At 41.0% G+C, this 144,179-nt stretch overlaps 3 protein-coding genes and 1 pseudogene across 6 annotated transcripts in view; 2 read left to right on the top strand and 2 right to left on the bottom strand.

Moving 5' to 3' along the window:
* TNMD (tenomodulin) overlaps positions 1-11,907 on the top strand; it is a 19,440-nt gene extending 7,533 nt beyond the window's left edge. The window contains exons 3-7 of the mRNA XM_065916454.1: positions 3,105-3,245; positions 3,457-3,558; positions 9,225-9,378; positions 10,998-11,167; positions 11,658-11,907. Coding sequence (XP_065772526.1) covers positions 3,105-3,245; positions 3,457-3,558; positions 9,225-9,378; positions 10,998-11,167; positions 11,658-11,867 — 777 coding nt within the window. The 3' untranslated portion in view covers positions 11,868-11,907. The remainder of the gene's footprint in view (positions 1-3,104; positions 3,246-3,456; positions 3,559-9,224; positions 9,379-10,997; positions 11,168-11,657) is intronic.
* A 36,193-nt stretch (positions 11,908-48,100) lies between these two features.
* TSPAN6 (tetraspanin 6) lies at positions 48,101-52,859 on the bottom strand. Of its 2 annotated transcripts, none has more exons than XM_065915111.1 (8): positions 52,646-52,859; positions 51,700-51,741; positions 51,269-51,343; positions 50,650-50,748; positions 50,213-50,347; positions 49,859-49,942; positions 49,013-49,118; positions 48,101-48,327 (listed from the first exon to the last, which is right to left on the bottom strand). In XM_065915111.1, exons 1-7 carry the CDS (start codon positions 52,730-52,732, stop codon positions 49,050-49,052), a joined length of 591 nt encoding a protein of 196 aa, XP_065771183.1. In that variant the 5' UTR covers positions 52,733-52,859; the 3' UTR covers positions 48,101-48,327; positions 49,013-49,049. The 2 variants fall into 2 exon arrangements, with proteins under 2 accessions (XP_065771183.1, XP_065771184.1); XM_065915112.1 differs by having other exon boundaries at positions 51,553-51,741; positions 52,646-52,852.
* Positions 52,860-59,787: 6,928 nt separating this feature from the next.
* SRPX2 (sushi repeat containing protein X-linked 2) lies at positions 59,788-93,355 on the top strand. Of its 3 annotated transcripts, none has more exons than XM_065915548.1 (11): positions 59,788-60,128; positions 61,836-62,068; positions 66,809-66,889; positions 77,564-77,755; positions 80,198-80,374; positions 80,646-80,772; positions 80,906-81,027; positions 82,342-82,521; positions 82,852-82,985; positions 86,860-86,981; positions 88,312-93,355. In XM_065915548.1, the coding sequence occupies exons 2-11, from the start codon at positions 61,987-61,989 to the stop codon at positions 88,490-88,492; spliced, it is 1,398 nt and encodes a 465-aa protein (XP_065771620.1). In that variant the 5' UTR covers positions 59,788-60,128; positions 61,836-61,986; the 3' UTR covers positions 88,493-93,355. The 3 variants fall into 3 exon arrangements, with proteins under 3 accessions (XP_065771620.1, XP_065771621.1, XP_065771623.1); XM_065915549.1 differs by having other exon boundaries at positions 61,986-62,068; XM_065915551.1 differs by lacking the exon at positions 77,564-77,755.
* A 26,267-nt stretch (positions 93,356-119,622) lies between these two features.
* On the bottom strand, positions 119,623-121,442 carry LOC136153655 (E3 ubiquitin-protein ligase RNF168 pseudogene; annotated as a pseudogene).
* Positions 121,443-144,179: the final 22,737 nt, after the last annotated feature.

Below are 144,179 nucleotides of genomic sequence, written 5' to 3' on the forward strand. Positions count from 1 at the left end.
AAAAAGGCAACATGCTGGTTAATAATTACAATCAGAATGGACGCCTCCTCCCCCAACAACAATAACAACAAAACTCTTTGAAAGAATGCTGAAAATAATCAAGATCTGCTGAGCTTGGCAGTTTCCAATAGTTTTCATCTAGCAAGGTGTCCAAGTGAAATGCATTGCCAGCAGTGCAGGAAAATTCATTCCACAGAAGTACACTGAAATCCTAAATGTCACCAGTATGGTTCCATAGTCTTCTCCCAATGATTGAAAATGCAGCCTGTATTTTCTCTTTTGCCCAGGTAGGCAGCGTTCCAACATCCCCTGGTCTCTAACCTCATTTTTCCGTGCAATAATCCATCAGTTGTGCTACTGTTGAAACAAACACCCCATCCCACCCCCACTGACTGGTGGTGTCGACATTTGTCTCAGCAATGGATAATATTTCTAAAGAAATTCCCCCCTGTTGGGAGATCTGACAAGGCTGAATCTGCATTAGATGCCTCTCTCCTCTACTTAGGTCAGGCCCACTGAGAGCTCAATTTGTTGCCATAAGGTAGAAGTTTCTCGGGCTGGCTGCAGAGCTGCAACTCAGAACAAATTTATAACTAGAAGCAAATAACAAGTCTAAGGGAATTTGCTACCTGTCACAAACCAAGTCAGACTCACTGTGTTAACTCTGCAGTTGCTGGAAAGTTCTAAATAGTGTTTTCCTTCCTCTTTTAAAATGTTGTCTCTTAAAAGACCTTGCCAATGCTCAAATGCCAAATGTCTTTAGGAAGACAAGAATTTGCCATTGGTGGGAAAAATGTATTCAACAAATATTTCAGCTCTGACCATGTCCAAGTTACTGTAGGGCAGCAAAGAGGTAAATATCATTGTCTCTTGCTTTCCTATTCAGTGACTAAATCAACTTTTCACACTTGAGGTAACAGTGCTTCTACAAGCCCTTCCAACTTGTTTTTCTACTTGAGGTGGGGAAAATTTGACCACGTTAATCTAACATTCAGTCACAGACACTGGCAGACATTAAAAAACAACCCAACCCAGTGCAAGCTCTAAAAGACTGCAGCTGGGAATAGAATCATTAGAAAGCAATGTTGGCTCTGCGGATGACTTGCTTTTTCAGGCTTTCAGTTTAACAAATGCTTTTCATAAGGAAAGATGAATATGAAGAAACGTGATAGCAAAAGGCCTCCTAACAACAGGGGTAAGATAGACTTCCACATGGCACCATCAGGGCTGGCCTGGTTTGTGATAGCAAATTCCTTCAGGTTTTTCTTATGCTTCTAGCTGTAAGCACATCTGGCTTCCCTGGTGGCTCAGCGGTAAAGAATCGGCCTGCAATGCAGGAGACCCAGGTTTGATCCCAGGGTCAGGAAGATCCCCTGGGAAAGGAAACGGCAACCTACTCTAGGATTCGTGCTTAGAGAATTCCATGGACAGAGGAGCCTGGCGGGCTACAGTCCACAGGTTTGCACAGAGTCAGACACGACATACAAACTAAACAACAACATAAACATGTCCTCAGTTATAAGCAATGGGCATGTTAATAGACTGGGCTACTCTATGGGCCTGGGCCTTTTGGTCCTTAGAAAGAGAATGGTCTCTTTTAGAGGTTAGCAGAGAGTCTGGGATTTTGTTTCAACCATTCAGGAGTAACCTGATATTTAGCTTTGCCAAGGTGCTCTTCTTGGAAGAGACCATATTACATAGTGCATATTACAATTCATGGTTATTAAATTCTATATGCAGGAGAACCTAAAGACTTAAAGTCAGCTGAATCGAGTTTGGAAAAGAGAACTCAGGAAAAAACTGAATAGATTTTGTTAGCCCGTAACAGAGAAGGTTAGGGGAAGGCAGTAAATATTTCCTGGAGTTTAAAGGGCAAAAGGAAACAGTTGAGGTCAGGGTTAAGATTTTTACTTGATATTCGCCAAAGACAATGGTCTTCAGTGTTTAAAGAGGACATATCCAAGACTGTTGAGGCAATATTAAATCTCTGGATAGATAAGAAGATAAAGAGCAATACCTAAGCATTCTAAATCTGTTCAAGTCTCTTAGCCCTACTGAATTTCACAGGAAGAAAGTGGGTGACCCTTGAGTACTTAGAAAGGGAAATGGCAGTTTAAAGAAGCAGTAGAGGGTTTTGGCGGTTCCTCTTCTTACCATAAGGGAAAAGCACCTTACAGACCGATTTGCAAAATATCATTTGCTATTTAGTCAAGGGTGCCAAGAAAAACTGTTGGAATTCTTAGTAATTAGTTCAACAACTTGGCTTGAATACAAAATACTAACTCTGAAGGGATCCCCATATCAGCCCTAGTGCCGAAAAACACCTCACTTTAATCTCAAGTCTCAGAGAATTCCCAACAGCAAGCTGCTGAGACGGCACCTTTCTACAAAGGCTCTGGGAAAAAAAAAGGTGCCCCAGATATTACCCAATTAAAGTGTCTTATGAACGAACATGCTTCCTTAGTGGCTCAGTGGTAAAGAATCTGCCTGCAATGCAGGAAACGATCCCTGGATGGGGAAGCTCCCCTGGAAGAAGAAATGGCCACCCACTCCAGTATTTTTTTTTTCCATTTATTTTTATTAGTTGGAGGCTAATTACTTTACAATACTGTAGTGGTTTTTGCCATACACTGACATGAATCAGCCATGGATTTACATGTGTTCCCCATCCTGAACCCCCCTCCCACCTCCCTCTCTATCCCATCCCTCTGGGTCATCCCAGTGCACCAGCCCCGAGAACCAGATCGCCACTCCAGTATTCTTGCCTGGAGAATTCCATTGACAGAGGAGACTGGCAGGCTACAGTCCATGGGATTGCAAGAGTCGGACACAACTTAGCTACTAAACCACCACCACCATGAATGGACATCTGTGTGTGTGTGCTAAGTTGCTTCAGTTGTGTCCGATTCCTTGTGACTTTGTGGACTGCAGCCTGCCAGGTTCCTCTGTCCATGGGATTCTTCAGGCAAGAATTCTAGAGTGGGTAGCCATTCACTCCTCCAGGGGATCTTCCTGACCCAGGGATCAAACCCAAGTTTTTTACATCTACCTGCATTGGTGGTCATACTGAGTATCTTGAAGCTTGTTTTCCTTTGTTCTCTCAGACATATGACATGGAGCACACTTTCTACAGCAATGGAGAGAAGAAGAAGATTTACATGGAAATTGATCCCATTACCAGAACTGAAATATTCAGAAGTGGAAATGGCACTGATGAAACATTGGAAGTACATGACTTTAAAAATGTAAGTTGGATGTTTTCCCCCTAAGGCTTCCCACTTAAAATATTAGAACACTTGAGTCAAGTTAAAAATAGCCTGTAGCCTCCATTTAATTTATAAGAGAAAGCATTCCTTTTGAATTCAAATTTTGCCAGTCTGAGGCCATGACAAATCATGACACCCATTAATTGTGGCTATTTCAGGAAGTTTTCTTATTTTTTTGTCTGTTTTATAGGGATACACTGGCATTTACTTTGTAGGTCTTCAAAAATGCTTCATCAAAACTCAGATTAAAGTGATTCCTGAATTTTCTGAACCAGAGGAAGAAATAGATGAGGTATGTAAGAATAATAGTAGTAGTAAAAGCCATAATTTGTTGGGGACTAATTATGTGTCAGACTTTGTACTAAATGCTTTACTCTTATTTGATTCTAACAATGATCCTATAGGCAAGTACTATTATTGTCCCCATTTTCAGATGCGAACCAAAAAGTAACTTGCCCAGTGTTACACAATTAGAGAAGAGCAAATTGGGAACTTGAACTCAGACCTTTCAAAAACTAAAATTCATACTTTTAGGTCCAACATTGTACTTTTTTTTTTAGCTTTTTTTTTTTTTTTTTACTTTTAAAGGGCATTTTAATAGACATTTCTTCTGTAATCCTAAATTACATTTTTTTTCCAGTGGGTTTTTTTTTCCAGTGGGTTTTGTCATACATTGATATGAATCAGCCATAGAGTTACACGTATTCCCCATCCCGATCCCCCCTCCCACCTCCCTCTCCACCCGATTCCTCTGGGTCTTCCCAGCCCACCAGGCCCGAGCACTTGACTCATGCATCCCACCTGGGCTGGTGATCTGTTTCACCATAGATAATATACATGCTGTTCTTTCGAAACATCCCACCCTCACCTTCTCCCACAGAGTTCAAAAGTCTGTTCTGTACTTCTGTGTCTCTTTTTCTGTTTTGCGTATAGGGTTACCGTTACCATCTTTCTAAATTCCATATATATGTGTTAGTATACTGTAATGTTCTTTATCTTTCTGGCTTACTTCACTCTGTATAATGGGCTCCAGTTTCATCCATCTCATTAGAACTGATTCAAATGAATTCTTTTTAACGGCTGAGTAATATTCCATGGTGTATATGTACCACAGCTTCCTTATCCATTCGTCTGCTGATGGGCATCTAGGTTGTTTCCATGTCCTGGCTATTATAAAGAGTGCTGTGATGAACATTGGGGTGCACGTGTCTCTTTCAGATTTGGTTTCCTCAGTGTGTATGCCCAGAAGTGGTATTGCTGGGTCTTATGGCAGTTCTATTTCCAGTTTTTTAAGAAATCTCCACACTATTTTCCATAGTGGCTGTACTAGTTTTTTTTAGCTTTTTTTAACTTTTTATTTTATATTGTAATACAGTTGATTAACAGTGTTATATAATTTCAAGTGTACAATAAAGTGATTCAGTTATATACATATATGTATATATATGTATATATATACACGCGCACACACACACACACACACACACACACACACACACACACACACACATATCTATTCCTTTTCAAAATATTTTCCCAATTAGGTTGTTACAGAATATTGAGCAGAGTTCCTTGCACTATAGAGTAAGTCCTTGTTGGTTTTCCATTTTAAATATAGCAGTGTGAACATGGCAATCCCAAACTCCCTAACAATTCCTTGACCCCTGGTAAACATAAGTTCATTCTCTACGTCCTAATTTGTTTCTATTTTGAAAATAAGTTTATTTGTATCATTTTTTCAGATTTCTCATATAAGTGATGCCATGATATTTCTCTTTCTCTGATTTACTTCACTCAGTAAATTCTCTAGGTCCATCCATGTTGCTGCAAATGGCATTATTTCATTTTTAATAACTGAATAATATTCCACTTTATATATGTACCACAACTTCTCCATCCATTCATCTGTCAATGGACATTTAGGTCGCTTCCATGTCTCGGCTATGTGCTGCTATGAACATAAAGGTATATACTCTTATATATCTTAAAATAACTCATATATATATATATATATATATATATCTGAATCACTGCTGTACACCTGAAACTAACACAACATTGTAAATCAACTATATTTCAATAAAAGTTAAAAAGTAACTTAAGGATAGCAGCCATTAACATTATGTATGTTTGCTTCCAAACCAAAGATTTCTGGTAAGAGTGGTGAGCTATAGGAACAAAATCAATCTTGCCAAATCAAAAGCCCCAAAGCCATTTGGGATCCTTGCTGCTTTTGTCGCACTGTGACATTCACCTATTCTAAAGATTTTAATTCAACACTACTATATACAAAATAGATAACCAACAAGGACATACTGTATAGCACATAGAACTCTTCTGATTATTATATGGCAGCCTGGATGGGAAGGAAGTTTGGGGGAGAATGGATACATGTATATATGTGGCTGAATCCCTTCTCTGTTTACCTAAAACTATTACATCATTCTTAATCGACTATATCCCAATGCAAAATATAAAAGTTTAAAATAAGAAATAAAGATTTCAGTTCAACACTACCATATATAAAATAGATAACTGACAAAGACCTATTGCATAGCACAGAGAACTATACTCAACATCTTGTAATAAATATATAGCTGAATCACTTTACTGTACACCTGAAAGTAACACAACATTGTAAATCATCTATATTGCTATTGCTTGTGTGCTCAGTCAAGTCCAACTCTCTGTGACCACATGTACTATAGCCCTGCCAGGCTACTCTGTCCATGGGATTTCCCAGGCAAAAATACTGGAGTGGGTTGCCATTTCTTTCCCCAGAGGATCTTCCTGACACAGGGATTGAACCCACATCTCTTGTGTCTCCTGCATTGGAAGGTGGGTTCTTTATGATTAAGCCACCAGGGAAGCCCAAAATCAACTATACTTCAAAAAAAATTAAAATTAAGGGACTTCCCTGGTGGTTCAGATGGTAAAGAATCTGCCTGCAACGTGGGAAACCCAGGTCCGATCCCTGGGTCGGGAAGATCCCCTGGAGTAGGAAATGGCAACCCACTCCAGTATACTTGCCTGGAGTTGCAAAGAGAGGGACACAACTGAGCTACTAACACTGGTGGTCTAGTGGCTAAGACTCCACGCTCCCAATTCAAGGGGCCTGAGTTCCATCATTGGTCAAGCAACAAGATTCCACATGCCACTACTAAGACCCAGCACAGCCAGGTAAATAAATATGGTACATATACACAATGAAATATTACTCAGCCATTAAAAAGAATTCATTTGAATCAGTTCTAATGAGATGGATGAAACTGGAGCCAATTATACAGAGTGAAGTAAAAATTTAAAAAGTATTTCAGTTCATTCATCTTACCATTTTATGCTGGACTGCTAATGGAATGATCTATCCTTAATATCTCTAAGAAAAGAAAAAGCAAAGAAGGTGAGAAGTACAGTGTAATGCAAATTCTCTGAAAGCACACTCCTAGGTCAGGGTAAGATAACCTAGGGCATCAGTGCAACCGCTTAGTGGCCTTTGTAGGCCTAGTGGGAGATGGAGGATTATTGCTTAAAATACAGCCATCAATAAAATAAAATAAAATAAAATAAAATACAGCCATCAATAAAGCCCAGGAGACTCTTCATTTTTCCATGATATTCTGACAATAATTATGGTATATTGCTGTCAGTGGAGGAAGGAGGGGGACCTTAGCTAAGGACGTATTGTGACTATAGCCAGAAGAAACAAATGGGTTGGGTTGGTTTTCTTAGCACTTAACTGGCAAATCTAAAATGAAATTATGCCAATAGCACAGTGACCACTGTACTATAAATATCTTTTTCTTTTTCTTCTCTCTCTCCTAGGTTCTTTTACATTTTTCTCTTGCCCAACTCTCCATCTTAATTCTCATCTACCCATTTTTCTTTTTCTTTTACTTTTCTTATTATTTTAGGGGATGAGGTGGTGTGGGGATCATTTTTACTTTACATTGTCCAAGTCTTATGGCTGTTACTGGCTCCCACAGACATGCTATTAGTCTCCTTATGTCCAGAGAAATTACAGACTCTGGTCCCTACAGTAAATAATGTAAGCCTTTGAGTTGGGCCAGCCAACAGTGACATTCCACACTGACATGACAAGATTTCTTTTCTGAAAAAGTTAAAGACAGGGACTTCCCTGGTAGTCCAGTGGTTAAGACTCCGCACTTCCACTGAAGGGGGCATGGGTTCAATCCCTAATCAGGGAACCAAGTTTCTACATGTGGTGCTGCCCCCCAGAAAAGTTAAAGGCAAAGGCCCATAATGTCTCATTTTGGCCATAATTTATTCTTCAGTCTGCCAGATTGCTTAAATAACGTAAACATTCATCTCATGATAGTGAAATTGCTTTGTCTTCAAGAAAATCCTATTTTTATACTCAGGATACAGATTGTTTTTATGAGACAAATTTGTGGTCCTGAATGAGAAAAATCCTTTATTCTGTACTTCCCTCACCATTGTATCCATAGTTTTTACATGTTAAACATGCAGAGCAGGTATATAAATAGCCCTGATTTTGCTAACAAAGCTAGTCAGTGTACCAACCTCATTCTATACAGTCCCTTTCAGTGTATACCAGTCTTTACAGACCCCAGGGCAAAGGAGCTAAGATGAAGAGTTTTAAATGACTAGGAGAAAAATTACACATAGCCATATTTCAAAGAATAAAAACAGTGAAACCATAAAACTAGAAAGAAACAAGAGAGAAAGGGAAAAATCTAATTAAGATTACAGGGTAAAGTGTCAAAGTCCAAGAGACAAATGATTAAGAGATAAGTATACCAGACTTCCCTGGTGGTGCTGTGGCTGAGACTGCACACTCCCAATGCAGGGGGCATGAGTTCGATCCTTGGTCAGGGAACTAGATCCCACATGTTGTGACTAACAATGTGCATATCTCAAAGAAGATCAAAGATCTCGTGTGACATAACTAAGACCTGATGCAGCCAAATAAGTAAGTTTTAAAAAAATATATGTTTAAAAAGAGCTAGGTATACAAGACAATTACTTCCAACATGATAAACAGAAAAGCAGGTAGTGTTCTTGACAATAAAAAAAAAAAAAAGATTGCCTAAATAAAAAGCATTCTGTCAAACAAACTCCAAGCATCTAGAATGAAAGGAGTAAAACAGTAGTAAGGGCATTATAGTCACAAGTTGAGACTTGACTTTGAAACAAACAAACAAAAAATAAAAACATCTTTGGTACTACAGCTATACCATTAACAGGCAATCTTGAAAACCAAAATATTAGGTCCTGGTGCTACTTAACTGATTTCACCAATTTGGATTATAGGAGTGTTTTTCAGCTTGAGATAAAATTCAGCTTGCAATCCTAGTCATAAGCCTAAAATAAGGCAGGCACTCACAACATCCAAGGGGTTCCCCCATGGGTCAACAGGTAAAAGAATGTGCCTTCAATGCAAGCAACACAGGACATACAGGTTCAGTCCCTGGATCAGGAAGATCCCCTGGAGTAAGACATGGCAACCCACTCCAGAATTCCTGCCTGAAGAATCCCATGACAGAGGAGCCTGGTGGGCTACAGTCCATGTGGTCACAAAGAGTTAGACACGACTCAGTGACTGAGCATACACACACAACATCCATTTAAAAGAAAACAAATATAAATCACTCAGGGTTCCAGAAGGCCAAATTAAAACATACTTGGCCCAGTAAGAGACCCAGAAAATGATGGAGAGCTTTCCTGACTTTAAGAGAAATTGAGCAGAGAAAGCTGCTGTTTCAGTGAGCAGACTTACTGTTAGAGGGGAGAAGGTGAAACAAGTTGCTAACTCTCTCAAGGGCACCTACTGTATGCACATCTCAGCTACTTCACAGGAAGCACTGGGATTGTAATTATTATGCAGACTTGAAATATGTTTTCCAGTATCACATAATGTCTCACTCACTTTATTAATTTATCTGCCCATCCCCACCCTGAACTACTTTCTTCTCTCAGAATGAAGAAATTACCACAACTTTCTTTGAACAGTCAGTGATTTGGGTCCCAGCAGAAAAACCTATTGAAAACCGAGACTTTCTTAAAAATTCCAAAATTCTGGAGATTTGTGATAATGTGACCATGTATTGGATCAATCCTACTCTAATAGCAGGTATGGCTTCCCCCTCCTCCTCCTCCTCCTCCTCCTCCTCCTCTTCATCTTCTGCTTTCCAAAGTCAGTAACGGGTTAATGTTACCAGCATTCAGAGACTACATTTCTATGAAAACAAATGATAAGCTTGTATCTTCTTAAATGAAACTGTATATGCTGACGGCCAGTGAGGAGGAGATTTTTCACAGCCAAGTTATAAATCAGATAAATTAATGCTGACAGTCTATTAAATATCCCATCAAAGGTAATGCCACCCCAATGTGAGCAGTGATAGCTAAAAGCTAACCTGTCTCTCTTTGTACATCTATATTCATTGCAGTCAGGCTACCAAACTATGACTCAAACCACTGTGTGCTCAACCCAAGAGTGGAGGAGAGGAGAGTCAAAATAATGCCCTATTGTCTCAAGAAGGATTTTCTATGTCAAATGGTGGCATTCTCTTCAGAAGAAAGGACACTCACTGCAATACCAATTTCTTTGTGACTATTTTAGGAATCAGTATAAAAGCAATTGGATGTTAAAGGTCCAGAGTTAAAGACACCAGATCTCAACTTCCAGTCAGCCCACAGAGAGGGCAAATGTCCCTGGACAGCTCATTCTGCCTAACTAGCATAGAATTTGGTCTCCCTCATTCTGGACAGCATAGATTACTATATTGCCCAAGAGAGAAGGAGCTAATCAATGTGGGCATCTATTAGTACTCTTTGGCCTTAAAAAAATTGTGGTTTCCTGGATTGGACACTACAACTTCTGCTTCAACATCCTTCTCCTAAATGATGTTAGTGGAGATAATGATGAAATTTGAGTAAAGTTTGTAGTTTAGTAAATTTTATTGTACCTATAAAGGGCTTCCCTGGTGGGTCAGTGGTAAAGAATCTGCCTGCCAATGCCTGCAATGCAGGAGACATGGGTTCAGTCCCTGGGTCAGAAAGATCCCCTGGAGAAGGGCATGGCAACGCACCCCAGTATTCTTACCTGGGAAATCCCATGGATAGAGGAGCCTGGTGGGCTACAGTCCATGGGGTTGCGAAGCGTCAAACACAACTTAGTGACTAAACAACAACAACACATTGTACCAATGCTAATTTCTTAGTTTTGCTCATTGTACTGTGGTTATATAAAATGTTAACCTTAGGGGAAATTGGGTGAAAAGATATACAGATACTCTGTACCACCTTAGCAACTCTTCTATAAATCTAAGATAATTTCTAAATACAAAGTTTAATAAAACATATTTAACAGAAAAGAGAAGGGATGAGGAAGGAGGACAGAGGACACTATATCAAATCAGGCAACCAAAAATATTTACTGAGCACCAACCATGAGTAAAATCATTGTGGGAGACACCAAAGTCCCCTGCCCTCAATTTTTAATTTAACACACTAATAAGGCAAAACAGTAAGTGTTTGATGCCAAGTGAGCAAAGGTGTCTGTGTACATAGGAACGGTCAGATTCTTTTTGGAAAACCTCCATAAAATGTCAGCTACAGAACCCTGGAAAAGTGGTTCATGCAATACCTAAATGAGGACAGTGAGAAGACACAATTAAAATCTCTATTCCCAAATGCTAGTCCCCCAAGCAAAGCGGCTGCATCACAACTTTGTGCGTATTACCTTAGTTTCAGAGTTACAAGACTTTGAGGAGGATGGTGAAGACCTTCACTTTCCTACCAGTGAAAAAAAAGGCATTGAACAAAATGAGCAGTGGGTGGTTCCTCAAGTGAAGGTGGAGAAGACCCGTCACACCAGACAAGCAGCAAGTGAGGAAGAACTCCCAATCAATGACTATGTGAGTTCTGTGCACATTATTCTTGTTTAGAGGAAAAACAAAGAACCTTCACAAACCTCACTACCTCTCAGATCAAAGTCACTGAAAGGAGAATGGTCATTGTTTTAACAAAAAAAAGTATTTAAGAAACTTGGAATACGTAAAAGGCTCATTCAAAATCAATCTTGTCAATATTTCACGATAAATGATAATGGTAAGGAATATGAAAAAGAATATATATATATATAAATATATGTATAATTGAATCACTTTGCTGTACAGAAAAAAATTAACACAGCATTATAAATCAACTCTATTTCAATAAAACTAAGTTTTTTAAAAAAATTTAAATTAAGAAAACTAAAATCAATCTTGATCTAGTCCATTGATATATCTCCAAAATCAGGCTCAGGAACTTCATTACTCACCAGGCCCCAACTTCTATAGTTTCATATTCCTCCCCTGTTTGGTGGACTTCTTCCCCTCCAACACTGGTTTCTTCTTCTTTCAGACTGAAAATGGAATAGAATTCGACTCCATGCTGGATGAGAGAGGTTACTGTTGCATTTACTGCCGTCGAGGCAACCGCTACTGTCGCCGCGTCTGTGAACCTTTACTAGGTTACTACCCGTATCCATATTGCTACCAAGGAGGGCGGGTTATCTGTCGTGTCATCATGCCATGCAACTGGTGGGTGGCTCGCATGCTAGGGAGGGTTTAATAGCAAGTCTGAGCTCGAGTGCTTAAACTTCTGGCAGCCAACATATAATAAATGCATGCTATTCAATGAATTTCTGCCTATGAGGCATTTGGCTCCTGGTAGCCAGTACTCCGGAATTACTTGTAGGTAATTCTTCTCTTCATGTTCTAATAAACTTCTACATCATCACCAATGGCCTGATTGCTGCTGAACACACTGGGTAAGTGTTTGCTAAGAATATTTCCTGCAACTGAATGGAGCAGATCTGCCTCACGTGGAGAATGATGAAAACTTGCACTTCATCAGGTTGGGGGTGTAGGAAAAGGCAAAGCATAAAGATTCTCAAATATTGTATTTTACTGGACTGCATTGAAAAAGTGGAAATAGGGGCTGATGATAAAATGCCCCCCCCCCATAGCTGATGCCTGAAACCATGTCCTTTTGTGCATATCCCAGTGTTTCATTATCTGAGAGACCTATTGTGGACTTACTTAAGCATCTCTTAAGCCACTGGGCAGGCATTGAATCATAGCAGGCCAACACTAAAATATTCCAAGTGCTCAGACTCAGCAATGGAGAAAGCTAACTTAGCAAAAATGGTCCCAGGCTCTCCTCCTGTGAATAAGAGCTCAATTTTGGACAAATTCAACACTTTATAACTTTCAGATATGACTTCTCTTTCAGATCAGTGTCTGGTTACATAACTTTCCAAGGCAATAAGCCTAGAAAATGGGGATCCATAAATATCATTCACAGAAATAGGCATTATAGGACATTACTGAGGTAAGGAGTCCAATAGAATGCTGTTTTTCCCCCAAAATCACAAGAAACTAGCAGCATGGCACTTTCTTAAAGGAGGGGTAAGGCCTAATTTCTAATCATCTGATACTCTGCTTGGGAATGGGAAAAGGGGCAAAATGGAGAGAAGTGGTTAGAGGGTCATGTTAAACTTGGAGTCCCAGCAAATTCTAGTTTCAAAATTCCTGTTCTACTCATCTGTCACCCCTTCTAGTTTCATTGGCAGGTAGTCAGTTGTGTGTGTGTGTGCTCAGTTGTGTCCGACTGCAACCCTATGGACTGTAGCCCTCCAGGCTCCTTTGTCCATGGGATTTTCCAGGCAAGAATACTGCAATTTGTTGTCATGCCCTCCTCCAGGGGATCTTCCCAACTCAGAGATAGAACCCCCGTCTTCTGCGTCTCCTGCATTGGCAGGTGGGTTCTTTACCACTAGCACCACCTGGAAAGCCCATAGTCCCATCACTGCTAAACTTCAAAGTTATTATGTCATGAAATATCTGTCTGGCACTTTCTATTTTCAAAGAGTAAAATCTTCATCTGGATGCCTGTGGGCCAGCAGTCATTTTCCCCCATTTAACAGCTGAGGAAGCAAATAGAAGCAGATTTGCCCAAGGTTGAGTTAAGAATAATCAGTCATTAATTCATAATTAGCATACATGCCATACATAGATTATCAATTTTCATTGGATGAGAGCATAGTAAAACATATCTGACAATGCAACATCATTAAAAATATTTTACTGTTTTATTAATGATTTAGAAGTCATGAGAATTTTGGGATAGTTCAATTATCATAACAGGCATTAATTTTAGCTGAAATAGAAAAATATAAAAGATTAATCTGAGGTTGTATGGACTTTATAATGTTCTCTATAATTTTTTTAATAAAATTTTTGTTTTTAAGATTGACCAATTTTAAATTCCTAAGATGCTCTATTAGATGCAATCTACATTATTTTATACATACACACACACACACACACACAATGTTCTGTGGGGGATACAAATGAAGCAGAAGGCATACTCCTTATTGTCCAAGAAAAATAAGACATCCCAAATATACAAGTCCATATACAGAAACTTATACACAACTAACTACAGTTGTATATGACATGCTAAATGTGTGTGCAGACACACACAGACACACAGACACACACACACACACACACACACACACACACACACAAGAAGTGCTGAAGAAGGTCTGGAGAAAAAGGAACCCTCTTACATTGTTGGTGGGAATGCAAACTAGTACAGCTGCTATGGAGAACAGTGTGGAGAGTCCTTAAAAAAACTGGAAATAGAACTGCCATATGACCCAGCAATTCCACTGCTGGGCATACACACTGAGGAAAGCAGAATTCAAAGAGACACGTGTACCCAGTGTTCATCGCAGCACCGTTTACAATAGCCAGGACATGGAAGCAACCTAGATGCCCATCAGCAGACGAATGGATAAGAAAGCTGTAATACATATACAAATGGAATATTACTCAGCTATTAAAAAGATGCATTTGAATCAGTTCTAATGAGATGGATGAAACTGGAGCCTATTATACAGAGTGAAGTAAGTCAGAAAGAAAAATGCCAATACTATATACTAACACATATATATGGAATTTAGAAAGATGTAACAATGACCCTATATGCGAGACAGCAAAAGAGACACAGATGTAAAGATCAGTCTTTAGGACTCTGTGGGAGAAGGCAAGGGTGGGATGATTTGAGAGGGTAGCAATGAAATGAGTATATTATCATATGTGGAGCAGATTGCCGGTCCAGTTTCAATACATGAGACAGGGTGCTCAGGGCTGGTGCACTGGGATGACCCTGGGGGATGGGATGGGGAAGGAGGTGGGGGGGGGGGGTTCTGGACAGGGAACAAATGTGCTCCCATGGCTGATTCATGTCGATGTATGGCAAAACCCACTACAATATTGTAAAGTAATTAGCTTCCAATTAAAATAAATTAATTAATTTTAAAAAGAAGTTTTCATATCATATGTGAGAGCTAAGAGTTCCTACTCACATTATTTTAATTCAGGAAGCATTTCTTGTTCAAATGCGATACCTCGACTTCACATGTTTCACACTGAGATAACTTCATACTGACAAAATGTGGATCCCCTTAATGAAGCAGATCATGAATTTCAAAGGAAAATACAAGGACATGCTGGAAGAAAGCATCCAAATCATCTCATGCTTAGGAAAAACAAACCAAAACAGCAAACAGACCCAAATACATAAGGCTACCACTCACATAGGCCTGCTGCTGCTGCTGCTAAGTCACTTCAGTCGTGTCCGACTCTGCACGACCCCATAGACGTCAGCCCACCAGGCTCCCCCATCCCTGGGATTCTCCAGGCAAGAACACTGGAGTGGGTTGCCATTTCCTTCTCCAGGGCATGAAAGTGAAAAGTGAAAGTGAAGTTGCTCAGTCGTGTCCGACTCTTAGCGACCTCATTGACTGCAACCTACCAGGCTCCTCTGTCCATGGGATTTTCCAGGGAAGAGTACTGGAGTGGGGTGCCATTGCCTTCTCCTCACATAGGCCTAGGTCATATTAAACAGGAAGAAAGTATGGTATCGCTCTCCCATCATAGATTTTTGCCCCTTGTTCAAGGCATGCATACCGTGGGGGTGACAAATAGATTCAAGGGATTGGATCTGGTAGACAGAGTGCCTGTAGAACTATGAACAGAGGTTTGTAACATTGTAGAGGAAGTGGTGACCAAAACTATCCCCAAGAAAAAGAAGTGCAAGAAAGCAAAATGGTTGCCTGAGTAGACCTTACAAATAGCTGAGAAAAGAAGACAAGCAAAAGGCAAAGGAGAAAGGGAAAGATATACCCATCTGAATGCAGAGTTCCAGAGAATAGCAAGGAGAGATAAGATAACATTCTTATGTGAACAACACAAATAATGGGAAAGACTAGAAATCTCTTTAAAATAAAATTAGAGATATCAAGGGAACATTTCATGCAAAGATGGGCACAATAAGGACAGAAATAGCAAGAACCTAACAGAAGCAGAAGATATTAAGAAGAGATGGCAGGAATACACAGAACTATACAGAAAAGGACTTAATGACCCAGATAACAATGATGGTGTGGTCACTCATCTAGAGCTGGACATCCTGGAATGTGAGGTCAAGTTAGCCTGAGGAAGCATTACTATGAACAAATCTAGTGGAAGTGATGTAACTCCAGTTTACCGACTTAAAACCTTAAAAGATGATGCTGTTAAAGTGCTGCACCCAATATGCCAGCAAATTTGGAAAACTCAGCAATGGCCAAAGGACTGGAAAAGGTCAATTTTCATTCCAATCTCAAAGAAAGGCAAAGCCAAAGAATGTTCAAGCTACTGTCCAGTTGTACTCATTTCACATGCTAGCAAGGTAATCCTCAAAATCTAAGCTAGGCTTCAACAGTACATGAACCAAGAACTTCCAGATATACAGCTGTATTTTAAAAAGGCAGAGGAACCAGAGATAAGATTGCCAACATCTGTTGGATCATAGAGAAAGCAAGAGAACTAAAAAAAAAAAAAACTACTTTTGCTTCACTGACTATGTCAAAGCCTTTGACTGTGTGGATCACAACAAACTGTGAAAAGTTTTTAAAGAGGTGGGATTACCAGACCACCTTCACTGCTTCCTGAGAAGCCTGTATGCAGGTCAAGAAGCAACAGTTAGAACTAGACATGGAACAATGGACTGGTTCAATCTTAGGAAAGGAGTATGTCAAGGCTGTATGTTGTCACCCTGCTTCTTTAAATTCTGTGGAGAGTACATCATGCGAAATGCTGTGCTGCCTTGATCACAATTTGGAATCAAGACTATCAGGAGAAATATCAACAACCTCAGATATGCAGATGATACCACTGTAAAGCAGAAAGCAAGGAGGAACTAAAGAGCCTCTTGATGAGGGTGAAAGAGAAGAGTGAAAAGGTTGGCTTAAAACTCAACATTCAAGAAACTAAAATCTTGGCATTGTTCCCATCACTTCATGGCAAATAGATGGGGAAAAAGCAAAAACAGTGACAAATTTTATTTTCTTAGGCTCCAAAACTGAAGTCAGAAAGAGTTAAAAGATGCTTGCTCCTTGGCAAAAAAGCTATGACAAGCCTAGACAGTGTATTTAAAAGCAGAGACATCACTTCATCGACAAAGGTTCATATAGTCAAAGCTATGATTTTTCCAGTAGTTATATATGGATGTGAGAGTGGACTATAAAGAAGGCTGATGCTTTTGAATTGTGGTGCTGGAGAAGACTCTTGAGAGTCCCTTGGACAGCAAGGAGATCAAACCAGTCAATCCTAAAGGAAATCAACCCTGAATATTCATTGGAAGGACTGATGCTAAAGCAAGGCTCCAATACTTTAGCCACCTGATGTGAAGAGCTGACTCATTGAAAAACACCCTGATGCTAGAAAAGATTGAGAGAAGGAGGAGAAGGGGGTGACAGAGGATGAGATGGTTGGATGGCATCACTGACTCAAGAGACATGAATTTGAGCAAACTCCAGGAGATGGTGAAGGACAGGGAAGCCTGGTGTGCTGCACTTCATGGGGTTACAAAGAGTCATATACGACTGAGTGCCTGAACAACAACAAGGCATGAATAGATCAACTTCTTATATCATGCCTTGTACTTCACTCAGACCAATGTCACTGAAGCTAGAGTTGCCTTTGTTTCTTCCACCACCCTTCCTTCCCATCCCAAGAAGTGACCTTATATTAGTTTTAATGTATCCTTATCCTCTACTCCAGTAGCTCACCAAATACTTCCAGCTTATCCTCCTAAACCACTCCTCAACTACGTTCTGGTCCAGGCCATAGGTTATTTCTTTACACAGCTGTTACAACCTCCTCCCTGCTCAAGTTCCCAGGCTACAGACTGAAACGAGAATAAAAGCTTTTACACAAAGTAGATTTTTCACTTATAGATTTTACAAACACCATTTCCTTTCCTGAAAGTTCATAATAGTTACTTACTATATCAAGGATCGGGTCTAAATTGCATTCAAATAATCCTCCTCAAACCATCCTTAACCACCATCTCACATCACTTTTATCTTCCCAATATCCTCCCTTCCCCTTTTGCTTATCAAAGGTACATTGGCTTCGTGCTTTTTTGTACATTCATCCCACTTCCTTTATAGAGCTTCCTCTTACTAATTGGAAGATATTTTAAAATCCCATTTTCCTTTCACCTAAACATGAAACCTCAGTCTTCTCTATTTTATTCTATGCCTGTTTAAGTTAATGTATCATTCAGGGCACATACTGTTTACATATGAGTTTACCCTGAAAATTCTTTTTTTAAAAAATGTCCCATAACCTCTCCCATTTTTCTCTGTTCAGAACCCAGTACAGTATCAAAAGCATATAAGTGGTCTTTGATTTTTATTTGAAATCAAGAAAGAAGAGAGAGAAGAAGGTAGAAGAAAAAGAGGAATTTGCAAAAGACCACAGCTACAAGGCTCTTCAGAATGTCAATACAAAAACAGCCTTGAGTTCTGTTGAAATTTAGGATGAAATTTCTTATCTTACCTAAATCCATATTTATACTTCTTATCTTTTGACACAGTCTGTTTCTACAAGTATGAAGAATTCCTCTAATCCCGGAATGATCAAAAGCATTGTTGATGGCCCACAGCTCAATTATCTTTTTCCTTCATACAAATGCAGACTATTTGCATTTTCTTCTCAATTTTCAATGATTCCATGCATAAAAAGGAAAAAAGGCAAAAAGCACATCTGCTGTGAAATCATGAAGACTATATCACCTTTCAGATTCTTTGGGAATCTAAATTCCAATCAAGAAGAGTCAGGTGAAGCAGAGCTGCATTAGTGTGCTCAGTGCCTTCCTGCACACCTAAAATGGCTCTTTGGCAGCACTAGGGGCAAAGGAAATCTATTTTGAGTCTTTATATATAAGGCTCACTGTCTGCTGAGTCCAAAACTGTCACTTTGGCTCCTAAAGTCTAATGCTGAAAGCTTACTGAGATAAATATGGACCTTCTCATTCACGCTGTCAGGAAATGTGTGTAACTATTTTATTTATACCCTTAAAAATGATTTCATTTTGGCTTTCTTTTTTTGAAGAAGTTTCATTCCAGGACTTAATTTTGCTGACACCATGCTGTTCCTTAACAAGAAAGAAAAGTGGCTCCATATTTAAAACCAGGTATGAAAGTATACACAAAAAATATTGTTTGTGGCTCATTTCAAAATCATGCTTCTAAGTCTCCTCTGGTATCTTTAATTAACTTGCATGAAAACTACTTACCCAAGGACTGCAATTCAGATTAATGGTCAATTCTGACATTCGTAGCTTAATGAGTGAAAAGTCACTTGAATACTTACTGCTTTGATATTTGGTTCCCATTTGCCTGGCTTCTCTGGTGGCACAGAGAGTAAAGAATCTGCCTGCAATGCAGGATACTTGGGTTCAATCTCTGGGTTAGGAAGATCCCCTGGAGAAGAGAAACGCTACCACTCCAGTATTCTTGCCTGGAGAATCCCATGGACAGAGGAGACTGGTGGGCCACAGTCCATGGGGTAGTAAAGAGTTGGACACAACTGAACGACTAACACACACACACACACACACACACACACACACACACACACTCCCATTTGCCTTTCTTTTTTTTTAATCACTTATTGACACTGGGACCTATTGTCCTTGCTAAAAAGGCTCAGAAAGAGGAATCGGGTGGAGAGGGAGGTGGGAGGGGGATCGGGATGGGGAATACATGTAACTCCATGGCTGATTCATGTCAACATATGACAAACCCCCCCCCCCAAAAAAAAAGAAAAAAAAAAAGAAATACGCCTGCAAATAACTGCAGTCTTAAAGAATGTTTGCGACATCAAAAAAAAAAAAAAAAGGCTCAGAAAGAGAAAAGCACGTTGAATCAAGGGAAAACAGCCCAACCAAAATAAATCCCTCAACCAAAACAAGTAAACAAATAAAAATCAGTGAGTCCATAGTGCTGTGATGAGCTCTAACAGTGATATGAATATATTATTTATATTTATCCTTCCCTGCTGATGCTATCATTTGCCATTCTGGATTTTCCACTGACAGCAGTATTCCCGCTGGTCTTACAGAGATGTTGGCTACTGAAATACAATTCAGGCTCATACCCACATCAGTCATCAGTGGGCCAAGAATAAGACACTTGCCAAAGGTAAGGGATTTAGGGTTCAGGACCTAGCTATGGTTGAGTTGCCGAAGTAGACAGTTAAAAAGCAGCAATGTGGCTAACTACAAGTAAAACACAGGGATTTGAGCTTGTTTATTTTGCAAAGGGGCCCATGTGGCATGCTGACCAAAAATTCAGTGTCTACTGAAATCTATCCCTTGGGGCAGGGTTGCCTCTTCACAGCAATGTTGCCCTAGCCCTGTGTGTCTGTCTGATGTACTGCTGTGATTTAAACCTCCATGTTCCCACAAATAGCATTTGATGTTTTGGTTATGCTAAATCAAGGGCTTCCCTGATAGCTCAGATGATAAAGAATCCACCCACAATGCAGGAGACCTGGGTTCGATCCCTGGGTTGGGAAGATCCCCTGGAGAAGGGAAAGGCTACCCACTCCAGTATTCTGGCCTGGAGAATTCCATGGACTGTATAGTCCATGGGGTCACAAAGAGTCAGATACAACTGAGTGACTTTCACTCACTTTATGCTAAATCACATTCTGTTCAAATCAGAATAGTTTGCGGTTGACCTTTTACACTTCCTGTTCCTCCAGACTACTTCCCTCTTTGAGAGTGTCTCTGTATAAGGGCATGTCAGTTTAGGGTAGCTGTTACATCAATATGATTAACAAAATATGAAGAACCCAGCATTTCGCTCTGCTAGATAGTGTAGCATAGCAGATAGGTTATCCTCTTTGTTCTCTAGTCATTCACAATATTTTTGGCAGGATAAGATCTATTCCTTCTGAACAGTTAGGAAAGTATAAGACAGATTTTTTCAGAAGGATTCAGGAGAGCAACAGTTCTCCACATGCTCTTTCAAAAGCCAACAGTGACCGTTTTCTCAGAATAAACCTGCCAATTTTGCTGAGATACCACAAAGCCTTGATTTCCAAAAGATATTTGTCATTTGTCTCTTTCAAATCAAGTTCAGTTGCACATAACAGAAAATTCCAAAATGACATAACTTAAAAAAGGTAGAGGGCCTGGTTTGGGAAGATTCCCTGGAGGAGGGCATGGCAACCCACTCTAGTACTCTTGCCTGGAGAATCCCATGAACAGAGGAACCTGGCAGGCTACAGTCCACAGGGTGACAAAGACATGACCAAAGTGACTTAGCACAGTACATAGCACAAACAAGGCAGAAGTAGGTAATCCACATAGTCCAGTCAACTGTACTTAACTTTCTGCTCTACCACCCTCAGTATATGGTTTCCATCCTCAAGGATAGCTGATGATTACCACCAACTCTAGTTCTAGTCATCATGTTTACATTCCAGATTGGCATCACAAAGAAGCTGGTCAGGACAAAAGTGAAAGTCGATCAGTTGTGTCCAGCTCTTTGTGACCTCATGGACTATACAGTCAGCAAAAACAACCCCAGGGGCTGACTATGGCTCAGATCATGAACTCCTTATTGCTAAATTCAGACTTAAATTGAAGACTTAAGTTGAAAAAAGTAGGGAACACCACTAGACCATTCCGGTATGACCTTAATCAAATTCTTTTCGATTATACAGTAGAAGTGAGAAATAGATTTAAGGGACTAGATCTGACAGAGTGCCTGATGAACTATGGAGAGAGGTTCGTGACATTGTACAGGAGACAGGGATCAAGACCATCCCCAAGAAAAAGAAATGCAAAAAAGCAAAATGGCTGTCTGAGGAGGCCTTACAAATAGCTGAGAAAAGAAGAGAAGTGAAAAGCAGAGGAAAAAAGGAATGATATACCCATTTGATTACAGAGTTCCAAAGAATAGCGAGGAAAGATAAGAAAGCCTTCCTCAGTGATCAGTGCAAAGAAATAGAGGAAAACAGTAGAATGAGAAAGACTAGAGATCTCGTCAAGAAAATTAGAGATATCAAGGGAACATTTCATGCAAAGATGGGCTCAATAAAGGACAGAAATGGTATGGACCTAACAGAAGCAGAAGATATATATTAACAAGAGGAGGCAAGAGTTCACAGAAGAACTGTACACAAAAGATCTTCACAACGTAGATAATCATGATGGTGTGATCACTCACCTCGAGCCAGACATCCTGGAATGTGAACTCAAGTGGACCTTAGGAAGCATCACTACAAACAAAGCTAGTGGAATTCCAGCAACTGGAATCCCAGTTGAGCTATTTCAGATCCTAAAAGATCATCTGTCAAAGTGCTGCACTCAACATGCCAGCAAATTTGGAAAACTCAGCAGTGGCCACAGGACTGGAAAAGGTCAGTTTTCATTCCAATCCCTAAGAAAGGCAATGCCAAAGAATGTTCAAGCTACCACACAATTGCACTCATCTCACATGCTAGTAAAGTAATGCTCAAAATTCTCTAAGCCAGGCTTCAGCAATACGTGAACAGTGAATTTCCAGATGTTCAAGCTGGTCTTATTAAAGGCAGAGGAACCAGAGATCACATTGCCAACATCCACTGGATCATTGAAAAAGCAAAAGAGTTCCAGAAAAACATCTAGTTCTGCTTTATTGACTATGCCAAAGCCTTTGACTGTGTGGATCACAATAAACTGTGGAAAATTCTTTAAGAGATGGGAATACCAGACCACCTGACCTGCCTCTTGAGAAATCTGTATGCAGGTCAGGAAGCAACATGGAACTGGACATGGAGCAACAAACTAGATCCAAAGAGGAAAAGGAGTACATCAAGGCTGTATATTGTCATCCTGCTTATTTAACTTTTATGCAGAGCACATCATGAGAAATGCTGGGCTGGATGAAGCACAAACTGGGATCAAGATTGCTGGGAGAAATATCAATAACCTCAGATATGCAGATGACACCACCCTTATGGCAGAAAGTGAAGAGCTAAAGAGCCTCTTGATGAAAGTGAAAGAGGAGAGTGAAAAAGTTGGCTTAAAACTCAACATTCAAAAAACTAAGATCATGGCATCCAGTCCCATTGCTTCATGGTAAGTAGACGGGGAAACAGTAGCAGGATTTATTTTCTTGGGCTCCAAAATCACTGCAGATGGTGACTGCAGCCATGAAATTAAGACATGCTTACTCCTTGGAAGGAAAGTTATGACCAACCTAGACAGCATATTAAAAAGCAGAGACATTACTTTGCCAACAAAGGTCCGTCTAGTCAAGGCTATGGTTTTTCCAGTAGTCATGTATGGATGTGAGAGTTGGACTATAAAGAAAGTTTAGTGCCGAAGAATTAGTGCTTTTGAAGTGTGATGTTGGAGAAGACTCTTGAGAGTCCCTTGGACTGCATGGAGATTCATCCAGTCCATCCTAAAGGAAATCAGTCCTGGGTGTTCATTGGAAGGACTGATGTTGAAGCTGAAACTCTAATACTTTGGCCACTTGATGTGAAGAGCTGACTCATTTGAGAAGACCCTGATGCTGGGAAAGATTGGAAGTGGGAAGAGAAGGGGATGACAGAGGATGAGATGGTTGGATGGCATCACCAACTCAATGGACATGAGTTTGTGTAAACTCTGGGAGTCAGTGATGGACAGGGAGGCCTGGCATGCTGCAGTCCATGGGGTTGCAAAGAGTCAGACATGACTGAGCAACTGAACTGACTGGACCTACAGTCTATGGACCTCCAGGCTAGAATACTGGATTGGGTAGCTGTTCCCTTCTCCAGGGGATCTTCCTAACCCAGGGATCAAATCCAGGTCTCCTGCATTGCAGGCAGATTCTTTAACAGCTGAGCCACCAAGGAAGCCCAAGAATACTGGAGTGGTTAGCTTATCCCTTCTCCTGCAGATCTTCCCAACCCAGGAATTGAACCAGGGTCTCCTGCATTGCAGGTGGAATCTTCACCAGATGAGCTACCAGGGAAGCCAGGTCAGGACAGAAGGCCACCCTCTATCTCTTAGGGAGACTTTGGTGGTTTACATGTTGTCAGCCTGAACTTAGCCGCATGGCCAAATATAGCTTCAAAGGAGACTGGTAATAGTCTTTGTTCTGGGTGCATAATCACACCAAATGAAATCATGATTCTGTTACTGAGAAAGAAATGAGAAACTGGGGGAGACCGTTGTCAATATTGGCCACACATCGTAATATGTTGCAAGGTCTAGAATCCCTGTTATTAAAGTCATCCCTTTTGTATTAAGTTGCTCCCTCTCAAAATCTCTGTTAAATGGAAATATTACTTGGAAGTGGTAAAACATTAACAAATGAAGACGAATTTCCATATGATCACAAGTCTGTGAGATTATTTCTCTGACGAACGTGGCCATAAGTAAAAAGAACCAAAAGCATTAATGGAGAAACAAATGAATATGTTAAAGGAAAGCATCCATAGAACACTGTGGTCAAGGCACTACAGGCTGAAAGGCTGAGGGCAAGGAGAGAGTCAAAGCCAATTTTGCTTACTTCATAATTTTGCTGAGGACGAATTCCACATATCTAAATTGCTACAATGGAATACAGTTGCTGTAGCCTGTAGATTATATACAAAGACAGTATGTCACAAAGCAAATAATTTTATTTACTATTATCACTTGCAAGATTTTTATTTGTTTTTCATTTTAGCAGAGAAGGGGTAGGCGAGTGGTACTAGGAGATTTAGAACTGGTTGGAAAAAAGAGAAGAAAACTACTTTCAAACAGCTGTAGTTTTTATTTTGGAATAAAAATAGAGCACTATTTTGAAGAAAAGCAATGAGGACGGGATTTTTGTTTTCAAAAATCTTCATCAGTTTTTAGAATAAGACCTTTATAAAATGAATATTTTTCATCTAAGAAGTTTTGTTTTGACAGACAAATTGACTAGAGAAAGTTCATGTTCTACATTATGAACAATCAAAATGTGTCTGTAGAGCAGAGTAAATTTCATGACACATCATCACAGAGCAGATGTGAGAGTCTAAATCCAGAAAAAAATAAATTCTATTTTACTGTCACCCAGGGAAATTTCCCTTTTCTTTAAAGTAGCTGATATTCCACACTCATTTTTCTGGATCTTTAGTTTTCTGCCCCATCAATGGATCCCATCCATCAACTCAATGAATACAGCTTTGGAGATATAAAAGGCTGTAACCAATTTATAGACCAATCCCAGAAGCATAAGCCTTTATATTCAGAGAAACTATGATGACTATTTAGGCCACCAGAGAAAAAATAAAGGAGAAAATTTATTAATTTGAAACTTATTCACAGTCTTCAAGCCAACCAACACAAACTGATTCCCTACAGCACATTCATTGTGGGCATTCAATAAATATTAACCAACATTCCCTGGTGTTTTGACCCAATGTTATATTCAGCAACCTCAAGAATGAAACCCACTTCAAGTCTTAAGAGATTTTTCACAGCGATTCTACTTGTCTTGATTTTCAGTCCAATTTTTTTCTAAAGCTTGTTTTCCTAGAGCCTACATTTTATTAATGAATGAATCCTTCCCTTTGAATTTATGAGAAGTTGTACAGAAAGTAGTAAAAAAAAAAAAAGTGTTCATTTGAGGGTTTTTGCTATCATGATCTCAGATATTTTGACTTGGGGGGATTAGGAGGAGGGGAGGGAAAGCAGATCTGTGTTTTAGCTCTTTCCCAAAGCCCCCAAACTCTTGTCATTCGAGTTTCTTTTTAGGTGATGATGGTCTGTAGGAGCTGAGAAAAAAAACACCTCGAACCACAGAAAATTAAAGTCTATCTTTCATCAAGTTTTCAAGTATTCCCTAACCCCCAGCTGTCTAATTCCACATGCCAAAGCACGTTGTTTTCAAAAATAGAAGAATTCAACATCTGGTAATTTTTCTTACACATTTCTCTGCATTTCATACCCTATTTCAAGGTGCTCAGTTGGAACACATGTTACTTATGAAAGAAGGGATCTGTTTCACTTTATAGAATAGCATGTTGAGGAGAGCACATTTTTCAGATATAAAAGTTTTCATTTTAAAACTTTCATTCTGTGTCATCCTTGAAAAATAAACAATTCCACCGAGAGGGTCACATTCCTAGCCTACACAGAAATGGCCCTTGTCTCTTATTATCCAAGCCCCAGGAAAAGATTTCCATAGGAAAATAGAGAAGTCATCTCAGACTTCCTTTTAATAACAAGCCTAAGATCAATAGACTGACTGTGCTCCCTACTGGTAAAATGGAGAGCTACAGCCAGGAATCAAAATTTTATTTGACAAAAGCCTTACAGAACTAGGAATTAAAATCTTGTTTATCATGCCTGGAAACAGGAAATCTTGCCACCTGAGTTCCAAAATTACATAAAAATTATTCACTGACCTGAAAGCAGAAACAAGTGAAGGCAGAAAAGCTACTGGGTCAAGCTCAATGTGGATTTGAATATTAGTACCATTTGATTTTATTGTCAGTGCTACTAGCTGCTTACTGTGTTATGACCAAACCATATCTGAACATAGACTGATCCAGGGGTTCTCAAACTTTAGCTTGCATCAGAGTCTTCTGGACTATCTGTTGACAATAGATAGCCTTGGTTCCAAGGACCAGAAACTCTGATTTTTCAGGTTTGGAATAAAGCTCTAGAATCTGCCTTTTATCAATTCTTCCCTACCTCAGTGATTATGATGAAAGTAGTTTAAGGAATACATTTTTAATAACACTGACATAGTCTTTACAAAACGCCCTGGTAGTATCATAATCACTGTCTTGTTTGTCAGCAACACCATCTCCCTAACCATGATCTCCCTAGTGGGATTGGAGCAAAGTTTCTGGTTTCCTTGCTCCCACACATATCAGCTCTCTGCCTCTACTTGCTTTCTTGGCTCCTGCTAAATGCCAGTGCAAAGGAGAGAATTTCATTATAATAACAATAATAGCTAACATTTATTCAGTGTGTTCTATCTGCCCAGTTCTAAGTGCTTTTCTTATAGTAAGTAATTCGATCCTCATATTAAGCCTGTGTATGAAGGAGGAACTATTATTATTTTTATTTTACAAATGAAGAAACTGAGACACTGCCCAAGGTCACAGACTGAGTGACTGAGCCAGGATATGAAGGCAGGCAGTCTGGCTCCAAAGCTCATGCACTTAGCCACTATGTTATACTAACTGTCTACATATAAAAGGGAAAGTACTAGCTTTTTTTTTTATTTTGTGATTCTATGATTTTTATCTTACTCATTAAGATGTAAAAGTACAAAATTATTGTGAGAAGAACAAATGATTTAAAGTATAGCCCTTTATCAGAGGCTTAATTGATCAAGTTCAATTTCCCTGAATAGTATGTGATTATAGTAAAACCCACCATAATGCTTTTATAATGCTTCCATATTCCCTGATAATTCATTGCCTCACTTGAGAGATTCAAAAACTGAGACATTAAGCAAATTTTCCAAGGTCACCACAGGGTTAATGGTAGCAGCATAGTGAAGCCTGCTCATCTACCCCTCTACTCCTAATTCCTGCATGCTCCCAACTCAGCTTCTCTACATACTGGCCTGATTTGAGTAGTACAATATCCATAGTCTGGGAATGGCCATGTATGAAAGATGCAAAAGAATAAGCTGTGTATTAACAAAACTTGGCATGGCTTTTGGAAACCACACTAATGCTCAAAAAACAACAAATGAAATTGAAGACATCAGCTTAAACAAGGGAGATGTTTTCCTTATAGTTGTCATGATAAATCTCTCTGAACTTTACTTGACATTTAGGTATATCAGGCCTCAGTTGTAGACCTTTGATTTTTTTCCCCTTTTTAACCTCACTTTAAAACATCACTATTTCCTTCTCTAGACTTCTCTCACACGATACTCTTAAAGCAGCCAGGACACAATAGTATTCTTTTCATATCCTCTACAAAAAAATTGTGAGCCCAAAACATGTAATTCTTTCTAGTTGCAACTGTGAAGGAAGAAGATCACCAGTAGCTAGTTTAAAAGTGCACAAGCAGTTGTAAGTTCTAGTCAGAGCTTACCAGTGCCTCACAGCAATTAACAAGAGGGAACGGCATTCATCATCCTGAGTCTTTATGCCAAATACCAAGGTGTAGCACTTCAGTCTCTCCAACAATCACAATGAATCTTAATCGTGTGGAGTTACCCAAATCCATGAAACAATGGCAAAGCAGGTTTTGATTGATGGCTTTATCCCCAGAGAGCTTTTGCAAAGCACTGGAAAAACCACCTTGGTAATACGGCATATTCTGTGATGCTCCCAAATCAATTTCTTTTTCCTCTCTTCTTGCTTTCAAACCCTGTGTGTGAGGTAAGCAGATAGTCAGCTTTGTACTAAGCTGCTTAATCATATTTATAGCATTAAAATCAATTAGAAATAAATAAGTGAATTAATTAAATGAGTCACCATTTTCTGAACTATTGAATTAGCAAAAATTAAGAATCTCAGTTGGCAAGTATATGTGAAAAAGGCACTTTGATATAGTAGTAGAGTTAATATAATTAGTGTAGTTATTTTGAGGGCAATTTGGTAATATCAATGAAGATTAGAACCTAACCTACTCTTTGACTACCTATTCCTTAATTGGGAATTTAAACTAAAGATAAAGAATTGCAATATAATTGCAATATATCATTCAAGAAGGTATTTGTTGCATTAACTGTACTGGGGAAAAAACTAAATGGTCCAGTGATAGTGCCTGGTTAAATAAATATGTCCCATCCCTACTCTGGAACAATACAGAAGATCTGTATGATCTGATATAGAAAAATCAAGAGATATTGTTAAATGGGAAAAAATAAATAAGGAGAAGCTTGAATAATAAAGTAATAGCTAACCATGTGGGACTTCTAGAATGTCAGAGTGAAGGCTTCTATAAATCCATTCTTACATAAAAGCAACAAAAATACTAGCAAAATTATAAAATCAACTTTTTCAGAAATCTGAAAATTACTCAAAGGCCTGAAGCAATCAAAGAGGCATTTAATCAGGGAAAAGTGTTCAACTCCTATAGAAAAACATTTTATGGCATTTTAAAAGTTTTATTTATTTATTTTAGTTGGAAGCTAATTACTTTACAATATTTTAGTGGTTTTCGCCATACATTGATATGAATCAGCCATGGGTGTACATGTGTCCCCTATCCTGAACCCCTCTCCTACCTCTCTCCGCATCCCATCACTTAGGGTCATCCCAGTGCACCAGCCCTGAGCACCCTGTCTCATGCATCAAACCTGGACTGGTGATCTATTTCACATATAATAATACACATGATTCAATGCTATTCTCTCAAGTCATCCCACCCTCGCCTGCTCCCACAGAGTCCAAAACTCTGTTCTTTGTATCTGTGTCTCTTTTGCTGTCTCGCATATAGGGTCATTGTTACCATCTTTCTAAATTCCATATATATATGCTAATATACTGTATTGGTGTTTTTCTCCCTGACTTACTTCACTCTGTATAACAGGCTCCAGTTTCATGCACCTCATTAGAACCGATTCAAATGCTTTCTTTTTAATAGTTAAATAATATTCCATTGTGTATATGTACCACAGCTTTCTTATCCATTCGTCTGCTGATGGACATCTAGGTTGTTTCCATGTTCTGGCTACTGTAAACAGCGCTGTGATGAACATTGGGGTACATGTGTCTCTTTCAATTCTGGTTTCCTCGGTGTGTATGCCCAGCAGTGGGATTGCCGAGCCATGTGGCAGTTCTGGCATTTTAAACTTGACCTACTCCCATGTCCCTCTCCCCAATTCCACAGCAGCCTTGAAAAACCACAAACTCACAACCATTGTAGCAGTAAAGAAAACAGCAACAGCATTACCACCACAAGAGGAAGCAAACTGGGCCTAAAGTGAAGTGAAGAGAATTGAAGTCGCTCAGTCCTGTCTGACTCTTTGTGACCCTATGGACTGTAGCCTACCAGGCTCCTCCGTCCGTGGGATTTTCCAGGCAAGAGTACCTGCCTGGAAAGAGTACTGGAATGGGTTGCCATTTCCTTCTCCAGGGGATCTTCCCAACCCAGGGATAGAACACAGGTCTCCCACATTGCAAGCAGATGCTTTACAAAAAATCCCATTCTCAGGACATTGTCATTATTTAACCTGTTTCACAGCTCCCTGAAAATCCCCATTCATAGACTTTTCATTATTTGACCCGACTCAGAGCTTGATCCATGAGACAAGCCCTATTTGCAGAGCATTTGTGGAATGCAATCAGCAGCAATTGGTTAATATCCTAACTGCCTGAGATAAAAGTTTGGATAACCAAGAGCCTAGCCAAAAAGATACAGATGAAAGAAGTCAGCCCTCCACAACAAGTGTTTGTAAAAAAAATTTTTTTTAATTAAGAAAAATCTAGGGAAGTCTATGCCCATAGTGGCCTTTAAAGAGTTTTGGCATAATCCTGGGAGTCTACAAGACTCTGTGTGTGCAGCACTGTGCATGCCTAGGAAAGACCTGTGAGGACACCAGAATCTCATCTCTGGCTGATCGTAAGGCTCTGTGCAAGCCAGAAGTGCAGGCTGAGGCAGACTGAGTTTTTGTAAACTGCCTGCCTGACTGTTGAAAGCATGCCCCAGCCAGTACCGATCCCCACCCCAACCCTGCCTTGACAGGAAAAGGGTGGACAAATTATTGATTCAAGACACTTAAGGAAATATCTGATGAATATTTAGTAGAGACTTGCATGAATACACACTAGAGGCAATACAATAGAAGTAGTCCAGAAAAGTCACTAAACAAAAGAGCAGCAAAAACAAACTGACCGAGACTTCCCTGGCCATCCAGGGGTTAAGACCCTTCCAATGCAGGGGATGCAGTTTGATCCTGGTCAGGAAACTAAGATCTCACATGCTTTGTGGCCAAAAAACCAAAACATAAAACAGAAGCAATATTGTAACAAATCCAATTTGTTGTTCAGTCTCTCAGTCATGTCTGACTGCGACTCTATGGACTGCAGCACGACAGACTTCTCTGTTCATCACCATCTTCTGGAGTTTGCTCAAACTCTTGTCCATTAAGTCGGTGATGCCATCCAACCATCTCGTCCTCTGTCATCCCCTTCTCCTCCTGCCTTCAATCTTTCCCAGCATCAGGGTCTTTTCTAATGAGTCAGATCTTCACATCAGGTGGCCAAAGTATTGGAGCTTCAGCTTCAGCATCAGTCCTTTCAATGAATATTCAGGATTTATTTCCTTTAGGATTGACCGGTTTGATCTCCTTGCAGTCTCCTTGCAAATCCAATAAAGACTTTAAAAATGGTCCACATCAAAAAAATTTTTTAAATTAAAAAAAAAAAACTGACTAATAAAACAGCAACAACCAAAAAATCCTGAGAAGGCAGACGATGTGATCTAGAGTTGCCAAATTATATTATCTAAAATGTCCAATTTTTAACAAAAATTATAAGACTCATAAAGAAACAAGAAAATATGACCCATATGTGGAGGCGGCAGTCAATAGAAACTCCCCCTAAAGAAGCTCGGACATTGGACTTCAAATAAGCTTTTATATATATATTCAAAGAACTAAGAGAAAATATGCATGAATAGATAATTAAAGAAAAACAAAACACTGATGCTTCATCAAATATAAAATATCTATGAAACAAGAGATTTCTTTCAAAAAATCTAAATAGAAATTCTAGAGTTGAAAAGTACAATAACAGAATGAAAAATTCACTAGAACTGTTCATCAGCACATTTAAGCTGACAGGAAAAAGAATCAGAGAACCCAAAGATAGGTCAATTAAGATTATCCAGTCTGGGGCTTCCCTGGTGGTGCAGTAATTAAGACTTCACCTTCCAATGCAGAGGGTTTAGGTTCGATCCTTGGTTGGGGAGCTAAGATTCCACATGCCTCAAAGTCAAAATATCAAAAGATGAAACATAAGCAGTATTGTAACAAATTCAGTAAAGACTTTAAAAATGGTCAACATTTTTAAAAAAAGATTATCCAGTCTAAGTAACAAGATAAAAAGAATGAAGAAAAATGAACAGAGCCTCACAGACCTGTGAGAAACCATCAAGCATACCAACATACACATAATGGGAGTTCCAGGAGAAGAGGGGTCAGAGAAAGAAGCAGAAAAAATTTTTACAGAAATAATGGCCAGAAACTCCCCAAATTCAATGAAAATCTTTAATGTACACATTCGGTAATTTCAACAAAATTTAAGTAAGATAAACCTAAAACGATATATACCCAGACACATCATAGTCAGTCTTTTGAAAGACAAAGAGAAGGAGAGATTTTTGAAAACAGCAAAAGGGAAGTGACTCATCATGTACAAGGGATCCTCAATAAGATTAACAATGGATTTCTTATTAGAAACTATGGAAGCCAGAATGCAGAGGGATCACATAGTCAAAGAACTGAAAGGAAAATACTGTCAACCAAAATCTCTATATTTGACAGTTATTCTTTAGAAATGAAGGAAAATTTAAGATATTTCCATATAAACAAAAGCTGAAGTTTTTACTAGCTCAGACATTATATACAGGAAATAATAAAGGGAATCCTTTAGTCTAAAATGAAAGTATTAGGCAGTGATTCAAAGCCACACAAATAAATACAGATCATTTAAAAAGGTAACTATGTAGGTAAATATAAAAGATAGTGCAAATGTATTCTTTGGTAATTTTTGTCCTCTCCTCAGTTCAGTTAAGTTCAGTTCAGTTGCTCAGTCGTGTCCAACTCTTTGCGACCCCATGAAACGCAGCACGCCAGGCCTCCCTGTCCATCACCAACTCCCGGAGTCCACCCAAACCCATGTCCACTGAGTCGATGATACCATCCAACCATCTCATCCTCTGTTATCCCTTTCTCCTCCTGCCCTCAATCTTTCCCAGCATCAGGGTCTTTTCCAATGAGTCAGCTCTTCACATCAGGTGGCCAAAGTATTGGAGTTTCAGCTTCAACATCAGTCCTTCCAATGAACACCCAGGACTGATCTCCTTTAAGATGGACTGGTTGGATCTCCTTGCTGTCCAAGGGACTCTCAAGAGTCTTCTCCAACATGACAGTTCAAAAGCATCAATTATTCGGTGCTCAGCTTTCCTTATAGTCCAACTCTCCTACCTTTCCTACCTTATTTAAAATACAATTGCATAAGGAAGTAATTAAACAGTGTTGAGGGAAATTCCCTGACGGACCAGTGGTTGGAACTCCAAGCTTCCCTTGCAGGAAGCACAGGTTCAATCCTTGATGGGGAAACTAAGACCTCGCATGTTGTGTGGGGCAGCCAAATAAATAAATGGTAACAAAAACATAATTCTCAACTTAAAAAGAACAGTGTTGGTGGACTAAACATGTGTAAAGAAGCAATTTTTATGATGATAATAGCTCAAAGGAATGGAGAAGGAATGGAAATACATTGGACAAAGTTTCTGTATAGCTTTGAAATTAGATTAGTATTAATCTGAACTAGATTACTTTAATATATTAATTGTAATCCCTAGATCTACCACTAAGAAAATAACTTGAAAGATGTATAGCAAAAGAAACAATGAAGTAATTTAAATGGTATACTAGAAAATATTCATTTATTACAAAAGAAGGAAGTAACGGTACAAAAGCAGAGGTACAAAAAGATATAAGACATACAGTAAACAAATAGAAAAATGACAGAAGCTACCCTTCATCAGTAATTAAACATAAATGAAATAAACTTCCCAATTAAAATATATTGACCAGACAGATAAAAACAAGCATAATTCAACTATATGCTATCTACAGAGACACATCTTGTATTTAAAGACCCAAAGAGTTTAAACGTGAAAAGATGGGAAAATATACACAAATAGTATCTGAAAAAAGATACACAGACAGTTATCAAAAGAAGCCTGGAATAGCTATATTAATAGCAGACAAAATAGGCTTTAAGGCAAAAATTGAAATTAGAATCAAAGAGGAACATTTTATAATGATAAAAGTGTTGATTCAGCAGGAAGAGATAACATGAACTTAATAAAACATCTTCAAAACACATGACAGTAAAACTGGTATAATTTAAGGGAGAAATAGACAATGAGACAATAATAGTTGGATACTTTAATATCCCACATTTGACAATGGGTAGAAAAACATCCTGATCTAGTCAGAAGATCAACAAAATATAGAAGACATGACCAACACTAACAATCAAATCAGTCTAACCAAAATGTACAGAACAGTATACTTAACAGCAGTGGAATACATACTTTTTAAAGGGCATATGGAATATTGCCCATGATAGACTTATGCTAGGTCACAAAATAAGTATTAAAAAACTTAAAAGGAGTTAAATCATACAAAAGCTGATCCATGATCAAAATGGAGCTAAATTAAAAATCAACAAAAGAAGAAAATTAGGGAAATTGACACTACTTGGTAATTAAAGAAAACACTAAAAACCTCATGGGTCAAAGAAAAAATTCAAAGGGAACTAGAAAGTATTCTGATCTAAATTAGAATAAAAATACAAGTATCAAAATTTAGGGGATGCAGCTAAAGTAGTGGTTAAGGGAAATTTATACCTTTAAATGTTTATAATTAAAAAAAAAGAAAAATCCCTAATCAATAATCTAATCTTTCACCTTAAAAAGCTAGAAAATGAAGAGCAAATTAAACCCAAAGCAAGCCAAAGAAGGATATAATAAAGATTAAAATGACTGCACTACCCAAAGCAATCTAGAGATTCAGTACAATCCCTATCAAATTACCAATGGCATTTTTCACAGAATTAGAACAAAAAATGTTTTTAATTTGTATGGAAACATACAAATAGCCAAAGCAATCTTGAGAAAGAAAAACAGAGGTAGAAGAATCAGGCTCCCTGACCTCAGACTATACTACAAAGCTACAGTCATAAAAATAGTATGAAAGTGAAAGTGAAGTTACTCAGTCGTGTCCAACTCTTTGTGACCCCATGGACTGTAGCCCACCAGGCTCTTCCATCCATGGAATTTTCTAGGCAAGATTATTGGAGTGGGTTGCCATTTCCTCCTCCAAGGGATCTTCCCAACCCAGGGATTGAACCTGGGTTTCCTGCATTGTGGGCAGATGCTTTACCGTCTGAGTCACCAGGGAATCTCCAAAAATAGTATAGTACAGCACAGAAACAGAACTATATATCAATGGAACAGGGACAGAAAGCATAGAAACAAACCCATGCACCTATGGTCAATTCATTTATAACAAAGGAGGCAAACTACACAATGGAGAAAAGACAGTTTCTTTAATAAATAGTGCTGGTAAAACTGGACAGCTAAATGTAAAAGAATGAATTTAGAATACTCCATAAAATCATAGACAATAAACTCAAAATGGATTAAAGACCTAAATGTAAGTCTGAATACTATGCAACTTTAGAGGAAAACAGGCAGAACACTCTTTGACCTAAATCACAGCAAAATCTTTTTTGATCTGTCACCTAGAGTAAAGGACATAAAAACAAAAATAAACAAATGGGACCTAATTAAGCTCAAAAGCTTTGGCACAGCAAAGGAAACCATAAACAGAAAGATAACCTGCAGAATGGGAGAAAATATTTGCAAATCAAGCAACCAACAAGGGATTAATCTCAAAAATACACAAAGAGCTCATGCAGCTTAATAATAAAAATAATAATTACCCAAACAAAAAATGGGCAGAAGATCAAAACAGACATTTTTCCAAAGAAGACATACAGATGGCCAAAAAGGACTTGAAAAAACATTCAATATCACTAATAATTAGAGAAATACAAATCAAAACTGCAATGAGGTTTCACCCTGCACCACTCAAAATGGCTATCATGAAAAAACCTAAAAATGATAAATGCTAAGAAAGGGTGTGGAGAATTGAAGGCTATGTTGCACATGTATTTCCCATAATTCAGTCTGTTAAAATCTGATGTATGTATGTAAAGAATATGAATGAACTTTAATGAGCTCTTGGCCTTGGAAAACCACTAGAACATTCTGGGTATGACTTAAATCAAATCCCTTATGATTATACAATGGAAGTGAGAAATAGATTTAAGGGACTAGATCTGACAGACAGAGTGCCTGATGAACTATAGAGAGAGGTTCGTGACATTGTACAGGAGACAGGAATCAAGACCATCCCCAGGAAAAAGAAATGCAAAAAAGCAAAATGGCTGTCTGAGGAGGCCTTACAAATAGCTGAGAAAAGAAGAGAAGTGAAAAGCAGAGGAAAAAAGGAATGATATACCCATTTGAATGCAGAGTTCCAAAGAATAGCGAGGAAAGATAAGAAAGCCTTCCTCAGTGATCAGTGCAAAGAAATAGAGGAAAACAGTAGAATGAGAAAGACTAGAGATCTCGTCAAGAAAATTAGAGATACCAAGGGAACATTTCATGCAAAGATGGGCTCAATAAAGGACAGAAATGGTATGGACCTAACAGAAGCAGAAGATATATATTAACAAGAGGAGGCAAGAGTTCACAGAAGAACTGTACACAAAAGATCTTCACAACGTAGATAATCATGATGGTGTGATCACTCACCTCGAGCCAGACATCCTGGAATGTGAAGTCAAGTGGACCTTAGGAAGCATCACTACAAACAAAGCTAGTGGAATTCCAGCAACTGGAATTCCAGTTGAGCTATTTCAAATCCTAAAAGATCATCTGTCAAAGTGCTGCACTCAACATGCCAGCAAATTTGGAAAACTCAGCAGTGGCCACAGGACTGGAAAAGGTCAGTTTTCATTCCAATCCCTAAGAAAGGCAATGCCAAAGAATGTTCAAGCTACCACACAATTGCACTCATCTCACATGCTAGTAAAGTAATGCTCAAAATTCTCTAAGCCAGGCTTCAGCAATACGTGAACAGTGAATTTCCAGATGTTCAAGCTGGTCTTATTAAAGGCAGAGAAACCAGAGATCACATTGCCAACATCCACTGGATCATTGAAAAAGCAAAAGAGTTCCAGAAAAACATCTAGTTCTGCTTTATTGACTATGCCAAAGCCTTTGACTGTGTGGATCACAATAAACTGTGGAAAATTCTTTAAGAGATGGGAATACCAGACCACCTGACCTGCCTCTTGAGAAATCTGTATGCAGGTCAGGAAGCAACATGGAACTGGACATGGAACAACAAACTGGATCCAAAGAGGAAGAGGAGTACATCAAGGCTGTATATTGTCATCCTGCTTATTTAACTTTTATGCAGAGCACATCATGAGAAATGCTGGGCTGGATGAAGCACAAACTGGGATCAAGATTGCTGGGAGAAATATCAATAACCTCAGATATGCAGATGACACCACCCTTATGGCAGAAAGTGAAGAGCTAAAGAGCCTCTTGATGAAAGTGAAAGAGGAGAGTGAAAAAGTTGGCTTAAAACTCAACATTCAAAAAACTAAGATCATGGCATCCAGTCCCATTGCTTCATGGTAAGTAGACGGGGAAACAGTAGCAGGATTTATTTTCTTGGGCTCCAAAATCACTGCAGATGGTGACTGCAGCCATGAAATTAAGACATGCTTACTCCTTGGAAGGAAAGTTATGACCAACCTAGACAGCATATTAAAAAGCAGAGACATTACTTTGCCAACAAAGGTCCATCTAGTCAAGGCTATGGTTTTTCCAGTAGTCATGTATGGATGTGAGAGTTGGACTATAAAGAAAGCTTAATGCCGAAGAATTAGTGCTTTTGAACTTTGGTGTTGGAGAAGACTCTTGAGAGTCCCTTGGACTGCATGGAGATTCATCCAGTCCATCCTAAAGGAAATCAGTCCTGGGTGTTCATTGGAAGGACTGATGTTGAAGCTGAAACTCCATTACTTTGGCCAGAGCTGACTCATTTGAGAAGACCCTGATGCTGGGAAGGATTGAAGGCAGAAGGAGAAGGGGATGACAGAGGATGACACGGTTGGATGGCATCACCAACTCAATAGACATGAGTTTGTGTAAACTCCGGGAGTCGGTGATGGATAGGGAGGCCTGGTGTGCTGCAGTCCATGGGGTCTCAAAGAGTCAGACACAACTGAGCGACTGAACTGAACTGAGCTGCCTAAGGTTACTTGACAACTCAGCCATGCATCAAATGCTCATATGCTGGAACTGGAGAAGCCCCTGCAGTGAGTTTGTATCCACTGTGTCCCTAGGGTGCATATGCAGGAGTTGGAAAAGTCTATGCAGTTATTTTTGTAGAAATCTGTGAGTTCTCCTGGGTGTGCCTGGGGTGGAGTTTAGAGATCAGCTTGCATTCTTTTCTACTAGGACACGCTCCTTGTTGTTGCTGTTCAGTCACCAAGTCATGCCCAGACTCCCTGAGGCTCCAGGGATGGCAGCACACCAGGCTTCCCTGTCGTTCACTATCTCCCAGAATTTGCTCAAACTCATGTCCATTGAGTCAGTCATGCCATCCAATCATCTCATCCTCTGTTGCCCTCTTCTTCTCCTGCCCTCAGTTTGTCCCAGCATCATGGTCTTTTCCAGTGAGTCTGCTCTTCACATCAGGTGGCCAAAATACTGGAGCTTCAGCTTTAACATCAGTCCTTCCAATGAATATTCAGGGTTGATTTCCTTTAGGACTGACTGGTTTGACCTCCTTGCAGTCCAAGTGGCTCTCAAGAGTCTTCTCCAGCACCACAATTTGAAAGCATCAGTTCTTCACACTCAGCCTTCTTTATGGTCCAGCTATCACATCCATACCTGACTACCGGAAAAACCATAGCTTTGACTTTACGGACTTTTATCAGCAAAGTGTTACCCCTGCTTTTTAGTATGCTGTCTAGGTTTGCCATAGTTTTCTTCCAAGCCATCTTTTAATTTCATGGCTGCAATCACTTTCTGCAATGATGATTCTGGAGCCTGTGAAAATAAAATCTGTCACTGTTTCCAGTTTTTCTCCATATTTGCCATGAAATGATGCAACCAGATGCCATGATCTTAGTTTGTCCAATGTCAGGCTTTAAGCCAGCCATTTCACTCTCCTCTTTCACCCTCATCAAGAGGCTCTTTAGTTCCTCCTTGCTTTCTGCTTTTGTGTGGTATCCTCTGCATATCTGAGGTTGTTGATACTTCTCCTGATAGTCTTGATTCCAACTTGTGATTCATACAGCCCAGCATTTTGCATGATGTACTCTGCATAGAAGTAAAGAAACAGGGTGACAATATATAGCCTTGACATTCTCCTTTCCCAATTTGGAACTAGTCTGTTGTTCCATGTCCAATTCTAAATGTTGCCTCTTGACCTCCATATAGGTTTTTCAGGAGGCAAATAAGGTGGTCTGGTAACCTGATCTCTTTAAGAATTTTCCACAGTTTGTTGCAATCCACACAGTCAAAGGCTTTAGCATAGTCAATGAAGTAGAAGTAGATTTTTTTTAGAATTGCCTTGCTTTTTCTATGATCCTACAGATGTTGGCAATTTGATCTCTGGTTCCTCTGTTTTTTCTAAATCCATCTTGTACATCTGGAAGTCCTCAGTTCAGTCCTCAAGCCTAGCTTGAAGGATTTTGAGCATTACCTTGCCAGCATGTTAAATGAACACAATTATACAATGTAGTTTGAAAATCTTTTGGCATTGCCCTTTTTTGGGACTGGAATGAAAACTGACCCCTCATTGTTCATGGCTAACTTGCTACCTAGCAAATTTAAGGAATTATCTCAGTTAAAAAAAAAAAAGGCAAACACCACATGATCATCTGAATAGATTCAGAACAGGCATTTGACAAAATAAAACACCCTTTCATGATGAAAACATTCAACAAGCTAGGAATAGAAGAGGATTTTCTTAACTTGATAAAGGATACTACATCATACTTAATTGTAAAAGCTTGAACACTTTCCCCTAAGATCAGGAAAGAAACAAGAATACTTGTTCTCATCACTTTTGTTCCACATTGTACAGGATGTTCTTGAAAATCAGGCAAGAAGAAAAAACAAAAGATATCCGGACTGGAAATTAGAAGCACAACTGTATATATTTGCATATAACATAATCTTGTATATAGAATATCCTAAGGATTTGATTTGCATTTCTCTGATAATGAGTGATGGAGAAAAGGGAACCCTCTTACACTGTTGGTGGGAATGCAAACCAGTACAGCTGCTATGGAGAACAGTGTGGAGATCTCTTAAAAAACTGGAAATAGAACTGCCATATGACCCAGCAATACCACTTCTGGGCATATACACAGAGGAAACCAGATCTGAAAGAGACACGTGCACCCCAATATTCATTGCAGCACTGTTCATAATAGCCAGGACATGGAAGCAACCTAGATGTCCATCAGCAGACAAACGGATAAGGAAGCTGTGATACATATACACCATGGAATATTACTCAGCCATTAACAAGAATTCATTTGAATCAGTTCTAATGAGATGGATGAAACTGGAGCCCATTATAGAGTGAAGTAAGCCAGAAAGATGAAGACCAATACAGTATACTAACGCATATATATGGAATTTAGAGAGATGGTAACGATAACCCTATATGCAAAACAGAAAAAGAGACACAGCAGTACAGAACAGACTTTTGGACTCTGTGGGAGAAGGTAAGGGTGGGATGTTTCGAGAGAATAGCATCGAAACATGTATATTATCAAGGGAGAAACAGATCACCAGCCCAGGTTGGATGCATGAGAAGAGTGCTCGGGGCTGGTGCACTGGGAAGACCCAGAGGAATCGGGTGGAGAGGGAGGTGGGAGAGGGTATTGGGATGGGGAATACATGTAAACCCATGGCTGATTCATGTCAATGTATGGCAAAAACCACTACAATATTGTAAATAATTAGCCTCCAACTAATAAAAATACATGAAAAAAAAAAGTATCCTAAGGAATACACAAAAGAAAACAAAAGGCAAGGCCACAACATCAATACAGGAAATTAACTGCATTTCTGTGCACAAGCCACAAACAATCCAAAAATCAAATTAAGAATGTAATTGTATTTATAATAGCATCAAAATAATAAAATTCTTAGAAATAACTTTACCAAGGCATAAGACTTGTATACTAATAATTACAAAACATTATGGAGGGAAGTGAAAAGAAGATTTAAATAAGTGGACAGGCATCTGATGTTCTTGGACTGGGACACTCAATATTGTTAAGACAGTAATTCTCCCCAAATTTCTATACTCATATAGTCCCTGACAAAATTACAGCACAGTTTTGCAGAAATTGACGAGAGTTCAAAGTTCATATGGAAATGTAAGGAATCTAGAATATCTAAAGCAATCTTGAAAAAGAATTTTAAAAGATGGAGAACCCTCACTTTTCAATTTCAAAAGTTATCATAAAGTTATAGTTGTCAAGAAAGTTAGTGTGGAACTGGCATAAGGATAGACACAATGATGAAATAGAATTAACAGTCCAGAAACAAATCCTAATATTTAAAGTAAACTGATTTTTGACAAAGGTATCAAGGCAATTCACTGAGGGAAAGAATGTTCAACAATTGGTTCTGGGATGATTGGACATGTGCATGTGTAAAGATTATCTTAGTCCCTTATTTCAGGCCATACACAAAAATTTACTCTAAATTTATCAGACTTAACTGTAAGTGCTAAAAGCATATGACACTTTTAGAAGAAAATATAAAAGGATCTATGGGACCTTAAGTTAAAGCCAAGATTTCTTAGACATGACACCAAAATTATGTTCCATAAAAGAAAAACTATAATGAATTGGGACTCCTTGATTCAAGTTTTTTGTACTTCAAAAGGCACCATTAAGAAAATGAAAAAGCAAACAAATCTGGGAGAAAATATTTATGAAATATATATCTGATAAAAGACTTGTATCCAGAATACACAAAGAAGTCTTACAAGTTAATAAGAAGACAAATAATCCAGTTTTTTAAATGGACAAAAGAAATGAGCAGACTTTTCACCAAGGAAGATTTATAAATGGCTGATAAGCACACAAAAAGATATTTAATATCATCAGCCATTAGGAAAATACAAATTAAAACCACAGTGAAGTGCCATTTTGTGCTCACTAGAATGAGTGTAAGACAGACAATACCACATGTTGGTGAAAATATGGAGAAACAAGAACAGTCACTGGATACTGATGGGGATATAAAATGGAACAGCCACTTTGGAAACAGTTTGGCAGTTCATCATAATGTTAGCCATAAAATCATACAATCCAGCAATTCCACTTCCAGGTAGAATTCAAGAGAAATAGAAACATATGTCCACACAGAGACTTCCATGGAAATGTTCCCAGCAGCATTGTTCATAATTGCCAAAAAGTGGAAGCAATCTAAATGTCCAGCAACTGGCAAATGGACAGACAAATATGGTATATCCATACAGTGGAATGTGTGTGCGTGCTCAGTTGCTTCAGTCATGTCCAATTATTTGCGACCTTATGGACTGTAGCCCATCAGGCTCCTCAGTCTATGGGATTCTCCAGGCAAGAATACTGAAGCGGGCTGTCAGTTCCTCCTCCAGGGGAATCTTCCTGACCAGGGATCGAGCCCATGTCTCTTGAGTCTCCTGCATTGCAGGCAGATTCTTTACCACTGCGCCACCTGGGAAGTGTTTAGTGCTTAGCATGTAGCAATTCATTTAAGTCTCATAATAGCCCTGTGCAGTAAGTAATATTATTTATCCTTTTTTTTATAAATTAGGAAACTGAGGCACAAAGAGATAAAGTGACTTGCTGAAGAGTACACAGTCAGTAATTAGTATAGTTGGGGATCCAAGTCATCAGTCTGGCTCCACAATCTGTGGTCTTAATCATGGTTTCCATTTGTTGGAGAGAAATGAAAGAATGTAAGATATACTTGTACACGGCAGGCAATATATGGAAGGAATCAGAAGGAACTTTTATCAATAATTCCCTCTGGGAAGTAGAAATGAGGGTGGGCAGAAAAGGGAGACAATTTTATTACTTTATACCACTTTAAACTCTGACATTTTTATACATTTTATAATTCATGTACAGTATTTAGTTTGTGGATAAGAAACATCTATTTTTAAATCAAAACACTGGTTATCTTTGATTTGTCAGATTTTCATATTTTTCTTTTTCCCTAAACTTTTTGATATTTTCTGAATTCTTCCGGGTACATCTCCAAGCCAAGTTCTTGAATAATTACCATGACATGCTTTCTGAGAGGTTTCCTTCTGCTAGTATCAGAGGCCAAGATGGGGTCAAGGCCAAGAAGGGTCGGGGTGGGGGCTAAGAAAGACCATGAAGGGCCTGTGTTGCTTGCTTCCCTGCTTGGGGCTAGATTCAAGGCTGCAGAGTTGTGGTGTGCAGCTCTGAACTCCCTAGATGCCCTGAGGCACACCATGGGGGCTGTGACTCTTGGAAGTTGTTGTAGTCCAGCAGGGGGATAGATTATCTGCGTGTAAGTGCAAACCAGCCCATCAGTTCATTTAGAGAAAGCACAGTTTGGATTTCTGCCTGCAGAATAAGACTGATTCTGGCTCCAGCATGTGTGTGTGTGACTGTGTATCAGAGGTTTGGGTTTTGGAGGGGGCTGGGGGGTGCAGGGGGTTCCATTTAATGTTTAAACAAGTCAAAAAAAGAATATGTTATGAAAGCAGCTGAATGTTGTTAAGTATCTTTACTAACATAGGAAATATTAGCTTATGAACTTTAGGAAGCCTTTGCCTGAGTAACGAGAGGCTTAAAAGAAAATGGGATGGGTTAATGTTTAGACTGTGATTAACTCTTCATAGCCACTTCTTTGGTTCAATAATGTGGAGGCAGGGAGTAACAATAGATGTATTTGTTTTTAATATGTACATATTGTATGCTAATGCTCTACAAGAGCATATTGTGAGAAAATAGGATACTCAATTATGTATTCAGTAAAAACTGATTAAATATATATTTAGAGGAGAATTGCGTTTTTCTTACTCCTCTTTGGCCATGGACCAGCACCACATAAGCCCCAAAGCCTTTTTGTTATTACCATGCAGCAAAAATCACTGAAAGAAACATGGGCTTCAGGGTCTGATAGATTTAAGTTCAAATCTTAGACCTGCCACTCACAAGCTGTGTGACCTTGCACAAGTTATTTAAACTAATTTTCAGTTTTTTTGAGTGTCTTTTATGAAAAAATGGGGATAGTTCTAACTCCCTGCACAGGGTAGTTGATTGAAGTACCTTATACATGTTGGGCAGTAAGTATTCAGTAAACATTAATTCTCTTACCTTTGCCAGGAAGGGAGAAAGAAGAAACTGAGTAGAAAAAAAAAAATTCTTGGAAAGGGTCCAACCTTTGTTTAGTCCAACTAAATTGTGTCCGACTCTTCTGTGATCCCATGGATTGTAGTCCCTCAGGCTCCTCTGTCCATGGGATTTCCCAGGCAAGAATACTGGAGTGTGTTGCCATTTCCCTCTCCAGGGGAATCTTCCCAACCCAGTGATAGAACCCACGTCTCCTGAATTGGCAGGTGGATTCTTTACCAACTGAGTCACCAAGGCCCTGATGCTGGGAAAGATTGAAGGCAAAAGAAGAAGGTGGCAGAGAATGAGATGGTTAGAGAGCATCACCAACTCCAAGGACAAGAGTTTGAGCAAACTCCAAGAGATAGTGGAGGACAGAGGAGCCTGGTGTGCTGCAGTTCATGGGGTTGCAAAGAGTCCAACTGAACAACAGTTAGGGACTGAACACCACCACCTTCTCTTTGATGTCATTTTCCTGCTAAGGAAGGTCATGACATGCATTTGGAGTGAAAATGTATGGATGCCATCCCTCATCTCTCAAAATCTACTGTACCCCAGGTGTGTTACCCTGTGTCCAAACCTTTCCAGTGATGATTCTGAGTAGTTGTATTACCTACTTAGACACTGTTTACACTTTTTCGTGGATTGTCTATATTGAGGGAAGTACCATGCCAGTGTGATTTGTTTTGAGGATATTGCTATTGGGATTGTCTTTCCCAGCAATGGTGGTGAAAAACTCATTGGAAGAGAGAAATCTTTACAAGTCACTACTTTAATTTTTTTAATAAAAACTTTGAGATCATGGTAATGAGAGCACCACCAGATCAAGTATGACAGTCTTACCCAAAGAACTCATGTTCATCTGATGAATGCATGTAGCAGAGGCGATGATACACTCTCATAGCAATTGGACCGTCTTCCCTGCTTCCCATAAACTGTTATTCCTGGTGAAGGAACCAGTTCAGTCAACATCAAATGTGCCTACTACCCATGGACTACATGTTATAGGAGGGGTTTTTGAATTTTTAAGTGTTCAGAGTGCTACAGTTTGGGGTGCTGGGGACAGAGAGGGATACAGGCAAGTCACAATTACCAACACACAACTGAAGTGTCTGTCATCTACATTCAGTTCCTACAAGGTTAGCATAACCTAAGAGCAGAAAGCCAAATGCAAGCCTCAGGGGGGCAGCCACACTTGAAAAGTAGGAGGAAATTAAAATAGTAAAGTAAACTAGAAAGAGTAGTAAAAGGGAAGAAAAGCAGGATATTACAAAGTCAAAACAAAAACCAAGAATCTTCAGTGGCATCACATGTAGCAAGGACTTCAAAAGAGAAGCAGCAAAAAGTGATTTGACAGGGAGGAAGTTAGCAGAGAGGTTTCCGAGGTTAAGTGGTTTCTGACTGGGCAGGGGGTTTCTATTAGATAAACAGTGGAATGAGATATTTAGATCAACAACTTATTTAACAGAACATTAAGAAACCATTATAATTAGTTTGGCTCCCTCATTCATTTCATTAGCATTTGCAGTGCTCTTATAAGTGCCCAAGTCTACTAAGCTCCACAGGATAAGGACACCTAATAGAAAAGTCATAATTAAACCATAATGGTTTTTCTTTCTCAAGAAATCTGAAGTTCTAGACCCATGACTTAAAAAGTCTCCTTTCCCCAAAACTGTTTCAGTTTATGTATTCTTTCTGATATATTAGACTTTTGTTTTCCTTTTTGAATTAAAACAGTTTGGTTGGCCACATCACAGGCAAAGGTGTCAACCTTCAAGGGCAGCAAATTTTAAAAATAACAAATCTCAATGTATCTTAGGTATGCTGTGAGGAATAGTAGTTACAGCTTATGTTAGACTTTTTCCTACAAATATAACCAAAAGTCCATACAGAACAGTCCAAAGAAATCAAAGTTTTCTCAACTTCACACACGCAAAACTGTGTACAATGCTTAGCTTCTAATAATTTAATCAGTTTGGCTGGCCAGCATCACTGTTAAAGTACCAACTTGGATTCTGACAGGAGGTTAAAAGCATAGTCTCAAAGAATCCTGTGTGAGCTGAGGAGAAACAGAAATGTCATTTATACCTTGTATTAGGGACTTATTTTCTGTAAGTTTGATGCCTACAACATAAGCCCAACCCCTCACAGGAATAGGCCAAAGCTGCCAAGCTTTCCACACTTTGAGAAAAGTGTGCTTCTCAAACTGGAGTTCAGAGCTGCCTTGCAGTGGGCAACCTGGTGTCTGGAAGTGAGACAACCCACAGGATACCTTTGGCACACTGCAAAGGTGGAGGTGGACTTTATAGTCCATGTACACATGCACACCTCAGCTAGAAGGGACTTTTGTTAACTGGCCATCCAAAATAAACCCATCCTAAAAACAAACACACCAACCCACCTTAAGGGCAAGGCAGGGTGTTTTTTCTACTTTCCACATGTGCTGGCTTTTTTAATAATGAGGAAAAATGTCTATAAAATACTAAAGAAAACCTCAAAAGGTTCTCCTAGGCCACCCTAGTGAAAAATAGCTATTGGAAAATTGCTCTGATTATCCTTTAAAGAAGTTTGATTATCCTTTAAATCCTTCTTTGGTGCCACTAATTTCAATAACTGACTCACTGCATTTGGAAAGCCACAGTTTTTTTTTTAATTGTTTTATCCCTATACCTTCTGTCAAGTCACCCATCGCATGTTTTAATGGAGAATACCCTTTCTCTGCAGTAACTCCAAGTACTTTCAAATAGGTGCCGCCAAATTCATTATTAACTTCAGTAGTTTTTATCCACTTTCCTTGTACTGTGATTAACTCCCCCTTATTATTAAATTTGGGCTTCCCTTGTAGTTCAGTTGGTAAAGATCTGCCTGCAGTGCAGGAGACCCGGGTTTGATCCCTGGGTTGGGAAATCCCCTGGAAAAGGAAATGGTAACCCACTCCAGTATCCTTGCCTGGAAAATCTCATGGACAGAGGAGCCTGGTGGGCTGCAGTCCACGGGGTTGCAAAGAGTTGGGCACGACTGAGCGACAAACACTTACTTACTTACTTACCATTAAATTCAAGAACTGTGAATGTGTGGCAGTCAGAGATGAGCTTGGTTCTTCTAATGGATAGAGGGTTTTCCTGGTGGTTCAGATGGTAAAGAATCTGCTTGCAACGCAAGAGACCTGAGTTCAATTCCTGGGTCAGGATGATCCACTGGAGAAAGCAATGGCAACCCATTCCAGTATTCTTGCCTGGGGAATTCCACGGACAGAGGAGCCTTGAGGGCTACAGTCAGGAGAATCAGAGTCGGACACGACTGAGCAACTAACACACACAGTGGATAAAGAAACTCAAAACCAAAGAAAGAATTCTCCCATTCCAACTCCAACTTTAATGATTAATTTCCTTGTTACCCTGAAGGTACAGGTTCTCTCTCTCCCTATCCAACTTCTTAAACTATACAATAAAACTGTCTAATCTCTAGAATGATAAGCATTATGCTTTTTCATAGCAAGGAATGTGTTTCTTTCACAGGGAATAGTCTTTGTAAACAGGGACTTTTAAAAAATGTGCCAAGATCTCAGGTTTACATTTCATATCCAGAACTATATTCACCAAGTAGAAATGTGGGGCTTAGCTTTCTCAGTGGAAAACCACCATCCCAGATTTTCCAAAAGTTAAACACAATGATTTTAGAAGAAAACACTATTTATTATGTAAAAAATTTATATTTATTAATCAAAGGCACAAAACTATTAAAAGTTAATATTGACAATTAAGTCATATCAACCTGACAAGGAAATACCAGCTAAAAGCTAATGAAGATCTGTTGCTTTAAATTCCCAAAGAGAACACAGTAACTCAGGCACCAGTAAGTAATAGTTAGAACCTTTCAAACAATAAGGGAAACATATTAATGTAAATACCTTAATTCAGAGGCAGAGAAATGTAAAGTGTTAAGGTGTTACAACCTGGGGTATCACAGAGCATGTGTAGTGCCTTTTATAGTCTTGAGTGCCTTAGAAGTCAGAGACCATTACCACCAATTGGCAACTCTGATGATGGGTGTTCTCCGGCTACTGGCTGGAATGACATTACACAGTGTGACTAACGAAAACATTTTAATTTCTTGAAGCAAAGTATACTATCACAGCAGATAACCCTGGTTGGGAAAAGGGCAAGTTTGGAAGGGTCAGTTTTCGATCTTACTACATGAACAGTAAACTTATTGTCTTTCAAAAGCCCCATACCAAGACAAAAAAGTCAAGAGGAACAGTTTTGCTTCGTTTCCAATTTATTAAGCTCTTCCAGTGTTTGAGAGTGATATGGGGATTTCAATGATGTAACATGAATGGGACAAAAGGTGGACTTCGAATGTATCAAACAACTGTCTTGATCGAACCAGACTATTGATGTAGTTTTTCAATCTATCTGTAACAAATGTATGTCTTCCATCCAGATGATCTTATAATTCACAAGGTTGGGGATAGGGATGTTAATATCCTAAATTAAAGGAAAAATAGTTAATTTCCTTGTAACCCAAACTGCAACACCTGTATTCATTTGCACATATTTTAATCTAGTCTGCTAATGAAGTGCTAATAATGTGTTCCCAGTGAGTGGCTCAAATCAAATATGAAGGGAACCCTAGGGATTACTTCAGCCAGCTATAGTTCTCACGTTTCATTATTCAAATTCTGAAATTATTGAAATACATGTTTCTCCAAAATCTAGTTAAGCTAGATGAGTTCATGGCTCTAGTAATAGTCCACCAGAAGACTGCAGTAAATAAGAATTGGGTAAAAGACCAGGGGAAAATGACAGTATTGATCAAGAGCCAGAGTGTACTTGCCAGGGACCCTTACAAGTAAGGTCACTACTAGGATTCTTCATTTCTCTTCATTAGGTCCAAATCTGTTAGAAAGGGGACCAATGAGGATCTTTAGGCTGACATGTAGGTAAACCCAGAGAGGCCCATCTGTCCTTTTATGGCCATGATATTTTTTGCGAGACTTATGCTTATGCATGGCTGTGCTGTGTCAAGTCACTTCAGTCGTGTCCTGCTGCTAACACAATACTGATAATATTTGCACTGCCGGACATGACCTTCTTTGCAAACTCAGTCCCATCCATCGTATGTATAGGCTGGAGTAAACACTGACAGTGCTGAGGATCAAAATGAGCATACCTTAAAGCTGAAGAGTAATAGACCCGTGTTATGTTGGTTACACTATCTCATACTGGTTATTTGTAATGGCACGAGAGAGGCAGTAGGCTAGAAAGATTCCAATCAGCTGGAAATAAAATATAAGCAAAACTAAACATACACATACACACAAAGCTTAAAGACCTCAAGATACAGGTATATGCTCCTTTCACTTCCAATTTGCTACTTATTTCCTTAAGTTTTTTCTATAATAAGCTTATATGTGATGTCTTAACTACAACTGCGATCTGGAATTTCACAACCATTCCTGACATAAATCACTCCGGAAAATCTTGAAGTCTAGGAAAACTTTTCTTCTTCTTCTTCTTCTTCTCAGTTATCAGAGCAAAAAGGATATGGCTTAGAATAAGCATCCCATCAAGTAAAATCTCCATCTATGAAGCAGTACTGTGATAATGAAAATGCTGTCTAGCATGGTGGCCACTAGCCACATGTGGTTTTCAAGTACTTCAAATGGAAGCCTGAGGAACTAAAATTTTAATTTCATAGTTATAACTTTTGAAAGGTGGCTATTTTATTAGAGAGTGCAGATTCAGAGAGACCTAAGAGGGCAGGTCTCACAGAACTCTGGAGTTGTGGAAAATAGCATGGGAAAACAAGATCCAAGACAACTGAAAACTGGAATGGAAAGGGCAAAACTACTATGTTTCTACTGTGATGATCGACTGAGTTTTGTGAAAACGTGACTTCTCTAAAAATGTCCTTGCTATACAGGGCCCAGAGGCAAAACTCAAAGACTTCAAAGTGGAAATCTTGTAGCCTACACCTACAAGAGTGATGAAACATTTCCTAACTACAAGGACTTACCTGGAAGCAAGCGACTCCAAAAGAAATTCCGGCAACAATTCCCATTTCTGACTCTATAATGGTCATCACCATTATAAAACAACCCTAATGGAAGAGAAATTTTAAAAAAAAAGTCAGTACAGCCCAAGCAATAATACTTTGATCACACATCTCTGCAAAAGATGATCTTTGTTCTTTGTTAAAATTTATTCCCTCATAACAAATCACATCTCCTTTGAGGGACATGAGATTCACTTTTTGGGTTAGGTGTTTAAGTGTCACTTAATCACAAGTCACAAATTTTCTGAGCTTCAGTTTTCTGCGCTATTGCAGATTATGTGTATTGTGAATGAAAATTATTTTTTTGCTCCTTACTTCATTGTTTACTTTATCCGCATCTCTCTGAGGAGAACAATCTTCAAGTTTACAGCAGCTTTTGGGAAATCCTTTTTCTGAGTAATAATTAGTGTCCTTCCAATCTCTATAGTTGGTGACACCACAACAATGCAACTGAAAAAAATCCAACAAAAGCATTTAGAGTTCATATTACAACTATGTAGTTGTACTTACAACTACAGCATTACAACTACACCAGCATAAAAACAATTACACCAGCATCTAAGATTATACTCAGTGATCTCTATCGTATGACACTGGCATTAAAATTCATGAGATAAACATTTTGGAACTGGTCTGACTTTCACTGCTATAGGGCAAGTGGACAACATCTGATAGGCAGGGCCCTATCATCTTCTCTGAGGGAATAGGGAATGTGTTTCCCTCTTGAGAAACCACCAGCTATGACCACTTACCATGCTTTGGATCTTGTCTACTGCATCACTTCTATAATCTCCCGTAGTGTTATATTGCTTTAAAGCTTTTTCATAATTATTCTTAAAGCTGTTCTTAATCTACAGCAAAGAAACACAAGGCTGGTAAACAAAGATTCTAGAATGTTCTTTTGATCTCCAGGTCAAATAAGAAATTGCAGCAACATACAATTAACATCTATGGTCCAATTCTATCTTCTAAGCAATATGGTTTTGCTAATGGGACTCCTAAGCAAAACATTCCAGTAAAAGATGATAACTATGAGAAGTTCAAAGTACAATGGGAACCTTTATTTATTCAAGTGGCAACTTTGTACTGCTGTTATCTCCCACCCTCACTACCACTTTGTTAAACACTCTCCTTGATGAGGCCTCAGTACTCACTGAATGATTTCCTAACCCCAGATTTAACAGAGTGGAATTCTAATTTCTAATTTGATTTTAAGGTTTTGATGAGTGGAGACGGTATCAATTTTGTGTTACCAGTTTTGTGCTTTTGAACTAGTGAAAGCTGTCTTTTAACTCTATTACTTAAATTTATCCAGTTTTATCTCTTAGAGCATAAATTTTCACATATTCAGGTTCCCAAAGGCAGGCTTACCTCATGTCTGAAAACAAATCCTACGATAGCAGCGACCAGTTCAACCAAAAAAATGAGAGTCAGAAACATTGCATACTGTGGGATAAAAAAAAGTCCAAGTCAGCATAAATAAGATACATCACAACTGCAAAGGGAGTCGCTGCTATACTGTTACTTACTAAGTTTTCATAAGGAAGAGGAAAAATCAGAAAGGGGCCATGCCTAGTTCCAAGAAACAAAGCCTACAACATACAAGCCTTTTCAAAAACCAACAACCAATTTTAAGAAAACAAGGACTCACTCACCAGTTTCAGCATCCATGCAGAAGCTCGGCAGGTAGCAAAACAGCCAAAGGTGCCCAAAAGAATAATGACAGTGCCAGTGCCAATGAGCACAAAGGGGACATTGGTGGCCTTCTCATTTAAAAGGGAAAAATAATTCTCTAGGCTCACCTTGCCCCAAATGCCAACGGCAAGAAGGATAACACCAGTGATCTACGTGGGAAATCAGAGAATAGAGAGTTACACATTGTATACAGTAGCATCTTCAAACCACAAACCACTAGATGTTTAAGAAACATTAGGTGTGAGAATTGACGTAGCACTCTGTGGCCACAGAACTGTGGCTGGGATATGGCAGACAAGGGGGGGACTGTACAGGGGGTTAGGAAGGGGAGTTGCACACAAGAACAGGTCTTGATAAACCCACACGCTGGATCACTGTAGCCAGGACAAAACCAGGAGGCAGCTAGGCATCTTGACAAAATTCTTAAACTTGATCTGTTTTGTTTTTTTTTTTTTTTTTGCCCTAGGGTTCAAAATTTCCTTAACTCATTTACTCCCGCCTTAGGAAGAAAACCTTCCTGCAGGTGGGGGGAGAGGGAGTGTTTCTAAGCGTTCCAGAAACAGATGTGCAGAGCGTACAAAGGAATGGTACACAAAGCAAGCCTAAGGATAGACTGGCGGGAGTGGAGCCATTATCATACTTACCTGCGAAATACTCCCCTCTTATGAAGCAGTGAAAAGAAAGAGACTATTATGCAAGCGAGCCCTCACCGGGCCCGAGCAAGCCTTGCTTCTCAGGGAACACTCTCTGCTTGCTTTGGGGGGCGGGGGTCACTCCATTCCAGGCGCCCCGCATCGCATTCGAACGCTAGGCACGTTTGGTCCTGGTTCACCCTCTCGGCTGCCGTCGCCCGAGACCCCGACCCGAGCGGGCAAGATGCCCGAACCCGAAGTGGAGTCCCAGCACCGAGGTCCCAGCAGCGACCGCCGCCCCAACCCCACTCGCGCCTCCCTCCCCACCTCGGATCCGAGCTCCCTCAGCTCAGGGTCACACACCCCCTCCCCGACTCCAGCCCGGGATCCCCTCCCGCCCCCCGCAGTCTCCGTCTCTCACCCAGAAGATGAATGTGTAGATCAACAGGACACTCTTGAAACAAGTGATGACCGGTTTGGTCTGCAGCCTCCGAGAAGGGGACGCCATGACTAGCCCGACACCCAGCCCCGCAGCGCCAGGCGATCGGAACCGAGATAGCGAGGCGCGGAGCCCCCGAGTCTTCCCGGAAACTGCCGAAAAGTTACGAGCGCCCGCAACTGAGAAGAGCCGGAAACACTGTACAGTTTTCTAGAGGGTAAAGTCTGGGAGGCTGTCCGGAAAGTGACGACAATTTCCTAGCGCCCTCTGCCGAAGGTTGCCGGAAACGCTACACAAAAGGCTCTAGTGTCGGAAATTTCTTAGATCTCCAGAGTGGAGGTTGCTTCATTTTTTCGCTTACGGAATCTTTCCCGCCCCCCACCCATCTCCTTGCCCTTATAACTGCATCATATTGTTTCTAAAACCAGCTTCGCCGGCAGCTCTCTGAGATACGGCCTCGTCGGCCCCTAATGCCCTAAAAGGAAAAAAAAAAAGGATGGAAAGAGGTTAAAAGTAACCTAAGAGTATCTTATTATGCTTATTACGTAGCAAAATACTCTCAAGACACGGACGTATATTTCCAAAGAGAAACAAAAGCAGTTCGCAGAGTGATCCATCCAGTCATATGTTTTTAGACAAAAACCGAAAGGAAAAGTGCAATTTACCTGAGTAGTGGAATTACGCTGATTTTTTTTTTTTTTTTTTTTTGTCCCTTGTTTTGTGTTTCTCGATTTTTGAACACTGTTTTAGGAGGTGGGGAAGGGGCACAAGAATAATAAATAACCACTTATTGTAAGAATTCCAAAGGTAGATAGGAAAGGTAATGAATTTTAGAATTTCTCTACAAGAATTTGCCAAAAATTCTTGCCTTTATCCCTCTCCCTCCTTATCATTTAAATTACTGGAGATTGAGGAAAAGAACTTTAAAGTAATTAATCCTGAAACGTGAGTTCATCTATTAGCTACAAACTGTCAAAAGGGAAGGCGCTACAGAGAATACTCGGTAAATGTGACTCTCTTTTAAATGTTAAAACTGAAAGGCACTGTATATTCCAGCCCTCTGGATTTTCAGATCAAGAACAACTGATCATAAAGAGGCTGAAATCATGGGTCACACAACTAATAACAAAGGCAAAACTAGAGATAAGTGTACTTTTCAATCCTCTCCTCTATTATATAAGCTGTATATGCTATTTGGTGCCTACTCATCCCAAAGAAATTCTACCAGTTGCTTAGATCTTCCTAGAACTTGAGACCACGTGTTCCTAAGGACTTAAACTGCTTCCAGGATGGGAATGAATCACCAGAAAGTTTCCTGTCCCTTATGTCCACAGGCAGACCTGAGTCAAACTCTAGGGTAAAGTGGAATTTTAAAACACACACACACACGCACACGCACATGCACAACAGCCCTCTTCACAATCTCCTAAATACTAGAGACCTCAGGATAGGTAGGGATGTGTTTTTTTTTTCATCTATTAAGGTCTGGTTTCTTAACAAAAGTATAAGCTCTTTGAGGGAAGAGACTGTCAAGTGTGCGTGTGTTGGTTGTATTGACGCGGCAATAAGCCCTGCATTGGTGAAGAAGAGGTGAAGGTGACTGCCTAAACTTTTTTGCTCTAAATCTTGCTTTAAACACATACCACAGAACCAGAAAACAGGAAAGTTCCATTAACTTGATCACACAGAGCTTCCTTGTGCTTCAAATATTGACCTAGGATCAGCTTCTATAGCATCATGCCAGATGTCTGAGGTCCAAGAGAGCAACTGTTGGATAATTATTTCACTGCATGCTTTATACTAAAGCATGAAAAGTCTAACACATAAATACATGGAGAGAATGGGTAAATGATACATCTATACACTTTGTAAACACTAAGGTCATCAGGAAATAAGGCAGACATCAACTTTTAAAACACCACAAATGCCACAGCCACAGGAAATGGGCTGGAGGGGGCTCTCAGTATATGCAAAGCGGTCTCCCTAAACTAAACAGCACACATCTGAGGGGTTCTCATATTAAAAAAAAAAAGCATCGAGAGAAGTCTTGCTAAATTCTTGTCATCTTAAATGAAGTTTCCTCTGAAGCTTAGGTTTGTACCATGTCCTGGAAAGGATTTTCACAGTGAGCCTGAGAGCAAATAAATATTTCTGTGGCCGAAGAAAAAACAAAATAGCAAAGCAAAAGCCGCATCTTATTTCCAAGAATGTGTTGATTTTCCTGCCCTCCCTTCCTCTGCTAGTCACAACACTGCTTTGTTTGAATAGCAGTCAATGCCAAATTAAACCAAAACCTGACATGGAATTTAATATTGCTATGGCCACAACACCTTGAACCATGCCTCCCACCCTGCTAACCCCACTCCCACCATTGCTATGCCACCAAGTCCAGAAGTTCAGTTTAGTTCAAATTTAGGCCTGGGTCTGGGTTGAAACCCAGACAAAGAGGCATCTAATCCCATCTAGACAATGTAAGAAGTAAGTCTCTAGGTTATAAGATAAATTTTTTCTTTAAAGTGTTAATAATAAATGCTGTACTGAGCATTGACTATGTACCAACCATGGTTGCTAAGCAACCAACAAGTGTTACCTCATCCTTACATCACAAAAGTCCTTATTGTGAGGTCGCGACTACCATTGCATGTTTTACAGATGAGGAGACAGGTTCAAAGAGGCTAAGTAACTTGCCTAGGACTAAACCCTGGCAACTTCCCATTTCTCTCATCAGAAACAGAGCCCACTCTGTGATGAGATATGGCTGCTATTGTACATTTAACCACAAACAAGGGCTCTTTGGAGCCCCTGAAGCACAAGAACCTCAATGGTTTCCCCAATTCTGCCTTGTACTTGTGGGTTTTGTTGAATTTTACTTTTGCCTTCACTCAATTAGCCCAACCACCTAGGAGGTAACCTTGCCCATCCCAGAGTGGTAAAGGGATTTCAATAGCTTTTTTGGTTCTATAATTTTCTCCCTCTTTTCTGATCACAAAAACACGTTTGATGTTGAACTGTAGGGGGGAAAAGGAAGATACTTTCCTTAAATATTGTTACTGCTTGCTTTACATTCAACATTTAGTATAGATTTGGTCCCTTCTCTATTAACATCCTGTAACCTTTAAGATTAAAGTGTTTTTCTTTGACATTTAAATGATGCCTCCTCCAGCACATCAGCTTATTTCCTATAGCTTTTCCAAAGTGAACTTTCTGTTCCATAATAAGCCAGTAAGATTCTCTCTCCAATAAATAAGATCTGTTCCCTACTTCCCAATCTCTAAACTCAAAATTCCTGCCCCACAATTTAAGGTTCAGCTCAAACCCAATCCAATGAGAACAACCTCCCCCAACTCTCCAGCCCGGCCAACACACATACCTCTTTCTTTAACATCAGTCCTTATACTCTGATCATTCACATTAACTCATACCCTTAGTCAATTACTACAGTACCTGCTTTCAGTATCTGCTTCTTCTCTACTTACTTGTCTTATGTCTGGTTGTCTACATGTTCAGAAACTACTTGAAGAGCCAGTTTGGCTGGGCTCCTGCACCCACTTTTATACTCTCCAGGACCCTAGGACACAATGCCCAATTGATGAGGTTATTTGGTGCTCGGCCAATCCCTGTTCAGCCCATTGGTCATAGCTGGCCTCTGAGGCTAACCACTTAGTAGTCCCTCAAGGTTTGATTAATTAAATGAAATTAAAAACTAAATGTCTAAGTCATCCCAGTATCACACTGACATAAAATGGAAAAATTAAGTTGAGCTGTTAGATAACGTCTTGGGACATTACTTCACTCAGTCGTGTCTGACTCTTTGTGACTCCATGGACTATACAGTCCATGGAATTCTCTAGGCCAGAATACTGGAGTGGGTAGCTTTTTCCTTTGCCAGGGGATCTTCCCAACCCTAAATCGAACCCAGGTCTCCTGCATTGTGGGTGGAATCTTTACCAGCTGAACCACAAGGGAAGCCTGCTGTTTGTCTTAGGGACCAAAAAAGACACCCAATATTTCTCACAGAATACATCTTACTCTTATTCACATAATTATCTTATTTTCATTTTCTAATACCTTTTCTAGATCCCTCCAATTACCTTTGGCTAAACACCTATTGTAAAATTTAAAAGCACCTTCTACTTACTAAAGTCTCATATTTTACATTATAGTCATCAGATAAACATTATTTAAACAGATAATTTAAACATCATCATTTCAACAGGTAATTCATAGGTATAGTTTTAAAAACTAGCTTCCTAAATAGTAATATCTTTTTTATTCTTCTTGTCTTTTGTGTATTCTCATTATTCCTTCTCTGAAATTGTCTTTTTCATTCACCCTTTTCCCATCTACTCCTTTCAAATTCTCTATGAATCCTTTCTTCCTTTTCCAGCACTTATCTTGCCTTTTTCAAAAAGACTCATAATATACAATTTCAGACACATGGAAATAAGAAATACTCCTAAATGGTATTAAAATTTACATTTACATGTCAATTTGTCTTAGTCCACTTTCTGCGAGAATGATTTCAAATGTAGGCTTGTTGAGCTTTGCTGAGGTTTCAACTAGTCAGTTTCCATATCTAAGATTTCTTAAAACAATATCTTTTTGACTCTGAGGTGCTTCTTATTAAAAGTTTTGATACTGAACTTTAAGAACTTTAAAAAAATTACATTTGTATGTATGAATGTTGCCAGTCTGTCTGTCTTTGTCTTGTCTTCCCAACTAAATCATAGGAAAAAGTGTTTTATTTAACTTTATATCCCCACAGTGTCTAATATAGTGTTACCCACACATAGTAGTACTGAAGAAATGTTGGTTTTTTAAATTAACACCACCTGTTTGTTGTAAGGTGTTCATATTATCCATCCCAGTGCTTCATACGAATGCTGCCCCTCTTGTCTCACTTATCCCCTTACTTTGATCTCCCTATAAATGAAGATTTCCATAATCTTCTTCTTCATTTTCTTCTTTAATCTCTTACTGCCACCCCTCTGCCCTGCTCCTTCCAGCCCTGAGTGGGACACAAGGCCTATGCAGCATCTTCATCTTAGCATGTTCTGGGCTCTGTGTTTGGTGCTGGGGGAATGAAGACTAAGCCATGGTCCCACTCACAGTCTAGTAGGGGACAGAGATGCGTCTGAGTTGAACAGACTAGTTAGAGTAGGGAACAGAGATTATCATAGATCAATAGTGGCAGTAAGTGTGATAAATCCTATAATTGAGACATGAGACATGTACAAAGTGATATGATAGAGAAGGAAGATGAAGTTAACCAGCTCTGGCTGGGATGGGCTGAGGGAAGCTTCTCAACAGTAAAGATGGATACAGTCTCAACAGGCCAGGAAAGAAGGGAAAAGGTTACAGAGTGGAGTAAACCTATCTGTCCCAAGCCACCACAGTGTGAAAGGAAGAGCAAGTTTAGTGTGTCCAGAATGAGGAGTCATGGAGTGAATGCTTAAACCATGCTGAGGACATAAGGAGATTTGCTTGTGTGGGGTACAGTGTGTCCTGCTAAGATCTGGGACTATATTCTTTGCCACAAGGGAGTCAGTGAAGGGATTTTTAGAAAGAAAACAACCCTGGTAGAATTTATTCCTCTGCTCAATCACTCACTCTCTCTCCTCTCTCTCAATCACTCTCTCTTGCTCCTTCTCTCACACTGTCTGTCACACACACATTTATTTAATAGAGTCACTATTTTCTAACACATAAGTTTAATATAAACGCCTATATGTGATTTCAAGGGCTCTACAGTATTTATTCAACTTTAATTCCTACCACTCCTCTGAACCTTCATACCAGTTAGCCCATCCCCCGCTCTGAGCTAACAATGAGCTCTTGTTTATGTCACTTCCCTTGCCTGAGAGCAGACCATGGCCCATGTCCTCCCACAGAGTCCTCACAGTGTATTCCATAGCTTTTGGAAATGTATAGGATCTTGTACAATTTTCTAATTGTGTCTCCCTTCTCTCCTCTAATAAACCCAAACCCTGTGGGAGCTGCAGAGTAAGCTTCATAAGATCAAGAATCACACAATTTTTACTCATCACTGTCCTTTGGTTCTTAGCTTACAGTGGAAGTCCAATGAAGATTGGTCAGCTCAATACACAAAATTGTAATTAACATTTTTGTTAAATGTCTGTTTCCTCCAATCCATAAGGGCAAGGGTGTCTCTCGAGCACTTTGAACAGTGTGTGGTACATAATAGATGCTCAACAAGTATTTGTTGAATTAATTATGGATTAAAATGTCAGGGATTTTGTCCTCCATCCTTAACACAGTAAATGCTTGATAAATGTATTGCATGAATGAGGCCAAGACCATGTCTTTAGCTACTTTATAGAATGATCACACTGTAAACACTCAGTACGTAGTCATGATCAGTGGATGAAAAATGAAACAGGCTTGCTGCTGAACTTTGTATTATTGTAAGTACAATTCTCCCCTTCATAACTGAGATGGAGTTACCAACTTGCTTACATACTCAAGGAATAAATTATTTCTACAGCATCTAAAACAATTTCTTCCAGGACCACTGCATTTTTGAAGTTGGAAATTCAACTCTAAGGGGAGGAAAGTGTCAGGAGCAGATACGTCCCATGGTAGAACAGTCTCATTATCAGACACTAAAATGAAAAAAGCTTACTTGGTGAGGAGAAACACAGCCCTCCATCAGAGATCTGTGAGAAACAGCTTAGCAATGCACAGAGAGATCATTTCAGTTGGCTTAAACAACCTCCCACTAAAGCATCTGTAACTATGCTTTCTCTCTGCTCTTATTACAGGAAATCAGTTTGATCCTGAAGGCTGGAAGCACATGGTATATTTTGTCAACAACATAATCTTATCAGAAACTGAAGTCCATTGGAATTAGGTCATCAGAGAGAATTTCAAAGTGGGTCTGACCCTGTGCATATGGATGGCAGGGCAACTCAGGGATGGTGAGTACTAAGGAATTACAGGGGAAATCTCCAGGGAATTTCAAAATCGGCTCCACTCCTCCCCTCTCCTAAGAGTTTGTGGAATTCCTTTTCATTCAATCCTGATGTCATTTTTTTTTTAAAAAAAAAAGTGTTCTTCACTGCGCCACATCTCTGGAGGCCCTTTAGCCAGCCTGTTAGTCATTACTATACTCATGGGCTTGAGGCCAGCGCCACTCACACTCTCCTCTGCTCAGCAGCAGACAGGCTGAGCTCCTCTTATCCTTGCATTCCTTCTCCTCCACCTCTCTCAAATCTTTTTCTGAGGGAGGAACAGCTATAGCTTTGGGGATAATATAGCTTTAAGGAAACTTTTGGCAGATGCCAATGTTCTAACATCTGGGCAGTGTTAACAGAATCCTGGAGGCCCGGACAGACCAGGAGCCACTCATTCTAGGAATGTTAAAAAGTAGTTTTTCCGACTGATGAGAGGAGCAGAGAAGAAGGAGAAAGAGAAGAAGAGAGAGTACAAAAAACCCGTACATCAGGTAAGATCTGCTGCTTCACCCCTCCACTCCATACCACACTACCCCATCTCTCAACCCGAGGAAGTAACGAGACCCAGGACTTAGGCAACATGGCTCGGGGATGGAGTGGGGGGAAAGAAGTTCTTTTATGAAATTGGACCGTATGCTGCTTTCCATTTGAGCTGTGACCTGGCTGCAGACACAGATTCTCACTGCTTTCCCTGCCCACAGCAGAGGGATGGCCGACCCCAGTGATTGAGTCAAGTTTTGGGTTTGAGATTGGCGAGAAAGGTGGGTAGGGAAGGGTTCACAGACTCAGAGCGCTGGGTCTGCAAAGGAAAGTCCCTGCCCCCAAACCAAGGAACTGGATGGAGGCTGCATGTGGGAGAGGGGGTTGATGATTAGTGCATCTCTCTTTAATCTCCTCTCTCTCGTCCTTTCATTCCCTCTTTCTGCTTTCATCTCTTGTCTTCAGCTCTGGCAGATTATCTTTTCTTGCTGAAATTCCTTCCCACATCTTTCCACTTTCCTTGCCTCCCCTGCTTGCTCTCACTTGTTCTATATTCTGCTTCCTTGCCACTCTCTAGACAGAATCTGAAGTTAGGTAGCAATGAACTGGAAAATGAATTTCTGCCATTCCTGGACTTCTCATATCCCTTAGGGATGCTGGTCAGAATCTGCCATCTTTTTGTTCCTCCATTTCTGGGACTGACCCCTCCCCTGAGCATGGCGTTTCATTGAAAGCCTGTGGGTGAATGGGTACTTGCTGAGAAGTCCAGTGGCCAGTTTACAGCAATGGGCAGCAAGTATTAATACTGTCATTTATAAAGTATTTGCCTACTGGGAACCACAAAACTCTCATCCCATTAGAGTCCCATTAGAAAGTCCCTCACTCATTAGAGTGAGGACAGGATGGGAAGTGAGAGGGCAGTGGGAGCTTGCTTACCCTCTCCTCACGTACCTCAGTATGTTCTTTCCAACCTCACTGACTTCCTGCTGGCTCAGCAGGATAAAACTAGAAGGTTAGGCTGGACTTGAAAGCCATAAGCCACTACCAAACCGCTAAGCCTCGAAATCCAAAGCTAAGAACTGAGCCAGGGTATAGTCACTGCCTGAGAGACTGGAGAAAGGAGACATCCAGTCCTGTTCAAGATGGAGTTGGTAATAATAGTATCTAATATATATGGATTGCTTCCCTATGTGTCAGGCAATAATCCATTCTATAATGTAGATTCTATTATTATGCCCATTTTATAGATAAGGAAACTGAGGCTAAGAGAAGGTGAGGAATTTGTCCAAAGCCCCACAACTAATAGGGACAGAATTGGATACATATCCAGGTCTATGTAACTCCAGAGTTCAAGTTCTTAGTCTGTATATGCTAACACTTTCTCAGATTCGTGGTTAGGAAGCACTAGTTCAGTGGATGAAACCATCACCTGGGACCTTTAGATTGCAGGTTTCTCTCTTGGTTCTATATGACTTAATGTTGGCCCTTTCCTGGTCTTGATATCTCAGTGTCCCTCTCTGTAACTTAGGCCATGGAACACTGGCATCAGATATCATCAGGATCAACTGAGAATTGGTTGTTTTCTGTCCTCTTCCTCCTAAGAGGAAAAGACCAGAATTCACAAATGGAGGCTTATTATCCTAAAAGTGGGAGATCCTTACAAAGGGGACAATATAACAGGCATTTGTTAATTTAAAAATCTCTTTTCTTCCTTGTAGATCCTGCATTTCTGCTTCCTCTCACTTTTGGAAGTTCATTGATGTCTGATTTCTGAAAGTCATCCTCCTTTGCCTTGGTGCTTCTGGCCACATACCTCTATTCTTATCTCCCTAACCCCCCTTCTCATCCCTCCCCACCCTCTTTTCAAGGATGGCCATTCAACTAACTCGAAGAGGAGCTCTCTCTCTGCTGCTCTTCCTCACTCCAACAGTGATGCCAACATGGTATGCAGGTATGTCATAAGAACTGTAGCCCATTATTTCCAGGAAGGGCAGGGCTTAGACCAAGTCTTAGAGAAGGGAAGGGTTAGACTGAAATAGGAGGCACTTAGATACAGAGAAGAACTATCCTCAATAAAAAAGATGGTTAAACATTGAGGCAGGCTACGGAGGGAGGCTTTTGAGGCAAACTAATAAGAGATTTTTGAAAACAGGCTGCACCAGCATAAAAATGAGTTTGGTCAATATATCCTTGTAGCTTATTTGCACAATGCAGGGAATATATCAAATATTTTATAATCACTAAAAATGGAGTATAATCTTTAAAAGTTGTGAACCACTATATTGTGCACTAATAATTTATGTAATATTACATACATGAACTATACTATACATGCTCTACATGGGGCCACAAAGAGTTGGACATAACTGAGTGAACAACAGCCACATACTTGAACTATACTTCATAAATATAAATAAGTATCAAAAATGTGGCTTGTTAACATGGCTTTTGAGGCCATTATCTTACCTGCTTCTCCATTTTCTCTCTCTTTCTCTCTCCCCACCCAGACATTATTTATAGGATGAGATTTTTATAGCTCCTTTCTGATAAAGATTGCTAATGACAATTCAGACTACATTCTCTTGAACAGGAATCCCTCAGTTTCTCCTGGCTTGTTTCTTACTTCAGAAAGGATGGGGATTTCTAGATCCCTGAATGTTTCATCCTTTGCCTCTGGGGAGACATAGGGAGCTCAGGAGAACTCACTCAGCGAGGAGGGAAAGGAAGGGGAGGAATGAAGGAAGGATAATGAGGTGCCAGACAGGAGTTTTTGATGAGGCCCAACTGGCATTCCAAGTGCTAATAATATTCTGTGGTCAGCACTGTCTGCCTTCATGGGGGCTGGGGGGAGCAGGGGAAGGAGACAGGCCCAACTAATGGAGTTAGAAAAACATCCAGAGATGAGTAAATAACAAACTGCTTCCATCACAGCTGCAGTCATTGTAGCTAAAATTTTCCACATGCCCTTAGCTCCTGGTGGAGGCCTCTGGCAGAAGCTCTGTTTGGAACAGCTGCATCAAGCTTTCAAACAAATATGCAAACTTCTTCCCCTGTTTGGCTTAACTTGGCTTTGTAGGGGGTGAAGCATGAGGGCTGACACTGAGACCAAGATGTTCAAATAAAGCCCTTGGCAGAGCACACACTGTTTGGGGTGAAAAGAGCCTAAGTTTCCAAAATATAATATGTGTAGATATCCTCCCCAAACTCTCCCTAGCTTCAGTTCAAGTACATGAGACCAAAATCCAGCCAAAGACCATGAGTGTAGGTTAGATGAGTGAAGCCTGATTCTGAATCACTATAAGAAATCCGAGAGCACACCCAAGAACACACAGAGGCTTCCCCAGGGTGGAAGCCTGAGCTTTTGAAGTCTTGAGGACAATGCAGTTTTTTAAGGCTTGGATTCATTTGAAAGTCTCAAAAGGTCATTTGCAAAGGTGGCCATTCCCCACTTCCTACAAGAGTCACCATGCTCATTACTCCTTCTCGGGAGCCCCGGCTAGTGAAGTCTCTGACAGTCCTGCCAACCTGTTCATTCTGTCCTGTTTTTTTCTTAGAACGCTATGTGATGAGAGATACTTGGGGATTTCCCAATAATCTTTCCCTGCATCACTAGCTCAACTGTCTGAGTTTGCTCTGTTTATGTGTTCATTTCTTCACTCAGTAGATATTTAGTGACCACTCTATGCATTCAAGACTGTTTTGTTCATGGCTATAACTTTGTCCTCCAGTGGGAGTAGTACAAGGAAAGCAGCCATGTATGGATTCTGGGCTAATCAGAAATAGGATCCAGGAACAATCAGCAGGGTATAGGAGGGTTAAAAATAAAAATCAAGCCAGCAGTGGGTTAAAAGTGTGTATTGGCATATCTGTACAGTTCAGGAAGTCAAACAGCATTTCTTTCATAATCCAAGCATTAGTGTGGATCTTAAAATAGTCATCAACTATCAGTTACATTTCCAACCACACCTTTGTAAAGTGTAGTGCTTTAGAGGGTCTGTTCTGTGGATATTGGAGGAACCCAGTAACAGACCACATGGTAACCACCAATCAGCCTAAAGGGACCAAGGAATGCTGCCAAAGCTTCTCCCCCATCAGGGCTGAAGAGGGACAGACAGAACAAGGTGGGGAGAGGGGCCCTCTAGTTTCATATATCACATCTCAGTATCTTAATATTTTCCAAAAATTATCCAAAGACAGGCAAAGATGAGAAATGGAAAGGCGTAAAGTGTTAAGGTGGCCCTAACTTATTCCTGTCACAAAGCAGACTTGGCACTGGGCCGACCAGCTTTGTACCCTGGTGAAGACTGTAATTATCTGACTGAGCCTTCACCTCAGCTTTTCCATATCCCTTGTAAGTCTGGAATGATAGAAAATGTTTGGTGGCCTTTGATCCCACACACACAGAGTTTAAAAAGCTGAATTGCAATAAAGATTTGGGATTTTTATTTCTGTTGGATGTTGTCCAAAGCTTTCCCCTACAACCATCTTTAGTGGAGTGTCTGAGTTTGGCATCAAGGGGATCAAACCACCCTGGGCTGGAATGCCCACTCTGCTCCTTACTAGCTGGGAAACCTCGAGCTAGTTCCTGAACTCTTCTGAGCCTGTTACCTCATCTGTATTTGAAAACAATAAAGGTGTCTACCTCACTGAGATGTCAGGGTGATCTAATGAGATGACAAATGTAATGGGCTAAACGCAGAGTAGGTGCTGAGTGATGTTAAGAATCATTGTTGTTATTGTGGTGGTCGTTATCCAGCCATAGGCCTTGGACACTCCTGTCTGCTCTTTTGGTAAACAGAGGCTTGCTCCCATGCTGGGAATTTGTTCACAAACAAGCTCTGGAACAACAGTATGGGGACCAAATCCTTTAGAAAATCACACACATCTGGCCTCCTGTTTATAGGCATTGTAACGCTTTGATGCTAAACTGAAACAGCTGACAAGAATTCTGTCCACCCCCGCCCCCACCTCCCTCCACCACAAAGAAACCACCCACCAAGGTGGGAAAAGAGGGAGCAAGGGAGGGGAGGCCTAAGGAGAAATAAAGGAAAGCCAGGAGAGACTGAAAAGGGAAACCAGAAAAAAATAAAGGGAAGGAGAAAATATGAACTCTTTCCTCTGGAATGAGGGCAAACCAACGAGGACATGATTTCATAAGACAAACTTTCAATTTGATTCATTCCCTTGTTCATCAAGTTGGACTGGTTTCCCAGCACCCACCCCTTACCCCCAGTCTGGGCCCGTGGGGAATGGAGGAGCCTCATCATCTACCCTCTGCTCCACCCATTAGTGCAGGGGGCCCCGTGTCTCTGCCCAGAGAGGAGACAGGGTGAGCTTGTGGTCAGAGTGTTTACACAGGCCAAAGGGCTCTGACGCTAAAAGCCAGCCTTGTCCCAGAAGCACACCCTCTCCTGGAAATGAAGAATTGTCTCTGACTCCAGCACGGCTGGCTGCTCTATTAATGTGTGTGCTTTAGGCACACAGTGAAGCTGGAAGGAGAGCTTCCGGAAACTTCCCTCCAGAAAGGACCAAGTTGTATTCCAATTAGTTCATAGGTATGACCCATTTCCTGCCGTCTGGTGGAACACACTGTTTAGTCTCCCAGACAGCCGCAGACTGGCCTCCACAGGGACTGGACCACTTAACAGGACGGGGGTGGACTCAGAATGTTCTCTAGTTTAGCACCTCCCTACTAAGGCTCCTGCTGATTAGAGTGACTGAATATTTCTGCAAACCAGGGCAAACTGCTCAGGCAGTGAAACTCCTACCCCCTTGCCTCTTGAGCCCTCCCTCTTTGCCCTGGCATGCCACCCCTAGCCCTGGCAACCAATTTAAACTGAAATTGTAAGATTTCCTATCACCATAAGGCTCTATGTGTTTTTTTTTAAAAAGCTTCCTGCGTAGGATTATCCTTAATACACAGTTGATTAAAAAAAAAAAGAAGTGAAAGTCGCTCAGTCGTGTCCAACCCTTTGCAACCCCATGGACTGTATAGCAAAAGGCTGGTGCCCTGTGGGCTGGTGGGAGCTTGAAGAATTGTTTCCCTCTGATGACTGTAAGAAGGACCATCATTAGTGGAAAGACCCTTGCTCAGGTTCTATTTTTTTTCCTCCTATCTGGGACAACAGTCCATCCTCAGAACTCAGTCATTAGTGTCTCACCAAGACTCCTGTGTTGCATCAGGGAAATGGGTCATTTCTAGTCCAAATGGGCAGGATGGGTGGATGGTCAAGAAGTTTGATTTTCTTTAATGGAGCTTTCTAGTGCTACCAGAGCCACCTGACCCCCTGGACTATAGCCCACCAGGCTCCTACATAAATGGGGTTCTCCAGACAAGAACACTGGAGTGGGTTGTCATTCCCTTCTCCAGTGGATCTTCCCAATTCAGGGATCAAAGCTGGGTGTTCTGCACTGCAAGCAGATTCTTTACCACTTGAGCCACCAGGGAAGCCCAGTAAACTGCCCACCCCTCCCCCATCATGAGCTCACCCTCTGTGTACCTGAGGTGTGGAGTTTGCCCACAGTAGTTGTGCTGCTTCACAGCGTAGGATTTTTCCCACTAAATGGCCACCTCATTCTCCACCCATGGAGTGCCATGTCCTCAGAAAGGGACCAAGCTGGAAAGGGGGAAAGGTTGGAAAGGACTTGCATCAGAGACCAATATGTCATCTTGATATTTTCTTCATTCTAGGCTCAGGCTACTACCCAGATGAAAGCTACAATGAAGTCTATGCTGAAGAGGTCCCACAGACTCCCATCCTGGACTACCAAGGTAATCCTCACTGCTTCTCAGGCTTAGGAAGGCCTTTTCTGTCCTAATGCCTAGGCCCTGTCTGATGCATCCTCACCCAGCTTGGCCCATTTGTATCAAAGCTGCAGTTCAGGGAATCAAGGGCTGTGGTTTCCAGCCATGAATCTTGTTACTGACTTGCTGTGTGATCCAACCTCTCTAGCATTACATTTGCCCATCTATCACTAAGTATGGACTGAGTACCTACTGTATGCCTAATTCTGTGTAAGGAAAACCTTGGGTGCTGCAAAGGTAAAGTTTTGTCCCCCTCAAGAAGCTTACATTCTTGTAGGGGATATGAGTGAGGGGGCAATAAAATTATCAGGTGTAGGGCAAGGAAGCATGAAACTCTGTGCTATCAGTAAACACAATAGGAGTTAAGAAAAAAAAGTCAGGGGAGGAGTCATGAAAGATGATGTTTAGACTAGGCTTTGAATGATGGGTAGATTTTGAGAAGTAGAACAGGGGCAGGAGGGCATTCAGCAAAGCAAATGGCCACAGGTAGAGAGAGAAGAACAAACGTGTAGGGGGAAGACACTGGGAAGAATCCAGCCTGACTGGAGGAGATGGGATATGGAGGGAGTTGTAGGAAGTAAAGTTGAATATGAACAGTGAGACCAAATTAGGAAAGGCTCCATGATCTAGTTGGTGGTAGTTTAGTCACTAAGTCATGTCAGACTCTTTTGTGACCCCCATGGACTGTAGCCCTCCAGGTTCCTCTTTCCACATAATTCTTCAGGCAAGAATACTGAAGTGTGTTGCCATTTCCTTCTCCAGGGGATCTTCCTGACCCAGGGATTGAACCCATGTCTCCTGCATTGGCAGGCAGATTTTCTTTACCACTGAGCCACCTGGGAAACCCGCCATGATCTAGGGACCCTTCTAAAGAGAGGCTGAATAGCAATTCCTGCTTTAGAAGGAAAGTTAGACCACATGATTTCTACTATCCTTTCCATTTCTAAGATTCTTAGTTTCTGTGCTTTGCAAGCCATGTTGAAGAGTTTGGCTGTTGTGGTAGGAGTTATAGAGAATCATCATATGTTTTTGCATAGGGGAGTGGCACGGTAAATAGTAATGTCAGAATATCAACCTCATTATTGTGGGTGGAAAGTAGGAGTCCAGGAGGGGTAGAGCCTGGGTCAGGGATATTCTCTAGGAATCAGTAGCAGTGATGTTGGTTAGAGATGATTGATGCTAGTGGAAAAGAAATGAAGAGCAGGGATGAACCCCAGAGATGTTTTAAAGAAAGAGATGACAAGACCTAGTACAGATTTGATGTACCAAGAGGTTAAGAAACAAAGGACTCTCTGAAAGCATCCAGTCTGGCGCCTGGGAGAACTGTAAGACCCCTCTCAGAGAGACAAGGTTAGAAAAGAAAAGTGGTTTGTACCCTCTAGGCAGTGGGGAGAAGAAAGACGGAGCTTCATGGGTCAGAGTCATTAACTTAGATGGTTGAGCTATCTGAGGGAGCAGGGGGGCCAATGACAGAGCCTTAGAGGTCATCTGCAGATGCGAGCAGGAGAAGAGGAACCAACAAGGGAAAAAGAGATCATTAGTAGTCATCCATGTAGGAGGAGATTGGGGTAGCATCTAATATATTACCAAAGCCACAGGAGAAGAGAATTTTAAGGGAGGGGAAGGAATAAGAGATCTGTGTCAAATATTGGAAAGAAACAAATTGAGGGTATTACAAACAATGTATTTGGCAAGAAGAAGGTAAATGGTAACGTTTGAGAAAACAATTTCAGTAGAGAAATGATGAGAGGTTGGAGTTCCTCTCTGCCCATTTCTAGCTACCTTCTTTCTACCTATCTTCTCACTTTGCCAAATGGTCTAGACCCACTGCCTCTCTGTCTCAGCACCTGCCAACCCCCAAACTCCCTACAGTCTCTTGCCTTCTCACTCACAGATCTCCATGCTGAGACAACAGCCCTTAAAGGTCAACCACAATCCTCTCCCAAAGCCCAAATCATATGGCCCCTTCTTGAGCTCAGCCTCCCCATCTCTCAGCAACAGTGAACTCATCTATCTCTTCTCACCCCACCTCCATCCTTGGACTCCATGACGTTTCACTATTATGAACATGGATGAGGCCAAGAAAGGAGATGGGCTCTCTAAGTGGTGACAGGAGGGAGAGTGAGGCATTGATCTGAATTTCAAGTGATCATGATCTGTCTCCTGAGCTCCCAGACTACACCTCTAATTGATGCTAGACACTTCCATTTGGAGATCTCTAAAACTAAATTCTTTCATCTTCCCTGAAAAAGGGACATCTGGCCTTCACACTTTTGATAATGGCACCATCATTCTGTTCAAAATACCTTAATGTGACCTTTAACAGCCCCCATCACCTTTAATAGCTCCGCTTTCTTCATCACCTCTCATCAATCATTCACCAAGAATTGTCATTTCTTTATTAATCCAAGTGATTAAAACTTTTATTACTTTACACATGGATAATGACAACTGCCTCCTAATTGGATTCTCTGACTCATGTTTCTCCCTTCCCCAAACCTACTGACCCACTGTGATCATTTCTAATAGAATTTGGTCTCAATCTAGATAGTCTGACAACACATTGTCCCTTCTCCACACATGAAATCTATAAATAGCCAGATTAATAGAGCTCTACTCTGTTTCCTGACAGTTTTGGTCCACACTGAGCTTTCCCACATTTATTCATTCTTTCATTCATTAATTCAGTGACTATTTATTGAGTACCTACCATATACATCTTCTGATATAAATTTTTATTATCTGGATCACTCATTTGGCATTCATTATATACTGCCTCTTTGGTTTAATTTTTATTACCCTCAACCAAATAGTTCTCTATTTAACAGAAGGTGCCATGTATGACACTCCCATAGAGCTAACGCAAAAGTAGATGCTCAAGAAATGTGTACTGGCTGGTTGGAATTCTAGGAGCAAAAGCCAGATTGTAGTAGACCATAAATGGGAGACATAGATAGGAAAAAAGCAACAGATGCAGAAGGTACTTTCAAGGGGTCCAACAGCCTTGTGATTAATATTAATCTGCTTCATTGGTTATTTTTAAATGTGTATAAAGCCATTTAGAAAAATATAAGCCACATGGTGGCCTTTGGTCTTGGGGGTCAAGTGTCTCATGACTATCTTTAGGACTTAGTCTCAGGACATAAAACTAATTTGGTAAGGTTATCTATGTTGAGGGGGGAGGGGCTGCCAGGAAGGTACAACTTGAAGTCCCAGCATTCCTTGTAAGGTCTTGTGATCTCATAATCAACAGCTCTGCCACTGTGGTGCTTAAAAGACTTTCTGTAACTTGTGGCAGGCACCTCCACATGGCAGCCCTGTGTTATTCCTTGAAATGAGATGAACCAGTGGTTCAAACCCAGACACCGACACAGAGAATATCATTCTCATTCCTAGGGCTAGATATGTTTTACACATGCATCTTCATTTGATTCTCAAAACAGTACTATGAAACTAGTTTCTTAGTCCCACTTTACAGATCAGGAAACAGCTCAGGGAAGTTCAATTTAGAGCATTCACAGAGCTCAGGAGTGGCAGGGCAGGAATTCAAGTGGAGGAATGTCTGACTTCAAAGCCATGCTCATTCTTTCTCTTTCATTGGAAATGTAGCCCATTGTGGGTTTTTTGTTTTGTTTTTAAAAGGATGTTTAAAAAAAAAAGTTAACCAATAAAAAGCACATCATTATTTTAGAGCAAACTGCCCACAAACTTTGGTACCATTTTCACTAATCTTGAACTTGAAAATTCTCTTAAACTGACTCCTAGCTTGAAGTCAGAAACACTTCTCTGAGGTATGTCCCAATCCTCCAATCCTCTGGGCTACCACTTGCTCCCAGATTGCTACATCACTGGGCAAGCTGGTAACTGCCTGTGTTATCTGACGATAATCACAAAGAAGGTACTTTCAATCGTGTTGTCAGCACACTGTTTTCCTTATAATCTCTAGAAAGAGATAAGTGAATTGCAGAGGCCACAGGCCTGAATTCAGATCCCAGCTCCTCTACCTTCCAGCAATTTTGACCCTGGACAGACACATATTATGTGCCAGTCACTGTCTGTGCTATGTATTTTATAAATATTATTTAAATACTTTTCATGCTTGCTCTCCAGTTGTTGACAAGACCTCTGAAACACATTATTAATTTATTTTAAAAAGCGCTGGTGGAAACAGTGGACGTACTCTATGTGATAAAGAGGAAGAGAAAATAAGACTCACTTTATATGTGTAAAGAAACTATTAACAGTAGTTCCCGATGGGGGGACAAAGTAGGGATAGGTTGGGGAGCAGGGGTGGAAGGGAGAAGTTAACTGTATAACTTTTTATACTTTGGGGATTTTGAACCATGTGGTTATATTACCTATTCAAAAATCTAAGTGTATACTTCAAAAGAGCAGAACTTCACATGCTGCAATGACAGATACTGTGGTTAGAAAAAAATGGGTTTTCGAGTCAGACAAATCTTGGGTTCATATCCCAGCTCTGCCCCTTACTTGCTTCAGGTTTTGGGCAAGTTACTTCCTCATCTGTAAAATAGTGATAAACACCCATGCACCTTTTCAGGGCTGTTGGGAGAACTATGTGAGATGATGGATGGGAAAATGAAAATATAAACCATCATGCCTAGCATACTGTAGCTACTCCATAATGACTAACACTTTTCCTACCACATTCTTAGTTTCAGTTTCCCATCAGCATTCTTTGGGTACATTTGTTCAGTCAATTTGAATCTCCATGACTGTATTGTCACCTCTCCTGTGTTCATCTCATCCACATTAATGGCATGAAGGGCATTGTCACATGCCTCACTTACTTCCACATAATGTACCCACCCACCATTTCCCCTGTTCTACTAGTCTGGTGACCACACCCAAAAAGGAAATTAGGTTAGCCTTGAATTACTTGTTCTCGAGGTCACTTGGAGATCACATTTGTCTTCCTAACTGCTCATAAGCCTGTGTTTAATTCTAAAGCATTTTGCTGTCAGTGCTATCAGTCTCACCAAGCAGCATCCTCGAAATTTACTAACAGAGTACATCTTAAGTGTTCTCACTACAAAAAAAAAAAAGAAAAGGTAACTATGTGAGGTGATGGATGTGTTTATGAACTTGATTGAAGTAATCATTTAACAATGTATACATATATTAAAACATCACATTCTTCACCTTGGTGCATACATGCTCAGTTGTGTCCAGCTATCTGCAACTCCATGGACTGCAACCCGCCAGGCCCCTCTGTTCATGGGTTTCTGCAGGCAAGAATACTGGAGTGGGTTGCCATTTCCTACTCCAGGGGATCTTCCTGACCCAGGGATCAAACCTGAGTCTCCTGTATTTGCAGGCAGATTCTTTACCACTGAGCCACCTGAGAAGTCCATTGTTCACCTTAACTATTTACAATTTATGTGTCAATTATACCTCAGTAACTCTGGGGAAAAATGAAAATTAGGATAGTGAATTTGCTCTTTCCAGTCTTCCAACGTGTCCATTTTTTTCTTTTGGTAAACTGTCATGCTTTATGGTTTTTTATTTTTGTCTTCCAGTCTTATTAAAATATAATTGACATACAACACTGTATAAGTTTAAGGCATACAGCACAAGTTTAGTGAGCATCCATCATCTCATATAAATATATCATTAAAGAAATAGGAAAAAATGTTTTCCTTGTAATGAAAAGTCTTAGGATTTACTCTCAACAACTTTCATATATGACACACAGCAGTGTCGATTATATTCATCATGTTGTACATTACATCCCTAGTACTTATTTATCTTATAACTAAGAATTTGTACTTTTGACCACCTTCATACAACCCTCTTCCCCCCTTCCCCTGCCTCTGGTAAACCATAAATCTAACATGTTCTCTTTATGCCAGTATTCCTTCAGGCCAGCAAATCTGAGCCTATTTATAAAAGCTAGACCCTCTATTACTGTCTCAGCATTTACCCTGAGGTTTATATTTCCTTTTACTATGCTTGCTTATCCTACCCATTCCAATTTTATGTGTACTTTTCTTGACTGAATATGGGTGAAAAATAGAACAGGAGTGATTGTTGAGGTCCCAGCCTCGAATGTAAAGTCTTAATCACATGTGTAGTGACCATATGATCAACAGCCCTGCAACTGTAGTGCTTAAGAGACTTTCTGTCATTTGGAGATGGTTTCTCCAGATGGCAGCTGTGTGTCACAGCCACAGGCTCAAAAATACCACTAGAAGCTACAAGCCTGTTGAGGCTTAAAGGCTAGTTTTCTCACTGTCATCTGTTTTCATTCTCCAGCTGCCCTCAAACAGAGACTCTAACTTTCTTTGTTCCTTTGGCTCCTCGTGACCTTTTTTCAAAGCCTCCTTTTTTTGTCTCTTAGGATTTCGGGCCAAATGAGCTCATATGGGGCTTTAGCTTTCCCAACCTCAGCCTAAGAAAGCTCTGTCATCCCATGTACCCATCCTTGGGCAGGTGGCTCTCTGCTTATTTATATGTTCCCCTTTCAAATCTGAACCCATTGAAGAGTCATTATTTGTGTAGCCAATGAGGCGTTTTATGATGCTTTTATGATCTAATGACCCTTATTACCTTTTGTGCTCAGTATTGCACTGGGATTAGACTTTTCTTCCTAAACAGCCTACTTTGATATGCAGTCCCTCCCTCTCTCTAGCTGACATCTTCGTGTTATTTTTAAACAATTATTATAAGTGTACATCCTATAAAATTCACTTTTTGGTGTACAGTTCTATGAATTTTGACAAATGCATAGAGTCAGATCACCAATGCCACAGTACTAAAAATTTGCCAAGGGCTGCCCCCTTGAGGATATCCCCACCTCTATCCCTGATCTCTGGCAACCTCTGATCTTTCCCAATATTTCTGCCTTATCCAGAATGTCACATGCATGGAATCATAGTCTGCAGTTTTTGATTCTGGCTTCTTTCATTTCACAAACTGCACTGGAGATTTGTCCAACTTGTTGGATGTATCAGCATTGCCTTCTTATGTATGGATAAACCACACCTAGTTTAAACATTCACCTTTGGAAGGATATTTTAGCCATTTCCAAGATTTGACCATTATGAATAAGTTATTTTAAACATTTGTGTACACGATTCTGTATGAACATGGATTTTTATTTCACTTCCGTTTAGTCAGTTCAGTCACTCAGTTGTGTCTGACTCTTTGTGACCCCATGGAGGGCAGCACGCCAGGCCTCCCTGTCCATCACAAACTCCTGAAGTTTACCCAAACTCAAGTCCATTGAGTCGGTGATGCCATCCAACCATTTCATCCTCTGTCATCCCCTTCTCCTCCCGCCTTCAATCTTTCCCAGCATCAGTTCAGTTCAGTCACTCGGTTGTGTTCGACTCTTTGAGACCCCATGAACCACAGCATGCCAGGCCTCCCTGTCCATCACCAACTCCCAGAGTCCACCCAAACCCATGTCCATAGAGTCGGTGATGCCATCCAACCATCTCATCCTCTGTCGTACCCTTCTCCTCCCACCTCCAATCTTTCCCAGCATCAGGGTCTTTTCAGATGAGTCATTTCTTCACATCAGTTGGCCAAAGTATTGGAGTTTCAACTTCAACATCAGTCCTTCCAATGAATATTCATGACTGATTTCCTTGAGGATGGACTGGTTCGATCTCCATGCAGTCCAAGGGACTCTCAAGAGTCTTCAACGCCACAGTTCAAAAGCATCAACTCTTCGGCACTAAACTTTCTTTATAGTCCAACTCTCACATCCATACAGGACTACTGGGAAAATTCATAGCTTTGACTAGACAGACCTTTGTTGGCAGAGTAATGTTCTCTGCTTTTTAATATGCTCTCTAGGTTGGTCATAACTTTCCTTCCAAGGAGTAAGCATCTTTTAATTTCATGGCTGCAGTTACCATCTGCAGTGGTTTTGGAGCCCCCCAAAATAAATTCTGTCACTGTTTCCACTGTTTCCCCATCTATTTGCCCTGAGGTAATGGGATCAGATGCCATGTTCTTAGTTTTCTGAATGTTGAGCTTTAAGCCAGCGTTTTCACTCTCCTCTTTCAGTTTCATCAAGAGGCCCTTTAGTTCTTCTTCACTTTCTGCCATAAGGGTGGTGTCATCTGCATGTCTGAGGTTATTGATATTTCTCCCCGCAATCTTGATTCCAGTTTGTGCTTCCTCCAGCCCAGCATTTCTCATGATGTACTCTGCATGAAACTTAAATAAGCAGGGTGACAATATACAGCCTTGATGTAATCCTTTCCTTATTTGGAACCAGTCTGTTGTTCCATGTCCAGTTCTAACTGTTGCTTCATGGCCTGCATACAGATTTCTCAAGAGGCAGGTCAGGTGGTCTGGTATTCCCATCTCTTGAAGAATTTTCCACAGTTTATTGTGATCCACACAGTCGCAGGCTTTGGCATAGTCAATAAAGCAGAAACCGATGTTTTTCTGGAACTCTCTTGCTTTTTCACTTAGGTATATACTAAAGTGGGGTTGTGGAGTCACCTGGCAACTGTATATTTAATCTTTTAAGAAACTACCAAATAATCTCCTGAAGTTGCTTCATCTCAGCAATGTATGAAAGTTCTAGTTTTCCCCCATCTTCATCAACACTTAGTATTACCAGAGATTTTTTAGGTTTAGTCATCCTAATGGGTATATAATGATATCTTTTTGTAGTCTTAATTTGCATTTCTCTAATGGCAACCCACTCCAGTATTCTTGCCTGGAGAATCCCATGAATGGAGGAGCCTGGTAGGCTACAGTCCATGGGATCGCAAAGAGTCAGACACGACTGAGTGACTTCACTTTTACTTTCACTTTCAATGACTAGTGATGCTAAACTTATTTGCCATCACTATATCCTCTTCACTGACATGTCCTTTCATATCTTTTGCTCATGCTCTGACTGGATTGTTTATTTTTATTGTTGAGTTTTCCAAGTTCTTTAAATATCCTAGATACTAGTCTTTTGTCTGATATATGGTTTGCAAATTTTTAGCCCCAGTTTGTGGTTTGTCTTTCGTTTATCACCAGTGCTGCACACAGAACAAAAGGTTTAATGTTGACAAGGTTCAATTTCTTGATTTTTTTTTATTTTATGAACCGTGCTTTTGATATCATGTCTAAGACCCCTTTGTGTGTACATGCTAAGTCACTTCAATCATGTCTGACTCTTTGTGGCCCTATGGATTGTAGCCCGCCAGGCTCCTCTGTGGGATTCTCCAGGCAAGAATATTGCAATGGATTGCTATGCCCTTCTCCAGGGGATCTTCTTGACCCAGTGATCAAACCTGTGTCTCTTATGTCTCCTGCATTGTGAAAGGCTGTTGCTGAGCTGTGAAAGATGCCAGGATTCTTGGCCTCTGGAGAAGAGGAATTCAATCTGGGACCAGTGATGAAGCTTGATTGCTCAGAGCTTTTGTGTGACAAAGTTTTATTAAAGTATAAAAGAGATAGACAAAGCTTCTGACATAGACATCAGAAGGGGGCAGAAAGAGTGCCCTCTTGCTAGTCTTTAGCTGGATGTTTTGTATCTGTTAGAAACCTATTAATCAGATAAGAGAGACACCTCAAGGCTGAGGGAGTTTCACCAGGCCCCTCTCCCACAATATGCATTTTTCAGATAGGATGGCACAAGGTTTATCATCCCGCAGCCATAAAACAATTGATATGAACACTGGTTTGTTGAGCTATTATCAGCCCAAGGTTTGAGAAAAGAAAAAAGTCTTCAGTGGAACCATTTTGAAGAAAGGCAAATTCCAATGCAAATACATAGTTTTGTTAACATAGCTTAAGAAAAACATCTCCATAAGAAAAATGCATTGGTTAGCTCAAGGTTTGAGAAAAGTTAAGTTCAGGTGGAACCAGGTGTCGTCATGGCAATGCAGAATTTTAAGAGAAACCTCATTTTAAACTTGCAGCCTATTTCCTCTGTTTGGAGACCCCTGGCCTTCCTGCCTGTTACCCTCTCAATTGGCAGGTGGGTTCTTTGCTGGTAGTGTCTAGTACTAAATCCTAAAGACTTTTCTACTTTTTTTCTAAAAGTTCTATAATTTTACTTTTTTCATTAAAGTTCATGATCCATTTTGAGTTAACTTTTGTTTAAGGTATGAGATACAGGCTTCCCAGGTGGCTCAGTGGTAAAGAATCCACCTGCCAATGCAGGAGACACAGAAGGTGCAGGTTCAATCCCTGGGTTGGGAAGATTCCCCTGCAGGAGGAAATGGCAAACCACTCCAGTATTCTTGCCTGGAAAATCCCATGGACAGAGGAGCCTGGTGGGCTACAGTCCATGGAGTCACACAGAGTAGGACACGACTTAGAGATTGAGCATCCATACACACACATCAGACATTTAAGTCGAGGTTCTTTGCTTTGCTTTTCCTCTCTCTCTCTCTCTTTTTTTTTTTTTTTTTTTTTTTTTTTGCCTATGGAGGTTCAGTTGCTCCAGCATCATTTGTTCAAAAGACTATTTTTCCTCCATTAAATTGTTTTTGTACCTTTGTCAAAAATAATTTTGCCATATTTGTGTGAATGTGTTTCTGGGCTCTCTGTTCTGTTCCATCAATATATGTGTCTATCCTTTCACCAATACAACACTGTCTTGATTACTGTACTTTTAGCTTACTGTACTTATAGCTTACTTTTCTTCTATTGCTATAGTCCCCCGATGGTGTTATACATTAAATATCCAGGATGGTGAAGCCACATGCTACTCACCAAGAGGAGGAAATTATCACAGCAGCCTGGGCACTCGTTGTGAGCTTTCTTGTGACCGGGGCTTTCGACTGATTGGACGGAGATCAGTGCAATGCCTGCCAAGCCGCCGTTGGTCTGGAACTGCCTACTGCAGGCGTAAGTGGTGTGCATGTATAGGCTGACATCTGCATGTGAGAGAGGCCAGCCAGCCAGCCACCCAGGGAATGCCCTCTGTCAAGTACAAATTGAAAATTTCCACAGGATCCCAAGGGGACCTCTCCCCATCCTAACATTCTAGCTCATGTTCTCTCCCTGTGACTATGGATCAAACAATAGGGGCATTTTAAGTTGCAACCAGGCTTCCCCAGTGGCTCAGTAATAAAGAACCTGCCTGCCAATGCCAGATACATGGGTTCAACCCCTCAGTTTGGAAGAACCCCTGGAGAAGGAATGGCAACCCACTCCAGTACTCTTGCCTGGAGAATCCCATGGACAGAGATGCCTGGCGGGCTACAGTCCATGAAGTCGCAAAGAATCTGGCATGACTTAGCGACTGAGCACACACGCATGCAAGTAGCAACCAGCCCTCAGTCTCAAAGGGCCCAGGAGTGCGTGGAAAGCTTACACCTGGGGCCTGATGTGGACTTATGCCTTCCTCTGGAACTCTCAAGCATGTGCAGTCTCAGACTCTTTCCCACTTGTGGTAAACTACTGTACTTCTTGGCCTAAGGTCTTAGGCCTTGGCAGTGAAGCTCAAAGACATCCGCTAGTCTTCATTTTCTTCTGAAAGTCAAGAAAAACCTCCAAGCCTGGAATGCAGGGGTGCTAATACATACATTTCACATCATGTTCACCTCAGTTCCCAAATCCCTACCTCTTATTGAAACCCTACAGCCTACCCTATTTTGGCAGCTAAGCTTTGCCTGTCCCTATATCCATTGATGAATGCCATTTGTAGAACCCCCATGTGTGCAGGGCCACTTCAAGAGCCAATTCCTTAATTACCAGACTGAGTCTAGACTAACCAATGTGTGTGTGTGAATGGAGTGTCAGGGGATGTAGAATGCTGAGCATTCAGAGAGAATTGGGGTTGTTTGGAGAAGATGCTATGGAATAGAGGAGAAGTTTGGTAGCCAGAAGAAATGAAGCCACTATACCCCTCTAGGTGACTATAAGCCATTTGTTATAGGACTAGACTCCATCATTTCCAAAATGAATTTGAATTGACCTTACAAAATTAAAATACGTTGACAAATTAACATGAAACAAGTTAAAAGTTTGTGTTGTATGTGTGCTCAGTTGCTCAGTTGTGTCTGACTCTGCGACCCCATAAGCTATAATCTACCAAACTCCTCTGTCCATGCAATTTCCCAGGCAAGAATACTGGAGTGGGATTCCATTTCCTTCTCCAGGGGACCTTTCCAACCCAGGGATCAAAACTATGCCTCTTGAGTCTCTTGCATTGCCAGGCAGATTTTTTACCACTGTGCCTGTTTAAACACTGAATCTCACTTTGTACTTCCTCATAAAAGACACAGGGCAAACACTTTGGGTCTATCATTTTCACTGTCATGTAATACTAAGAAAATAAAATCAACAGAAAGACAGACCTTTTTACTGGGCCCTGATTTCAAGAAGGTCATTTTTGCTTAGGTCTTTATATAAAGGAGGCTGGAAAACATAAAAGGCAATCCCCTTCAAGTCTGGTTTGACCAGGAAGCAAAAACAAGCATAGTTTATAGAATCTTTATTCAAAGCTCCAATAATTGAAGTTAAGGAGGGTTAGAACTTAGACAACCTAAAGGAACATATGACTGGCCTACTTCCTTCAGGTGTTGGGTATTTCATACTGGACTTTGGCAAACACAAATTTACAATCAATTCATGGGAGCTGTCGCCACTTCTGGCACACGTAATGTCTAAAGCACATGGACTCACCTTTAAGCAAATGCCTCCAAAGCTGTCCACCCCTCCCCCACTGGGATTGACCTGACTTGTACTCTCACACAGCACAGAGGACCAGTGGGCATGTAAGTGAGCCTCAGCTGAGGAGTGCCTGTGGCAGCACCAACATTATATTTAAAAAGGAGCCTTGAATTTGTTCAAGGGCATCTAGCATTTGTGGAACAAGAGAGGAAAACTATGAGCTGATGAGGCCCTAAATAAGCCCAGAGATTTATATGTATTGTCTCTATATTTGGCACAACAATCCTACTTCATGGTATACATGTTTTAGTGATGAAGACACTGAGGCTTGGAGAGATGATGGAACTTGCTCAAGTCACAGAGCTAATTAAGTGGTGGAGCTGGGATCCAAACTGAGGTGCATTTCTCAAATCCATGAACTTGAATGAGTAACTTCTTTGAGACCATCTCCCCACCTCTGCCCCCCAAGAGTATTATTGTACTTCATAATATCAAAATAAGAAAGAAATTAGGAAAAAGAGGCAATCAGGCACAAAAATGTCAGAGCAGTTGGGCATATGTTTCCCTGTATTTTCTGCTGTCTCTGACACGGTCTTCCCTAGGCTAGATGCCTAGGCATTACTTCCACATAGCCCCACAGGCCACTGAACTTGCCTCCTGATTCTCTCTTAGAGATGAGATGCCATGCATTGCCATTCATCACGAGTGGCACCTACACGTGCACAAATGGGGTGCTTCTTGACTCTCGCTGTGACTACAGCTGTTCCAGTGGCTACCACTTGGAAGGTGACCGCAGCCGAATCTGCATGGAAGATGGGCGATGGAGCGGAGGAGAGCCTGTATGTGTAGGTAAATGCTGGTTACTCCCAGTTGTCCTGTTGCAAAGGGCCAGCCTGGCATTATGTCCACTGCAGAAGGCATTCCCACTAGCTGCAAAAGGTGGCACCCTGGGCACAGGCTTAACAAAGCAATCGCTTCCCTTGGAGTCAGGCCTCACAAGTTTCACTGAGCATCTTGAACTGCATCTTTTACCTACCCAGTGGTGTGGTATTGTTTCATGGGTTCCCTCCAGGGAAGGCAGGGGACCCATGAGTCAGCACTTGATTTCTGACCTTGGCAGACATAGATCCCCCCAAGATCCGTTGTCCCCACTCCCGTGAGAAGATGGCAGAGCCAGAGAAACTGACTGCTCGAGTATACTGGGACCCACCCCTGGTGAAAGATTCTGCTGATGGTACCATCACCAGGTGAGTCACAGATGCCAGGCACTCAGGTAACCCACACTGAACCACACAGACTGATGGTACAGTGATGATGTGCCCCAAATCCCAGTTCTAAGAGTCACTTTCCTCAGTGGCTCTTTCACCCTGTCCCATGTAGGTTGATACTTCGAGGCCCTGAACCTGGCTCTCACTTTCCAGAGGGAGAACACGTGATTCGTTACACTGCTTATGACCGAGCCTACAACCGGGCCAGCTGCAAGTTCATTGTAAAAGTACAAGGTCAGAAAGAAGTTTTCCATTTCTGCATTGCTTATTATTTCTGCTCTTCCCTTACCCTCTAGATGCCCATCACAATCCTCTCCTCCCTATGCCTGAAACAGACACCTCATGCAGATTGGGAGAGGGGAAATTCAAATTCATGAAATAGGTCATTCAGGAAACGTGTACATGTGTATACACATTTCAGAAACTCTGCTCCCCAACAAAACTTTCTCATTCTCCCAAATCTACATGAAACCCACCAAGGTACTCTGTATCCATTTCTTTTCTTAGCCTTCAAATTAATAATTAAAGTCAATCAGCCTTCGTTCTCAGTCTTTCTCCTCTGCTGAAATTGGTGGTGCTGGCTGCCGATTCTTGCTTTTTGTTTTGTTTTCATCATAAAATTAATTCATGCTCATTGTTGAACGTATGGGAAATAAAGTAATACACAAAGGGGGAAAAAAAACTATTACTCTGTCACCCAGAGGCAATTGTTGTTAATCTTTTGGTATTTTTCTTCCAGTCTTTTATTCACACATACTTTAAAAATACGTAATTGAGATCACACTGCATATCCAATCTTAAGTAACCCCTTTTCACTTTTCATTATAACACAGGTAAATTTCTCATGTTCTTTAAAGTTTTTTCAGAGGTCTTTTAATCACAGTATAATAATCTACTTCTAAGAATATATCATACTATCATACTTTGCTCAACACTTCTCCTCCCACTGATGGATATTTTAAACTGTTAGTTCCTCAGTCATGTCCAACTGTTTGCTACCCCATGGACTGTAGCCCACCAAGCTCCTCTGCCTGGACTTCTCCAGGCAAGAAAAATGGAGTAGATTGCAATTTCCTTCTGCAGAGAAACTTTCTGACCCAGGGATTGAACCTGTGTCTCCTGCATTGTAGGTGGATTCTTTATCTTCTGAGCCACCAGGGGAGCCCAATGATATTTCACATTAAAAGTAATTTATAAGGTGGTCATCTGTATGCAGAGTGTCCCCAAAGTTTGGAAAAAAATGGCAATCTTTTTTTGCAGATTGCTAGTCTTTTGATGACTATATATATATATATATATATATATATATATATATATATACTTATCCATGCTTCCACATTTTATGAACACTTTTGTCTACATTTCAGATTTAACTCCATAAGAAAGCAAAAATTTTGCCTCTAACCCTGGCCATTGGCAACACAGAGAAGTCATTCATTCTGATTATCCTGGGTCTGCTGATCTAGAAAACCCAGCATGGGCACCCTCTTAGCCTATTGTTTTCTACAAGAGTTACCATAGTCCCTAACTTGAACTTCTCCCTGACAGTGAGACGCTGCCCAACTCTGAAACCACCACAGCATGGCTACCTCACCTGCACCTCAGTGGGGGACAACTATGGTGCCACCTGTGAGTACCACTGTGATGGAGGGTATGAGCGCCAAGGGACCCCCTCACGGGTCTGCCAGTCCAGCCGCCAGTGGTCAGGATCACCACCCATCTGTACTCGTGAGTGAAACTAGGGAATGGGGAGAGTGGACATAATGATCAGGGCTTCTCTGAGGGGTCTCCCAATGTCTATGGCTCAGGGACCAAAAGCAACGTGTCTGATGTGGGAATGGGGGATTCTGTGATATTTCAAGAGCTAATGTTCCCCTCTAGCATACTCCACCTTCAAGAAAAAGGATTTAAAATCTCCAAGTGTTCTTTTAGTATTTCCCCCCAAGGAAAGGGAAAAACAACCAAAAAAGTTTAATCTGAAAGCCTCAGGATGTTGTCATCCATTCTGGGATGAAGGGACAGGCCATACTCTTGACAGGTCATGTGCTTCTGCCCTAGCTATGAAGATTAATGTCAATGTCAACTCAGCTGCTGGCCTTCTTGATCAGTTCTATGAGAAACGGCGACTTCTCATCATCTCAGCCCCTGATCCCTCCAACCGATATTATAAAATGCAAATCTCTATGCTACAGGTAAGAGCCACTCCCCTAATCAGGGCTTAGCTCCTTTGCATTCCCCTATCCCACTCCGCTGGGTTTCCCTGGTGGCACAGTGGTAAAGAATCCAGCTGCCAATGCAGGAACTGTGGGTTCAATCCCTGGGTTGGGAAGATCCCCCGGAGGAGGAACCCAGTTCAATATTCCTGTCTGGAGAATCCCATTGGCAGAAGAGCCTGGTGGGCTACAGTTTATGGGTTCACAAAGAGTCAGACACAACTTAGCTGTCAAACAACAACAGCAACCCCACTCTGTTACTCTCTTACTACGTCTCACTCAGAGACTTGCTCTTTCTACAGCACAAATGCTACTTCCTTAGATTGTAGACAACATTTGATTAATTTTACTATAGAAAAATTTAGCACAGTTTTAAAACAACTGTGTTTTTACTGAAAAGGCAGTGAAGTCATTGGCATGGTGGGTTGCAGGAGGCTTGATGAAGGATGAGAAGGCAGTGTGGCAAAGCACTCCTGAAAAACTTGTAAGACCTGTGATCAAATGTAAATGTGGGGATTTAGTTATGTTTAAGTTTTCAAGGAATAATAACACTAACAAACATTTAGACAGTGAGGGCTGTATAAGGAATAGGTATACAAGTATGTGCTTTATACATACTCATTTAATTTTCCCAACAACGCTTATAAAATAGGTACCCTTACTATCCCCATTTTGCAGGTAAAGAAACTGAGGCATAAAGAGGCTAATGATTTGCCCAAAGTCACAAGCTAATAAATGACTGAGCCACGATTAAACCCAGGCAATCTGACTCAAGGATCTGTGCTCTTAACCACTACTAATAGCAGACAAGAAGGAAAAGTGTCATGATATTGCAAAGTAAAATGAGGGAATTGCACAAGGATTTTTAACATTCTACCAGATGTCTAGTGAAAGCCACTGTTGGGGAAGGAGAAGCAGAAAGGACAGAGTAGTTCTGACTATTGGGACTTTCAAAAAGAATAGGCTAGGTTCTATCACTACGTTGTACACCTGAAACTTATATAATATTGTAAATCAACTGTTTTTGTTGTTTTCATTGACTAAGTTGAGTCTAACTCTTTGCAACCCCATGGACTGCAGCACACCAGGCATACCTGTCCTTCACTAGCTCCCTGAGTTTTCTCAAACTCATGTCCATTGAGTCAGTGATGCCATCCAACCATCTCATCCTCTGTCACCTCCTTCTCCTCATTTGAAATGGAGAAAAATAATATAATAATAAAAATAAAGAATAGACTAGGTTCTTGAAGAGAATTCAAAGTACTCTGACAAGATTCTGAGAAGCTGAAAGGGTCTGGATACCCAGGTAAAAGAAGAAGCTATTTAGGGGGTTTCTAAAGGTTGAGTTCTTACGAGTTACCAAGTTAATATTCAGAAGGCCATGATGAAAGCAGCCATATCAAAAGAATGACCCTGGGTCTAAACCATAAAGGACCCCATTCCTCCAGGGATCCAAAAAAAGGCAGACAAAAGCAACACCTCAGCTTTAAAAGAAAGCAGGAACAAGAAAAGGAACCAGCCAGGGAGGATTGTGACTTTGAAGCCAGGTCTAGAGGAGTAGCCCAAAGATTCAACAAGGGGTAGAGCACCAATCAGTGCTCGCTGCTGATTTCAACCTTGCCCCAGGTAACTGGCTAAGAGGCACCCCTGCTGGGCGAAGCAGGACAAAAAACCATGGTACGGTTACAGGCTGCACTGCCTAGTGTGAGGAAGGCAAGAAAGGGTCACAGAAAGAGCACTGACACTATTTTGGGGAAATTTTGGAGACCAAGAAAAGGCTGTGACCATGTAGCCTAATGGTAAGGAGCACACAGGCTTCCCAGGTGGCACAATGGTAAAGAATCTGCCCACCAATGCAAGAGATGCAAGAAACACGAGTTTGATCTCTGGGTCCAGAAGATCCCCTGGAGAAGGAAATGGCAACCCAATCCAGTATTCTTTCCTGGGAAATCCCATGGACAGAGGAGCCCAGTGGGCTACAGTCCATGGGGTCACAAAGAGTCGGACATGACTGAGCGATTAACACACAAAGAACTTATGTAGCTTCCAGTTATAAAATAGTAAGTCCTGGGGCTGTGATGTACAGCATGGTGACTATAGCTATATAATATATTTGAAAATTGCTAAGAAAATAGATCTTAAAAGTTCTCATTGTAAGAAAAACATTGTGACTGTGTGGTGATGAATGTTAACTGGACTTATTGCAATGATCATTTAGACGAATATCAAACCATTATATTGTACACCTGAAACTAATTTGTCAACTAGTATCTCAATTTTAAAAAGAACACGTAAAGATGCTCAACATCACTCATTATCAGAGAAATGCAAATCAAAACCACAATGAGGTACCATCTCACGCTGGTCAGAATGGCTGTCATCAAAAAGTCTACTACCAATAAATGCTGGAGAGGGTGTGGAGTAAAGAGAACCCTCTTATATTGTTGGAGGGAGTGTAAACTAGTACAGCCACTGTGGAGAACAAAGTGGAGATTCCTTAAAAAAAACTGGAAATAGAACTGCCATACAACCCAGCAATCCCACTGCTGGGCATATACACTGAGGAAACCAGAATTGAAAGAGAAACATGCACCCCAATGTTCATTGCAGCACTGTTTACAATAGCTAGGGCATGGAAGCAACCTAGATGACCATCAGCAGATGAATGGATAAGGAAGCTTTAGTATATATACACAATGGAATATTACTCAGCTATAAAAAGAATGCATTTGAATCAGTTCTAATGAGGTAGATGAAACTGGAGCTTATTATACAGAGTGAAGTAAGTCAGAAAGAGAAACACCAATATGGTATATTAATGTATATAATATGGAATTTAGAAAGACAGTAATGATGACCCTATATGCAAGACAGCAAAAGAGACAGATGCAAAGAAGAGACTTTTAGATGATATGGGAGAAACTGAGGGTGGGACAATATGAGAGAATAGCATTGAAACATGTATATTACCATATGTAAAACAGATGACCTGTACAAGCTCTATGCATGAAGCAGGGCACTCAAAGCCAGTGGTCTGAGACAACCCAGAGGGATGGGGTGGGGAGGGTGGTGGGAGGAGGGTTCAGGATATGGGGACATAAGTGTACCTGTGGCTAATCCATGTCAAAACCACCACAATATTGTAATTAGCCTCCAATTAAAATAAATAAATTAAATTTAAAAAATGAACAGGGAGTGTAGGCTGAAGGAAGAGGCAGCACTAGAGCAAAAGCAAGATAAGGATTTAAAACATATCAGTAAATGAACAATTGGTAACCTCCCCCCCCCCAAAAATAACTTATGTATTAAAAATCTATTCAAAACTAAGCAAGGAGAGATGATGTTACTGCAATTTGTCAATTACATTTCTCTTTTCTATCCCACATGATATAACCAATCTCCACACTTCATTAGAATAGAGGAAACACTGTTAGGGTAAGTAGGCTTCCCAGGAGGCACTAGTGGTTAAGAACCCACTTGCCAATGCAGGAGACATAAGAGATACAGGTTTGATCCCTGGGTCAGGAAGATCCCCTGGAGAAGGGCGTGGCAACCCACTCCAGTATTCTTGCCTGGAGAATCCAATGGACAGGGGAGCCTGGCAGGTTATGGTCCATAGGGTGACAAAGAGTCGGACAAGTCTGAATCAACTTAGCATGCGCACACGCATGTTGGGGCAAGTGCTTCAGGAATGACAGAGGAAAGAGGGGGTAGACCCACTCATGTGATGGTTTGTGAAGAAGCCCCTTCTTTCCCACACTGCCTCGACATGATCCCAGGAGGAATCAGTTAAGTAGCCTTAGGCTTGGGTTTGACAGCCTATTCAGGAAAACCTTTTTCTCTCCCCTCCCAGCAATCCACTTGTGGACTGGACCTGAGGCACGTGACCATCATCGAGCTGGTGGGGCAGCCACCTCAGGAAGTGGGGCGCATCCGGGAGCAACAGCTGTCAGCCAATATCATTGAGGAACTCAGGTCCAGACTGGAGGGCAACAGGAAAGGAGTGGGTAGAAACCTTAGGCAGGACATTGGCCACAGAGAGTTGTGGGAAAATCAGCAAACACTATTCTCTCGGGGAATTGCTTGTGTTTGAACTCTTTGGATGCATTAGGTAAGATCAGAGTGTGGCAGGGCATCAGAATGAAGTGGCAGGGTGTTGTTGAAAATACAGATGACCACCTCAAACCACCTCAGGACTGTGCTTTTATGAGGCACCTCAGGTGACCCTGAAGCACAGCCAGGGCTGAGACACAGACTCAAACATGACTTAGATAAGTCTTTGATCCTGTCGCCTGGTGGTTGTATCCTTTTGCCTTCAGTCTGCAAATGAGCAAAAAGCATCTTTAGGCACTGAAATCTGAATCATATCCATCTGACCCTTGGGGAGGAGAAGACCATAGGGAACAGGTGGTAGAAGTTGACATTTCTCATTATCTATCTGTTATCACCCTCCCAATCCCTCCACATATACTCAGAACCAATAAAGCCATCACTCCTCTCTGTTGCATAAACAATACTTTCCCCTAGGGCTTAATCTCAGAGACAGAAAGATTCAGTCCCAGGTAAAGATTGGGGCTTCCCTAGTGGTTCAGTAGCAAAGTCAGTGGTAAAGAATCCAACTGCCTGTGCAGGAGATGCAAGAGACTGTGGATTCAATCCCTGGGTTGGGAAGATCCCCTGGAGAAGGGAATGGCTACGCACTCCAGTATTCTTGCCTGGAGAGCCTGGTGGGCAACAGTTCATGGGGTTACAGAAGAGTCAGACACAACTTAGTGACTAAACAACAGCAACAAGAGGAAAGACTGGAAAACATGCAGAGGAAGGAGACTGCAGACTTGGTGATACTGATCAACCTGAAGGTTGAGCAGGTGATATTGATCAACCTCAGGGCTGCCATGTTTGGTTGTGCAGGCTATGCTTGTCCAGCTCTGGGAAGCACTGGTCACGGCATAGTGCCCGTGACTGGTGCTCCCTGGAGTTATTACGTGCTGCCTGCATTGCTATATGTGATAGCCCTGCATAAGGGGGCCTGTGAGGCAAGGACAGCTTGGTAGTAAGAAAGCTGCTCCATCTTGGGTGAGGAAGGGACAGCTTAACAGAGCTAGAGATGTTGGGGCAGCAAGACTAAAGTGTGAGCAGAGAAAAATAAAGGGGCTTGAGATAAGTACTGGAGGGGGTGGGGCCAAGTGACTCGGTGGGGAAAAAATTAGTCCATCAGTGGAGCTGTGAAAGATCAGAGAGGACTAGAGTCTGGGGGGCTGATGTCAAGACAAGGTCTCACACGTCCCTGGGCTCATCTCTCTAGGCAATTTCAGCACCTCACGCGCTCCTACTTCAACATGGTGTTGATTGACAAGCAGGGAGTTGACCGGGAACGCTACATGGAACCTGTCACCCCCGAGGAAATCTTCACGTTCATTGATGACTATCTACTGAGCAATGAGGAGCTGATCCAGCGCCGGGAACAAAGAGACATATGCGACTGAACTTGAGTTGGAGCATGGTTGAGGTCAAGGGAAAAGGTTCCCTGGTCAGCCAAAACTGGGGCCTAATCAAAGGAGAAAATGCTTTCCCACAGCTCTGAGGAAAGGACTCTCAGGTGGGTGAGGTTCCCTGATCCTGGGACATTTCCAGACACCTTTCTAGGACTGTGTAATAGTTTCCTCAAGCAAGTCTCTGCTTTAGGTAGCACTGGAAGAGTATAAGAAGCTAGGGAGGGACTAAGGACAAGCCCTGGGCAGCAGCTTGTGGATAGAAAGTCTTGCTTCTGCCCGGCTCTCCAAAATCTTTCAGAGAAGTAAATTCTAAATTCGCTCACTAACCGGCTGTGTTTTAAATGGCTCCTCTACCCTGAAGTGACAGCAGAGGGCAGCACCGTCACAACAGACAACCAGGACACCATCAAGTGCGGCTGGATCTTCCTTACAGGTTAACTGTGGGGTTGGAAGTGAGGCAGAGCTCCAAAACCCTCTTGTTTGTCCTTCTCCCTTGTAGGATGTTGGGCTACAAATGTTAACCATCTGTTAACCGTCATCTTACCTAAGAGTTAGCAGACCGCTGCAGTTGGGAGGGAGGTTGGGGAGAAAAGTCAGACTAGAGCAGAATGCTTTCTTTCTGCCCCTCCAACTAGCTCGTACACCACAGTCTCTCTTTACTGAGCCTCCAGTGCTGCCCCTTCCTCAAACAAATCCCCAGCTCATGATCCAGGAAACCTCAGAACAACCAAGTGGAAACTACATCATGGAGAAGGAAAAAAGACAGCATCAGCCACATGTATAACTTATTAACACTTTGAAGAGATGAGTACAGAGCAGGCAAGAGTTACAACAGCACAAACACAGGCACTAAGGGCCATGAGTACATTTCCATTAGGAAATGTGAGTTATCTGGGATCTTGTGAAGCAGAGCAACACTCATGCACACTAACCCTGCTCTGGTTTTGGTCATACTCAAGCATGCATAGTGTTTGAAGAAAGGCAGTCTTCCCTAGGCTGCTGGGAACCTTCTTTTCTACACACGTGGAAACAGTGTCAAGTTAAGACTCAGCAGTCATTCACCTTACACCTTACCCAGGGGGTAATTACTAGCAAATTAGAGGGGAAAAGGAAGCAGGCTAGATTGAGAAACAGGACTAAAAGACTTGAGCACTGACTATGTGCTCAAGCCAGGTGCTGTCCTGAACACTCACAATTGACTGAAATCCTCATAAGAACCCTCTAAGCTAGATCCTGTTGTAAGCCCATTTACACATGCAGGGATGGAAGCACAGAGAGGTCAGGCAACTTGCCTAAGATCACACAGGTCAGAAATGGAAGTACAGAGAGTTTCACAACTTGCCTAAGATCACACAACTCAGAAATAGAGAAGTGGAAGGACAGAGAGGTCAGGCCACTTGCCTAAGATCACACAGCACAGAACTGAAAGCACAGAGAGGTCAGTCAACTTGCCAAAGATTACACAGCTCAGAAGTGGAAGCCTAGAGAGGTTAGGAAACTTCCTAAGATCACACATCTAAGATATGGAAGCTCAGAGAGGTTAAGCAACTTGACTAAGGTCACACAGCTCAGAAGTGGAAGCAGAGAGAGGTCATGCAACTTGTCATGATCACACAGTTCAGAAGTGGAAGCCCTGAGAGGTCACACAACTTGCCTCAGATCACAAGTTCTGAAGTGGAAGCACTGAAAGAGCAAGCAACTTGCCTAAGGTCATACAGCTAAGATATGAAAAACAGAGCAGTTAGGCAACTTGCCTAAGTTCACAGAGTTCAAGAGGAATCACAGAGAGGTCAGGCAACTTGCCTAAGATCACAGAGCTCAAAGTGGAGAACAGAGAGGTCAGGCAACTTGCCTAAGATCACATACCTGATAAGTGGAAGCCTATAGAAGAGAGGCAACTTGTCTAAGATTGCACATCTCATATATGAAAGCTCAGAGAGGTTAGGCAGCATTTCTAAGATCACACAGCTCAGATGTGGAAGCACAGAGAGGTTATGCAACTTGCCTAAGATCACACAACTCACGTATGGATGAACACAGAGGTTCGGCAACTTGACTAAGATGAAGCAGCACAGATGTGGAAGAAGATAGTGGTCAGGCATCTTGTCTAAGATCACACAGCTCAGAAATGGAAGCACAGAGAGGTCAGACAACTTGCCAAAGATCACACACCTCAGATATTGAAGAATAGAGAGGTTAAGCAACTTCCATAAGTTTAACAGCTCAATTGGATGCACAGAGAGGTCAGGCATCTTGCCTAAGATCACACAGGTCAGGAGTGGGAGCACGGAGATGTCACACAACTTGCCTATGATGACACAGATCAGAAGTGGAAGCACAGAGATGTCAGGCAACTTGCCTAAAATGCCACAGCTCTCAAGTGGCAGCACAGAGAGTTTTGGTAACTTGCCTAAGATCACACAGCTCACAAGTGGAAGCACAGAGAGGACAGACACCTTGCCTAAGTTGACACAGCTCAGAAATGGAATAACAGATAAGTTAGGCAATTTATCTAAGACAACACAGCTCAGAAGTGAAAGCACAGAATGGTTAGGCACCTTGCCTAATATCGTACAGCTCAGATATGGAGGCAGAGAGAGAATGTAGTCAACCTGCTTGAGAACACACAGCTCAAGTGGAAGACAGATATGTCAGGCAACTTGTCTAAGGTCACAAAGCTCAAAAGTGGAAGCACGGAGAGATCACGCAACTTGCCTAATGTCACACAGTTTAAGTGGAATCACAGAGAGTTTAGGCAACTTGCCCAAGTTCACATAGCTCAAGTGGAAGCACAACACATTCAGGCAACTTGCATAAGATCACACAGCTCAGAAGTGTAAGTGTAAGATTAGAGAGGTTAGGCACCTTGCCTAAGATCACACATGTCAGGTATGGAAGCTCAGAGATGTTAGGTAACTCACACAGCTGAGATGTGGAATCACAGAGAGGAAAGGCATCTTGCATAAGATCACAAAGCTCAGAAGTGAAAGCACAAAGATCAGGCAACTTGACTGAAATAATACAGCTCAGAAATGGAAGCAGGGAAGGGTTAGGCAACTTGCCTAAGATCACACACCACAAATATAGAAGCACAGAGAGATTCAGAAACTTGCCCAAGATCACACAGCTCATGTGGAAGCACAAATAGGTTAGGTAACTTGCCTAATTTCAATGGCTCAATGGAACCACAGAGATGTCAGGCAACTTGCCTATTATCACACAGGTCAGAAATGGAAGCAAAGAGAGGTCAGGCTACTTGCCTAAGATCACACAGCACAGACAGGGAAGCACAGAGAACAGGCGACTTGCCTAAAATAATACAGCTCAGAAATGGAAGCAGAGAATGGTTAGGCAACTTGTCAAGATAACACAGTTCAAATTTGAAAACAGAGAATTTGAAAACTTGCCTGAGTTCATACAGGTCATGTGAAAGCATAGATAGGTCATGCAACTTGCCTAATTTCATACAGCTTAGAAGTGCCTAATATCACAGAGCTTAAGCGGAAGCACAGAGAAGTTAGGCAACTTTACGAAGATCACAAAGTTCACATATGGATGCACAGAGAGGTTATTCAACTTGTTTAAGATCACACAGCTCAGATATGGATGCACAGAGAATTTACACAACTTGCGTGAGTTCACACAGACAGATGTGGAAGCACAGAGAGGTTCAGCAACTTGCCTTAGATCACACAGATCAGATATGGAAACACAGAGAGGTTAGGCAACTTGCCTAAGACCACACAGCTCAGAGCTCAAAGAACAGAGAGATCAGGCAGCTTGTCTGATCATACAGCTCAGAATAGGAAGCACAGAGAGGTCAGGCAACTTGTCTAAGACAAACAGCTCCTAAGTGAAAGCACAGAGAACCAGGAAACTTACCTAAGTTTACAAAATTAAGAAGTGGAAGCACAAAGATGTTCTGAAACTAGCTTAAGATCACACAGTTCAGATATGGAAGCACAGAGAGGTTGTGCAACTTGCCTAAGATCACACAGCTCAGATGTGGAAGCACAGGGAGGTTTGGCAACATGTCTCAGATCACTAAGTTCAAAAGTGGAAGCATAGAGATGTTAGGCAAGTTGCCTAAGATTGTACAGCTCAAATGTGGAAGCACAGAGAGGTCAGGCAATTTGGCTAAGATCACACAACTCAAAACTGGAGGCACAGAGATGATGGAAATTTGCCTTAGATCACAAAGCTCAGATACTGAAGCGGAGAGAACTTAGGCAACTTGCTTAAGATCACACAGCTCAGAAGTAGAAGAACAGAGAGGTTACGCAACTTACCTAAGATCACACAACTCAGAAATGGAAGCACAGAGAAGTTTGGCAACTTGCCTAAGATCACAAAGCTCAGATATGGAAGCACAGAGAGGCCAGGTATCTTTTCTAAGATCACACAGTTTGTAAGTGGAAGCACAGAGAGGTCAGGTAACTTGCATAAGATCATACTTCTCAGATATGGAAGCTCAGAGAAGTTAGGCAACCTGCCTAAGATCACACAGCTCAGATGTTGAAGCACAAAGGGGTCAGGCATCTTGCCAAAGATCACAAAGCTCAGAAAAAAATTTACTACACAAAAAGCTCCAAGCAGTTAAGCCTTGTCTCTGATCCTGGATCGAAATCCTCTCCTCTGGAGGTCATGAATCCCAGCATAGCACAGCTTGCAGCAGCAGCCTTTCATCTTGGAAGCTCATCTGGGATCTTCAAGACAAGGTAAGGATGCTTGGAGCTCTAGTTCTTTGCTCTCCCGGTAAGCAAGTTTTCTGCTGTACTTTACTAACTCTGCAGTGTGCCTGTGTGTGTGTGTGAAAGCAGCATGAAAGAGACACGCCCTGCTTCAAGCCAGTAATGAGCCCTGCTATACAGTTTCATGGTGCTTCATAATGACTGAAGGCAGCCCCCAAAATGGGAGCCTTGTCGGGGGTTTATACCGACCTGCCAATGCCAAGAGGCACTCAATGTCCATGCAAAGAGAACAGCCAGAAATGGGTGAAGCATATGGACTGAACATTCCTTTCTCAGTCAACTTTTCCTAGTCTCTTTGACCATTTTGTAACTGCCTGAGGAATTAGAACTACTAACCAAACCCTGTCGGATCACAAACTTTCAAGGGACTTGTGATCCATGCTGTTGGTTGTTTTATCAGGCACTAGAGACAAGAGCATGTTCAGTAGCTAGGTGGAGCACTAGCTCGAAGAATGTCTCTCAGGCAAGCAGTTGCTCTCCTGGCTGCCTGCCTCAGGGCAAGGCAAGCTGAAAGTGAGTCTTTATCATAGCTGTGCCTCCGATCTATGTGGATAGGAGTACTGCTGGTGACCGTGAGGTTTTTGAGGACACAGATTGGGAATCCTAGGATCTGGTCTGATTGGAAGTGCAATGGGCTTCTTCCTTTGATAATGCTAGCTCTTAGCAGACCGGAGGAGGCTCTCCAGTGGCTTTGGAAGGATTGAACCTGATAGCTTGAGGACAAAAATTAATTTTTCCTCACTGGCCAGCCTTTCACCACCTCTTTTGTTATCACATATACTGGTGTGGTGACACTTGGAAGGGACATCTTGGGACACCAAGAAACAGGTTAACTCCAGCCAGGAAAGGATGCCTAAGTGGAAGACCTGCCTCCACTCCCATCTAGAGCAGGGAAAGACACCTCTGCTAGAAAAAAAGCACTGGTCGTTGCTTTTTTCTCTTACAGATGGGAGCTAAAATTCCAGCCTTACTCCTTTGAACTGTATCCTGAAAAACTGGGATAGATTCAATCCCCACAGCTTAAAGAAAACACACTTGATCTTCCTATGTGATACTGCATGGCCATGGTATCCATTGGAAGATGGCTAACAATGGCTGGTTGGAGGGTTTCTTAAGTATAATACTGTCTTACAATTAGACTGGTTCTGTAGAAAACAAGGGAAATGGTTAGAAGTAGCATATGTGTTGCCTTTTTTATCTCTGTGAGACATGACAGACTTATGTCCTAAGGGTAAAGATTTGGGTGTGAAAACTTCAGCTCCCTCCTGTCCTCCTATGAGAGGGAGGATAAGAGACAAAGAGATAAGGAAAACAGTCTTCTCCAATCTATCCCTGGGATCATATGCATGCAAAGGGCAACCTGAGAGGCTGAGAAACAGCCATACAAGCCGTTGCCTCTCCATGAAGCACCCACCAGGAAAAATAACTAATCCATCAGAGTTAATAACCCCTTTTCTTATCAAGATATACAAAGAATCAAGGAAGATCTGGGAAACTATTTGGGGGACCCAGAAAAATATATTAGAGCCTTTAAGGGTGTTACTCAGCTTTATAATCTTACTTGGAAGGATGTGATATATATCCTGGGGCAAACACTAACTTCTGACTCAAAAACTCAAGCTTTGAAGAAAGATATTGCCTACAGAGATGAATGGTTTGGTAATGAATCAGCAGGAAAGAGGGAGGACAAGATAGTCATCCTCCCTACTGGAAATCAGGTGATTCCAACTATAGAACCAGACTGGGACTATAACATGGATAAAGTAAGATGGAATCAGGGTCATTTTTTCAGATGTATTCTTGAAGAACATAGGCGAGCATGTGCTAAGACTTTAAACTATGCCAAACTGGCAAACATAGAACAGGAAGAGAAGGAAGCACCTGGTAAATTCCTAGATAGACTGCAAGAAGCCCTTCACAGATTCACCAAAACTAATCCTGAAAGTGAAGAGGGAAGAGTGACCTTAAAGGATAGATTTTTCACTCAGTCAACTCCAGATATCTGCTGTAAGCTACTAAAACAGGCATATGGACCAAATCAGCCTTTAGATAATCTGTTGCAACTGGTTCATAGTTTCTTATGGCAGGAAATATGAGGAGAAGAAGGAAAGGCATAGAAGACCAAGGAACAGGCTGAAGTCCTAATAATGGTGATCAGAACCATTCTGAGACAGCCTGAGAAAAGTGCCCAGAGGGACCCAGGTGGGAAGGCATGGATTTGCTATTACTGTGGAAAGGAGGGGCACCTCAAGTGGGATTGCCCTCAGGCTTCTAAGCTGCCCCTGGATCCATGTCCAGCCTGCAAATACCATGCTGGAGGAGAGACTGCCCCCAGAGGTATAGGCCCCAGAGGTCGGACTCTCAGGATAATCAGGACTGAAGCTAACTGGGGGCCCCCACACAAGCTCCTGTCCTAATTACACCTGAGGATCCCCAGGTATTAATAACTGTGTGAGAAGTGGGGGGGCAATCAGTTGATTTCCTTTTTCACAATGCGGCAACTTACTGTGTGCTTACTGAAGCCCCTGGCCTACTTTCTCCCTAATCCAATACTGTAACGGAACTGTCTGGATGAGCCAAATGTTATTATTTCAGTTGTCCTTTAAGTTGCAACTGGAGCTCTGTGCTGTTTTTCAGAAAAGTTTCTGATCATGTCAGAGTCTCCCTCACCACTTTTTGGGGAGGGATATACTGAGCAAGGTCCATGCCTCTGTTTTCATGAATATGGAGCCCTCTCTTTCTCTCCCATTAATTGAACAAAATGTAAATCCTAGAATGTGGGCTGTTGGAAAAACTGTGGGTCGATCACAAAATGCTGTTCCTGTCATTATGAAGCTTAAAGACCCACACATATTTCCACATCAAAAGCAGTATGCTCTAAAACCCAAGGGTAAGAAAGGGCTAAAACCTATCACTGAAAATTGAAAAGACCAGGGGCTATTAACTCCATATACCAGTCCACACAACACTGTTCTGGGTGTGAAAAAGTCAAATGATAAATGGAGACTCGTTCAGTTCAGTTCAGTTCAGTCGCTCACTCGTGTCCGACTCTTTGCAACCCCATGAGCTGCAGCACGCCAGGCCTCCCTGTCCATCACCAATTACCAGAGTCTACCCAAACCCACGTCCATTGACTTGGTGATGCCACCCAACCATCTCATCCTCTGTCATCCCCTACTCCTCCTGCCCTCAATCTTTCCCAGCATCAGGGTCTTTTCAGATGAGTCAGTTCTTTGCATCAGGTGACCAATGTACTGGAGTTTCAGCTTCAACATCAGTCCTTCCAATGAACACCCAGGACTGATCTCCTTTAGGATGGACTGGTTGGATATCCTTGCAGTCCAAGGGACTCTCAAGAGTCTTCTCCAACACCACAGTTCAAAACCATCAATTCTTTGGCACTCAGCTTTCTTTATAGTCCAACTCTCACATCTGTACATGACTACTGGAAAACCATAGCCTTGACTAGATGAACCTTTGTTGGCAAAGTAATGTCTCTGCTTTTTAATATGCTGTCTAGGTTGGTCATAACTTTCCTTCCAAGGAGTAAGCATGTCTTAATTTCATGGCTGCAGTCACCATCTGCAGTAATTTTGGAGCCCAAAAAATAAAGTCAGCCACTGTTTCCTCATCTATTTGCCATGTAGTGATGGGAGACTTTTTTTAATGTTGAGCTTTAAGCCAACTTTTTCACTCTCCTCTTTCACTTTCATCAAGAGGCTCTTTAGTTCTTCTTCACTTTCTGCCATAAGGATGGTGTCATCTGCATATGTGAGGTTATTGATATTTCTCCCAGCAATCTTGATTCCAGCTTGTGCTTCCTCTAGTCCAGCGTTTCTCATGATGTACTCTGCATATAAGTTAAATAAGCAGGGTGACAATATACAGTCTTAACATACTCCTTTTTCTATTTGGATTCAGCCTGTTGTTCCATGTGCATTTCTCACTGTTGCTTCCTGACCTGCATACAGGTTTCTCAAGAGGCGGGTCAGGTGACTAGTTCAAGATTTACAAATAATAAATGAGGCTGTGGTTCCTTTACACCCAGTGGTGTCTAATCCTTATACTTTGTCTAAAATTCCAGAACGAGCCAAATATTTTTCAGTAATTGATTTAAAAGATGCTTTCTATTCTATACCATTGGCAGAGGAAAGTCAATTTGTATTTGCCTCTGAAGACCCTACCCAGCCAGCTTCTCAGTTAACCTGGATAGTTTTGCACCAGGTGTTTCATGACAGCCCTCACTTATTTGAACAGAGTTTGTCACAGGATACACAAAACTTTAATAGCCCCAAGGCAGTGGCATTGCAATATATAGATGATAATCTGCTCTGTGGTGAGACAGAAGAAGCTTGTTCACAAGTCTCAGAAGACTTCCTAAACTTTATGACTGGCTGCGTTTATAAGTCATCGAGGGAAAAGGCTCAGCTTTGTCAACAATCTGTTAAATATCTGGGCCTAATCATATCTGAAGGGATGAGGGTCATAGGCCCTGAGAGAATTAAATCTATACTAAATCATCCCCTTCCTATGACTTTAAGACAATTGAGAGGATTTTTGGACGTCACAGGCTACTGCCACATTTGGATTCCAGGTTATGGGCAACTTGCCTGGCCTTTATATAAACTTGTAACTGAAACTCAACAAGCCCAAACTGATATACTGGTTTGGTCTCCAGATACTCAAAAGGCTTTTAAGGCTCTTCAAATTGCTCTCCTGCAAGTTTTCATTTGAGTTTGCCTACAGGATCAGAGTTTAACCTTTTTGTCACTGAAAGAAATGGTATGGCCGTGGGAGTTATGACACAACCCCAAGAACCTCACCAACAACCTGCAGTTTATCTAAATAAAGAATCTAAGAGTAATTTCTGTTATTGCTTTATTAGTGTCCGAAGCTCTTAAGTTCACTAGTGGGCAGAATCTTACTGTACTGATTTCTTATAATGTGAGTGGAATCTTAAACTCTGAAGTTAATATTGGATGACAGATAGTTGGCTTATTAAATATCAGTCATTGTTTTATAACTCAAATTTCAGCTTTTCAAAAGACATTATGGAAACTCTGGGAAGTGACTCCTGACCCAGCCTCTGAGTCAAACAAGTCACTGTTTGAGCAGGAACCGAGGTCCTGATAAAGACATTGGGATCTGGGGGGCAATCTCTTGAGCCCCTCTGGGAAGGCCCTTACCAGGTTATTCTTTCTTCTCCCACAACTGTCATGGTGTCAGGAATTGATTCGTGGGTGCACCACACTCAAGTTAAAAAGTGGCACGCTGATCCCTCAGACTAAGCACTGTCATTTTTATGTCTTTATTCTCTATACTTTTACTTTGGAAGTGGGCCTGATAATCTATGTGGGCCTGCTTTTGCTGACTCCAAAAATCCTGAGTCTGCCGTTTGATTCTCAATTCAATGCCTTCCTGTCCTGGACTCATTCCTATGCTGCATTCCACAATTGGCCTAATTGCTGGGTCTGTGGAGCACTCCCTTCCTCATCAGTGGAAGCCTTCCTGTGGTGGACATCTCCACTTCAGGGAAAGGACTTTCTCCAAGTCTGCAACTACCTTTGTCAATAACAATCATATGTGATACCTCTTCTTAATCTGATGACATCTAACAATACTAAGATGGACTGTTGTAACACCTTGTACCTTAACTACAGACATAATGTGACTTTTAACTTTGATTATACTTTGTCTTGGTTTAATGACTCTTCTGCTGCACATAAGAAGACAAATGGGTCTAGATCTGGTGGTTTTTAACCTGACTTTATTAAATATGGGGTGAGGTCATATGGATAACTCCTGAAAAGCGACACCTAATGTCTAGTGCCCCCATGTGCTGGGAAGAAATAGAGCCACCCCAGAAGTTAGCCAACAAGTTAATTATAATGACTGGAAACAATTGGGGTTTTTGCCTCAAGAAATATGCAATGTAATCATATCTATGTTTTATAATCCCAGTACAGGTTCTCCTTTTGCCTGGCCAGGCATTGACTGGGACTGGATCCCTCAGTCATGCTGGCTTGCTCCAAACTGGACCTACTGGATATGTGGTTCTTATCTATGGGTGTGGCTTCCCCCTGGCTGAATAGGGAGATGCACCCTAAGTCTAGTTTTTACTCATGGCTTCATATTTTCAGAGCTTCCAGAGAAGCCTGCTAATTTGCCACACCCTAGAACTGTTGGACAAGGGCTGTATTTCACTGGCATGATTATTTGGCTGCAATATTCATTCCCTCTCTGGGAACCTCAGACGTTATCCTATGAGTTGATGCTCTGACTAATTTTACTCAACAAGCCTTACAAGATTCTCAAAAAGCTATTTCAGCCCTCAATGCTGAACAAATACAAATTAGAAAGGTGGTTTTACAAAACAGATTGGCCTTAGATATTCTAACAGCCACACAAGGAGGAATTTGTGCCATTATTCATACCCAATGTTGTACATACATACCAGATATGAACACTAATGCTACTCACTTACTAAACACATGAACACAGTGATTCAGGCTATGGATACTCCTAAAGTCTCAGTCGCTTCAGTTTGGGAGGCGTTAATTAGTGCCCCATGGTGGAAAACTATCTTAATTGTAATAATTCTGATTGTTCTATTTTTGCTGTTTGCCCCTTGCACTTGTAACTGTGTAGCTGGATTTGTTTCTAGCCACGTGAAGGCTTTTAAGTTACAAGTGGTTGTCCAAGCTCCTACCAGTGCCATAGCTTCCTCCAACTACTACTTGGGGCCTCTGGGTCAGAGACCCTCAATATGAGGGTTAGGAGAATATGTCACCTCACCAATTTAGGGAAGACACCCCTTGTCAGCTCAGAAGCAGCTATGGAATGAGAATGCCACCCCTTTTCCCTAGACAACATAATTCCCCTAAAAGAAAAGGGGGGGGGGGGGAAATGAGAAGGTAACAGGTAGGAAGGCCAGAGGTCCCCAAGTGGCAGGAGGAAATAAACTACAAGTGGCAGACGTTTTTTTCCCCTTTTCTGTTGCCAAAACTAGTTCTACCTAAGACTAACTTTTTTTTTTTCTTTCCCCAAGCCTTGGGCTGACAATGGCTCAACAAACCAGTATTCATGTCAATTGTTTTATGGCCAGAGGATGACACACTTCATGCCATCCAATCTCAAAAATACATATTGTGGGAGAGAGGCCTGGTGAAACTCCCTCAGCCTTGAGGTGTCTCTCATCTGATTAGCAGCTTGCTAGCAGACATAAAATGCCTTGCTAAAAACAAGCAAGGGGGCACTCTTTCTGTCCCCTTCTGATGTCTATGTCAGAAGCTTTCCCTATCTCTGTTAAACTTTAATAAAACTTTGCTACACAAAAAGCTCTAAGTAGTCAAGCCTCGTCTCTGACCCTGGATCAAAATCCCCTTCTCTGGGGATCATGAATCCTGGCATAATACACGGTTTGCATCAGCAACCTTTCAATGTGAAGAGAAAGAAAGGCTTGTAGTTGAATGGGAAAGAGAGGTCCAAGGAGTGATTACTTAATCTTCAATGCCTGTAAACTTGAGCAAGATTAAAAGTTAATGTGAAGGGGCCATCCCATTTCATTTTTCACCTTTAAATCTTCCTATACACTCATTTTCCCTCTCAACCTCTTATTTCTACTGCAGAGCTAAGAGACATCTCAAATGGAATAGTGTAAATTGTGAGTCCAATATATATTGAGTTATTAGTGAATGAAAGAATGAACCATTGTATTTCAATAAAATGGTAGTACTTTTTAATTTTTTGTCTCACATAGAGACAGCAGATATTAGAAATTCTGGTGTGACATATCTGGATTTTGCATGATCTGAGGAACCATGCAGTGCTGAATGGAAGACAGGTCTAGAATTGTTCTATCAATGCATTAACATAGGGAGCAGTTCAGCAGCAGCAATTAAGCAATACCACAGCTTGCTGCCCTGGTGCCATCTCTCACTGAGCTCACCAGGTGAGTCAAAGACAAGCCTGTATTGCCAGGATGGGAACTGGGTTAGGGTCTGCTCAGAGGCATGATGTTGGGCTCCTCTTAGGAGTTTTTGAGTCTCCCAAGAGCCTAGAGATCCTTCTCTCTTTAGAAGTTTGAACTCAAGCCATATAAGAAAGACATTTGCTTCCTTTCTAATGACATCTACCTTCTCTGCTGGAGAACCAGGAGAAATGACTTTACACAATGCCTGCCACAGCCCCAGGTTTTCTTATTCACCCCTCAGGACAGCTCTGTGTTAGAGATGAGTCCCATTTCACAGATGACAGAGCTCCTACTCTTATAGCTTCTGTCACCTATCCAAATAAGTGGGAACCTGGGGTGAGGTTACATCCCTTGCCCTCTCTGGAAAACAATGGAGCAGCCTCCATTTTAGACAATGGGCTGAAGAAATGGTCACTTTGCTCTCCTGTGATATAACAGACTCAAGGGGTACTCCCTCAAAAGCCCCTATTGATGAGTATAATAGTGCAGATACATGTGCACATGCATTCATTATCTAGGAAAATCATTCACTGTGTTCAATTTCATGTGGAGATGAATTAGAATCAAAATGAATTGCCAGCATATTCCATGCCATATCTGTGTGTGTGTGTGTGTGTTTGTGTGTGTGTGCATCATTGGGCTGTGTATAGAAAATATATAAGGTCATTACTTATAAAAGTACAGCATACCAGGTAAAAATGTTGAGATGACATACCTCTGAGAGGTAGACATTTCCTTCTTTACCTCAGAGTCCCCCTTCCCTAGTGTGCAGGACAGCTTTTGAAGACTGGGGAAAAGAGTATCATTTGTATGTGGAAGTCTTTCAAGGGTCAAGTCTGGAAGGTTCCACAGGGGGACATTTTCAGATACCCAGAAGCAAAAAGCAGGGAGATGGCAAAGGAGAGACAGGTCTGATGGCCTTCAGTGGAGAGGGAGCTGATCAGAGCACACTGCTTCAGCTAGGCACCTCCCTGGCAGCCGCCAGGTTACCACTGCCTGCAGCTAAGAACCAGGAATGCTGTTGGGTAAGAATCTTCCCTGAGTCATGAGAGGATGGGCACAGGGCCAGTCACCCAAGGAGAGTCCAATGCCTGTCTGCTTCCTTCACCTCCATTCTCTGTCTTCACTGCTTATATTCTCCACCTTCAGTTGGGTTCATCCCTTAACTTCATGCTAATCACCACTCCTAACTTTCACATTTTGGCTGGGTAGTAAGAAAAATAGTAATACTCATAAAACTGAAAAAAAAAACAAAAACCCAACCCACATCAGTGATAAAATATACCAAGCACACATATTAGATAAACTACTAATTTATCAAGGTAAATCAAATAGCACATAATGGTTCCCAGCATCAAATCCTAGTCTTCTGACTGAAAAGGCTCTACCTATACTCTGTTTCTATAGTGAGTGTACTGTGTTAGGACTGAGGCCTACACAGGTTAGGGACTCAGTCCAAAAGTGGTCAGTTGATGACTCTGAAATTGGACATTTGTTTGATGACTTCTGTTTAGCTGACCCGTGCCTATTCTCTGCTCTCCTGTACTATCCTTCTTGTACTATCCTTCCTGTACTAATCCTCCTTCTTCAATAAGAAGTGACTTACTAATCTTCCTTTTGGGAGTTAAATAAGAAGTTATTTCTGGTCAAACTAGAATTTAAAAAAGGAGACCAGAAAGCATGAGGAAGTAGGAAGTGATGAGATGGAACCAAAGTTTATTTCCTGATTCTACATTTCCAGATACTTTTTCAAATCTTCTATTTAATAGGGAATAGGAGACAAGGTCCCCAGGTGGCACTAATGGTAAAACCCCACCTCTCAATGCAGGTATGTAACAAACTTGAGTTTGATCCCTGGGTCAGGAAGATCCCGTGGAGAAGGAAATGGGAACCCACCCCAGTATTATTGCCTGGAGAATCCCATGGACAGAGGAACCTGGTGGGCTGCAGTCCATAGGGTCACACAGAGTCAGACGTGCCTGAAGTGACTTAGCACACACTCATGCACAAGACGCAAGGTGGCACAGGAGTAATACATCTAAAAGTCCTCTTGCATGACAGCCATTCTTTGAGGTTTTCTCCTTTTCTTCTTACAAGTCTAGAAGTAGGTGCCCATAGTCCCATTTTACAGATGGTCAAACTCAGACTGACAGAGAATGTAAAATTTCCAGGGTCAGATCTCTACCCTTTGCCCTCTGTACAGACAAAGCAGCAGCTCCATTTTAGATGGTAGATTTCCAGGGCTTAAAGACTGATAGTGGAAAACTCACCTGATGTTGGATCTAGGTAGTGTCATGCTCACTATTGGATGTGAAGATGATAATGGGGATGAAATCCTACTTCATGGGTCAGGAGGAATGGGTGTGGGGGCCACAATGATTAGCTGATTCCTGAGGTGCTGAACTGAACCCAGGAAGCTGCACAAGCTGTTGCTCTTTGGAAAGAGAACCTGAATTGCAGGGTATTAACATGTTCACAAATACTATATAAAACCTGCTTTACATTTTATCATTCAGTCCTAATTTCTATTCAAGGCACTTACAAACATTAAGGAAGAGAATTTTTTGTGTGAATTTTTAAAATTGAAATACAGCTAATGTACAATATTTTGTTTGTTTCAGCTGTACAGTAAAACAATTTGGATATATGTATATATATATATATTTCAGATTATTATCCATACTTTTAAAAAATTATTGAATATAATTTTCTGTACTTTAACAAAACTCCTTATTGCTTTTTCTTTTTGGGTATAGTAGTTTGTATCTGTTAATCCCATATTCCTATTAATATTTTGCCCCTCTCTGCTCCCTATCCCCTTTGGTTTCTCTATGAGTTTGTTTCTATTTTGAATATAGATTCATTTGTATTATTTTTAAGATTCAACATGTAAATGATATTGTATAATATTTACTTTCTCTTTCTGATTTGCTTGACTAATTATAATATTCTCTAGGTCCATCTATGTTGCTGCAAATTGTAATATTTTATTCTTTTATGACTAATTGTCCTCTGTGTGTGTATGTTTGTATTATATCAAATCTTAAGTCAGTCATCTGTTGATGGACACTTGTGTTGTTTGCATGTCTTAGTTATTGTAAATAGAGATGTTATGAACATCTGGGTGCATGTATGTTTGAATTACACTTTTCTTGTTTTTTTTTTTTTTTTTTTTTTTTGGTTATGCATCCAGAAGTGGGATTTCTGGATCATATGGTAGCTCTATTTGTAGTTTTTTCAGAAACTTCCATGCCATTCTTTATAGAGGCTGCACCAGTTTGCATTACAACCCACAATGTATCAGGGTCCCTTTTCTCCACACCCTCTCCAGAATTTATTATTTTTAGACTTTTTGATGATAGCCATTCAACTCATGTGAAGCATAACCTCATTGTGCTTTTGATTTGCATTTCCAGAATATTTAGTGATGTTGAGCATCTTTTCCTGTGCATCTTGTCCATTTGTATGTCTTTGGAAAAATATTTAGATTTCCCCCCTTTTTTCATTGTGCATTTTATCTTTTGTTATGTGTGCTGTGTGTGTGCTTAGTCATTTCATTCGTGTCTTATTCTTGGCAAACTTTTGGACCATAGCCCGCCAGGCTCCTCAGTCCATGGGATTCTCCAGGCAAGAATATTGGAGTGGGTTGCCATTTCCGTCTCTAGGAGATCTTCCCAATGCAGGGATGGAACCCGTGTCTCTTATGTCTACCTGCATTGGCAGGCAAGTTCTTTACCACTACTTCCACCTCGGAAGATGTATATTTTGGATATTAACTCCTTGATTGTCACAACATCTCAAATATTTTTCTCCCATTCCATAAGCTGTCATTTCCTTTTGTTGGTGGTTTCCTTTGCTGTTCAAAAGCTTTGAAGTTTGGTTTGGTCCCATTTGTTTATCTTTGTTTTAAATTGTTTTGCCTTGGGAGACTGATCTAAGTAGATATTGCTATGATTTTTGTCAGAGAGTGTTTTGCTTAAGTTCTCAGAATTCTAAGAGTTTATAGTGTCATGTTTATATTTGTATCTTTAAATCATTTTGAGTTTACTTTTGTATATGGTGTGAAATAGTGTTCTAATTTCTTTGATTTACACGTAGCCATCCAGTTTTCCCAACACCACTTGTTGGAGAGACATTTTTTTTCCATTGTATATTATTGGCTCCTTTGTTAAAGATGAATTGACCATAGGTGGGAGGACCTATCTCTGCTCTCTCTATTCTGTTCATTGATATATATACATGTCTCTTTTATGCCAATACCATTCTGCTTTGATGACTGTAGTTTAGTAGTATGGCCTGAAGTCTGGGAGAGTTATGCCTCCAGCTTTTGGGATACCTTTTGATTTCTTTGAATCTGCATCCATTTATTTTATTAATGTTTTAGAGTTTTTACCTCTTGGTTAACTTTATTCTTAGATTATGTTGATGGCATGTAATTGTTTATTTTTTTCCATTTATTTTTATTAGTTGGAGGCTAATTACTTTACAATATTGTAGTGGTTTTTGCCATACATTGACATGAATCAACCATAGATTTACATGTATTCCCCATCCCGATACTCCTCCCACTTCCCTCCCCACCCCATCCCTCTGGGTCTTCCCAGTGCACTAGCCCTGAGCACTTGTCTCATGCATTCAACCTGGGCTGGTGATCTGTTTCACTATAGATAATATATATGTTTCAATGCTGTTCTCTCAAAACATCCCACCCTCGCCTTCTCCCACAGAGTCCAAAAGTCTGTTCTGTACATATGTGCCTCTTTTTCTGTTTTGCATATAGGGCTATCGTTACCATCTTTCTAAATTCCATATATATGCGTTAGTATACTGTATTGGTGTTTATCTTTCTGGCTTACTTCACTCTGTATAATGGGCTCCAGTTTCATCCATCTCATTAGAACTGATTCAAATGAATTCTTTTTAATGGCTGAGTAATATTCCATGGTGTATATGTACCACAGCTTCCTTATCCATTCGTCTGCTGATGGGCATCTAGGTTGCTTCCATGTCCTGGCTATTATAAACAATGCTGCGATGAACATTGGGGTGCACCTGTCTCTTTCAGATCTGGTTTCCTCGGTGTGTATGCCCAGAAGTGGTATTGCTGGGTCATATGGCAATTCTATTTCCAGTTTTTTAAGAATTCTCCACATTGTTCTCCATAGTGGCTGTACTAGTTTGCATTCCCACCAACAGCGTAAAAGGGTTCCCTTTTCTCCACACCCTCGCTAGCATTTATTACTTGTAGACTTTTGGATAGCAGCCATCCTGACTGGCGTGTAATGGTACCTCATTGTGGTTTTGATTTGCATTTCTCTGATGATGAGTGATGTTGAGCATCTTTCCATGTGTTTGTTAGCCATCTGTATGTCTTGTTTGGAGAAATGTCTGTTTAGTTCTTTGGCCCATTTTTTGATTGGGTCATTTATTTTTCTGGAATTGAGCTGCAGGAGTTGCTTGTGTATTTTTGAGATTAATCCTTTGTCTGTTGCTTCGTTTACTATTATTTTCTCCCAATCTGAGGGCTGTCTTTTCACCTTGCTTATAGTTTCCTTTGTTGTGCAAAAGCTTTTAAGTTTAATTAAGTCCCATTTGTTTATTTTTGCTTTTATTTCCAATATTCTGGGAGGTGGGTCATAGAGGATCCTGCTGTGATTTATGTTGGAGAGTGTTTTGCAATCGTGTTTTGGAAATTGAAACTGTAATCAGAAATCTTCCAGCAAACAAAAACCCAGGACCAGATGGCTTCACAGCTGAATTCTACCAAAAATTTAGAGAAGAGCTAACACCTATCTTACTCAAACTCTTCCAGAAAATTGCAGAAGACTGTAAACTTCCAAACTCATTCTATGAGGCCACCATCACCCTAATTCCAAAACAAGACAAAGATGCCACAAAAAAAGAAAACTACAGGCCAATATCACTGATGATCATAAATGTAAAAATCCTTAACAAAATTCTAGCAAACAGAATCCAACAACATTTTTTAAAAAATCATACATCATGACCAAGTGCGCTTTATCCCAGGAATGCAAGGATTCTTTAATATCTGCAAATCAATCAATGTAATACACCACATTAACAAATTGAAAGATAAAAACCACATGATCATCTCAATAGATGCAGAAAAAGTCTTTGACAAAATTCAACATCCATTTATGATTAAAACTCTCCAGAAAACAGGAATAGAAGGGACATACCTCAGCATAATAAAAGCTATATATGACAAACTTACAGCAAGCATTACCCTCAATGGTGAAAAATTGAAAGCATTTCCCATAAAATCAGGATCAAGACAAGGGTGCCCAGTCTCACCACTACTATTCAACATAGTTTTGGAAGTTTTGACCACAGCAATCAGAGCAGAAAAAGAAGTAAAAGGAATCCAGATAGGAAAAGAAGAAGTGAAACTCTCACTGTTTGCAGATGACATGATCCTCGACATAGAAAACCCTAAAGACTCTAGCAGAAAATTACTAGAGCTAATCAATGAATATAGTAAAGTTGCAGGATATAAAATTAACATACAGAAATCCTTTGCATTTCTATACACTAACAATGAGAAAACAGAAAGAGAAATTAAGGAAACAATACCATTCACCATTGCAACAAAAAGAATAAAATACTTAGGAGTATATCTACCTAAAGAAACAAAAGACCTATACATAGAAAACTATAAAACAGTGATGAAAGTAATCAAAGAGGACACAAACAGATGGAGAAATATACCATGTTCATGGATTGGAAGAATCAATATTGTCAAAATGACTATACTACTCAAAGCAATCTATAGATTGGGTATTTCTCTGCCTTTTCATCTTGTTTAGATTGCTGTGTCTGAAGTGGGCTTTTTGTATCCTGGTGGTCTGTGGTTCCTTTTTAATGTGGAGGTTTCCCCCAGTGGGTGGGATTGGATGATTGGCTTGTCAAGGTTTCCTGGTTAGGGAAGCTTGTGTGAGTGTTCTGGTTCATGGAGCTGGATTTCTTCTCTCTGGAGTGCAATGGAGTGTCCAGTAATGAGTTTTGAGATGGATCTATGTGTTAGGTGTAACTTTGGGCAGCCTGTATATTGACGCTCAGGGTTATGTTCCTGCATTGCTGGAAAATTTGCGTGGTATTCTTGCTCTGGAACTTATTGGCTCTTGGGTGGTGGTTGGTTTCAGTGTAGGTATGGAGACTTTTGGATGGTTTATTATTACTTAATGTTCCGTGTAGTCAGGAGTTTTCTGGTGTTCTCAGGTTTTAGGCTTAAGTCTCCTGCCTCTGGATTTCAGTTTTATTCTTCCAGTAGTCTCAAGACTTCTCCAACTATACAGCACTGATAATAAAACTCCTAGGTTCATGGTGAAAAGATTCTCCACTGTGAAGGACACCCAGAGAGGTTCACAGAGTTACATGAAGAAGAGGAGAGGGAGGAGGGAGATAGAGATGAGCAGGAGGAGAAAAAGGGGGACTCGAGAGGAGAGAGATAGATCTTCACTGTTCTCTGTTCCCAAAGTGTTCTCCATAGCCCAGACACCCACAGAGATTCACAGAATTGGATTGGGAAGAGAAGGGGAAGGGAGGAAATAGAGGTGTTCTGAGGTAGAAAACAGAGAGTCAAAAGTGGGAGAGAGTAATCAACACACTCCTAAGTAAAAATGGGAACTGAATATTGGATTCTTAAATGTCCAAAATTGATATCAAATACTGAAAAACACAGAATAAAAATCTAGCATAGAGGTTAAACTCTTAAAAATACAATATTAAAAACAAAAACACAAAAAAATTTAGAAATATATATGAAGTTTGGTTTAAAAATATGGCTTCTCCTTTTTTTAAAGCAAGATTATAGTGAAATGAAAATGAAAATTAAGAAGTAATAGAGGACTTTAAAAGAAAATAAGAGAAAAAAATAAAACAAGAAAAAAATTTTTTTCCTAATTAAAAAAAATAGTAAAAATATATGAAAATGAAAATGAACATTAAGGAGTAATGGGGGAGTAATAGGGAATTTTAAAAGAAAATAGAAGAGAAAAAATAAAAAAGAAAAGAAAAAGATATTTTTTTTTTAATTAACAAGAAAAAAAAGTAAAAGTATATCTAGGAATTTCTCTGGAGCTGTTGCAGTCAGTTTGGGTTCGGTTCAGTTTCAGATAGCTCCTCGTTCCAGTTTACACTTCTTGATATCTATAGGCCCCTTCTGGTCTAGTCGGTGTTATCTACAGGGATTTGAATCTGTTGCATCGGTCCCTTCTGAAGCGGTTCCCTTTGTTTATTTGGCTTATGTTTGCCAGTCTTTTCAGTGTCTAATTTCCACCCTGACACAGGCGGGCGGAGGTGGTCTCTTCTTTAGGTTCGCTTGTTCAGTCGCGCTGCGGGGAGGGAGGGGTGCTGCAGGCAGATATCGCTGGTGTGTGTGGGGAGGACCCACAGTGTTCCGGCCACACTGGGTTTGCCCCTTCTCACGGGTGTGTGCTCTCCCCATCTACACTGATCAGGCTCCCAGCTGCTTTATATGGAACGGACCCTGCATGGTACGTGGTTCCAGTTTTTGGGTATTCCACAAAAGCGCGGACTCGGTTGGGCCTGCGTTTTGTGCCTTCCCCAGCCCGAGCAGCTCAGGCAGCCAGGAGCTTGACGGGCACACTCTCCCCAGGTGCGGTGTGCCTTCTCCCCTCTGCGGTCCCAGCCTCAGTTTCTGTGTGCTGCCAGTGTGTGTGCCTTGTGTATATTCTTGGGAGCTGACCTCTAGCCGTGACCCTCCCAGTGGATGTCAAACATCCAGAATCTCAGGAAGTCTTTGGTTAGAAACTGGAGGCCTGTTTGCAGTTTGGTAGGGATTGCCATCTCTGGGGCCGCATTTGCCCCTTTCCCCTCCCCCCACCTCCTGCCTCCGGTGGGGGATGGGCCAGTCTGCAGCCGGCTAGCTCTTCTCTGGAATTGCTCAGTCCCTTTGTTCTGTGGATGGTCAGCAGTGTGCTTGGGCCAGTTAATTTTCTCTCTCTCTTGCTATCCCACAGTTTAAGTTGCTATCTCACGTTAGCTCCCTCCGATTGCCCTCAGGGCATTCAGGCCCGGTCCTTACCCTAAGCAATGCCGCCTGCTCCTCTCCGTTCCACCCCCAATTGCTGGTGGCGGATGCGGGCGTCTGGGGTACTTTTCTGCTGGGAGTTGCTTTTAGGCATGTAATCTGTGGGTTTTATTTATTTTTCCTCCCATTTAGGTTGCCCTCACAGATTCGAAACCTTCCCCCAGACCCTCCAGGAAGAGGGTTTCCTGGTGTTTGGAAACTTCCTCTATTAGGACTCCCTTCCCGGGATGGGTCTCTATCCCTAGCTCTTTTGTCTCTCTTTTTATCTTTTATATTTTGTCCTACCTTCTTTCAAAGATGATGGGCTGCTTTTCTGGGCACCTGATATCTTCTGCTAGTGGCCAAAAGTTGTTTTGTGAAGTTTGCTCAGCATTCAAATGTTCTTTCAATGAATTTGTAGGGGAGAAAGTGGTCTCCCTGTCCTATTCCTCTGTCATCTTCTCTGCTCTAATTTTTATGATTTCTTTCCTTCTACTAGCCCCGGGGTTTTTAATTTCTTCTTTTTCTAATTGCTTTAGGTGTAGTTTGGTTATTTATTTGATTTTTCTCTTGTTGCTTGAGGTAAGCTTGTATTGCTATGAACCTTCCCCTTAGCACTGCTTTTACTGAATCCCAAACAATCCCATTTGGGTTGTTGTGTTGTCATTTTCATTCGTTTCTATGCATATTTTGATTTCTTTTCTGATTTCTTCTGTGATTTGTCAGTTATTCAGAAGCATGTTGTATGGCCTCCATATGTTTGTATTTTTAATAGCTTTTTTTTTCTTTCTGTAGTTGACATCTAATCTTGCCCCATTGTGATCATAAAAGATGCTTGGAATGATTTCAATTTTTTGGAAATTACCAAGGTTAGATTTATGGCCCAGGATGTGATCTGTCCTGGAGAAGATTCTGTGTACACTTGAGAAAAAGGTGAAATTCATTGTTTTGGGGTGAAATATCCTATAGATATCAATTAGGCCTAACTGGTCCATTGTATCATTTAAAGTTTGTGTTTCCTTGTTAATTTTCTGTTTGGTTGATCTATCCATAGGTGTGAGTGGGGTATTAAAGTCTACTATTATTGAAGTGAAGTGAAGTCGCTCAGTCATGTCCAACTCTTTGCGACCCCATGGACTGTAGCCTATGAGGCTCCTCCGTCCATGGGATTTTCCAGGCAAGAGTACTGGAATGGGTTGCCCCCCTTTCATACTTGTTAGCATTTGCCTTACATATTTCAGTGCTCCTATGTTGGGTGTATATATATTTATAATTTTTATATCTTCTTGGATTGATCCTCTGATTATTATGTAGTGTCCTTCTTTGTCTCTTTTCACAGCCTTTATTTCAAAGTCTATTTTATCTGGTATGAGTATTGCTACTCTTGCTTTCTTTTGGTCTCCATTTGCATGAAATATCTTTTTCCAGCCCTTCACTTTCAGTCTGTATGTGTCTCTTGTTTTGAGGTGGGTCTCTTGTAGACAGCATATATAGGGGTCTTGTTTTTGTATCTATTCAGTCAATCTTTGTCTTTTGGCTGGGGCATTCAACCCATTTACATTTAAGGTAATTATTGATAAGTATGATCCTGTTGCCATTTACTATGTTGCTTTGGGTTCAAGTTTATACACCTTTTCTGTGTTTCCTGTCTAGAGAAGATCCTTTACCATTTGTTGAAGAGCTGGTTTGGTGGTGCTGAATTCTCTGAGCTTTAGCTTGTCTGTAAGCAGAGAGGAAAAAAGAAAAAAAGAACTAAAAGAAGTGTCTTTTAATTGTCTCAGAGACCTCTGGGACAATGTTGAATGCCGCAACATTCGAATCATGGGAGTCCCAGAAGAAGAAGACAGAAAGGCCATGAGAAAATACTTGAGGAGATAATAGTTGAAAACTTCCCTGAAATGGGGAAGGAAATAGCCACCCAAGTCCAGGAATCCCAGAGAGTCCCAAAAAGGATAAGCCCAAGACGAAACATCCCAAGACACATATTAATCAAATGAATGAAGATCAAACACAAGTAACTAATATTAAAAGCAGCAAGGGAAAAACAACAAATAACACACAAGGGGATTCCCATAAGGATAACAGCTGATCTTTCAAAGCTTTTGATTTCTCATTTATATTTGAATGAGATCCTTGCTGGGTACAGTAATCTGGGTTGTAGGTTTTTCTCTTTCATCACTTTAAGTATGTCCTGCCATTCCCTTCTCGCCTGAAGAGCTTAGAGCTTTCCACTCAGCATAGAAAGAGGCTTCACCTTCTGTCTAGATACCTCAGTATCCCTGTATCCAGTCTGTGTCCCTTTTCTACACAGATTTCCTGAAAGCTTCCTGGGTTTAGGTCATAGCCCTTCCTTCCCACCTTCTAGCTCAGGGATGTTCAAGCTGCAGTTCAGTGTATTGTCACGAGGTGGCACCATCCTACCATCAGTTACATTTCTCTATAAAGCTCAGTTCAGTTCAGGTGCTCAGTCATGTCTGAGTCTTTGCGACCCCATGGACTGCAGCATGCCAGGCTTCCCTGTCCATCACCAACTCACGGAGCTTGCTCAAACTCATGTCCATCGCGCTGGTGATGCCATCCAACCATCTCATCCTCTGTCGCTCCTTCTCTTCCTGCCTTCTGTCTTTCTCAGCATCAGGGTCTTTTCCAATGAGTCAGTTCTTCACATCAGGTGGCCAAAGTATTGGAGTTTCAGCTTCAGCATCAGTCCTTCCAATGAATATTCGTAGGATTGACTTATTTGATCTCCTTGCAGTCGAAGGAACTCTCAAGAGTCTTCTCCAACTCCACAGTTCATAAGCATCAATTCTTCGGTACTCAGCTTTCTTAATGGTCCAACTCTCACATTCCACACATGACTACTGGAAAAACCGTAGCTTTGACTAGATGGACCTTTGTCCACAAAGTAATGTCACTGTTTTTTAATATGTTATCTAGGTTGGTCATAACTTTCTTTCCAAGGAGTAAGCGTCTTTTCATTTCATGGCTGCAGTCACCATTAGCAGTAATTTCGGAGTCCAAGAAAATAAAGTCTGTCACTCTTCCCATTGTTTCCCCATCATTTGCCTTGAAGTGATGGGACCAGATGCCATGATCTGAGTTTTTTGAATGCTGAGTTTTAAGCCAGCTTTTTCACTTTCCTCTTTCACTTTCATCAAGAGGTTCTTCAGTTCTTCTTCGCTTTCTGCCATAAGGGTGGTGTCATCTACATATCTGAGGTTATTGATACTTCTCCCCACAATCTTGATTTCAGCTTGTGCTTCATCCAGTCCAGCACTTCACATGATGTACTCTGCAAATAGTTAAATAAACAGAGTGACAATATACAGGCTTGATGTACTCCTTTTGCAATTTGGAACCAGTTGGTTGTTCTATGTCCAATTCTAACTCTTTCTTCTTGACCTGCATACAGATTTCTCAGGAGGCAGTTAAGATGGTCTGATATTCCCATCTCTTTAAGAATTTTCCAGTTTGTTGTGATCCACAGACTCTAGCATGGTCAATGAAGCAGAAGTAGATGCTTTTCTGGAGTTCTCTTGCATTTTCTATGATCCAGCAGATGTTGGCAATTTGATCTCTGGTTCCTTTGCCAATCCAGCTTGTACATCTGGAAGCTTTAACTTCATGTACTGTTGAAGCCTAGTTTGGAGAATCTTGAGCATTACTTGGCTAGTACATGAAATGAATGCAGTTGTACGGTAGTTTGAACATTCTTTGGTATTGCCTTTCTTTGGGATTGGAATGAAAACTGACCTTTTCCAGTCCTGTGGCCACTGCTCGGTTTTCCAAATTTGCTGGCGTATTGAGTTCAACACTAACAGCATCATCCTTTAGGATTTGAAATAGCTCAGCTGGAATTCCATCACCTCCACTGGCTTTGTTTGTAGTGATTCTTCCTCAGGCCCACTTGACTTCGCACTCCAGGTTTTCTGGCTCTAGGTGAATGATCACACCATTGCATTGTGATTATCTGGGTCATTAAGATTTTTTTTGCATAGTTCTTCTGTGTACTCTTGCCACGTCTTCTTAATATCTTCTGCTTCTCTTAGATCCATACTGTTTCTGTCCTTTATTGTGCCCATCTTTGCATGAAATGTTCCCTTAGTATCTCTAATTTTCTTGAAGAGATCTCTAGTCTTTCCCATTCTATTGTTTTCCTCTATTTATTTGCATTGATCATGTAGGAAGGCTTTCTTATTGCTCCTTGCTATTCTTTGGAACTGCAATCAGATGGGTATATCGTTCCCTTTTCTCCTTTGCCTTTCACTTCCCACTTCTTTTCTCAGTTATTTGTAGGCCCTCCTCAGACAACCATTTTGCCTTTCTGCATTTCTTTTTATTGGGAATGGTTTTGATCACCCACTCCTGTACCATGTTACGAACCTCTGTCCATAGTTCTTCAGGCACTCTGTCTATCAGATCTAATCCCTTGAATCTATTTGTCCCTTCCTATGTACAATTGTAAGCGATTTGACTTAGGTCTTACCTCAGTGGTCTATTGGTTTTCCCTACATTCTTCAATTTAAGTCTGAATTTTGCAATAAGGAATTCATGATCTGAGCCACAGTCAGTTTCTGGTCTTGTTTTTGCTGACTATATAGAGCTTCTCCATCTTTAGCTGCAAAAAATATAATCAGTCTGATTTTGGTATTGACCATCTGGTGAAGTCCATGTGTAGAGTCATCTCTTGTATTGTTGGAAGAGGTTCTTTTCTATGACCAGTGTGCTCATTTGTGTCTGTATGTGTGTGAAAGAAAAATGGAGATGGGAGCCACCTGCAGGCCAGAGTCCTGATTGCAGTTTGAAGCTCAGAACAGATGGCTTGACAAAGGAGAGTGAGGATGATTGGGATGTGGGTTAACGGTTTTAGCTAGGGTTTTCCAGAATTTTTCACTTACCGGTAGCAGTTTATCTGTATATTCCTTTTTCTGGCATATATAAATCTGAGATTGGAATCAAATTCTAGTCTGATCTGAAGGGAAAGCTACACTTTTAAAGGTGGCTTGTACAAGCTATAAGAGGTATAGAAACAAGCATGCACACACATAGATACAGTGTCAATTCAATTTTGAAATTTACTTTGTTCTATAAAATTGAACACAATGAATGTTTATAATGTGAAGACTCTATGTGCACATATATATGCACTGCCATCTTCATTGTCAAGTGGGATTTAGGGGTGTATACTCTCAGTGCCACAATATCAGGGAGTGTAAGATGCTCATTTCTCAAGCCTGGGAAGCCCATTTTATGAAAGGTAAGCTTCTCTGTGTCTTCAGATTATGGTGAGGTATGTAACTTCCTTCCAGTCCTGCCATTAATCTGGAGAGCTGTTGGTGCTCTGACCCTGAATTTTGTTGTTTATCAAATGGGACTTTGGATACTTTGTCACATGGCTATCACTAGGAGAAAATGAAGAAACATACCCAAAGCATTTGGCAATAGGGTGTGAATTCAAGGGTTCTTTCAAAGTCAGGACTCAGTAGTAGGCTCTGGCTGAGTCTTGTGGCTAAGGCAGGCATTGTAGAAAGGAGTTTTTCATTGTTTCTCCTAATGAAAAGATAGCTATCTTTATGCAGGAAGCAACTATTTCTTTGATATGCCTTGACTTCAGAGTTTTAATGACAGAAGGATCTCTAGTTTCTTAGGAGACTCTGAAGCTCCAAAGTGCTGCTCCATGTCACACTTGTGCACTGATCCTAATCCAGTTCCCACACTGCAAAGACAGCCTTGCCATTGACACGCCTGGTGAGCTCAGTGAGAGATGGCGCCAGGGCAGCGAGCTGTGGTGTTACCCTAACTGCTGCTCCTGGACTGCTCCCTATGTTAATACACTTACAGGAAAATTCTCAACCTGTCTCCTATTCAACAGTGCAGGGAGCCTCAGGTCACGTCACACCAGGATTTCAGCTATGTGCTGCCTCCTTGAAAGGCAAAAATCCAAGAATTACTAGCATTTTGGGACACAATTGTCTATTCTTTTATCCACTAATAACTACAGATACATATTAGAAACCATCTTGTCCACTGAAAGTGTTTCATTAACTCTACTGTGGAAAAAAATAAGAAAATAAGGAGGAAAATGAATATATAGGAAAATTCAGGGGTTAAATCTGACATAAGATGGCCCATTCATATTAATTTTTAAGCTTGTTCCAACTTCCTGGCATGGAGAATTTTCAAAACTACTTATTATGTGGCTGTGCCCGGTCTTAGTTGTTGCATGAGAACTCTTAGTTGTGCAATGTGAAGTCTTAGTTATAGCATGTAGGATCTAGTTCTATGACCAGGGATTGAACCCAGGTCCTCAACCTTGCAAGCACAGATAATTAGCCACAGGACAACCAGGGAAGTACAGACATTGTACATTAAAAAATAAAACCTCTCGTGTCCCCTACTGCCTATGGAGACACAGGTGACTCTTTCTCCTTCTCCCTCTCTACCTCTACACTTTAAAATGTAAGTTCCACAAATTTTCTACCTTCCCTGTAAACATTGCTCATTCCCATCAACCTCTCATCTCACTGAATTATTGGTTCTGTCCCCATGATTGCAAAGAACGTGCTGTCACCAAGGTCACAAGCCACCCATTTGTCTGTAAGTCCAGCTATTTTGTGCAAGTAGTCACATAATATTACTTTTAATGACCATGTGATAAAACCGTGTTTTAGCAGACTGCATCTGTTACTTAATAAATCTTTGACAGTTTCCCAGGCTCTGAAGCCTGAGGTACTTACTGGTATAAGCTGTCCTGTTCCCTAACTATGCAGTCCTATGTTAAATCCTATTCTCACTGTTTCTCAGTTTTCCTCTTTTTTTTTTTTTTTTTTTTTTTTAGTGTTCCTATTATAAAATGGGAACTAGCAACAGTGACTATGTCATAGGGTTGCTAAGAGCTCTTAAAGTGACAATACATTAAAAATGGTAATAATAAATGCTATCTACATTTATTTCATTTTATATATCTTTATTGGCACTTCTATCAACATAGGTTGAAAAATATAGAATATAATGTTATGATTATTCACAATACACTTAGGTATGCTGTTACTCAGTGTTATCAGCTACCAAAAATCATTGAACAAATCTCCAGAAACTATGTGATATAAAATATCAAAAATGTATTCTCTCATAATCCTGGAGATCTCAAGCCCAAATCAAGATGTTGGGCAGGACCATGCTTCTTCCAAAGACTCTGGGGGAGAATCAATACTTGACTCGTCTAGGGTCTGGTGGTTTCTGGATCCTTGGTTTAGCCCCAATCTCTTCCTCCATCTTTACATGGCCTTCTTTCCTGTGTGACATTTCTCTCTTGCCTTCTCTTTATTTTAACAATTACTTTAATTTCCAGATTCTCAATCTCTACAGTTTAGTGATCCATGAGAAATTAAACACTTTCATATCACTTGCACAAAAATGATAAGGATGCTAATCAATACATTCTAGTGGCTAATACATAACACAATATTTTCTCACAAAAATGCATATATGGTACGAGTATCAGAAAGACTGAGACACTGAAAATTATCTGCAAACCAACTATAGTCAGGAAGATTTTTCACAGACAAACAAGTGATTATATATGTAAACCTTAATACATTACACTGTTTTCCTCCTTTTTGGTCATGGACTATTCCAGGAAGATTTAATTGCATAACTTCAAATTTGAGGAGTCCCTAAAATGTAAACCAAAACTGGTCTTAAAAAATATTGGTTTGATGAAAGGATAGATTTTTGTCTATTTAGACAAATGTGGTTAGTTGCTAACTACATTTCAACTCTATCATTACTCAGAGGATAACCATTTATGAGAGAGTGCAAACTAAACTTTAAATTAGCATCAGAATTCTACACAGAATTACCCAATCGATATTGAAGTAGATGCTATCACATATGCAAAGATTACAGAATTTTAGTTTCAAAATTTGAAGGAAAAAATCTTAATAATGTTTAAAAATACTGACAAACTTAACCTAGAATTATTAGCTCCAGGACATTTTATTGTATTATGACCTTAAAAGGATGACAAAGTAGACATCAGTAGAAATGGTGTTAGAACTATTGTTTGTTTGCTCAAAGTTGTTGATAATAATGAAATAAAAAGTAATAATGTCTGAATCTCACAAACCATAATTGCTCCCTTCTGATTTAACATTCAGGGGTATGATAAGGCAAAATCTAAGTATCATACTTTCTATTTTTGTTCTTAAACTCAAATAAAAGTCAGTATCAATACAAATGATAACAGAATAAAATAAATACATGTTTACACAGGTTCTACAACATAGGATACAGTGACATAACTCTGCCAAAATAAAATCCAATTTTCTGTTGTAGAATAGCAGATTACACAGAATAGTGTGAAAAACTATAAAATGCAAAGTTTTCTGTGTCATTAAGCAAAGAAAGGATGAGGAAGAATATTTTGCCAAACTGCACCTGCTACTCCATCCTAGACCCAGTTGTCTGATCATCCACTCAGTTCCAGTGCTTACAAATTCTCAATCTACCCAGTCAACCTCACCCAAGATTAACTCCTTTTGCATCAAAGGTCTAGTTTCTTTTCTGTACACTAAGTCCTACTTTTCTAGGAAAGTCTGATTTTTCTGACTTCATGTTGAGCTTAAGCCATTGAAGTCAAAGAAATTGTTGTAATACTGAAAGTAGAGATGAAAATTAGAGCTGTAAAAGGTGATATTCAAGTGTTCCGCAAATATAATGGGAAAGTTACAAGAAAACAGATTTTAAACCCTTCCTGTATTACATAGCTACTTGGTATATTATAATGTTGCTTTGACTACTAGTCAGGCTAAAAAGGTGCTCAAAGGCAATAAAATATGCATTTGGGGGACATACATGGAAATGAAGTTTTCTTGACATTTGGCCAAGGCATTTTAATATCCATAACAACTGTCAACTAAAACTTAGTATGTCACAGTTATTAAAAGAGGAAAGGAGTGGGACTCTTGCTTACAACTGAGTTTAGCAAAAACACATTTGTATATTCCTCCCCTATAATCACACAGTCCTTTAATTAGGGACAATGAGTGTGCCCACATAGCAGAATGAAAAATTTATAAAGAATCTATGATAGAGAGTTACACAATCCTGCTTTGCTAGAATGTAAAACACTCTTCTAAACCAAGCATTACTGTGTGTATCTCTGAAACATCTGAAAAATACTCTTCTGTGAATTACTAGGCTGTAGAGAATGAGCAGTGTTGCAAACAATTCTCTGTAGTAGAATTTGGCATCTTTCTTCCATTAACTAGATCTTAACATTTCAACTAGATCTTAGAAGGTTGTCAATTTTCATTTTTTAAGGCAAGGAGATCCAACCAGTCAGTCCTAAAGGAAACCAGTCCTGAATATTCATTGGAAGGACTAATGTTGAAGCTGAAACTCCAGTACTTTGGCTACCTGATGCTAAGAACTGATTCATTTGAAAAGACCCTGATGTTGGGAGATTGAAGGCGGAAGGAGAAGGGATGACAGAGGATGAGATGGCATCACCGACTCGATGGACATGAGTTTGAGTAAGCTCCGGGAGTTGGTGATGGACAGAGAAGCCTGGTGTGCTGCAGTCCATGGGCTTGCAAAGAGTTGGACACGACTGAGCTGAACTGAACTGAACTGAAGTTTTCAGTGGATGCTCTAGATCAGTTTGTCTTTTGAAGCCTCTATCTTTGGCATTCTTCCTCTGTCCATTTAGTACTTTGTCTGGAGGTGAAGACATAGCCCATGACTGATATTCATCTGGGGATCCTTTTGGCCAGGTTAGCCTCATTTGTTCTTGATCCACCTCTTTCTGAAGCTGTAATGAAGCAGAAAATAACCTGTCCCATTCTTCTTGTTTATGTCTTTCACAGAGGTTCCAAATCTGTCAGTCTTGGGGTAAAGTGGACTTGTTTACTTGGCCTGAGGAAGATTTAGGGAACATTTTTCTTCTTTTTGTAAAACAGCATGGATTGCTGACAGCTTCAGACAAGGATTCCTGTTTTTTGTCTTGGAGATATCTTTATTGGTCAGTAGGTGAGACTCCTCATTTTCTGTCACAACTGTGTTATTTTCAAGTGTCTGTGTTATATCTGATACTGTACATCCACTCTCTGTTTTGCCATAAGGCTTAATTGCAGCTTCTCCAGAAGAGGGAACTCTGACTTTAGGTTCTTTATGACTTGTGACACATAACTTTTTCATGACTGCTTTGTTTTGACTTCCTTCAAGGTACCATTCTCCTCCTCTGGCAAATAACTGAGGTTTAGGTGACTCCACTGAAGATTCTGCACCTTACTTTTGAACTTCAAGGCATATCTGAGAAGAAAATGCTGGCATACCTCCCTCAATTTCTGTATCTTGCCATGTAGGGTTCTTCACATCACTGCTGTCAGTCTCCTTGGACATGGAGGTTTTCCTGTCTTCTTCTACAACTTCAAACTGTGATGCTGACCCAAGTTGAGAATTTGGTGACAAATACTTCTGACTATCACCAGTGTTTTTTTAATTTGCTATTCCTTTTCCTTTGTGACTTGGTTGTGACAAGATCAGAGTTTTTGGAATTCGAAAGGGAAGCCGAGACACTTTCCTCACCGATATTGCTAATATTAAGGTTTCGCCTTCTTGCCAGGGCTTTATTACTTTTCAGTTGTTCCTCCATCTCTCTGTAACTTTTCTATACCTCTCTCTTTTCCTATTCTTCCTCCTCTGCCAGTAATCTCTGTATATATTCTTCACTGGCTTTGTTTTCTTCCTCCCGAATGGCTCCTCATTCTGCCTCCATCTTGCTTCTCTCCTCTTCATATTCTCTTCTTAATTCCCCATGTTGACTTAATAGGTGAACTGGCTGATAGTCATCAACAATTTCCTCTGATTGTTGCCCAGAGACTCTAAGCTTACATTCCTCTGGATAGTGTTTTTTTTTTTTTTAATTATCTCCCACAGTTCCATATTGACAAGAGAATTTCTTTGGGTATGATACCAAGTCCAGAAAGCAATCTGGCAGTGACAGCTGGGATAGCACAAATTTGTCTTCTCAACAGTCGACTTGAAACATGCTTTACAGAGCGTGTGTTTACAAGGCAGTGTCACAGGCTCAATGAGGATTTCCACACAGATCTGGCACTGGCATTCCAACAAGGAACGGATGGTGTCTTTGGGTACAGCCATTTTAATATGCTAATAAGGTGTATTCAACATCAATACAACAGTTCAGGGATTGGGCACATCAAACCACTTGATGTAAAAAGGTGTTCCGAGGGCCAGGTAAACAGTATGACCTTGGAAGGCAGTGTATTTGCCCATGTTTAAGACAAGTATCCAGAAAGGAAATAAATAAACCTTGGCAGCTCCCAGGCATTAACAACCATTGCAGTAGAGCAGATGCTGGGCAACGGCGTCTGAGCAGGGCAGAAGGAAAGTGCCAAGCTCCCTTCCTCCCTCTTATCAGCTGAGGGTTCTCCCTTAACCTGTGGCAGCCAAGCCCAAGGCCGCCGAGTCTCAAAGACTCTGGATCACTCCTCTATGAAGAAAGCTGCTTCCTTCAGGACTCCAGTTTCCTCAGCAGAGGAACTTCTGTTTGACCTTTGCTGTGGGGTCATGCCTGCCACTTCTCAGTGCTCAGAGCCTGCCCTCCCCTCTCTTGTGTGTTACTCGCTCAGTAGTGTCCAATTCTTTGCAATCCTGTGGACTGTATCCCACCAAGGCTCCTCTGTCCATGGGATCTTCCAGGCAAGAATACTGGAGTGGGTTGCCATTTCTTCCTCCAGTGGCTCTTCCTTACCCAGGGATCAAACCTGGGTCTCTTGCATTGGCAGGCAGATTCTTTACCATCTGAGCCACCAGGGAAGCACAATCCCCTCTCTTAGGTCAGCTAAAAAGCCTAATCTTGGAGGCAGTGCTCTAGCAGTCCTGCAAGGGCTAAGAACATCACAACCTTCTCTCTCCTTTTTCTTTATTGTTTTCTGGGGTGGGAACAGCTAATGAGTTTTTTTTTTGTTTGTTTGTTTTAAATGAATGACTAAACAGCAGTTTCTAAGACTCTTTAACTAAGTTCAAGAAGATAAACAGCAAAGCAGAGTTCTCGCAGAAAACTGCTGAAGCCTCAATTCAACCCAAGGCCTTAGAGTTCTGGAACCTTTGTCTCAGGGCCTTCAGAATAGGGCAGCTAGCACACTTCAGGGTCTGGGTGCCCCACCATGCTAGGGGTTCTCACTTTCTGAAGGATGTTCCCTCCACACCCCTACCACCTGCTGGGCTCCTCATCCAGCCACCATTCACAGGAGCCTTCCTCCTGGACTAGCCACCTCTCAGAAACCCTCAGTCAGTGCCAAGCTGCTCCTCAGATGGCCCCTGGGTTCTGATCCACCCCCAGAAATAAACATGCCCAACACCTACAGGGGATGGAAGCACTTCCAGCCACACAAATGCCATTCCCACAGTCAGTGCAGGACATTGGTGCCATCCCCAGGTGCCCCCAGATCCTCTCTTCCTGCATCTGGTCATCATTGGGCTAGTCAAGGCCTGGAGGGTCCCAAATATACTCCTGTCCTGCAAGGCCTTGACTGGGTGCAAGTCAGACATCAGGAAGCACCTCATTTGGGAACAAAGTTCACCCTTCCCATGGGCATCCCTTCCTTGGGCAGAGACCCCTACAGCCTGCCCTAGACCCCATGAGGCTGCCTGGGGAGCTGAAGGCTGATATCTGTCTCCGTGGCAGTGAAGCCCATGCTGGGGATGCTGCTGGGCATTTCCATAGTAAATCCTTTACTTAGGAAATCCTGGAGCTTCCAGCATGGGAGTCACCTACTGTTTCCACTCTCTGATTCCTGTCACAAACCTGGCCACCTGCTACCTGTGGGAGGTGGACCAGGGTACACTGCAGAGAATGGGCCTTGGAGGGCAGCCTGGGGGGCCTTGCAGAGACGTGGGGTGCAGAAGAAGTTCTGGGGTTTGTCCTTTGCACTCAGATATTGAAAGTACGTTTCAGTGCGCCCCCCCCCCATTTCTGGAAGCTTCCATGAGGTCAAAGATCCAGGGTGTGAGGGTTTTGAAATATCCTGACTGGATCCAGATGGGGTGAACCACGAGACTGAGGCCAGCAAGTGGGCCTAGGGAGCTTGCTGCTTAGTGGGAGAGCTGTGCGAGCCTGCAGTGCCTTCAGCAGGTCAGGATAGGCATCCGTAGCCCAGGTGGCTTTGCCAAGAAAGTTGTCACCAGCCCCCCAGTTTGAGTATCACCTTCATACCCCCCACGAACCCCCTGAAAACCTGGTGCCACAATTTGCTCACACATCCCCTCAGGCCCCCAGACCGCAGGATGACAACATGCTGCCTCCTGCTGCATGCGGGGTACATTCAGCCCAGCATACGCTCTGCCAGCAATTTCCAGGAGGATCAAGCATGTAGGAGGTGCCCTAAGGAAAGGTGACACCAAGGGACAAAGATGAGGTACACATGCTCACATAGGACATAGATAATAGTTGTGAACCCAAGAGTCATTTATGACATCCCAACTGAGCAGCTTCAGAGGAATCACATGGGTAAGAAAAGGGCATCTGTCTCTAAACAAATGTTACATTCAACAGTTAGGAAGCATCTCCACTTCCCAGGATTTTAACTAAGGTCTTGAGTTGAAAGTAGTTTCACAACATGCATCGCTCTGTCCTTTCCAAACAAACTCTCTTGAAATGAAGGCAAGCTCGTGGGTTGAGCCACCCAGTTAACTAAGCAGTAAATACCACAGAGAAGGGAAAGGTTGAGAGTTTCCATGAGATCACCCAGCCCCACAGCATCCAGAGGGGAAAATGTTCAGAGGGCAGGTGTCAGGGGAGAAGTTTAGTCCCAAGATCATTCAGACAAAGTCCCCAGAAACAGACAACAGAGGTAAATGAAATCATCTTTGAAGTACCTTCCTTGTTGTTGCTGTTGTTCAGTCATTGCTCATGTCCAACTCTTTGTGACCCCATATACTACAGCAAGCCAGGCTTCCCTGTCCTTCACTATCTCCCAGAGTTTGCTCAAACTCATATCCATTGAGTCAGTGATACTATCTAACCATCTCATCCTGTGTCACCCCCTTCTTCTCCTGCCTTCAATCTTTCCCAGCATCAGGGTCTTTTCCAATGAGTCAGCTCTTCACATCAGGTGGCCAAAATATTGGAACTTCAATTTCAGCATCAGTCCTTCAAGTGACTATTCAGGGTTGATTTCCATTAGGATTGACAGGCTCTATCTCCTTTCCATCCAAGGGAATCTCACGAGTCTTCTACAGCACCACAATTCAAAAGAATCAATTCTTTGGTGCTCAACTTGCTTTATGGTTCATCACATCATTGCATGACTATTGAAGAAACCATAGCAATAACTATATGGACCTTTGACAGCAAAGTGATGTCTCTGCTTTTTAGTACACTATCTAGGTTTGTCATAGCTTTTCTTTCAAGGAGTAAATGTCTATTAACTTCATGGCTGCAGTCACCAGTAGCAGTAATGTTGGAGCCCAAGATTATAAAATCTATCATTGTTTCCTTTTGTTCCCCATCTATTTGTCATAAAGTGATGGGACCGGATGCCATTATCTTCATTTTTTGAATATTGAGTTTTAATCCAGTTTTTTCACTCTCCTCTTTCACCTTCATCAAGAGGTTCTTTAGTTTTCCTTTGCTTTCTGCCATTAGAGTGGTATCATCTACATATCTGAGGTTATTGATATTTCTCCTGGCAATCTAATTCCAGTTTGTGATCCATCCAGCCCAGCATTTCACATGATGTACTCTGCAGACAAGTTAAATAAACAGGGCGACAGTAGACAGCCTTTACATACTCCTTTCCCAATTTGGAACCAGTCCGTTGTTTCATGTCTGGTTCTAACTGTTGCTTCTTGACCGGCATACAGGTTTCCCAAGAGGTAAGTAAGGTGGTCTGGTACTTCTCTCTCCTTAAAAATTTTCCAGTGTGTTGTGATCTACACAGTCAAATGCTTTAGCATAATCAATGAAGCAGCAATAGATGTTTTCTGAAATTCCCTTGTTTTTTCTATGATCCAACAGATGTTCACAATTTGATCTCTGGTTCCTTTGGCAATCCAACTTATACGTCTGGAAGTTCTTGGTTCTCATACTGTTGAAGCCCAGCTTGCAGGATTTTGAGCATTACCTTGCTAGCTTATGAAATGAGTACAATTGTGTGGTAGTCTGAATACTCTTTGACAATGCCTTTATTTGGGATTGGAATGAAAACTTACCCTTTCCAGTCCTATGGCCCTTGTTGAGTTTTCCAAATTTGATAACATATCAAGTGCAACACTTTAACAGCATCATCTTTTAGGATATTAAATAGCTCAGCTGAAATTCATCACCACCTCTTGCTTTGTTTGTAGTAATGCTACCTAAGGTCCACTTGACTTCACACTTCAAGATGTCTGGCTCTAGGTGAGGAACTACATTATTGTTGTTATCTAGGTCATTAAGATTTAAGATCTATGCAAAATTTAAGATTTTTCTATAGAAAATCTTATATACAAGATTTGGGCACCCTAAAATAATCCTTCTTTGGGCAACCTAAAATAATCCCAGGAAAGGAAAATATACACATGCCCAACATGAGTACTACAAAATTAGATCACATTCAAAATTCAGGCATCTGTAAAGTGACCAAAAGTCTTGGGTGTTAGTCTGGACACAGGAAAACACACTCCTTGCAGTCACTGTCTTATTTGACCAGGTTGTGGCTGTTAGATTTTAGCTCTGCAGAAATGGAAAGGAGGAGAGAGCTAAGATGGTGGAGGAATAGGATGGAGAGACCACTTTCTCCCCCCACAAATTCATCAAAAGATCATTTGAACGCTGAGCAAACGCCACAAAACAACTTCTGATCACTAGCAGAGGACATCAGACACCCAAAAAAGCAGCGCATTGTCTTTGAAAGGAGGTAGGACAAAATATAAAAGATAAAAGGAGAGACAATAGAGTTAGGACGGAGATCCGTCCCAGGAAGGGAGTCTTAATAGAGGAAGTTTACAAACACCAGGAAATCCTCTCACTGGAGGGTCTGGGGGAAGTTTTCAAATCTCGGAGGGCAACCTAACTGGGAGGAAAAATAAATAAAACCCACAGATTACATGCCTAAAAGCAACTCCCAGCAGAAAAGTACCCCAGACGCTCGCATCCACCACCAGCAAGTGGGGGCTGAACGGAGAGGACCGGGCAGCGGCATTGCTCAGGGTAAGGACTGGGCCTGAATGCCCTGAGGGCAATCGGAGGGAGCTAACGAGAGGTAGCAACTGAAACTGTGGGATAGCAAGAGAGAGAATTAACCTGGGAAAAGCCCTAAATTTAGGCACTACCCGCCCGTTCCCAGAACAAAGGACTGAGGAATACCAGAGAACAGCTAGCCTGCTGCGGACCGGCCCATCCCCCGCCAGAGGCAGGAGGCAGGGGGGAGGGGAAAGGGGCAAACTCGGCCCAGAGACCGAATCCCCTACCAAACTGCAAACAGGCTTCCAGTCTCTAACCAAAGACTCCCTGAGATTCTGGATGGTTGACATCCGCCGGGAGGGTCGCAGCCAGAAATCAGCTTCCCAGAAGAGACACAAGGCTCACCTGACTGGCGTGTCCGGAAACTGAGGCTGGGACTGTGGAGGGGATAAGGTGCACCGCACCTGGGGAGAGTGCACTCGTCAAGCTCCTGGTTGCCTGAGCTGCTCCGACCAGGGAAGGAACAAGACGCAGGCCCAACCAAGTCTGCGTCTTTGTGGATTACCCTAAAACCTGAACATGAGCAGCTTAGGCCTGAAAAGTGCATGCAACTCAGGGCCCACTCCCTGTAGAGCAACCTGGAGCCTGAGCATTGTAAACAGGGAAAGCACACACGTGGTGAGTGGGGGCAAACCCAGTGTGGCCAGAACACTGCTAGTACTCCCCACACACACCCGTGATATTTGTCTGCAGTGCCCCTCCCTGCCCACAGCGTGACTGAACAAGCAAAACTAAACAAGAGACCACCTCTGCCCACTAGTGGCAGGGTGGAAACTAGACACTGAAGAGACCTACAAACAGAGGCCAAATAAACAAAGGGCACCGCTTTAGAAGTGACAGGTGCAACAGATTAAAATCTCTGTAGTTAACACCAACTCCACTAGAAGGGGCCTATATATATCGAGAAGTGTAAGCTGGAACAAGGAGCTATCTGAAACTGAACTGAACCCACAATTCCCGCAACAGCTCCAGAGAAATTCTTAGATATATTTTTACTATTATTAGTTTTTTAATTTTAAAAAAATTCTCTTTTTTTAAAGTCCTCTATTACTCCTCTTTTACTCCTTAATTTTCATTTTTATAACCCACTATAACCTGGCAAAAACAAAAACAAAAAAGGACCCTATTTTTAAAGCAAACTTCATATACATTTCTTAAATTTTTTGTGTTTTTGTAGTTTTTTAATATTATTTTTAAGAGTCTAATTTCTACTCTAGATTTTTAATCTTTGTTTTCCAGTATTTTATATCAATTTTGGAAATTTAAGAATCCAATCTTCAGTATCCATTTTTACTCAGGAGAATGATTACTGGTTTGATCACTCTCTCCACCTTTTGACTTTCCCTTTTCTCCCCCAGATCACCTCTATTTCCTCCCTCCCCCTTCTCTTCTCAATCGAATTCTGTGAATCTCTGTGGGTGTTCTGGGCTACAGGGAACACTTAGGGAACAGAGTACTGCCTAGATTTGTCTCTCTTCCCTTGAATCCCCCCTTTTCTCCTCCTGCGCACCTCTACCACCTTCCTCCCTCTCCTCTTCTTCATGTAACTCTGTGAACCTTTCTGAGTGTCCCTAACTCTGGAAAATCCTTTCACCATTAACCTAGAAGTTTTATTATCAGTGCTGTACGGATGGAGAAGTCTTGAGACTACTGGAAGAATAAAACTGAAATACAGAGGCAAGAGGCTTAAGCCGAAAACCTGAGAACACCAGAGAACTCCTGACTACAAGGAACATTAATTAATAAGAGATGATCCAAAAGCCTCCATACCTACACTGAAACCAACCACCACCCAAGAGCCAATAACCTCCAGAGCAAGACACACCACGCAAATTCTCCAGCAACGCAGGAACATAACCCTGAGCGTCAATATACAGGCTGCCCAAAGTCACACCAAACCCAGAGACCCATCTCAAAACTCACTACTGGACACTCCATTGCACTCCAGAGAGAAGAAATCCGGCTTCACCCACCAGAACACCGACGCAAGCTTCCCTAATGAACAAACCTCAACAAGCCAAATATCCAGCCCCATCCACTGGAAGAAACGTCCACAATAAAAAGGAACCACAGACTACCAGAATACAGAAAGGCCACCCCAAACACAGCAATCTAAATAAGAAGAAGAGGCAGAGAAACACCCAGCAGGTAAAGGAACATGAAAAATGCCCACCAAGCCAAACAAAAGAGGAAGAGATACGGAAACTACCTGAAAAAGAATTTAGAACAATGATAATAAAACTGATCCAAAATCTTGAAAACAAAATGGAGTTACAGATAAATAGCCTGGAGACAAAGATTGAAAAGATGCAAGAAATGTTTAATAAGGACCTAGAAGAAATAAAAAAGAGTCAATTAAAAATGAATAATGCAATAAATGAGATCAAAACACTCTGGAGGGAACCAACAGTAGAATAATGGAGGCAGAAGATAGGATAAGTGAGGTAGAAGATAAAATGGTGGAAATAAATGAAGCGGAAGGGAAAAAAAAAAAGAATCAAAAGAAATGAGGACAATCTCAGGGACCTCTGGGACAATGGGAAATGCCCCAACATTCGAATCATAGGAGTCCCAGAAGAAGAAGACAAAAAGAAAGGCCGTGAGAAAATACTCGAGGAGATAATAGTTGAAAACTTCCCACAAATGGAGAAGGAAATAGCGATAAAAGTCCAAGAAACCCAGAGCATCCCAAACAGGATAAACCCAAGGCAAAACACGCCAAGACACATATTAATCAAATTAACAAAGATCAAACACAAAGAACAAATATTAAAAGCAGCAAGGGAGAAACAACAAATAACACACAAAGGGATTCCCATAGGGATAACAGCTCATCTTTCAATAGAAACTCTTCAAACCAGAAGGGAATGGTAGGACATACTTCAAGTAATGAAAGAGAATAAGCTACAACCCAGATTACTATACCCAGCAAGGATCTCATTCAGATATGAAGGAGAATTCAAAAGATTTACAGACACGCAAAAGCTGAGAGAATTCAGCACCACCAAACCAGCTCTTCAACAGATGCTAAAGGATCTTCTCTAGACAGGAAACACAGAAAGGTTTTATGAACACAAACCCAAAACAACAAACCAAATGGCAACGGGACCATACTTATCAATAACTACCTTAAATGTAAATGAGTTGAATGCCCCAACCAAAAGACAAAGACTGGCTGAATGGATACAAAAGCAAGACCCCTATATATGCTGTCTACAAGAGACCCACCTCAAAACCAGGGACACATACAGACTGAAAGTGAAGGACTGGAAAAAGATATTTCACACAAAAGGAGACCAAAAGAGAGCAGGCATCGCAATACTCATATCAGATAAAATAGACTTCAAAATAAAGGCTGTGAAAAGAGACAAAGAAGGGCACTACAAAATGATCAAATGATAAATTCAAGAAGAAGATATAACAATTATAAATATATATGTACCCAATATAGGAGCACAGCAATATGTAAGGCAAATGCTAACAAGTATGAAAGGGGAAATTAACAATAACACAATAATAGTGGGAGACTTTAATACCCCACTCACACTTACGGATAGATCAACTAAACAGAAAATTAACAAGGAAACACAAACTTTAAATGACACAATGGACCAGCTGGACCTAATTGATATCTATAGGACATTTCACCCCAAAACAATCAATTTCACCTTTTTCTTAAGTGCATACAGAAGCTTCTCCAGAATAGATCACATCCTGGGCCATAAATCTAGCATTGGTAAATTCAAAAAAATTGAAATCATTCCAGTCATGTTTTCTGAGCACAATGCAGTAAGATTAGATCTCAATTACAGGTAAAAAAAAAAAACTTAAAAATTCAAATATATGGAGGCTAAATAACATGCTTCTGAATAACCAACAAATCATAGAAGAAATCAAAATATGCATAGAAACGAATGAAAATGAAAACACAACAACCCAAAACCTATGGGACACTGTAAAAGCAGTGCTAAGGGGAAGGTTCATAGCAATACAGGCTTACCACAAGAAACAAGAAAAAAGTCAAATAAATAACCTAACTCTACATCTAAAACAACTAGAGAAGGAAGAAATGAAGAACTCCAGGGTTAATAGAAGGAAATAAATCTTAAAAATTAGGGCAGAAATAAATTGAAAAGAAACAAAAGAGACTATAGCAAAAATCAACAAAGCTAAAAGCTGGTTTTTTGAAAAGGTAAATAAAATTGACAAACCGTTAGCCAAACTCATCAAGAAACAAAGGGAGAACCAAATCAACAAAATTAGAAATTAAAATGGAGAGATTGCAATAGACAACACAGAAATACAAAGGATCATAAGAGACTACTACCAGCAGCTATATGTCAATAAAATGGACAACTTGGAAGAAATGGACAAATTCTTAGAAAAGTATAACTTTCCAAAACTGAACCAGGAAGAAATAGAAGATATTAACAGACCCATCACAAGCATGGAAGTCAAAACTGTAATCAGAAATCTCCTGGCACACAAAATCCCAGGACCAGATGGCTTCACAGCTGAATTCTTCCAAAAATTTAGAGAAGAGCTAACACCTATCTTACTCAAACTCTTCCAGAAAGTTGCAGAAGAAGGCAAACTTCCAAACTCATTTTATGAGGCCACCATCACCTAATACCAAAACCAGACAAAGATGCCACAAAAAAAGAAAACTACAGGCCAATATCACTGATGATCATAGATGCAAAAATCCTTAAAATTCTAGCAAACAGAATCCAACAATCTATTAAAAAGATCATACATCATGACCAAGTGGGCTTTATCCCAGGAATGGAAGGATTCTTTAATATCTGCAAATCAAGCAATGTAATACACCACATTAACAAAATGAAAGATAAAAACCATATGATTATCTCAATAGATGCCGAAAAAGCCTTTGACAAAATTCAACATCCATTTATGATAAAAAACTCTCCAGAAAGCTGGAATAGATGGAACATACCTCAACATAATAAAGGTTGTATATGACAAACCCACAGCAAACATTATCCTCAATGGTGAAAAATTGAAAGCATTTCCCCTAAAGTCAGGAACAAGACAAGGGGGCCCACTCTCACCACTACTATTCAACACAGTTTTGGAAGTGTTGGCCACAGCACTCAGAGCAAAAAAAGAAATAAAAGGAATCCAGATAGGAAAAGAAGAAGTAAAACTCTCACTGTTTGCAGACGACATAATCCTCTACATAGAACACCCTAAAGACTCTATCAGAAAATTCCTAGAGCTAATCAATGAATACAGTAATTTTGCAGGATATAAAATTAACACACAGAAATCCTTTGCATTCCTATACACTAATAATGAGAAAACAGAAAGAGAAATTAAGGAAACAATACCAATCACCATTGCAACAAAAAGAATAGAATACTGAGGAGTATATCTACCTAAAGAAACGAAAGACCTATATATAGAAAACTACAAAACACTGATGAAAGAAATGAAAGAGGACACAAATAGATGGAGAAATATACCACGTTCATGGATTGGAAGAATCAATATTGTCAAAATGACTATATTCCCCAAAGCAATCCATAGATTCAATGCAATCACTATCAAGTTACCAACAGTATTTTTCACAGAACTAGAACAAATAATTTCACAATTTGTATGTAAATACAGAAAACCTTGAATAGCCAAAGCAATTTTGAGAAAGAAGAATGGAACTGGAAGATTCAACCTGCTTGACTTCAGGCTCTACTACAAAGTTACAGTCATCAAGACAGTATGGTACTGACACAAAGACAGAAATATAGATCAATGGAACAGAAGAGAAAGCCCAGTGATAAGTCCACGTACCTATGGACACGTTATCTTCGACCTAGGAGGCAAGGAAAAAAGGCAATGGAAAAAAGACAACCTCTTTAACAAGTTGTTCTGGGAAAACTGGTCAACCACTTGTAAAAGGATGAAACGAGAACACTTTCTAACACCATACACAAAAATAAACTCCAAATGGATTAAAGATCCAAATGTAAGACCAGAAACTAGAAAACTCCTAGAGAAAATAGGCAAAACACTCTGACATAAATCACAGCAAGATCCTCTATGACCCACGGCCCAGAATATTGGAAATAAAAGCAAAAATAAACAATAATTTAAAAATATAAACTATATACAAATATACATATTTATATATAAAATATATTAAAAATATAAAAATAATTAAACTTAAAAGCTTTTGCACAACAAAGGAAGCTATAAGCAAGGTGAAAAGACAGCCTACAGAATGGGAGAAAATAATAGCAAACGAAGAAACAGACAAAGGATTAATCTCAAAAATACACAAGCAACTCCTGTAGCTCAATTCCAGAAAAATAAATGGCCCAATCAAAAAATGGGCCAAAGAACTAAACAGACATTTCTCCAAAGAAGACATGCAGATGGCTAACAAACATATGAAAAATGCTCAACATCACTCATTATCAGAGAAATGCAAATCAAAACCACAATGAGGTACCACTACACACCAGTCAGAATGACTGCTATCCAAAAGTCTACAAGCAATAGATGCTGGAGAGGGTGTGGAGAAAAGGGAACCCTTTTACACTGTTGATGGGAATGCAAACTAGTACAGCCACTATGGAGAACAGTGTGGAGATTCCTTAAAAAACTGGAAATAGAACTGCCATATGACCCAGCAATACCACTTCTGGGCATTCACACCGAGGAAACCAGATCTGAAAGAGACACCTGTACCCCAATGTTCATCGCAGCACTGTTTATAAAAGCCAGGACATGGAAGCAACCTAGATGCCCATCAGCAGACGAATGGGTAAGGAAGCTGTGGTACATATACACCATGGAATATTACTCAGCCGTTAAAAAGAATTCATTTGAATCAGTTCTAATGAGATGGATGAAACTGGAGCCCATTATACAGAGTGACGTAAGCCAGAAAGATAAAGACCAATACTGTATACTAATGCATATATATGGAATTTAGAAAGATGGTAACAATAACCTTATATGCAAAACAGAAAAAGAGACACAGATGGACAGGACAGACTTTGGGACTCTGTGGGAGAAGGTGAGGCTGGGATTTTCTGAGAGAATAGCATTGAAAAGAGATCACTAGCCCAGGTTGGATGCATGAGACAATTGCTCAGGGCTGGTGCCCTGAGAAGACCCAGAGGGATCGGGTGGGGAGGCAGGTGGGAGGGGGGATTGGGATGGAGAACACATGTAAATCCATGGCTGATTCATGTCAATGTATGGCAAAAACCACTACAACATTGTAAAGTAATTAGCCTCCAACTAATAAAAATAAATGAAAAAAATAAAAAAGAAATGACAAATGCAAAAAAAAAAAGAAAGAAATGGGAAGTGCAAAAAAGCAATATGTAAATGATAGTGTAGTTGAATATTAAATTTGGGGTTAGCCTGTCACAGCAGTGCCGTATTGTGATACACCTCACTGAGATGATGAAAGGAGTTGAGGCAAAAAAGGACAAAAACCAGAGTGATGTCAGAGACTATAGAGAGATGGAACAAACCAGGGTGTGGGGAGAGGTAACAGGTGAACAGAGTGTTCTGGTTAGAAATGTGACTCCAGGGGCAGGTAGAACCTCACTGGCAGATGAAGTCCATCTGATCTGGGATCAGAGAAAAACTAAAGAGAGTGTATGGTTTCCAGATGACGTGGGGGTTCTCTTAGTAATGAATCTGTCCCCATTATGTCTGCTTCCTACTTTAAAGGAGGTGCAGGGCACTGAGTATCAGCACAGCTTCCCTACTGTCAGTGGACCTGGTCCTTTTCTACCCCATGGACTAGTGACAGACGTGCAGGACACTTTACTCCTTACCACCATTGTGTCATTTCAGTGTATAAAGAGGCTGTGTAGTATCCATGGAGGCAAATATGGTCCTTCCCCATTCAGGCCTACACCCAGATGGCCTCAGTTACCTGAAATGTCCCATCACTTACCTCTGAGCCTTATCTGCTCACCTGGGAGCCCCCACTCTTCCCTCCAATGAGAGTGGACTCCCCATCTCCTCCCTTCCATCCACCTCCCCTTAAGTCTTGCCCACTGTCCCAGGCCCAGCTCCTATTTCAGGAGTCTCTGATGACTCCAGTGAGCATCCAGATTATTTTGTCTATTCAGGATCTTTTGCTGTTTTCTACCAATTTTAGAACTATTTGATTTGGTTCAATGAAAAATGTCATTGTCATTTTAATAGAGGTTGATTTGAATCTGTAGGTTGTTTTGGTATTATGGTCATTTTAACCAATTTAATATTTTCAATCCATAAAATGGAATATCTTTCCATTTATTTGTGTCTTTTTCATTTTCTTTCACCAGTGTCTTACTCTTTGCACTATAGAGGTATTTCACCTCATTTGTTAAATCTGTTTCTAGGTATTTTATTCTTCTTTATGCAGTTGTAATGATATTGAACACCTTTTCATATACATGTTGACTGTTTGTATATAATCTTTGGGAAAATGTCTCTTTAGGTCATTTGCCCATTTTTAATCAGATTTTTATATATTGAGTTGCATGATTTCCTTATATATTTTGAAAATTAATTCCATATTATATATACAGTTTACAAAGATTTTCTCCAATTCCACAGGTTGCCATTTTATTTTGTTGACTGTGTCTTTTGTTGTGCAAGATGTTTCGTTTTGTGGTTCCATTTGTTGATTTTTGCTTTTGTTACTTGTTCTTTTATAATATATCTAAAATCATCACCATGACCAATGCCAAGGAGCTTTGTTTTATATTTTCACCTGGGAGTTTTATGGTTTCAGGAAATAGCAAAAGAACTAGAAATAGAAAAGGGGCCTGAATATATGAATGCATTTTTACAATCTCATGGTAAAACTTTAACTGCCAAGGAACTGTTTCTTATGGGAGTGAAGAAAGTGGTTTTTTGAAAGGAATCTGCCCCTGGTTGAGATGCTGTGAAGATTGTTGAAATGACAATAAAGGATTTCGAATATTACATAAACTTAGTTGATAGAACATGGCAGGCTTTGAGAGGACAGACTCCAGTTTTCAAAGAAATTCCACAGTGGGTAAAATGCTATCAAATAACATTGCATGCTATGGAGAAATCGTTTCTGAAAAAGAAGAGTTAACTGATACAGCAAACTTTATTGTTGTTTCATTTAAAGAAATTACCATGGCCACCCACCCCAACCTTCAACAGCCACCAACATAATCAGTCAGCAACCATCAGAAAACATGCCTGACCCCCCACCAACAAAAAAAATGATGGCTGATTGAACTTTCAGATATTTGTTAGCAAGTTTCAACAATCAATTATTATTATTATTATTATTTTGAGGGATACTTCTTTATTTTCTTCGCTCTGACCTTCTGGAGTTTTCTCTTTGCAGTAATTTATGTCATGTCTACATTTACTGGATGAAAGCTTTATCTGTTGTGCACTTTTTAAAAAAAATATTTATTTTTAAATTGAGGGATAATTGCTTTACAGAAATTTGTTGTTTTCTGTTAAACCTCAACTTGAATCAACCATTGCTACTGCTGCTACTAAGTCACATCAGTCGTGTCCAACTCTGTGTGACCCCATAGATGGCAACCCACCAGGTTCCCCTGTCCCTGGGATTCTCCAGGCAAGAACACTGGAGTGGGTTGCCATTTCCTTCTCCAATGCATGAAAGTGAAAAGTGAAATTGAAGCCGCTCAGTCGTGTCCGACTCTTTGCGACCCCATGGACTGCAGCCTACCAAGCTCCTCCGTCCATGGGATTTTCCAGGCAAGAGTACTAGAGTGGGGTGCTATTGCCTTTTCCGAAATCAATCATAGGTATACATATATCCCCTCCCTCTTGAAACTTGCTCCCATCTCCCTCCCCATTCCACTCCTCTAGGTTGATACAGAGCCCTGTTTGAGTTTCCTGAGACATACAGCAAATTCCCATTGGCTATCTATTTTATATATGGTAATGTAAGTTTTCATGTTACTCTCTCCATACATCTCACCCTCTTCTCCCCTCTCCCCATTCCATAAGACCATTCTCTATATCTGTTTCTCCTTTGCTGCCTGTAAATAAATTCTTTGTTACCATCTTTCTAGATTCTGTATATATGTGTTAGTATATGATATTTATCTCTCTCTTTCTGACTTACTTCATTCTGTATAATAGGCTCTAGGTTCATCCACCTAATGAGAACTGACTCAAATGCATTCATTTTTATGGCTGAGTAATATTCCATTGTGTATATATACAACTTTGTTATCCATTTATCTGTCAATGGACACCTAGGTTGCTTTCATGTTCTAGCTATTGTAAACAGTGCTGGAATGAACATTGGGGTACATGTGTCTTTTTCAATTTTGGTTTCCTCAGGTGATATGCCTAGGAGTGGGATTGTTGGGTCATATGGTGGTTTATTCCTAGTTTTTTAAGGAATCTCCATACCATCTTCCATAGTGGCTGTATCAATTTACATTCCCACCAACAAGAGGATTCCTTTTACAAGATGGTTCCTTTTTCTCCACACCCTCTCCAGCATTTATTGCTTGTAGATTTTTTGATGACAGCCATTCTGACCAGTGTGAGGTGATATCTCATTGTAGTTTTCATATGCATTTCTCTAATAATGAGTGACATTGAGCATCTTTTCATGTGTTTGTTAGCCATCTGTATGTCTTCTTTGGAGAAATGTTTGTTTAGGTCTTTTTCATACTTTTTGATTGGGTTGTTTGTTTTTCTGGTATTGAGTTTTATGAGCTGCTCGTATATTTTGGAAATTAATCCTTTTTCAGTTGTTTCATTTGCTATTATTTTCTCCCATTCTGAGGGCTGTCTTTTCACCTTGCTTGTAGTTTCCTTTGCTATGCAAAAGCTTATAAGTTTAATTAGGCCCCACTTATTTACTTTTGTTTTTATTTCTATTAGTTTAGGAGGTAGGTCATAGAGGATCTTGCATTGATTTATGTCACCAAGGGTTCTGCCTATGTTTTCCTCTAAGAGTTTTATAGTTTCTAGTCTTACATGTAGGTCTTTAATCCATTTTGAGCTAATCTTCGTGTATGCTATTAGGAAGTGTTATAATTTCATTCTTTTAGCTGTCCAGTAGCTGTCCAGTTTTCCAGACACCACTTATTGAAGAGGCTGTCTTTGCCCCATTGTAAATTCTTGTCTCTTTTGTCAAAAATAAGGTACCCATATGTGCAGGGGTTTATTTTGGGGCTTTCTATCTTGTTCCATTGGTCTATATTTCTGATTTTGTGCCAGTACCATACTGTCCTGATGACTGTAGCTTTGTAGTATAATCCAAAGTCAGGAAGGTTGATTCCTCCAGCTCCATTCTTCTTTCTTAAGACTGCTTTGGCTATTCTGGGTCTTTTGTGTTTCCATTTGAATTGTGAAATTTTTTGTTCTAGTTCTGTGAAAAATGCCATTGGTAATTTGATAGGGATCGGATTGAATCTGTAGATTACATTTCGTATTATAGTCATTTTCAAAATATTGATTCTTCCTACCAAGGAGCATGTAATATCTCTCCATCTGTTTATGCCATCTTTGATTTCTTTCATCAGTATTTTATAATTTTTTGTATACAGTTCTTTTGTCTCCTTAGAAAAGTTTGTTCCTAGATATTTTATTCTTTTTGTTTCAGTGGTGAATGGGATTGATTCCTTAATTTTTCCTTCTGATTTTTCATTGTTAGCATATAGGAATGCAAATGATTTCTGTGTATTGATTTTTTATCCTGCAACATTGATAAATTCCCTGATTAGCTCTAGTAATTTTCTGATACTATCTTTAGGGTTTTCTATGTACAGTATCATGTCATCTGCAAACAGTGATAGCTTTACTTCTTATTTTCCAATCTAGATTCCTTTTATTTCTTTTTCTTCTCTGATTGCTGTAGTTAGGACTTCCAAAACCGTGTTGGTTAATAGTGGAGAAAGTGGACACCTTGTGTTGTTCCTGATCTTAGACAGGATGCTTTCAGGTTTTTACAATTGAGAATAATGTTTGCTGTGGGCTTATCATATATGGTCTTTACTATGTTGAGGTAGGTTCCTTTTGTTAGGTAGTTAGAATAGGAAAAAGGAGTCCAGAATGGTGGTGACTAAAAGACAAGGAAGGGAAATGCCTGAAAAAATAGAACAAAGGAAGGTCTGAGGACCAGAGTTAGGATCTCAGGTAAAACAAGCAGCACTCCTGGCTAGCCCAAATTACATAGGGCAGGTCCAGGGGGAGGAGAAAAAACATATATAAAGAGGAGCCAAAATTGGGCTGGGAGCCTCTCTTCCCTTTGTGTCTTTTGGGTTCGGCATGCCCTCACACCTCGAGGATGTATTTTCCTTTACTTTCTAAATAAAACTGAGCTGTAACATGGATTTGTAACACTGGTCCATCTGAGGGCTGTAACACTGGTCTGTCACTTCAAATTTTTGTTGTGATGAGGCAAAACCAAGGAAATTACAGACTCTTCCAACATCTATGGTGCCATTTCTTGGATTTAACCTGGCTGAAACAACCTCGGCACAGCCCCCGCAAAGAGAAGGTCAAGCACAGCAGGAGTCCAGCTCCGTGAAAGCTACTCCTGTGGAAGCTGAACGTGAAGAAAACACAGTGCAGGCGAAGTGACAAGAAGCCTAGCACACTGGAAACGGGGACATTGAAAAACAAACTCAGCAGAAAGCTCACAAGGCTCAGTCTCAGATTCCAGAAGATCTCTGGTTTAGGTAGGAGGTTCTCACTCCTATGACTGGAAGGGCATATGCCTAACAAAAATCTTATTTCCTTTACAACCTCTCATTTCTTGTTTCCTTGAACCCCCACGAACAAGCAAGTGGCAGTGGGTGCAACTGAGGGACTCTGGAGAGGCTACTCCTCAGTGTGTCCTGAGGCTCCACTATCCCCTGCTTTATAGTAGCTGTTACCCAAGCCAGTGGGGACTCTTCTGTCCTTAATCTTCTTTGTACCAAGGATCAGGCCAATGAAAACTGTGAACACAGGTCAGGTATTTAGCAGATTTTCTGGAAGTTTATGAAGGGGATTCCTCGACATGTTTTTCCCACTGATTTTTCCTCCTGTCCTTCAGCTCCTCTCTCCTGGGACTTTCAGCCTGGTCAAAACCCATGGTGCCTGACTTCAGGACCTAATGAAGCTCAGGCTCTGATGTCTCATTGCAAAAATTCAGTTAGAGACACATCGATAGGTAAGATTGATGCATTTGTTTGGATTCAAAGAGAAGCACACTCCGCAGGGTGTGGGACTTTGCAGAGGGCAAGTGCTTCAGCCATGGAATGTGGTGTGGCTAGTTTTTGCCAGCTGGGTGTGTTCATATGCTAATGAGTGGGAGGATCATCCCAACTATTGGGGAACCACCCACTCCTCCATCTTTGGTACCTTGAAACTGCCCTGCCACCTCTGGGTGTCATTAAGCTTGCAAATTGGAGATCAAGGTTTAATTGAATTTGACTTATCATCTTGGACGCATTTGATTTTAATTGGTTTATGTTATGCCCTTGGGCTTTATCATTCTTTCAAAAATTGTGCCCTGCCCCCTTCCCTTCTGTTTCATGCTCTTTTCCTGAGCCCGTCCAGGCCCACAATGTTGCCTCTACAATCTTCTGGAGGTACAACCAGAAAATATCTGGCCCTTGGGAGGGAAATATTGTATAATATTCAATCCCTCTAGATATTCAGGCCTTCATCGTCTATGTTTCCTATAACATGTGCAACAAAAGCATCCCTAGGGCAGATGACAGGCACACAATGCCTGCTAGAAGTCCATCTGTTGGAATCCCTTCAAGGTCAATTGGGCTTCCAGGGATGTTTGCCATTTTGGGAGATAGCGCGGCAGGCCATTTGGGCCCAAATCCTTACCACCCTTCTCCTAAAGGTTACAAACAAACCCCCAGATCAAATCTCCAGTCCACTTTTATGGAACATCTGATCTGTTGCCTCTTATCAATTTGTTCTTAGGTCAATTACTAAATCCTACAGCCAGGACCCTGTGCCCTTGTAGACAACATCACTCCACCCTGCTTATTATTAAAATACTCTAATGCCCCTAACAGGACCAGATAACCTACTCCTTTGTCATTACTTCTGTTATTACCTAAAGTGGGTCTATGACAATGAAATGTTTACCATTGGAGACACCTTAACCTGCTCTTGAGAGGAAATCAGTGACTTACATTCCCTTAGTGCAGTAAGAGGATAAGGCTTATGGCTGTTTCCCCAGGTTCCCATTCTCGGGCCACAGGCTTGGATTGCTTTTCATCATCATATCTATTTCCATCTCTGGTGAACAAACTGGCAATGAGTTAAGATTGCAACCCCTTAATACTACCCAGCACTGGTCATGTTGGAGACCTTGGGGATGCCCAACTCCAGTCCGCAGGTCTGAGGAGGTCGACCTGCCTCAATCTGCCTAGGGATCTGGTCCTTAAAAGATTGTCACACCTCAACCTGCTTGGGGATCTGCCAATCCAGGAGTCCTTAGGAGGTCAACATGCCTCGACCTGCCCAGGGACCCAATTCTCAGGAGGCTGACATGCCTCGGCCTGCCTGGGTATTCAATCTCCAGGAAACTGTCACACCTCAGCTTGCCTGGGGGTCTGCACCCTGACCCAGGGACACCTGGCTCTCCGGTTGCAACAGTACTGGGTAGGATAAGCTTCAAAAAGACTCACGCCTAAGGAAGTCCACCCATGGAATTTGAAGGAAGACTATTAGTTTTTTTCTTTTTTCTTTTCCTCCCTGTCATCACTGTCTTTCAGATGGGAAATAACCAATCCACTTCCAGGCAGATGCCCTTGAGATGCATCCTTGATAACTGGAAGCTGTTCAATCCTCTAACTCTATGGAGAAGTCGCTTAAAATTCTTTGGTGCCACTGTGTGACCATGGTATCCTCTGGGTGACAAGGAACACTGGCCTGAGGATGGGAGTTTAAATTAAAATACCATCCTGCAGTTGGACTTATTCTGCAAAACACAAGGGAAACAGACAGAGATCCCCTATGTCCAAATTTTCTTCCAACTAAGAGATATAAAGGAACTCTTTCTTAAGTATGGGATTGTTGTATGCCCTAAAAGTGAGCCTACTAGGCAAATGATGTTAGGCACAGACAACCAAGAGGAGGAACCACCACCCACCCCCCCCACCCACCCCCGCCCACGAAGGCTCACCTCTCACAGCTACCGAGTTGCCTGGTGCTCCTTCCTTATATCCAAATGTGCCCACATATCTGGGAGCACTCCCCTCCCTAACAAAACCCAACTCAAGTATATCCCTTAGTCGAAACTTGAGGAGAATTCAGACCAACCCGGGTCCATAATCCCTTCTCCCTCTTAGAATTAAGACAGATCAAACAAGACCTGGGACGCTGTACAGATGATCCAGGCAAGTATATAGAAACATTCTAACACATTACTTTGGCCTTTGACTTGATGTGGAAGGACATCATGGTCATATTTAGTCAAACTTTATCTGACCTTGAGTATACTAGCCTCTTAAAGGAAGCCCAAAGGTATGCTACGGGGCTTCACATGTCAAGCGATAAATACCAGTAGGGGAAACTGCAGTACTGTCCTCAGATCCTAACTGGAATTATAATGACCCTGAGCACATCTGGGAAAGGGGTTATTTTCTGATCTGTGTGAAGGCAGGACTGAAAGCAGCCCAACAAAAAGAAATCAGCTATGCCCAGGTCTCAGCAATAACTCAGGAGCCTAACAAGAACCCCATTGGCTTTCTAGGAAGGCTAAAAGAGTTCCTCCAAAAGTTTACCAATCTGGACTTAGACTCTCATGAGGGACAGGTGATTTTAAAGGACAAATTCCTGTCCCAACACTCATCAAACATCAGGATAAAGTTACAACAGTTATAGCAGCAGGACCCTGCTGCCTCTTCAGATGAGATGGTCCAGACAGCCACCAATACCTTTTATAACAGAACAGGAGAGGGAGGCCAAGGCCCAGGAAAGGAAGAAAAGGAAAGAGACAAGGCATGCCCAGATGCTGGTCACCCTCCAGGGAAGCCCTATGGCAAACCCCAAGTCCTTGAAGGACAAGGCATCAGGCAAATGCCTAATCTGTAGACAGGCAGGGCATTGGGCCAAAGAGTGTACAAACCGTGACAAGTCTCCTAAAACAGCTTACTACAAATGCCATCAATTGGGACATTGGGCAGCACTCTGCCCTCAGGACCCAAGAGCCTCAAGGTCAAGTGCCAAGCCTTCCCTCACGATGGTTCAACAGGACTGAAGCAGCCCACTCCAGCCAGCTCACGTACCACAGATAACCATCATGGAGCTGGAGCCAAGGACGCTCCTGCAACTGGATGTGGCAGGTTGATCCAAGAATTTCTTGGCCAACACGAAGCTACCTACTCTGTCCTGACCTCCTACTCTGGAGCCTTCTCCTCCCAAACCTGTACTATTTTGGGTGCTACAGGAAAAGCAATTACTAAAAGATTCAACCTAGCACATCTTTGTTGCTGGGGTGGACAAATGTTTTCCCACCAGTTTCTGGTGGTCCTTGAGTGTCCTACTCCTTATTGGGAAGAGATATACTAACTAAACTGGCGACCACCCTTGTGATGGGAAGCTTTCCAGCCCCGAGAGCCCTACAGCTTCTGATTACTACTGAGGAATCCATTATACCTTCTCCAATAGAGAGGGACCAAAAACTATGGGAGAACAAAATTAATCCCCAGGGAGGGACCCAGAGACTCCTGGATGAGCTCACCAAGCTGAACCGGTCATCATTGTCCTCCGAGATCCCACTCGGTTTCCTAACTGGAAGCAACATCCCCTCAGAGGAGAAGCTTGGGAAGGACTACAGCCTCTAAAAAATAAATTCCTTGCCAGTGGGCTATTTGTCCCCACCAATTCACTGTGTAACACCCCGACCTTCCCTGTAAAGAAACAGGATGGAGCCTGGCAAATGGTTCAAGGCCTCTGGATCATAAATGAAGCTGTAGTGCCCCTCCACCCCACAGTACCAAACCCCTATGTAATCTTGGGAGAAATCCCAACCAGTTCAAAGTGGTTTACAGTCTTAGATCTCAAAGATGCATTCTTTTGCATGGCTAAAGAATCCCAATATCTTTTTGCCTTCCAGTGGAGGCTCCAGAAGAAAAATACCAAGAGATGACTTGGATAATATTACCTCAGGGGTTCAGAGATAGCCCCCACCTGTTTGGGCAGGGTCTTAGCCAGGATCTCCTAGATCTGGACCTGGGACCTAATGGGAAAGCATTACAATACATAGATGACCTATTAATCTGCTCTCCAGATGAGAAAAAAATGCCCAATTCATGTTCTAAGCTTTTTGGCAGAGGGGATATAAAGTCTCCCATGTTAAGGCACATATGTTCAAGACAAAGGTCACTTACCTGGGATTTCAGATTACACATGGGTCCAGGAGCCTGTATACTCTGATCGAGTATAAGGAGTCCTCCAGTTGCCCTCCCCCACTACTCAAAAACAACTGTGAGTTTTCCTGGGGCTAACTGGGTATTGTAGAATCTGGATACCCAACTATGATCTAATTGCCCAGGCCTTATATGAAAGCTTGAAGGGGCAGGATGATTCAATCCCACTGATGTGGGGAATTCCTCAAAAGAAAGCAGAGGCTACACTAAAACAAGCCTTAACTCAAGCACCTGCTTTGAGGTTTCTGGAGCCAGAAA

This window comes from Muntiacus reevesi, chromosome X, assembly GCF_963930625.1.
Source record: "Muntiacus reevesi chromosome X, mMunRee1.1, whole genome shotgun sequence".
Taxonomy (NCBI): Eukaryota; Metazoa; Chordata; class Mammalia; order Artiodactyla; family Cervidae; genus Muntiacus; species Muntiacus reevesi.

Excerpts from the sequence above, each read along its gene's own strand:
- SRPX2 (XM_065915548.1), top strand. The coding sequence starts at position 61,987 with ATGGCCATTCAACTAACTCGAAGAGGAGCTCTCTCTCTGCTGCTCTTC. Across the intron at positions 80,773-80,905 it reads GCTGATGGTACCATCACCAG|GTTGATACTTCGAGGCCCTG; the intron begins GTGAGTCACAGA and ends TGTCCCATGTAG. Across the intron at positions 82,986-86,859 it reads TGCAAATCTCTATGCTACAG|CAATCCACTTGTGGACTGGA; the intron begins GTAAGAGCCACT and ends CTCCCCTCCCAG.
- TSPAN6 (XM_065915112.1), bottom strand. The coding sequence starts at position 52,732 with ATGGCGTCCCCTTCTCGGAGGCTGCAGACCAAACCGGTCATCACTTGT. Across the intron at positions 51,344-51,552 it reads CTGCATGGATGCTGAAACTG|TATGCAATGTTTCTGACTCT; the intron begins GTGAGTGAGTCC and ends TTTATCCCACAG. Across the intron at positions 50,749-51,268 it reads GATTTGTTTTCAGACATGAG|ATTAAGAACAGCTTTAAGAA; the intron begins GTAAGCCTGCCT and ends TCTTTGCTGTAG.